Source organism: Carassius carassius, chromosome 31, assembly GCF_963082965.1.
Source record: "Carassius carassius chromosome 31, fCarCar2.1, whole genome shotgun sequence".
Classification (NCBI taxonomy): domain Eukaryota; kingdom Metazoa; phylum Chordata; class Actinopteri; order Cypriniformes; family Cyprinidae; genus Carassius; species Carassius carassius.
The window spans coordinates 20,090,137-20,227,067 of record NC_081785.1 but is presented as its reverse complement, the minus strand read 5'-3'; the positions used below and the strand labels follow the sequence as shown (position 1 = coordinate 20,227,067).

At 39.8% G+C, this 136,931-nt stretch overlaps 1 protein-coding gene across 5 annotated transcripts; it reads left to right on the top strand.

Moving 5' to 3' along the window:
- Positions 1–16,434: 16,434 nt before the first annotated feature.
- On the top strand, positions 16,435–126,307 carry LOC132111722 (kinesin-like protein KIF26A). 5 transcript variants are annotated; one of them, XM_059519285.1, is made up of 16 exons: positions 16,435–16,868; positions 18,789–19,025; positions 48,353–48,811; positions 53,162–53,328; positions 98,700–98,883; positions 101,411–101,620; positions 103,361–103,454; positions 105,635–105,897; positions 109,874–110,057; positions 113,242–113,401; positions 113,971–114,133; positions 118,347–121,674; positions 122,123–122,313; positions 124,955–124,975; positions 125,250–125,400; positions 125,504–126,307. In XM_059519285.1, exons 1-16 carry the CDS (start codon positions 16,689–16,691, stop codon positions 125,680–125,682), a joined length of 6,171 nt encoding a protein of 2,056 aa, XP_059375268.1. In that variant the 5' UTR covers positions 16,435–16,688; the 3' UTR covers positions 125,683–126,307. The 5 variants fall into 5 exon arrangements, with proteins under 5 accessions (XP_059375268.1, XP_059375269.1, XP_059375270.1 ...); XM_059519287.1 differs by lacking the exon at positions 16,435–16,868 and adding an exon at positions 18,260–18,506; XM_059519286.1 differs by lacking the exon at positions 124,955–124,975.
- Positions 126,308–136,931: the final 10,624 nt, after the last annotated feature.

Genomic DNA, 136,931 nt, shown 5'->3' with positions numbered 1-136,931 from the left:
TTCCATATTACATAATTTCAAAATGACTTGCATATTTTAAAGTTAGACTGTGTAAAAAAAAAAACAATTACCAAAATACTTTTCAGCACAAATTATGAAGAAAAAAGTATAAGTGATGACTTAAATGTCTAAATGACTCCCTGGAATTCTACTGATGATTCAAATGATCTGGCCATTGTGAAATTCTGCTGATTGATGAATCGTTTGGACTTCACATGGCCCTACAAAGGAGAAACTGTTTGCAAAATGTATGGATGAAAACAGACAGCACATTTCAAATGTTAAATTGTACAACCATAGAAAAATTTGATATTTCAAATTCAAGAAAAACATTCAAGAAGAAAAAGAAAAGTTGGTCGGCAAAGCTTAGTTTAACATAATGTGATAAAATAGTGGTTACACTGCTAGGACAGCTGTGTGAACTTGAGGGAAACTGACTTAATACATCTTCTAAAAGTCAACTTGACAGTTAGTTAAAAGCATTTGCAAAAAATAACTAATAACTATAGTTCTATGAAAATGCCTGGGTCTTTATTTTCTGCCAGCAGTACCGCTGCTCACTATACGCAGAATATGCAATATGCGTAGGGCACCAACTCCCAGGGGGGCAACCTTCCCATTTGCTCAAAAAATGCCCGGTTAAAACACATCAGAAACCTGGCGAAGAAAAAAAAAAAACTGTATAAATTGGCTTAATGTTGGAGTTTCGATGTTCGCATATTTAGGGACCGTCTCTAAAGTTACATGCCATATTGGTATACACTTTTCTAACGTCAATAGCATTTGAGGAGAATTACTTACAGTCATAAAACAACAGTAATGTGTTCAGTTAGGTGTCAACTACAATGCACAACTTATACAATATTAATATACTTAGCCCTTGTGCGTTGTTGGGGACGTCTTCGTCCACTAGGGGGTAAAGTTGAGTCTTATTTTGGCTACTACTTTCTCTGTGTTTGAGCTAATGGAATGATTTTTGGTGACAAATCTTATTTTGACCCATATTTTGGGAAAATGCTTTGATTTTTTTCAAAAACTCAACGGTGCACTGAGGGCAAATTCACTACCATTTCATTATGTTTGTGGATAAAAAATAAATCTTTGCATAAATCTATTAATCAACCTCAGTCCTGATCAAAACTACCAAATGTTTAAAAAAAAATCCAAGATATTTGGATACTTTAATTACCAAGTTCATAAATGATGTCACTGATTTGGAAAAAACACACAGAAAATTACATATTTTCAATGAAAAAAAATGTGGACTGGATATTTTTTTACCTTTTATCACAGTCTTGTCAAAGATTAGTAACAAGATTGGCTTTGATGCATTGTTAGTTTTTGTGCAGCATTAGATTAAATTTTTTTCTCCCTCATTTGTTGTTGGTGGCTGTTTTTGCCCCATTGACTTCCATTATAAAGACATTTTTTGATTGCAAAGCCATGACACCATATAATCATGTATTCTTGATTGTTTGTGGTCTTCCCTTTTGGGAAGAGGTAAAATTTGTTATTTTTACAGTTGATCACTAGGTGGGACCATTAACCCTTGTGCACTGTTCGATTTCTGTGTACACCCTTTATGGAGCGGGTCAAATTGACCCTAATTGGATTCATACAATTACTCAAAAATCACATTATGAAAAACAACAAAGATTCAGGTACAAACTGTAAACTTTTATTATCAACATTTGTCAAATATTCCCACAAAAATATATCTGAAGATATGATTTAATGAAAATGTTTTTTTAACAAAATTTGAAAATAAACTGTATGCTGACTTGTTTTGCATATAATTTTTTTTTTTACTTTTTTTTTCTTAGAACATCATAACTGAACAATTAAATGTAGCTGTATAATGAAAATATTTACTTTTCTTAAGTTGGCTGTTTTGTTAACTAATTTCATAAAGTCTACTTCTGACATGATGAGCACAGCAAGTGGGTGCCTTTGGCATATGAATTTCTAGCACTTCACACACATGGTGCTGGTTTTGCTGTCGCACTTGGATGGGCACACCTCACATCTCTTCCGTTTTTTCCTATCATCTGTGTTCACTCCTTCATTTTCTGTGGGTCTGACTCCAGATGCACGTTTCTGCCCTCCATGTTCAGAATCTTTCTGGGTAGCTCAGGTTTGTCATTTATAATTTGCCATTAATTTTGAACACCATGATTTAGCTTTTTGAAGTGTGTTTGGTTAGGGTTAGAGCACTTTTAGATACACTTACACTTTAGAACTGGAGTTGATGCCCTGACATATATGAAATAAATGTTTTTATTTTGTGTCTGTACAGTTTCTTTTGAATAGCTGCCTATGAGGGTCAAATTGACCTGCAAACATCACAAACGTAATAGTAATTTTGCTTGTATGTGAAAAAACACCAGCATATTGAAACTTTGCATTACATTGAGAAAAAGTGACATAATATCAAAAAAAGAAAAAAGGTATATTATTTCAGGTAGCTTGAAAAAATAAATGATACATAATTTTTACCATCTGTGGCTGACAAAATATTTTTCTGTATTGAAATAAGTGTGGAAATCCTAATTTTTAGCTTCATAAAGTAGTAAAAAAATTAAATAACAAAATATAACCAATTTTGGGTAAGTACAGTTGCCTTAGAGCGTTAAAATATGCGGGTCAAATTGACCCGCGAACATCACGAAAGAAATAGTAATTTTGTTTTGTATATGTCAAAAAACACCAGCATGTTGAAACTTTGCATGCATGTTCATGATGATAAACGAGAAAAAGTCACAAAATATCAAGAAAAAAAACATAGGTTAACCAGTATTTCCAACAACTAGAAAATCTTAATTGGTCAAATTGACCCGCAACATAACACAAGGGTTAACACTTTAGATAGGCCTGTGCAAAAAAGGATTAGTTTCTGGCTTGTATATGGAGTTATATGGAGTATAAAAGCAAATGATATTGTTTGTGTGTGTGTGTGTGTGTGTGTGTGTGTGAAAGAGAGAGAGAGAGAGAGAAAGAGAAAGAGAGAGTGAAAAAAGAAGAGTGTTTATGCACCTACTGCCTTTTCATGGTGAAAAGTATGGATGGCCTATGTGTGAAATGCTTGTCTTTTCTTGATGGTAAAGCCAGTTTAAAAGCTTAAAATCCTGTAAAAAAAATCTACTATGAATCAAATTTATGAACATAATGTATTATGAACCAAAATGCAATACCAACTTCAAATAAGCTGCAGCTCGCTGGAGGGGTCAAGCTGCATAATCATTTCTAAAACTTCAGTACAAGTCAAGCCCTTTCTCGTGCTGCTTGCTGCTCTTCTCCACATACTTTGCTTTTGTTTAGTCTATACTTATCACCACCATTAAAAGGCAGCAGGTGCATAAATACACTTTTATTTACTCCATGTAGTTCTGAGAGCTGAGGTGTACATTTTGATTTTCTCAAATACATCAAAGTAAGTGCGCAAAGGTCTCTCTCACACACACTCTCTCTCTCTCTCTTTCTCACACACACTATAATATGCTGTTATACTCCATATAGCTTCATATACAAGTCAGAAACTAAGCTTTTTTTGCACAGGCCTATCTAAAGGGTTAATGGTCCCATCCAGCGATCAACTGTAAAAATAACAAATGTTACCTCTTCCCAAAAGGGAAAACCACAAACAATCAAGAACGCATGATGTGGTGTCATGGCTTTGCAATCAAAAAATGTCATTACAATGGAAGTCAATGGGGCAAAAACAGCCACCAACAACAAATGAGGGAGAAATAATGTAAATCTAATGCTGCACAAAAACAAAAAATGCATCAAAGCCAATGTTGCTACTAATCTTTGACATGCCCAAGACTGTTATAAAAAGTAAAAAAAAAATCCAGCCATTATTAATTTTATATTGAAAATAAGTCATTTTGTGTGTTTTTTCCCCCAAATCAGTGGCATCATTTATGAACATGGCAATTAAAGAGTTAAAATCTAAAGTTTTGTTGTTGTTGTTGTTTTTTAAACTGACCAGTAGCTTCAGAGTGTTGTCAGCTGTGTGCTGTCCGTGGTCCTGAACCCCCTAATTGTCTTGGGGACAATGGTTCTGTTTTTCCACATGATAAAACTTTTAAAAATGTAACGCTTTGTCTTAAGGTTTGACATCAGCGCGACTAGGTGCCATGCAAATCAATAGTCACAATTATAATGTCTCAACAAATTCATCAGTTCATTTACCAAGCAAAGACTGATCTGTGACCCTGCTTTTTAGAGAGTCCGGCTACACCAAACTCCGAGCTGTGCATCAAACACCCACATCAAACTATTCAAGAACAAATAGATTGTGCATGTGATCGTAATCAAGAGGGGCACAGAGTGGACTGAGGAAACAGGCTATCTCATGAATTGTAAATTAAAGTAGAAAACTTGAAGATTAATCCATAGGGCAGACAGAGCAAAAAAACAAAATATCAAATAGCATTCCTGTAACAAGGCTGCCTTAAGCAGGGGTTGAACCCGGGTTTCTGGTGCTCTAAGAGTGTGAATTTACTCACTGAGCTACTCCCAGACCGTTAAACTCAAGAGCGGAAGAGCGAAAGAGCAAAAAGGCCAAGCGGCTTGAATCTTCAAAAAGTAACAATAATCTTTACTAGAGAAAACAAAGTACAAAATAAACGTAGCAAACTTAGCTACCATTAAACAAAAAAAAAACAAAGGGCCAAAAATACAAGCACATTCAAACTTAACTTAGCAACTGGATACACAGGAAGCATAAGCTCAAGACTGAACACAATAGCAGGGAACAAACAGACTTATAAAGGGTCAAACACAGGTGTGAGGAATCAACGCTGATGAGCAGAGCACTGAACATGGTACGGGGCGATGGCGCCCTCTGGAGGAGCGGAGAGACCATAGGGCTAGATTTCTTAATGCAAGAGCCATCTGCAGTTCTGGAGGGAACATGACAGTACTCATTGAGAGTGACCCCTGCAGGCCAGGATGAAAACAGCAATGCAGATACGAGCCCATTACAGGATCCCCTCTCCTAGGAACGGCTCCTGACGTTCCCTAGATTGACTCCTTGGGCTTGGTGAAAGTCTGAGATGAGAGCCTTATCCAAGATATTCCGAGCTGGAACCCAGGTCCGCTCCTCTTGGCCATAACCCTCCCAGTCTACCAAGTCCTTCCATGTACCCGGCGGTAATCCAGCAGCCTGCAGATGGTGTACACTGACTGACCATCAATCATGCGAGGAGCTGGGGCAGATTTACTGGCTGGAGACAAAGTGGAACAAACAACGGGTTTTAATCGAGAAACATGGAAAGTAGGATGGATTTTCATGGACCTGGACAGGAGAAGACGAAAGGAAACCGGATTAATCTTTCTTTGGATCTTGAAGGGACCAATGTATCTTGGAGCCAGCTTACGGGATTCCACTCGCAAGGGAAGATCTCAGGTAGAGAGCCACACTCTTTGTCCTGGACGAAATGAGGGTCCTGCTCTCCTCCTTCGGTAAGCTTGCCTCCGTTGGAGTCGGGCCGCCCTCACTAGGGCTGCACGGGCCCTCTTCCAGGAAAGTCGACAACGACGGACAAGCTGTGTGGCAGCTGGGGTGTCAACCTCTGGCTCCTGTCCAGGAAACAAAGTGGGGGGGGGATCCATAGAGACACTCAAAGGGGGAAATGCCTAAATAAAAATGGTACAGATTTTTATGAGCGAATTCAGCCCAAATTAAACGAGAGCTCCAAGTGGATTGGTTGTCAGCAACCAGGCGCCTCAGGGTCTTCTCAATGTCCTGATTTACCCTCTCAGTTTGTCCATTGGACTGGGGGTGGAAGCCAGAGGACATGCTGATGGAGGACCCAATGAGCCGGCCAAACACCATCCAAAACCGGGATGTAAACTGTGGCCCCCGATCAGAAACCATATCCCGGGGAAAGCCGTGGATTCTGAACACATGTTTCATCAGAAGTTCTGCAGTTTGGTTAGCTGTGGGGAGTTTGGGCATGGGTAAGAGGTGACAATTCTTAGAAAATCTATCTACCACCACCAGAATTACTGTGTTTCCCTGAGATGGGGGCAAGCCTGTGAAGAAATCCAGGGAGATGTGAGACCATGGACGTCTCGGGATAGGCAGTGGGTGCAGTAAACCATGAGGGTGTGTTCTTGACTCCTTGCACTGGGCACACACTGGACAGGCAGAGACAAAGACCCTAACATCTCTCTGTAACTTCCTCTGAACCAGCTTGCAGGTTCTAGTGGTTCCCGGGTGTCCGGAGGGGAGGGATGCATGTGCCCACTGCAGGACCTCAGAGCGCATACAATTTGGGACAAAGAGACGCCCTACAGGGCCATTACCTGGACTAGGCTGTTGCTGTTGGGCTCTCCTGATGGCGATCTCAATATCCCACTGGATAGGGGCTATCACCCTGGATGTGGGGAGGATGGGTTCTGGGCACAAATCCCTCTCGGGTGGTTCAATCTGCCTTGAGAGTGCATCTGGCTTGAGATTCTTGGAACCTGGGCGATAAGAGAGAACGAAATTGAACCGGTTAAAAAAAAGGGCCCAACGGGCTTGTCGTGAGTTTAACCTCTTGGCATCTCGAATGTAGGTGAGATTTTGATGGTCCGTCCAGATGAGGAATGGGTGTTTGGCACCCTCAAGCCAGTGCCTCCACTCCTCCAATGCCATCTTAATGGCCAACAGCTCCCTGTTCCCAATGTCATAATTTCTCTGTGTTGGAGTAAGACGGCGGGAGAAAAAGGCATATGAGTGAATTTTATAATCAATCTTACACTTCTTTGACAAGACCGCTCCTACCCCCACATCTGAGGCACCCACCTCCAGGACAAAGGGTAGCTCTGGGTCTGGGAGAGTTAGAATGGGGGCAGATGTGAATCGTTGTTTCAGTGCATTGAAGGCATGGCCAGCATCGCTGGTCCACATTAATGGCCTGTTAGACTTCTTTGTGAGTGAGGAGAGAGATTCTGCAACAGAACTAAAATTTCTTATGAATCTCCTGTAGAAATTAGAGAACCCCAGAAAGCGCTGTACCTGCTTGACTGAAGTGGGTCGGGGCCAGTCCAAGACTGCTCAGATCTTGCCTGGATCCATCTGGAGGCTGCCCTTGGACACATTAAAACCGAGAAATGAGACAGCTGGGACATGGAACTCGCTCTTCTCCAGCTTAACAAAGAGCTTGTGCGTCACCAGCTGGGTCAGGACCTGTCTGACATGCTGAATATGTTCTTGGAGGTTGCGGGAGAATATCAAAATATCATCCAAGTAAACAAACACAGATATATTCAGCATCTCTGTAAGAACATCATTAATGAAGGCCTGAAAGACAGCAGGAGCATTAACCAGCCCGAATGGCATTACCTGGTACTCGTAGTGGCCTGTCAGGGTATTAAATGCAGTCTTCCATTTGTCCCCCTCCCGGATCATTACAAGATGGTATGCATTTCGGAGGTCCAGTTTGGTAAAGATGGTGGCTCCCTGCAGGATCTTAAAGGCTGTGGTCATAAGTGGGAGGGGGTAACGATTCTTTATTGTGATGTTATTTAAGCCTCGATAATCAATATAAGGTCTGAGACTACCATCCTTCTTTTCAACAAAGAAGAAACCAGCTCCTGCCGGTGATGTGGAAGGACAGATGAATCCATTATCTAGAGCTTCCTTCAGATACTTGTCCATATCTAATCTCTCAAGGCCAGAGAGGGAAAAGAGCCTTCCACAGGGTGGGCAAGTTCCTGGCATCAGCTCAATAGCACAGTCGTATGATCTGTGGGGGGGGGGGCAGTGTGGCAGCTTGGACTTTACTAAAGACTTTGAGGAGGTCCATGTATTCCGGGGGAACTCGGAATGGCTCGGGAGGGTAAAGAGGGGGCTTGATAGTGACTGGTTCGATCCTGGGAATAGCCATGACTTCCACGGACGAGGCTTTGAGCCTAAAGATGGAATTGCTCTTGGGATTGCCGGACATTGATTCTTGGACAGACTTCAGCTCAGGAGGACAGCAGAAAGCAGTATTTGACAGTTGGCAGTGTGTTCCCCACTCTGTGACAACTCCTCTGAAGCAGTCGATATTGGGGTTATGAGCAGTCAACCATGGGAAGCCGAGGATTATAGGGAGTTTAGGAGTATGAATTAATAAAAACTGAATCAATTCCCGGTGGTTCCCTACTTTTAACTGAAGAGGTGGAGTGCACTGACAGACCTGACCCGATCCCAGTGGGCTGCCATCAACTGCAGTAATGTTAAGGGGTTCTTGGAGAGTCACAGGATGAATTGCAAGACTTTGGGCCATCTTAACCCTCTTGAGTCTAAGGGTATTTTTGGGGCCTGGAGAAGTTTTGTCATGCCCTGACATTTGTGCTTTTTTCAGTTTCTTATAAATATCTAAATGGGTAAAGTCTAGTCTCAATATAATCAGCACAAACTGGGCAATAATAATATTTGAAATGCATGCATGTACATGTTTGTATTTTTGAGAAAAAAAAATGTTATGCGTTGTTAGTGAAAAACTAAAAATGTTAAAACACTTGAATAAGGCCAAAAAAACCCATAAAGAACAATGATTCCCGGGATTTTTGAGAACTGGAGCTTGTAGCCTAGAATTTTTCTTTCTAAATGATGTGAAAATCATCTTGTTTACTCACTCACAGAAAACAATGTATTGATTTAAATTTTCTAAGACCCTTTTTGTTGGTTAAAGTCATATGCGAGTAGGCGTCAACTACCATGAATATCATTGTGGTTTACACCAGAGAAGACAAAGGCCTGCATAATGAGCTGCATAATGAGCCATTCAGTCATCTGTGCCACTGAGAGGGAAGAGTTACCAGAAAGAATGTGAGAACAAAATAAATCTATATAATTTTATGTTGTAGTTTATTTAGAATATATTTAATTATCCCACAACATAATTTTATATCCACTTGGGGGAGCAGTTAAACAGTTTATCAGGAACAATCAAAGCTGACTTTCAAAAGTCAGCTTTGATTGTGGGGAAGTTGTGGCCTAATGGTTAGAGAGTTGGACTCCCAATCGAAAGGTTATGAGTTCGAGTCCCGGGCCGGCAGGAATTGTGGGTGGGTGGGGGGAGTGAATGTACAGTTCTCTCTCCACCCTCAATACCATGACTTAGGTGCCCTTGAGCAAGGCATCGAACCCCCAACTGCTCCCCGGGCGCCGCAGCATAAATGGCTGCCCACTGCTCCGGGTGTGTGCTCACAGTGTGTGTGTGTGTGTGTGTTCACTGCTCTGTGTGTGTGCATTTCGGATGGGTTAAATGCAGAGCACAAATTCTGAGTATGGGTCACCATACTTGGCTGAATGTCACTTCACTTTCACTTTCAAACAAATTGTTTTGCATCATTACTCCAGTCACACAATCCTTCAGAAGTCCTTTTAACAATCTTATTTTCTACAAAAAAACATTTATTGTTGTTATTATTATTATTATTATTATTATTATTAATGTTGAAAAGAGCTGAGAATATGTTTTAGGTTTTTTAGGGGGAATACATTGAAAGAACTGCATTGTTTTTACACTTGTTAGCCTACAGTTATTTATTTGTTACATTTATATTATTTACATCAAGCTTTTTGATGGTATAGTACTGTATATTGTTATTGAAACTTCATAATGTTTTACTTGATTATATATTTAGTCAGGAATTATAGTTTGGAAAAAGTCTTTGGAAAAAGTATAACTAGTAAAATGTTTACACTATATGTGAAAACTAGTACAAGTATATAAATAAATAAAAAGAGGCTTACTCATGTTTATGATCTCTGCTGAATAAAGTGCTTCATTCTTTTTTTTCTGAGGAAATCCATTTCTCAAATCCTCAACCACATGACATCTTTTTGGGGTGAATTATGTCTTATTCCTCTCATCGCGAAACAGTAAAATAAAAACTTGAAGAACAGTCTGGCTGCTTTTTCTTCTGTTATGGGCGTATTCAAGCCGCGCGCTTCAGTTTGAATCTGAATTGCGCGTTCAGCGCGGGGGCGTGGTCAAATTAGATATAATGAAGGGAGACATGAAAAACAGACATCGCATTGTTTTCATATGGATTACTTTATCACATAATATCTGTTTTCGGCGGCACTTGTTTATTTTAAAAGTAGACATGTCAAGCTTTCAATAGATATCTCTCTCATGTCTCTTCGTTGAGTATTCACGGAGTTATAGTTCATTTTAATGACGTGTTTGTAAATGAAGATCAGCGCAGACAAAGGCTGCAGACAGCACACCTTGTTTGTTATCTTTATTTTATAAGTGCACAAAGGTTTGTTGTTATTATGTCTGTATCCAAAAAAAGTAAACCCTTTACAGATTCGATTGATGTATTGCTCTTATCTGTACGATTAAAACTGAAAGTGTAATTTAAGTTCTTTTCGGGGTTATCAGGAGAAAATGACTCAAAACGCGTATCCGCGTTAATCGACTCCAGAGGGTTTAAGTCCATAAAACTCCCGGCGGCCCCAGAGTCTACAAAGGCACATATTTGATGGTGTTGCTGGCCCATGGTGATTGTGGACTGGATCTTCAAACCTAAGGTTGCTGAGCAGGGGATGGTTCCTATTCTTGCCCAGGACCCCCTACTCCAGAATGAGTCTTGGCTTTTCCTGAAAGCTCAGGACAGTTGGCACGAAAGTGACCTGGCTTGCCACAATAGAGGCAACATCTATCTCTCATCCTCCTATTACGTTCGGACTGGGATATCCGAGTTCCCCCCAACTGCATGGGTTCATCCATGTCCACAAGAGGAGGAGATAATTTAACGGGACTGGTGGCCTCAAATAAGCTGGTCTCCCGCTGCCGCTCCATCTGGCGTTCTCTGAGACGATGGTCAACCCGGATAGCTACATCAATGAGGGACTCAAGGTCAGGGGCAGGGTCTCGGAATGCCAACTCGTCTTTGAGCTCTGATGAAAAAGCATGGTGGAATTCACTCCAAAAACTCGCCCCAGTCGAATGCTTCAATGCAACTATATTTTGCTGTCCTTTGTTACTGATAAATTATTCATGAGTGTTTAATCCAATCACTAATTCTGTTTACCCGTGTCCGCTTAGGTGCTCATCGCTTTCTTTCTTCTTGATCTCAGAGGCGCGTCCTAAATAGCGGCAATATTCGCTAAATGCTCCGTCTTGCGCCACACTGGCGGATTTTGAGTCAGTGTGGAAGATATTTCAAGAATCTTAATGAGCGATTTGCGTACATGTCAGGAGCAGCAGATGTTGAGCAGCCCTCCCGTGAGACCCGATCTACGGAGTTTCATTATCGTGTTGGGAAGAACCAAATCCCAGAGAGGAGAGTGAGAGAAAGGCTTGTGCACCTGGTAAATCACCTTTACAATGGGTTGCAATCATGAGGACTAATGCATGTGCACAGGGGCGCTGCACAAAATCCCGGGCCCTATGCATAGGCAGTCGACTGCCTATGCAGTCCCCCTTGAAAATATATATTCCAGACTTTTCAAGGGCCCTCTCTTCTTTTGGGGCCCTGGTAATCAGTACTGGTTTTACCCCCAGTCCGACGCCCCTGCATGTGCGACCCCTTCCCCATCCAAACTAATCTGAAACACTGCTAGAACAGGCTGACTATCAATGCAATTTACGACTTTGTATATTGGGCCAAGTTGATGAACCAATATCACTTTAAATTCACAATAAGTCAATGCATTATAATTTTTTTCCTTTTTGTTTTCTCGTTATAACGACTTAATTTTCTCTTTATCTCGACATAACGAAAGTCGTTTTCTCGTTATAACGACTTAATTTTCTCGTTATATCGACATAACGAAAGTTGTTTTCTCATTATAACGACTTAATTTTTTCTTTTCAAACAGAAGCTTGTAACACACATGATGACTACTAAAAATGACAAATTATATTTAATTTTATTTTAAATAAAGGGAAAATTAAAAGTGAGTTTAATCCAAACAGCTCTAAAAGATCTTAGAATAGGTCTGCATCATGAAGTGTTTGCGGTGTTGCCATTTAAACATGTTAATTACAAAAACCAAACGTTTGGTGTAATGTCTCTGGAAAAATCAACAGTGATTGTTCAGCCTTTATTTATGTACAGTATTGTAGACGTTATTACCTAGGCGAAGCAAAATTTGCTGAAATATAGGCTACAGTAAGAGCGCCTGCAACAGTAAAACTTTCATGTCGCTATAATGAGAAAACAAACTTTCGTTATGTCGAGATAACGAGAAAATTAAGTCGTTATAATGAGAAAACAAAGAGGAAAAAAAACAATGCATGGCCGCTTAGAACTTCCGTAAATACCAGTCCATAATCCATAATAATGCTTTCTCCAGTGAAGTCCAACATCTATTCAAAATCACATCACATTAAAATCCACCAACATATCTGTTTAGAGCTGTTTTGGACTGCTTTCACTCACTGTAAAAAATGAATCATGGGTCTTGTAATTTTCATTAAAAAATTAAGGTGATAATTAAAAATAATGTGTGGATTTCATTAAAGAAATTGTGATTCAATGTTGTATAGAAAATAATGAGGACTTTTTACTAATAAAACCAAGAGATGCATTTTCCTCATTTATTTTTTTATTTTTATTTTAAGGAGACTTAAGCAGTTTTGGTGCTTGAATTGGGGAACTGATGAAACTAAAATAATTAAGGAAAGAAGGCTGCCTATTTATTTTAAGAGAATTAGCTCAATATTGATTGTGATTGTTAGTTCCCAGCATGCTTTGCATATGGCTGGAAATGGAGAGTACATTTTTAATTAAATGCTACTTTATGTTTTCGAGTGAAGGGAAACATCTATTAATGTTTAATGTTAAGTTACGTTTGACTTTTGTAAGAGTTTCTGTAACATTGAAGTTTCCATTGCACAGTGCAATCGTTACCATTGTGCAGAAGAGTAGAGCTTGTGGTTATGGATACTACTCCTCTAAGGCATTAAGCCTTGTTTAATGAGCAGTACTTTTTCTAGTGCTAGTGCAGTACTTTTCAGCATTTCTCAAGTAGTTTCCTACTTGAGCTGATTGGCTGTATACAGTCTTGTAAATGTATAAAATAACAAAATACAAACAGACCTCATTTAAAATCACAGACTTTTGAGAATAGACTTAAAATAAATTAGCACATTTCCCTAATTATATTAAATCCATTGTGTCATAGATTAATTAATTTAGGAGATTTCATATGATTTATTCAGTTAGATGGCATTATAAAAGCAAGCCTGAAAAACTACTCAAAAATATAATGTGTAATATTGTTACCTTAAAAGTAAATAGCTCATTAGATTTTTTACAGTGCTTGTAAATGGTGCTTGTGCTGAATATGTCACCTCTGATTCAGATGAGATGACTTTTTCACTGGAGAAAGCATGAATGTTTCATACAAACACCCAGCTTTTCACTCCAAAAGACATTGGTTGATGAACTGGAGTCTGGCTTGATCACTTGGATTATCAGCCTTTAAGACTCTTATCCCTTGAACTGCCCCACCAAGAGAAAGGCTTTTTTTTTTTTTTTTTTTTACTTAACATACTTAAGATATTATCTCAGTATATTCATGAAGAAATAACAATAGCTGTGTCATATTCATAGATATGAATGACGGGAAGTTAAATTTTCTTAGCAAACAGTCCATTCTGACTGCAGAAATGGATGATCTGAAAACATTAGCATATGTTTTCTACGTGTCTGCCAAATGTGACATCAACCTTTTTGGTTGAACACGTTTTTAAACAAATATTAAAAACATACTAAAGTTTTTTATGGCACCAAGTAACAAGTTTATAAAATAAAGTTTCTTACAGTGAGACAAAAAATAAAATAAATACATAACAATGTTCACCCTGCAAATTTCATCAAGAAAAGTTCACATGGCAGGAGTTATTTCTTTGTTTTTGACATCCATGTTAGAAGAAGTGTTGTGACAAGTGCTGTTGATTGACACTGTGACATGTGGTGGATTTTTTTTTGGCATAACATACCTCAACCAGATGATAGATATGGCTCAATCAGCTTGAGTTAAATTAGGTTCTCTCAGTAGAATATAGTGTCTCAAAATGTGCTCAACCATTTTGTTGAGCAGGCCATTAAAAGGATTTATTCTGACGGCACCCATTCACTGCAGATGATCCATTGATGAGCAAGTGATGTTCTGCTACATTTCTACAAATCTGTTCAGATGGAGATGGCCTGAGTGTGAGTAAATTTTTTCAGCAAATTTACATTTTGGGGTGAGCTATTCCTTTAAACAGTAAGCACTGTCGTTGAACTATAGCTCTGAAAAGTGGCTCATAAAAAAAAAACAAAAAAAAAAACAAAACAATCAGGCTATCTTATTTAAGCACCCTTAACTGCACTGAATGATGAACGCCCATCACAGCACAATTCAATTCAAGTTTATTTGTATAACGATTTTTACAATACAAATCGTTACAAAGCAACTTTACAGAAAATTAAGTTCATACAATATTTAGTAGTAGCTTATTAGTGGTGACTGTCAGTTTGTGCACGTATGACAGGATTTTTCAGAAAAATTAATACAAGACGTAGTCAGCCAGATGATGAACATTATTAACAGAAATTATTATATGATGCAGTCAAACTTGTAGCAATATTTGTTAGTTCTGTTTGTTGATTCAGGATTAGCATCATCTGAGGTCCTCTGAGGGTCAGCATCATCTCTTCTTAGGTGTTCTGGATTCAGACTGGAGCTTGTGTAGATCCCTATTACATCCCGTGGCAAAACATAGAAACAAATAGAGCCATTATTAGCATATCTGCTGTTCCAGCAAAGTAAAATTAATTAGTTTAACCCAAACTAAAGAATAAGAATGTGCATTTGATCAGATGCAACTACACTCACAATTTAAGAGATACATTATTCGAATGCTTGGCGAAAGAGATGCGTTTTTAATCTAGATTTAAACAGAGAGAGTGTGTCTGAACCCCGAACATTATCAGGAAGGCTTTTCTAGAGTTTGGGAGCCAAATGTGAAAAAGCTCTGCCTCCTTTAGTGGACTTTGCTATCCTAGGAACTACCAAAAGTATTTTGCACCAGCATTTTGTGACCTTAGGGAGCGTGATGGATTGTAATGTGGTATAAGGCTAGTTAGGTACGCAGGAGCTTAACCATTTAGGGCCTTATAGGTAAGTTATGATAATTTGTAACTGATACGGAACTTAATAGGTAGCCAGTGCAGAGACTGTAAAATTGGAGTAATATGATCAAATTTTCTTGACCTGGTAAGGACTCTAGCCGCTGCATTTTGGACTACCTGTAGCTTGTTTATTGAAGAAGCAGGACAACCACCTAGAAGTGCATTACAATAGTCCAGTCTAGAGGTCATGAATGCATGAACTAGCTTTTCTGCATCAGAAACAGACAACATGTTTCGTAGCTTGGCAATGTTTTAAGATGGAAGAATGCAGTTTTTGTAACATGGGAAATATGATTTTCAAAAGACAAGATGCTGTCTAATATAACACCCAGATTTTTGACTGTAGAGGAAGTAACAGTACATCCGTCTAGTTGCAGATTGTAATCTACAAGATTCTGTGTACTGTTTTTTCAATAATTAATATCTCTGTCTTATCCAAATTTAATAGGAGAAAATTATTGGTCATCCAATCTTTTACGTTTTTAACACACTCTGTTAGCTTAGATCATTTAGAAGTTGAATCTGGTTGAGATATATAGAGTATCATCAGCATAACAGTGGAAGCTAATTCCATATTTTCTAATAATATTACCAAGGGGAACATGTATATTGAAACTAGAAGAGGACCTAGGATGGATCCTTGTGGGACTCCATATTTTACTGGTGATAAATGAGATGCCTCCCCATTCAAATAAACAAAATGGTAGCGATCGGACAGGTATAGGATCTAAACCATCTTAGAGCCTGCCCATGAATACCTGTATAGTTTTGTAATCTATCTATGAGTATGTTGTGATCTATGGTGTCGAACGCAGCACTAAGATCAAGTAAAACTAGAAATGAGATGCAGCCTTGATCCGATGCAAGAAGCAAGTCATTTGTAATTTTAAATGCAGTTTCTGTGCTATGGTGGGGCCTAAACCTGACTGAAATTCTTCATACAGATCATTTTTATACAGGAAGGAGCTCAATTGAGCAGACACAACTTTTTCTAAAATTTTAGACATAAATGGAAGATGTAAAATAGGCCACACCCGATGAATTGCAGCGAGCAGCGCACACCGGATGAGCATCAAGCGCAAGAGGGACTACACTAGCCATTAGGATTTGTGTGTGTGTGTGTGTGTGTGTGTGTGTGTGAGAGAGAGAGAGAGGGAGAGAGAGAGAGAGAGAGAGAGAGAGAAAGAGAGAAAGAGAGAAAGAGAGAAAGAGAGAGCTGTTCAAAGTAGTCTCCTCAACAGGCTCGTGTGAGTTCACTCCTAGTCCTGCAGTGTAGACTAGACAAGGCGTGGACAGCTTATCCCCCAAGGATGTATGCTAGGAGCGCATGGATCACTTATGGATTGTATGGGGTTCTTGTGTGCTTTCACGAGTGCCAGAATTTGGATGTATGATTTTATACGCGGCAAGTAATTTGGAACAGAAACCGGACGATTTAAATGAGTCAACAGTTGGATGTACCTGAGAGGGAACCTCTGCATAAAACCACGACACTGCTTTGGAATTAGAGAGAACCATCTATACAATGGCTCGGAACTCCAAAGTGCTGCGATGACTTCTGCATGTTTACTGTAAACTGGGCGAGGAAATACATCCACAGCGGCACAATGGATTTACAAAACTCTAACGGGTCATCTGGGTCGGACAAGCAGAAGCCCAGTCTGATTGACTTGGGGACGTTTTTCGTGGATGCTGACATCATTTTTGGATTTACTAGCCATCTAATAAAGCGAAAAGCCAAGGTAAGCATTTGAGAACATACTAAAGACTCCACAAGTTGAACCATTTAGAGCTCATTAGACTCCATTTGGGTTGTTTCGCTTCAAAAAAAAAAAAAAGTACCGTTTAAAGGCTATGATATTTTTGGGGACCGCATATACGAATCCTAACATTTCATTGGTTATAATGTGTAGCGGTTTGTTCATTTCAGCACCACGAACAGCTCTCATCCATCAGTTGCGCTTTTAGCAACTTCCCTAAAAACATCCAAAAAACATTACATTAAAATACAGTTAAGTATATCAGATAAAACCTTTCATTTTGTACAACATTTTTCATCTGATAGTGAACTTTGTGCTCGATTAAAAGTTTTTCAGTGATCATAAGATTAGATTTCAGTAATTAAACTCAGTAATAAAAATGCACTACAACTTGACGTTTTCCGATTAAAGCATGAAAATAAGAAAATAAGAAAATAACACATCAATCTGATGTGTTAACAAACCACTATTAAGAGGTTCACAAAAACAGACAATAATGTTTAAATAAAGGTTCTGAAACAGTATTTTAGAGATTACGTTATGAGTCTAGACAGATATTAGACGGCAACACACACACAAAAATCCATATTTCTGTCAACAGATTTAGCAGTTTTCTTCGCCCAGGTTAAACTGTCCGTTACTGATGGTTTTTAGTCGGTCACAGATTTTTTTTTTCTTATTTATTTATTTATTTTTTTAGGCTGGATATTGACAGTATATGTCCCAGCTAGCAACACAAACTATTTAGAGATGAGTAATTAATTTTTTTAACATTCCCACAATTTATTGCAAACCGAGAGGTGAGTAGATGCAGTTAAGTTAAAAACCAGAGGGTGGCGCTAGAGTATTAAAGCAAAAGACTCCAACAGACCCGTAATCTGAATCTCACAGTCGACACAAGTGAACTGTAACATAAAAGATGACGTAATTTATGTCGGCAGGATTTTATATTTATTTATTTAATTTATTTATTTATTTTCAGACATACAGATTTGTAAGTTGAGTGTACGGGATGTTACTTACAATAATACAAATTAATAATAATAATAATAATAATAATAAAACAACAACAACAACAACAAAAAAAAAAACATTACGAACAGTTGTATATCAGACATGCAGTCATGTAGATTTTAAACAATTTGAAAGTTTTATTAGTTCACATGAGTTTGTTTTTTAAGGCACACCCCTTAATACAAAACACAGAATTAAGCATTGAATTCGTTAATTAATTGAAATCAACTTTATTTTCACTTTTTGTTTGTGCAAAAGCGGTCAAATCTCTCTGAAACAGCATAACAGTGTCTGAACAGCTACTGAATGCTCAGCTCCACCCCTTCAACCAAGTGACTGAGAAGCGCACATTGACAGCAGTCAAACACTCCCGCGTACGCACGTCGTCATGGAACTAAAGCAAAGCAAAACTTCACGGGAATTGACTTATGCTTTTACCTTTGGGCTCCGATTGACTATCCATGAACTGTGTTCCTAATCAATGCGTGTATACAAATAGAAACGCAATAAACTGCGCTAGATGTTCGCGTTTTGATTATTTATACCGAGATGATGGATTTAACACAGGGGAAGGCGCAAGGAGAGTTCAAGATCAGCCGGTCAACTGTAAGTCCTTTAATAAACATCTGACGCTGAGAAGTTACAGTCTATTGGAACTCCCAAGCTGGCTGTTTGTGCAGGGTTGTTAAGTAATTTGCAACACGTTTAGAAAGTTTAATCACACTTTTAAAAAAGTAAAGTTACACAGAATTGCTATTAATATAATAAACAATTAGTAATATACAGTTAACTGTAATCTGCATGTTCTACATTCATAATTAGCCATTTTTGACAGATGTTAAATATATGGGGTCTCTCTGCATCTTGATTTTGTTGTCTTTCATAAAGGTGGAAGGCTGTTCGAGTGGAGAGTCTTTAATCTCTCTTGAGCTGAGCCAGAGGAAGAGATTGTCAGCGGAGGAGGAAAGGTGTGCCAGCAGACCCCCACCTGAAGGCGCAGGAGCTGTGAGCGTCTCTGATTCCGACTGGGATGAGACTAAGCCAGATCTGTGCAAGCAATGTCAAATGACTATAGCTGAACTGAGGAGACAAGCCCTCTCTCTGTCTGACCCTGCCTCCTTTAAGGTCAGTGAGTGAGAAACATCATTTCAGTGCCTTGCAAAACAAACAATCACATTCAAGACAGGGGAGATCAGTTGACTTGCTATTTGTAGCATTTGTGTTACTTATATATAATGTTATCTTTCAAGGAACTGTTTTGCATGAACCTTTTGTTAGTTTCAAGAAGCACTTGACTTTCACTTGAGCCTCAAAGCTCTAGAAGTTCTCCTTGTTTCATTCTGTCACTCTGTTCTTTTTAAAGCATTGTGAATGCTTCACATAAATCAGATGTATTGCATTGGATGCCTCTTAAAGGCCAAATTGTGTTAAAATCTCATTATTTGATGAAAAGTTGACTCAAACAAGCTCTGACTTTGTAGTTTTATGACTCTCTTATCAGAAAACCGATATCCTATCCGATATTCCTAATCTTTTTTACTATATCAGCACAAAGAGAAAATATTTAAATTACCTCTTTTTCAAACAATTGGCTTTGTTGCACTTTAGAACGATCAGTAATGCATTGAAATCATATTAAGTCTGAAATGCATATAGGCTTGGATTAAAGTGTGAGCATGGCTTCAGCACAAAATGATGTTTGAAATGCTCATTGCTGGATGTTTGATGTGTGGTCAAAAAATTTATGAAACCTCATCAAGCCTTGAGTGGGATGGTTGGAGTGAGATATGAGCTCAGCTGTGTGGCACAATGTTCTCCTATGCTTGCCAGTGCAGAAAGTGGCTGGTTATGATGTACAAATAGCAATCTTGATGAAAAAATTAGCACCAAATTTATTGAAACAAAGTCTTATCTGAAACAGAAATTAATATGGAATTCTTATCAACAGTGAGGTTACATTTCTAGTGTAGATTTTTACTTTTATAATATAAGTGTTGATGTTCTTACTCATAAATAGTGTCACTTATTGAATTGAATTGCTTGAATTAACGATTCAATGGCTCACTCATACAATCAGCCATTTTTGGATTTCTTAATTAGATTAGATTTTTTTTCCTTCCGTTTCTACAGTTATCAACAGTTTTTCTTACTTTCACACACTGTATTTACTCAGTACGCGAGAGTTCGTGGACAAGGGAGAAGGCTATTGGAAGTGGCCCATTGTTTTGGGAAACAATGCTTACCTTGGTCGACATTGGGGGGAGAAAACAGTTCAGCTGACTCTCTGTGTAGTCTGTTGAGGAAGTGCAGACCCAGTTGACCTTCATCGTGCATTCAAAGTGTTCCGGTATACTCCTCACCAAATTCCCACCACAGTTAAATATAGGCTGTCGACTTTTTATTGTTGTCTGACTTGCTGTTTGGGTTAGCCTCAGGTTTTCCCCCTCCCTTCACTTTCTTTTGTGGATGTGTTTCAAGAGAGATCTCATGCTTAGGTAGGATTACAAGCCCTCCGGTTTGCTTTGAACCCCCACCCCAAGTTCTCTTCTCTCCAGGTTACCTCAGGGAATAAAGAGAGGGTTTATGTGTTGGTGTGCATTGATGATAGTAGATGCGTATGACCTCGTCCCACCCTAAGATGTGTTATTTAGTTAGTACTTCCAGAGCTTGCTAATATACTCACTCATTCTCATCAGCGGTGGTTATCTGAACTCATCGCAAGTTTGGCTGCCTCGCTCACTCTGTCTGTTTGGCCTGTGTGGTCTGTTCCAGGTGTCAGGGATAAAGCCATGGGGTCAAGTCAGGGAGGTTACGCCTCTATCGGCCCCTTTGCTGATGGCTTAACCACATCAACTCTGGGGACCCACCGATGGGTCCAATATTGCATATGCCTAATTCTCAAAAAATCAAAATAACAGCTGAAGTGGTTAATGACTCTGGAAGCATTGGCCATGGGAATCCTGGTTTCCCTGCAGTTGGGAAAATAAAAGATGATTTTCCAGCTAGAGATGTGTGGTGGATACCAGACCTGAACTTAGAGTGTCAAGCGATATGGTTCTAGATGAGAAGCTACAGAGGGTTACTGTTTATCGGCTTCTATTAAAGTATGGGTGGCCTGTAGGATTAAATTGGCCGAGTTTTCATTATTCTTGATTTTCAAATGAGATTCCCACCTTCTTTCAGTTTGCTGGTAAATCTGGGAACTGCAGCACTCAATAAGTTTCAGTTACCAGGCTGCCCTAATGGCCCAGCTGCACTTCACTGGTTCATACTAGAGCTCATTTATCCTCACCAGCTTGTGTTAGTAAGGAGCACTGGCCCCTTAGTCAATTATTTCTGTGTAATTGCCCATGATGGTGGTAGGGTTATGGTATGGGCAGGTGTATGTTATGGACAATGAACACAGGTGCATTTTATTGATGCTATTTTTAATGCACAGAGATAATGTGGCCTTTTATAGTGGCCAGCCTAAGGAACACCTGTGCAATAATCATGCTGTCTAATCAGCATCTTGATATGCCATACCTGTGAGGTGGATGGATTATCTTGGCAAAGGAGAAGTGCTTACTAACAAAGATTTAGACAGATTTGTGAACAATATTTGAGAGAAATAGGCCTTTTGTGTACATAGAAAAAGTCTTAGATCTTTGAGTTCAGCTCATGAAAAATAGGGGCAAAAACAAAAGTTTTGCGTTTATAATTTTGATCACTGTAGATAAAACATATTACATAATTCCAAAACAATGCAAATTGAATTGTTGGCACAAGCTTCTCCGATTTTGGGAAATCAAATTAATATTTTATCCTTAGAAGTGCTCAGTCCAGCAACCTGTACCTTCCAAAGGGTGTTCTGTGAAAGGTTTAGGTTAATATGCAAACTTTGGGTCGATATGTGAAATGTATACATAACAAATTAATCTAAATTTGATATGTATGTAACATCAAGAGTTATTATTAATTATAATGTGATTTTAATTATGGTGGAACTGAAAATCGACCATGTATGTATTGTTAAGTGCACAAAAAAGAAACCTTATTCCTCATTGAAATGTTCTAAAATCTTAAAATTTGTTTAAAACTAGGTTTCTTACAGGAAATGTGCGGTCAGTATCACAGCCCAGCGTGTGATAGGACGTTTCTTTGCAGTTTTCTGCCAAGCACATGCTCGCAGGTGGCAATTAGTCTTTCTTCATGCCCACAGCTTTAATGGCTTCACTCTTTTTCACCAGGTTTGCTTTCAGCCTGCACCATCCTTTGTTTTATTATTTATTACCAGTGATTCCCTCGGCAGATATCAGTGAGGAATGGTCTCTTCTCTTCAAACAATAAAGAAGCTCTCCCCTCAGTAGTTCATTCACTTCAATGTCAGGGCACTTAACACCTGAACAATGCCTGAGGATGGAATGCCTGGAAGCTTAACACGGGACAATGGACAAAGACTTCATTGCCTACAGTGACTGGCATTTAACTAGTCGCAAAGCTCCAACACATATTAACCATTTACAAATTTCCAGCATTAACCCTAAATCATACGATAACCATTAACCAGTAAGAATTAATCTGTGATGTCTAACGCCAACCTCTTTCACTCCACCGGCTGTCTGCTTCAATTGCAAGATCACTCAACAGAATTTTGTGATGAAGGACTACACAGTCTATGGTATCACATTTAATAAGACGAATATGCGCTTGGGGGCGGCCGTCATTTCCTCTCCATTGTCCAAAGAGAGGCACTGAAATGGCTGTCATCAATTATAATAGCCACTAGTACAGTTTCTAAGGCTCTATAAGCTCTCTGTTGTGACGTAAGAAATTTAAAGTCCATTCACTGGGCAGGTTGAAAACACCTGCATTCCCCTATCCATCAAATGCTGGGTGAAACTTTAGATGATGGTTGTAATGAGAATACGTAGCTCTCCTTTGCTGTCAGTCATTTCCCTGAACTCTCTTGTGACCAGACCTCCTGAAAACCCATGGATCATCTAAAGCAGGATCATCTTAAGCAAAGCTAGATGGATTTGCAGTTTGCCATTTTCATTTTAAGCACTTAACCCCTGCAGCTGTGTATCTGTATGCGCGTATGAGCAACACTGGGCCTGCAGCCGCCATTGTGAAAGGTCAATGAGGTAGGCTGCTATGGGATGAGAATCATAACCAAGGATGAGAATGGGTGAACCTCGTCTGATTGGACTAAAGTACATTGTCTTGGTAAATAAAGATGGCGATTATTCAGAGCGGTGGCCGATTGCTTCATTCCATTGGTAGTTGCATAAGCCACTTAGGTGTTATTTTATATGCCAGGGCTCAAAAGAAGTATTATGAACAAGGTTTATACATGCTTGAAAGGATGCAACATTTTAAAACTATTAAAGTTTAAAAATAAACATTCCAAAAGGGGGTTTTCATAGCAATGGCCTAGAAGAACCATTTTGGGTTCCTCGAAGAATCTTTCAGTGAACAGTTCTTAAAAAAAAAATAAAAACATTTTCTCTTAGTGTGGAGAACATTTGAATAATCTTAAGAAGCTTTTTTCCACTATAAAGAACCTTTTGAGCAGTGGAAAGGTTCTGTGGATGTTAAAGGTTTTTCCATGGTACCATAGATGCCAAATAAATTATGGAACTTCTCTTTAGAGTCAAATGCATTATGCTGTTATGAGCAGTTTTTAAAAGGACCCTTTTTTTCTTAGATTGAAGAACATTTTTTTAGTATTTTTCAGTTTTTCCACTATAAAGAACCTTTTGTGGATTGGAAGATTTCCATGTTTGTTAATGTTTCTTTGTAGAACCATAAATGCCAAGAATTTTTTTTTTAAATGTACTCTCTCTTTATTGAGTAAAGTGCATCAATAAGTCTCATGCTGTCATGTGCAATAATCTGAAGAACCTTTTGTGCATTGGAAAGGTTTTATGGATGTTAAGTGTTCTTCATGGAATCATCAATTGGAAAGAATGTTTATTTTAAAGAATGTATCGTCTCTTTACAGAGAGATATGCCTCTATAAGCCTCACACTGTTATGAGCTCATCTGAACTTTCAGGTTACTTTAAATGTGACTGCATGCCCAAAGGCACTGTTCAGATATTTATTCTGAGGACAATTATTTCCTCACACCCCTACCAGAGAAAAGCTCATAGTTCTCATGAGAAGCAAGGCTGGTTGAAGTGGAGTTGAAGGCCTACTGGAAGTCCTGGTTCAACTTGCTTGCTCCATTTGTTCACTCTCAACCCTGCAGGGGAGGTTTGCCTAGCACATGCCACAGCAGTCACCATAAATCACTCAAGATTTATTGCCTTTAATAGTTTCTCATTCACTTTTGCTCCTGTGTCTTTTTCTTGTACTTTCGTATGCTTAGAGTTTACAAGAAATTCAAAGCCGTTGATCAAAACATAACAACAAGAGAATTGTGACGAAACATGGGGGCGGGTGGCATCTGTCGAACATTTTTACGTCAACTCACACCTGATTCCTTGAATTGTCTGCATTTCAATAAACGTTAAATATTTAAATTCATTTAAATTGTAAACATTTATAATGTTGTAATAAACAGAAGTTGCATTGGATGTAACTAAGCTTTTTAATTATGTATACATGTATATATCACATAGTAATTCTTACAAATATTATGAATTCATAATTCATAAATGGTGTCATTTGCTATTTCCTGCATGCTTCTGCGATGACTCTGGTCACACCGGTTAACATGGCAGACTTTCCCCCCAATGTATAACAAGCAGTGAAACAGTTTTATTGAAATAAAGTATGACATTTAGTAAGAATTTAAGAATATTTTTTAATAGCCTAAAAATATAGAGGATAATGATATAATTCAAAACATTTACCCCCACCCAGAAAGACCTTGATAGCATGATTTTGTTAACCAGTAGCCTTTAAATTCCAAACGTCAAGTGTGAATAATATTTAACAGTATGTGCCCGGAAGCGGCTGCCCTGGGTTCACTCACCTCACAGAGGTTCAGATCTCCAAATTGGGAGATGGACATTTTATGCATGCTGCTCTTGTTTTCCTCTTTACCTTTTAACCCGACCATTGCCATATGAGAACCAGAATATAAACCAAAGGAGATGATAGGTTGAGAGAGCCAAGTACTGCATTGTGTTATTGATGTTTCCTCCGGTGATCCCTGTTATCTGATTCTCAATCAGTAAGCGTTTAAACTCATTGTTTGCGTCCAGGCTGTTTCACTGTTACGCTGTGTGCTCAGCTGATATGACTATGATAAGGTCTTCCTAAATTGTTTTATTCTCAGTCTCAGGCTTTTGATGTTGAAACAAAGCACTTGTTTTGCATTTGTCTTTCTAAAGGGCTTGTATTGATGGTTGCTGATATACATAGATGTCGTGAAATATTTAAAAGAATTTGCATATTGAGACTTTAACCTATTTACTGTTTTATGTAGATATAACTAGTTCAGTAGTAAATAAACTTCAAGTTCCTCTTGTGTCCCCTAGAGCAGGGGTCTCCAACCTTTTTGTGAGTGAGGGCTCCCTGAAGGGATAAAATAGTCTTGAGGGCTACTTGTTTGATATAGGCATACACACACGCGCACACACACACACACACACACACACACACACACACACACACACACACACACACACACACACACACACACACACAAAGTTTCAAGTTTTGAAAAATACAACAACAAACAGTAATATTGTTAAATATTATGACTATTGAATACATAATTACCGTATATACCCGAATATAAGACAAGTTTTTTTGTCCTAAAAATAGGCTTTTTTGTCCTAAAAAATGGGGGGTCGTCTTATATTCGCGATATAGACAAAATCACGGGGGGAAAGGGAGAAAGAACAATGGCATAAATATGAAATAGTGACTGAATGATATACTTTACATACAACCCGAATTCCGGAAAAGTTGGGACGTTTTTTAAATTTTAATAAAATGAAAACTAAAGGAATTTCAAATCACATGAGCCAATATTTTATTCACAATAGAACATAGATAACGTAGCAAATGTTTAAACTGAGAAATTTTACACTTTTATCCACTTAATTAGCTCATTTAAAATTTAATGCCTGCTACAGGTCTCAAAAAAGTTGGCACGGGGGCAACAAATGGCTAAAAAAGCAAGCAGTTTTGAAAAGATTCAGCTGGGAGAACATCTAGTGATTAATTAAGTTAATTGATATCAGGTCTGTAACATGATTAGCTATAAAAGCTTTGTCTTAGAGAAGCAGAGTCTCTCAGAAGTAAAGATGGGCAGAGGCTCTCCAATCTGTGAAAGACTGCATAAAAAAATTGTGGAAAACTTTAAAAACAATGTTCCTCAACGTCAAATTGCAAAGGCTTTGCAAATCTCATCATCTACAGTGCATAACATCATCAAAAGATTCAGAGAAACTGGAGAAATCTCTGTGCGTAAGGGACAAGGCCGGAGACCTTTATTGGATGCCCGTGGTCTTCGGGCTCTCAGACGACACTGCATCACTCATCGGCATGATTGTGTCAATGACATTACTAAATGGGCCCAGGAATACTTTCAGAAACCACTGTCGGTAAACACAATCCGCCGTGCCATCAGCAGATGCCAACTAAAGCTCTATCATGCAAAAAGGAAGCCATATGTGAACATGGTCCAGAAGCGCCGTCGTGTCCTGTGGGCCAAGGCTCATTTAAAATGGACTATTTCAAAGTGGAATAGTGTTTTATGGTCAGACGAGTCCAAATTTGACATTCTTGTTGGAAATCACGGACGCCGTGTCCTCCGGGCTAAAGAGGAGGGAGACCTTCCAGCATGTTATCAGCGTTCAGTTCAAAAGCCAGCATCTCTGATGGTATGGGGGTGCATAAGTGCATACGGTATGGGCAGCTTGCATGTTTTGGAAGGCTCTGTGAATGCTGAAAGGTAGATAAAGGTTTTAGAGCAACATATGCTTCCCTCAAAACAACGTCTATTTCAGGGAAGGCCTTGTTTATTTCAGCAGGACAATGCAAAACCACATACTGCAGCTATAACAACAGCATGGCTTCGTCGTAGAAGAGTCCGGGTGCTAACCTGGCCTGCCTGCAGTCCAGATCTTTCACCTATAGAGAACATTTGGCGCATCATTAAACGAAAAATACGTCAAAGACGACCACGAACTCTTCAGCAGCTGGAAATCTATATAAGGCAAGAATGGGACCAAATTCCAACAGCAAAACTCCAGCAACTCATAGCCTCAATGCCCAGACGTCTTCAAACTGTTTTGAAAAGAAAAGGAGATGCTACACCATGGCAAACATGCCCCGTCCCAACTATTTTGAGACCTGTAGCAGAAATCAAAATAGAAATGAGCTCATTTTGTGCATAAAATTGTAAACTTTCTCAGTTTAAACATGTGCTATGTTATCTATGTTCTATTGTGAATAAAATATTGGCTCATTTGATTTGAAAGTCTTTTAGTTTTCATTTTATTAAAATTTAAAAAACGTCCCAACTTTTCCGGAATTCGGGTTGTACTTGCATGTAAAATTAGAAAAGCAACATAATATCTGTGTTTAACTAAATTTAAACGCTGCTCCTCTGCCGCGCGATACGCAGAGAGAACAAGAGAGGTGCGCGCACGAGACGCAGAGCGAGAGAGAGAGACAGAGAGATGCGCGCGCGCAGAGCGAGAGAGAGAGAGAGGTGCGCGCACGAGACGCAGAAAGAGAGAGATAGAGAGACGTGCAGATTCTAAATATTTTAAATTGTTGAATTATTTTATTATGCTTTAATGGTATATGAAATGTCACCAATAGTTATTTTCTCATTTTATGCCATTATCATAAAAAAGAAAAAAAAAAGAAAGATTACAATTCAGGCTATTTATAGAACGTGCTCGGCGGGCGACTCAGAGACTCCACGCGGGCTACCAGGTGCCCGCGGGCACCATGTTGGAGACCACTGCCCTAGAGGCACATGTGATTCTCTTTTAAATGTCCATTTGGTTTATAGAAGAACCTTCTTTCTTTCTTTCTTTCTTTCTTTCTTTCTTTCTTTCTTTCTTTCTTTCTTCCTTTCTTTCTTCCTTTCTTTCTTTCTTTCTTTTTTCTTTTTTTTTTTAGCTGATATTACTTGTTTTACCTTTTGACCATCAAATCAGTTTCTCAAATGCATCTATTGACTTTTATGTTCTATAGGAGGTTAAATAAATGGTTTTGAATTTGAAACAGTAGACAGTAATATAGCTACAGTGGCCCAAAACACAAACTTAAACACACACTTAAAATAAATACAATTATACTTATTGAAAACGATTTACAGAACTAACATTTCTCAGCCATTTTTACAAAGACGTCTAGCAAAATGGTCTTTCTTTTCCCCCAAAATATTTTAAGTATTTTTTATGTGTTTTTTTTTTTTTTTTTTTTATAATTAGCTTTTATTTTAACAGTGTTTGAATTGTGTCAATGGTCTTTGAAGTCTCTCCAGTCCCCTCTCAATTCTTGCAGGATATGCAGTGAAAATTATTTCTGGGAGTTCACACTGGCCAGTTTACAGCCATCCCTTTTTTATTTTTATTTGATCTCAGACTGCCAACAGTAAGAGGAAACTTCTCAGTGTTGTAGGGTGTGACACAGGATACAGGCTGAAGAGGGCTCGAGCAAAAGGCTGTGTAACTGTGTGTGCATGTGTGACTGCATAAATGCTTGAGTGCATTGGCATTTGTGTGGTGTCAGAGCATTTTGGAATCCACACGGCTGAATCTGTGTGGAAAAAGAACATCCAGGAATATTCCAGACAAAGTAATTCCCCTCTCTGTCCAGTCCTGCCTGGTATTACATGAAATGTCAGGCCGACTCCAAGCTAGCAGATAAGAAATAATTATGTGGCATATTGCACTGGCTCTGAATATCTACATATGAACACATCTGGCTATCACCTGATCAGGACAATATTTCTTTGCCTTTGTACTCACAGGCTTAGTAACCTTCAGCACAGGAAATAGAACTTTGCTATTTAATCCAGTTATTTAGAATGCTCTAGAAAGCAGATTTTACATTGGGCATAAAGTGCTTTCATGCTCTCTGGAATAAATAATTCACCGGACAAATAAAACAAAAGGACATGTCTGTTTTTTATATGTTCAGATGATACTGTGTGTAGAATAGAATTATAAAATGAATAGAATAGAATAGAATAGAAAATAGAATACAAAATAATATATAGTTATCATCACATAACCACTGAAATTATTTTTATGTACTTTCACACAATGTCACCATAGAACAGCACGGTGAACAAGCAGAACCACCTTCAGTGTTGCCAAGTCTGGGATGATTATGACTGACCCAGCCAGGTCGGTGGAATTAGTGTAAATAAAGCAAATTGTGCTACTGATGTGGATTTATGTGGTCATATTGTTGACACAAATATTTTAATAAGTAATACATTACTCGGATTCAAAAAGAAAAAAATATATATTTCTTGTTTACTCAGACGGTGCCTTGTCAACAATATTAAACAATTTAAATATAATATACTGTATAAACTATTATTTAGTTCAATATTTAATGTAGCTACGATAAATCAAAATCAAGCAGTTCATGTCCACGTCAGTGGGGTGGGGACTAAAATGCACATCAGCAACTTTGAATACGGTTGATTCAAGTTCGAATCCAGCTTTAACTACTTCATTCATCTTATTTTCCCCCATCACATAGCTGATCCAAAATGTGTTTATTTTCAATAAAATGGATAAAACATTAGCAGGAAAGGTGGAAATAAATCACCAAAAATTGCTATTTGTTACTTTTTTGGGTTGTGGTAGGTGTAGAGAGGACTAGTCCCATAAGGCAGCATCCATTTGATGACTTAAATAAATATTTTCATTTTAACTATTGCATACTTTTTGTATAATGTAGCCTATAGAGTATCTGCCTATTTACACGTAAATCCAAATATACAGCTATTTTTAAATAGCGTAAATAAAATCTATCACTATTTGCAAACAACAGACTGCTAAATAACTCTATTTTCTCTCAGTGTATAATGAAGTGAATTACACATGAAATATATGTTTATTTGAGTGATTGTCATTTTCCATAGAAGTGAATGTGCAAAGATAACATGGGTGTTTTTTGTGAATCATATCACCATACCAACGTCTTTTTCATTCAAATTTACACTCGCTATTGACGAATCTGCCGGAATAAGGTGTAAAATATCTCACATGCACATGCACATCCCCAGATAAAACAATACCCAGTTGATCCATAACACCGGCCTTGGCTTCAGTGTCACTGTCTGCTTGGTCAGTGGGTCAACTGACAGCCCCACCTGTAATTGTCTTGTTGGCAAAGTTTGAGAGGACCCCCTGCGGTGTTTGGCTTGGCATGTGTAAGCATGATATGAGTGTGTGTGTGATGCCTCTTTTGTATGCCCTTATTTATTCTTCATTCTGCAGAACTCATAGTTAGATGTGGGCCCCATAAATCTGTGCTTTAAAATGCCAGTCAAAGTTCACACCTAAGTTCATTTCATGCTTCACTATCTTCCTCTGCGTCTGTGGTGCGGCATGTTAGCATGAGGCTGTGTGTGAGATTTTGCATAAAAATATGCTTCTTTATCATGATGGAATGATTGTCATTTTTTTTTTTTTTTGTGTTTGAGAGTGTGTGCATGTTCCGAATTGATTTGGGCTTTTCTATGAAAAGGTTTCTTTCAAAGATGGAAGATTTAACCACTCGTTGCGCAATACTCGTTGCGTATATATATATATATATATATATATATATATATATATATATATATATATATATACATTACAGACCAAAAGTTTGGACACACCTTCTCATTCAAAGTTTTCTTTATTTTCATGACTATGTAGATTCACACTGAAGGCATCAAAACTATGAATTAACACATGTGGAATTATATATGGAATTATATACATAACAAAAACGTATGAAACAACTGAAAATATGTCATATTCTAGGTTCTTCAAAGTAGCCACCTTTTGCTTTGATTACTGCTTTGCACACTCTTGGCATTCTCTTGATGAGCTTCAAGAGGTAGTCACCTGAAATGGTCTTCCAACAGTCTTGAAGGAGTTCCCCGAGAGATGCTTAGCACTTGTTGGCCCTTTTGCCTTCTGTCTATATATATATATATAATGTACGTGCTTATGGAGTGAGTTGTTATTGAATTATTTATTTTCAACTATTTTTTAATAAGCCAATGAACCACCATCCGGTTGTAATTTTTCACTGATCACTGTTTGTTTGGGAAGGTGTCCAGTGATGTATTTTCTGTCAAGTATTCAAAGGTTCTGGTCCTTTAGTCCATTTCAGCTAGATCTCAGTTTCTACCACAACAAAACAAAAACAAAAAAAGTTGATGATTACCTAATTTAGCATTTATTAGCATTATATGATAAATTGAGGCATCCTGCAAGGATCTTCTAATCTCTTTTTCATGGGCTTGTAAATTCATGGCATCTGGCTTCTTCTCACATTTTGCACAAACAGACTTTTCTGACAAAGAACAGATAAGAATCACTTCTGTTTTCTGGATGTGGTATCTGTTATCTAAAGTGAGTTTCTTTTATGTGATGGACATGTAAAACTGATCATTTGTAAGATAATTTGTAACATGGTTGAAGATCACACTTTATTGTAATGGCTTATTATGGAATAATGTTCTTTGAAGTTTGATTAGAGCAGATGACGGAAGGAGAAATGAACCACTCACATATCTTTGAGTGCTGTCAGAGTGCCAGAACTTTGACTTTATTTTGTTTTTCCCCTAGGAGGCAAGGGTTGTTCACAGTTCATACACTGACAAAGAGTTTCCTTAATCAGTTCCTGCTATTTATATTTTGTTATATTCTGAAAAAAACCTGTTAAGTATGTTACTCTAGATTTAAAGATGTAGTCAAGAGTCTTTAACTTGGACTTTAATTTGGTTTAAGTATCATTTACCATAAAACATGCCAGTCAACACATAATTAAAAATTGCTAAACTGGAGTCGAGACACTGTTTATAAAGTACTCATATTACTAGCAAACAGTAGCTATCTTGCAATATTCCATCACAAAACACTAAGAATCACAATCAGGGTAGTACTAAACTTGAATAGACACAAAATACAACTTTAAAAAACTAGCAGAACGCCCTCATTTATATAAGTGTATTATATTGCGCTATAAAAAGACCTAAAATGTTGAATAATTTTTTTAAATACTTCATTTACATAAACTGTCTGAATAAGGGCTGCACGATATTGGAAAAAACTCACATGGCAATATTTATTTTTTTCTGTGATATGAAAAAATAAATAAATAAATATATCACCAGATTACTTGAATAGCTCTATTTGATAATAATGATAATAATAATAATAATAATAAAATAAAAATGACCAACAAATTACAAGCATAGATAAATATAAAAATGATAACAATGAAATAAATAGTGCTTTATATTTTTCAGGTAAGTCTGACAGTATTCACTATTCTGAAACAGAAATTGAATAATCCAATGTAAAACAACACTGCATATTCTTCACTGTATAAATTAAATTGAATAAACCATTGTTGAAGCTACAAAGGCGATTTTTCTTTTGTTGTTGTTTGATTAACATTCATGACATTTAAAGCAACAGGAACATTAAAATGCTGTGAACCAATATACTGTTACACATTGGTTTTCTTTCTCAATTGTTGACCTTTTCACCTAAGCCATAAGCAACTGGATACTTGCAGAGACATGCATTTTGACAATTTTGCATGTAAAATCGCTTGAATGTTTAAACCGACAGGACCTAAAATGCATGCAAATGATGAACCTTCATTTTAGGGGATGAACGACTTCTGATTTTCAAAGTCGAGTTTAATGTGATGAAAGTCGAGTCGAAGTCGACTAGTCGCTGATGATGTCATTAATGAACAAATAAATCTGGAGCTGTGACAGCACATTAGATTAGAATGGTAATTAACTTACCAACCTGTACAATAAGCTGTTTAAAATGCACATTCTCACTTTCAATTTCAAGCATCCAGTAATATAATTTCACATGTCTGGTGGATCTCTTTTAAAGCATGCAATAATTTGTCATTTTGTCAAGTGTTTGGAAACGGAGCGCAAATATGGAAGTCCTTCAATGATTTCTTATCCTGTTGTGCCCTATATATCATGCAGCCATAGTCTGAATGATTCAATTCACTGTCTAATTGAACTGTTTCAGGAGAGCATGTTTGATTAATCAGCTAACTTAAAAAAAAAGATGTAACATTTTGATACGCTAAACCACTGCTTGTTAGAAAAAAACTAGCTTGTTATATGAAAACTTGGAAGAAATGTAATTTTTTATGATGTCAGTGCCATATTATACCGCTGGCTGGCCTGTAATTGCCTCTCTCTCTAGTGTTCTGTATAACCCAATCTGTTACCACGCTTACCTTGCTAATGATGTTTCAATAAAAGCAGCTCTGTATTAGCCCATCTGTTACCATAGCACTGTTTATGTTGTCAAAATGGTACCGTCCTTCTCCTAGCCTGAAGGCTTTTATGATGTCAGATTGTAGAGCTTGTGTTTTATCCTTACAGTGTCAGTTATTTTACCTCACACCTCCCTTTATGAGCCCCACTGCTGTCTTTCCCACAGACATCAACTCCTCGACAGATCTCTGTGTAAAGTGTAAAATTTTGTCACTTTTGGACACCTAAACAGCGCAGTCGGGAGTTTTTCACAGGACAGTGAAGTCGCAGCCTTAAAGCAGTAAAAAGCGAGATGTATGCTGATTGGCCAGCTATCCAATGCGTTGTGATTGGCTGAATGCTTCAAGCATGTGACGGAAATGTTAAACCCCTTAACATCGTGATGCCTTGTGTCCCGGCGCTACAAGACAAAACCAGTAAAACCCATTACAAATGAGGCATTTGTTGCTTCCAGTAGGGACATAATTACTGATAATAATGACTTATACTGTCTTAACGCGCTGTTGCGTATCACGCTGCATAAACATAAAACCATGTCTGAATTTGTGATCGGGGTAAACGACAAACAACAAGCGCTACTCTACACTGCTCAAAACTAACGTTTTAATCATCAGTGACAAATTATTTAAATATGAAAACATACTTACAGACTGTGAGTCAGAAGCGCCAGACCGTCCTTGCAAAGTTGGAACTGCCCCACTGTAGAAACAGACACCTGCTCTGCAAAATGCTCTGCACACATCTGAAAATTTGGCTTGAACTGTTCAGGAATTGTGTTGAACCACTGATTTCTAGTTGTTTCCTCTTTTGGAAGGCCAAACAAAATAGTTTTGCTTTCACAATGAAACACACAGCATCTCCACAACATGGCCGCGACAGCAGCAACAATACTACAGTGAAAAAAGTTTTTGCGGGGTGTGGGAGAGAGTGTATGTATGAACTGCCGTGCTGCATGATTCTTAATTAACTCTTGAACAATGGACCAGTGAAGATCAGAGAGGCAAGTGAGGGGTTTGTTGTGTCTCTTCGTGAGCAGCTTCCTGAACACATGAAAGGAGCACACAGTGCCCCAAAAAACATGCGTGGAGAGAGGAGGAACTCCTGTCAACACCAAACGATGGCCTTCAAAGTGAATGCCACCCCCTGCTCCACCTCCCACCCGAACATGCAGACAGCAGAATACATTCATTAGGATACTTTAAGTACACACTCACACTGCAAAAGCATACATGTATGCATTGTTCCATTTTCTTTCTTTTGTTTTGTTTACGTCCTGTGTCTGTCTGTCTGGTTTTATTATTATTTTATTAGGGTGGGGTTGTCAGGAAAGCAACATTTCAGTAGTTTACACTATTACCAGCAAAATTTCATGAATTTCTATATAAATGTTAGTTTATGTTGTTATGTAATAGAATTTATATGATAATTAACACTATTCCATTTAAGATAAATGATAAAAACTTAAATGTTAAAATAAATATAAAAAATTTATAAAACTATTGCATATAGCAATACCATTTAAAAAAAAATAGATAAAAAATAGACATAAACAAAATAAATTACAAGCAATAATAAAAATAAAAAAAAAACACAAAAAAACACATTTTTTTCCCCCTGTATTTAGCGTTGTATAGAAGCTTGTTTTTTGTTTTGTTAAGCTTGTTGAAAAATATGTGCTGGGAGGAAACATATTGCGATGTTTTTGCATTCACTCACCAAATTTCTATGTGGACTTGCATAACTAGTGGTGGAATTAATTTGAAATGGGAGGAAAAATGAATGGATGGAAAAAAGTGGTGCCCAAAATTCACAGGATGCTCTTTTTGACCCGCAGACAATACAACACTTTTGAAAGCACTGGCTTCTTTTGTTTTTCCATCAGATTCCATCCATCACTGTAATCCATCTTTCTGTGGGCAGGAAAGTCGTCTCCTCTGTTCACACCTAGCGTCCCCCAGTGGGAGCTGAGTCGAGATGTTACAATGCACATAAGAACCATTTTTTAGTTGACACTTAAGTTCAAATATAAGTGTCTGGCTGCCCCGTGGAGACGAACACCTACTGAATAACCTGCTGAATAATGTCTTTTCATAAACAGAGAATCACATGACCAGGTGAATACGTGCTTTATTTTGATAATTGTTATTATTGGGTACAGAGTCCCACACAAGGGAAAAAAATAAGATATAGTAGCTACAAATTAAGAACTTGTTCCCAAGACTTTTTGTTAATTAATGAAAAATTACACTGCTTTTATTTCAGCTAGTTGCCAGGATAATTTTTTTTTTCATTTTCACAATAGGAAAGTAAAATGAAAGCAGAAAAAAATTAAATAAAAACTGATTCAATATGTTGATTAAAAAACAATAAAAGTATCTCAATGAGACTGAAATAACAAGTTTTTTTTTGCTGTTTTGACTGACACAGGATATTTACGTTCATGCCAAATTCCTCTGTTTCATCTCTGCCGTCGTCTAAATGCTAATTTAAATTAATCTTTAAAACACTAAATGTAAATATTACATTTTAATCTCAAGCAAATCTCAGTTTTTCAAATTGTACAATTTTATGTTGTGATGCTTCAGTTCACTTGTATTTTAAACAACTGATTGTAGTTTACTACTTTTATTTTATTAACACACACACACACACACACACCTCCTTCTCAGATTGCAGCCCAGATACATTGACAGGCAGCCAGATTGCCCCGGTACCATTATGCGTTGCCTCAAATAGCTAATTAGGAAATTCAGTGATTATTAACCTTGGCACTAGACAGCAATCCACTCATTTCTTTCGTTATAGCCTGGAGTTGGTTTACTCTAAATGCTACTTTTAGTTTGACTGTAGAGAGAAAGCAATTGCACGCAGTCAACTGCACACAAAAGCCCTCTGTTTTAGATTCTTGGAAAGTATCATGCTTTGACGTACTGTATTACAGTACTACCTATCTTCTTAGCTGTTTGACCTTCTGTTTACTCTGTCTTTTAAAATATTTCAATGCTGCATTATTTTAGTTCTTCTTCTTCTTTTTCTTCTTTTATCATATAATTATTTTATCCAAACCAGTTTTACTACTCAGTGCCCTCAGAGCAACTTGGAATTAAGTGTCTTGCTCAAGACTGCTGTGGTTTAACCGTCCCTTCTGAAGTTTAAACCAGCAACCTTTGATTTACCAGGCTGGATCTCCAGGGTGTAGTAACACATAATGTACCTTCAGTTTTTACAATAATGACTAACATTCTGTACATAATACTGAATATGTCTAGGCTAATGAACAAATAAATAATGGATATGAAATCTGGATTTATTTTGTACGTGAGAAGAAGTTTGATCATTATGATCAGGATGTATTGTAAATCAATTCTGTAGCAGTAACTCATGTGGCATGTGGTGATTTTGTGAGTGGTGAAGGTGAGGGGTCCTGAATGCTTAACTATGTTGTAGCTCCACTGCACTCCAACCCTGACCTTCAGGAGAAGCACAATTAGCTGACCTTTGACATCGCATCCTAGCCAATGAACCTTTAGGCTTCGGGAACATGCTTACACATCCTTTGTCCTGCATTTGTGTGTGTACATCTTAATAAGGTTGTTCAGACAAATAAAGACGATACTCTGTCATGGCTCTTATAGTGTCTGACTTGGTTTTTGTTTTCTGCATCCACAATGCAGTGCAATGCATAAAATGCATAAAAATAAAATAAAATAAAATAAAATAAAATAAAATAAATTTTTCAAACTGAAATCAACATTATATTAAGATAATGAAAAGAAAAGCAAAATAAAAGTTTTTAATTAAGCGCGCAATTAGCACTAAATAGTGTTTATAACAAGAAAATTTGAGAAATATTTAGCCTTCATTGTTGTTTTGTTACATTGTTTTTAGTATGTTTGTTTCATTTCAGTGTTTTAAATGATAAGTTCCTCATAACACTATTGTCTTTAATACTCATAATGCTAAAAAAAAGTCTTTTAATTTTGACTTATTCAAAATATTACTACTTTAATTTTAGGACTAAATTCTACTGACTCAGTTCACATACAATGCTTATTATGAGATTATTCTTAGAATATTACAACTTTATTATCAAAATAAATATATATAAAAAAATGCACTGGAAAAGGAGCTGGAAAGTGACTACATAATACCTATTACTATTTCATTTAGACAAATCAAGACAATGTTGCACTTTATGTACTGAATCTACATAATTCTAAATTCCGAATAGCTGGACCACACTGGATGAGGTTTAGAATCATACAAGAATTGCTCAATGAAACTCCCTCATCTGGATAGAGAGAGTCCATCATCCCGCTCAACCCTGCTTTAACTCATTAAATGTCTGAATGTGTCAGGGCTTTAAAAATAATGTAATGAACGCTCAATATAATGGGCTCTTATTCATATGCAAATCAGTGTGGATTCAGCCCTGGCCTTTCTTGCTCCCTCGTTGCACACTGATGCTTGAGACATCACTGTGGAGATATTCTCTGCACGCTTTCATGTTTTAATTGCCTTGATGGACAGAGGACCAACAGGCAGTATGAATCCATCAATGTTTTCTGTAAGTGCAGGAGAGATGCATTTATGTTGGTGTAGTGCTTCTAGGCAATGCCAAATTGAACATATGTTGAATGGAGTTCAAGGAGAGAGCTTAAATCATGATGGATAGGTTAGTTTTTAGCTTTTTGTCTTGTTTCCCTCAAAAGAGACATTTTAGGTATGATGAACAACAGTTATACTATTGGTTCAGTACAAACAACCTAAAGAACCAAGCTAATCTCTGTTTTTCCATCCGTCCCATCTTCACAATGGCTGCCTCTCTTTCAATTCATTCCATTATAAGTCAGGGCCTCCCTCACCTCACCATCCCACCATCAATGGGTAGCAGATAGATTTTGCCTTTTCAGTGTTCGCATCAAGGCCATTTGTAGTCCTCCCCATTGTTACCATCATACAAGATGTATAAAATGCCTATTGTTACTATTTTTGATAAGCAAGGATTTCAAAAAAGGAAGAAAACAAAGGGCAGTAAGCATTTTTAGAGTCATTAATGGGGTTCATTTGTGTTCTTTCTTATGTCTGCTCCAGACGGAGAAGGGTCTGGTAATCCTCTCTCTATCTCTCTGTCTATCTTTATTCGCTGTGTCTAGACGTCTCTATTCATCCAAAGAAAACATTCAAAACTGCCAATATCCGAGAGTCTGGAATGGCTGTCTTGATGTGTGTCCAAATATCTGCACAAAAAGGCTTATTAAATTCTGATGTCTACTGGATTATTTAATTTACTTTTTGGACACATATTTAACAGATATAATTGTGTTTCTTTAGCAAAACAGCCACACAGTCTTTTTAATTGTTAAATGTACCTAGATGACTTATTTACAGTGAGTATAGAAAATAGTCACCCCTTTTAAATTTTGCACATTTTGTTGCTTTGCAGCCTGAAATGAAGATGGACAAAGCTTTTGTTTTAGACAGCTGTATATACTCAGTGCAACTTATAACATCTAAGTGAAAGATATAACACCAACATGTCAGAAAAATAAATAAATAAATAATAATAATAATAATAATAATAAAAAACAATCACTGAGTTGGAAAAAGGATCACCATTTTTTGCAGAACTGCTCAAGTTCAGTTAAATGTGCTGGTGACTGTTTGTGAACTGCAGTCTTGAAGTCAGTCCACAGATTTTCGATGGGGTTTAAGTCTGGGCTCTGATTAGGCCATGCAAGGACATTCACCCTTTTCAATCACTGTGTGCTCAGATTTGCTGTGTGCTTTGAGTCATTGTCAGGTTGGAAGGTAAACCTTCTTCCAATTGACAACTTTCTGGCAGAGGGCAGCAGATTGTCCTCAAGAATTTGATGGTATTGTATCCCATACATTTTTCCTTCTATCCTGACAAGTGCTCTAGTCCCTGCTGCAGAGAAACACCCCATAACAGGATATTAGCACCTCCATGCTTTACTGTAGGAATGCAGTTATTTGGATGATGAGCTATGTTGGACTTCCACAAGACATATCGTTTTGTGTTGAGGCCAAATAATTCAATTTTAGTCTCATCTGCCTAAGAAACGTCAAAGTGTGATTTGGCAAAGCTCAGCGATGATTGCATATGACATTTCTTGAAGAGTGGCTTTCTTCTTGCAACCCTCCCATAATCCAGATTTGTGGATAATGTGTGATATTGTTGTCAAATGCACACAATGACCACTCTTGTCATAAATTCCTGCAGCTGCTTCAAAGTTGCTGTAGGCCTATTGGTCACCTTTCTGACCAGTTTCCTCCTGACTCTTTCATCCAGTTTGTACAAAATACCTCCCACTTCTTAATAATAGACTTTATTGTGTTTCTAGGCAGTGATAAAGCCTTCAAAATGTTTTGGTATCCACTTTAACCCAGATATCTCATAGTTGTTTGTTTGCTTCAGTTGCACTACCAATGACTGAAATGCTTCAGGAAAGCTCTTTTCACGTTGAGCACAGCTGATCACAGTTGAAAGTCAGTTGTCCTGTGAATTATGTAGTAGCCATCTAATCACATTCCACTCCAAAGTTTACACACTCCGAGAGGTCTAAGACATCAGCCTCTTGTGTGAATTACTCTGCCTAATTATGCTGATGTGCTGCTCTAGATTTATCTTTGGAGATTGAGTTCCTGGGACGAGTGCTTTAGAGTGAGCAATCTCATCAGTTCCCGTGCTGCTGGTTGCAGACGAGTGGAGCTCATACAAATTACTGACGCTTGTGTTTGTGTGTTTAACTCTTCCTGATTGCATTTATCATTAGGAAATTAAATTCTTTTCTTGCCCAGACGGACTGGTGTGTGTTAGAGCTGAGAGAGCAGGTCTCTGTTGAAAGCAGATGGCTCTGAGAGGCTTTGCAGGAAGTCGTGAGGAGGCTTAAAGCTGTAGAAAAGTTCATGAAAGTTGGATAGAAGCTCGGTTCATAGTGCATTGTTTGTGGATTGAGATGTATAACCTATATATAAAATTTTAGTACTTGTGTGCAAAGGAAGTTTCAAAAGCAATTTGTACACAAATGAATCCAAATTAGCTAAACTAATGGAGCGTGTGATTGGAGTTAGTAATAAGTAGTGATGTGTGAAACTATCAGTTTTCATACTCGACTAGGTTGTTTGAAAGACTAATTGACTGGTGTTAAGAAAGCCCTGTATATTTAAGCCTATTGTAAAATGCACTGGTAGTCTTTATGCCAGGACATTATCCATTAATTTTACAGACATTTTTGTTAACACAACGCAATGCAGTGCAAAATTCAAAATACAGAAAACATTTTTTTCTAATTATTAAAGTACGTTGGGCCTTATTTTTATGGAATTACATTTGCTTCAATAAAAATGAACAAAACTTTATTAAACTGAACGTAACTTTTTCAGAAACTATCAAAAATATGCCATTACAAAAAAAGAAAAACACAATGAAAATTAAAAAAATTAAAACAGTTGCACAAATTTAACAGGCTCTTCAAATATGCTTCGTTCTTTGTAAATGTTTTTCAAAGATTCGTTTTCGCTAATCGTGGATTCTGAATGCAATGCCTGTCCATCAAAAGCTCACTATCTAATCAGAGTAGATCACTGTTAAGCCCGCCCCCACGAGAAGTTTGTGTCAAAACACCAAACGAAAAACTGTGAAGCAAAAGCGAAATCTGTGGCAATGCATTCAGAATCCACGATTAGCGAAACCGAATCTTTGAAAAACATTAACAAAGAATGAAGCATATTTGAAAAGCCTGTTAAATTTGTGTGACTGAGGTCATTTTTTTCATTTTCATTGTGTTTTTCTTCTTTTGTAATGGAATATGTTTGATAGTTTCTGAAAAAGTTACGTTCAGTTTTATAAAGTTACATTTATTATTTTAGAACCAAATGTAATTCCATATATTCTTATGTAGTTTTGATGGAAAACAACATTTTTAACTCATAAAATGTTAGTAAATGTTACGAACAGTTACTAAGAAACAGCAAGTAACAGTTTGAATTAAACTTTAAAAAGTAAAACATTGAAATAGTGTTTTGTTGTAAGAATGTACACCAATAATCTTTGTTTTAACTTAGAAAATCATTACAGTGTATACTTTGGGTTATGCTCAGAATTTTGCATAATTAATTCATAATCATCAGCAAGGTAAACATCAGTTTTTTTTTTTTTTTTTTTTTTTTATAAAACTACATTTAGTCGCCCATGTTATCAAATGATGGATACTTTGAAAGGCTATACATTTGTTTGTATGCATATGCAAAGTTTTAAGAGATTTTGGACATTATTTTTGATTATGATTGATGAATCTGAATTTTTGATCAGGATAGTTGGCTAACATGTGCGGCCTGAAGTCAGTCATTTAGAAGCATTGCTATCAAATAAAAGTACAGCGACAGTACAGTGATTGAACTGCTGTCAGGTTGAACACACATTGTCTCTTCACTCAGTGGCTTCTCTTTCCCAGAGTGCTCAGTGGTGCCATCCACCTTGATTACCTTATTAATAGTCAAGAACACCCACAATTCCTTCTTTGTTCTTAATCTTTTTACAGGCTTCTAAACAGAGTGAAGAGTTAATTTATGATTGTTTTTTTTCCCCATAAACTAAGCTAAATAGATAAATAAATCATCACGAGCAGTCTGGAGAGTTTCCAGACAGTCTCAGTAAATCAACTATTTTAATTAGTTGCGCAAAGTAAGCCGGTAAGCATGTATAAATATGCATGCGTGCAAGTCTTCAGTGCAACCTAGGGCGGAGTTGTTAGTTTAACTAAGTTTGACTGCTGTATAAGCCCCGGTTCCCATAAAAGTTCAGCTGAATCACATGCAACCACTCTCAAGTTACCAAGTTCTGAATTCTGCTCCAAAACCAATGGCGAGATAAAAAAAAAAAAAAAAGGTTACAGACACAGACTTTCATAGACTGCACAAAAGCTCACACGGTTTTGGAGCAGAGCTGAAGTCAAGCACACAGACAAGTGTTTATAGCTTTTCTTGCAGCAATGAACCACAATTTAAGCTTATAGAAGCTTTGGAAATAGTAGTCTGTGGTTGCTGCAGTCACAATTCTGATTGCCTGCCCATGCAAGGTCTGACGAGTCACTGACAGCTGGAGTGATCCATGAGGAGAGAGAATGGGAGGGTGACAGACAGAAGGGAAACATTATTGTGGGTTATCCAAACAAAAACTGTTTTTTGTTCGAAAACTGGTTTCTTTTTCAAGCCCCGGTGAGCAGGAAAAGCCATTTAAGTGTCCTACCGATGAGAGCGATCTATGATGGATAGGTGATTGGGACATACCTGCATTCTTTTTGCATGGACCCTGGAGTTTTGAGAGGGTCATGTCCATATACAACAGCAAAAATATTGATAGAAGTCTGTCTAATAATCAGATAGAATGGTTAAACAAAGGAATTAATGTATACAGAAAGTATTATAATGATTTATTTTATTTTAGGCATTTTAGTAATAGAAAGGCAAACATTATAATACTTTCTCATTTGCCGTCAGCATTAAGCAAATAAGCAATTCCATAATTTAAACAAATCTTTTAATGACTAATGAACATTTAATTTCACAAACCTTGCAAACTCGAAGTCGAATGGTGAGCTATGTTGGACTTCGGATTTGAAGAGTCAAATAATACTGCACTTTATGCATCTGCCCACTGTCATATTCATGTCATTTTTACTGTGTGCTGTATGTAAAATGAGGGTTACTCTGGCTTTATTTAAAAAATATGATTGCCTAATGCACAAAAACTTCCCATAATACTGAGTGCCCTGTTGGTTACAGTGTTGACTTTTTTATATTATTATTTTATTAAATATTTATTTATTTGTGAAGAACACTGTCATCTAAAGTGTAAGTATTTTTCTTTTAAACATTTATTTTAATACATTGGCAAATTATTTCAAATTTCTTAAATTTTAATAATAATAATTTTAAAAAAATCATGTCGGCTATCAGCCCCCTGCTTTCCAAGATATCGGCATCGGCATCGGCTGTCAAAAAACACATATCGGTCGACCACTACTTTATACTAATAAACAGAAATCAGCCATTACCGTTTGTTTTTTTCTTCTTAATAGCAGTCAAGGAAAGCCAAACCCCATTACACACAGATATGGATGCAGGTGTGCATGCACACAGACACACCTGCCGCCGTCTTATATGCTCCTGCTCCTGTAATTACACCCACAGAGGCTCAGAGGTTCTCACAGCTCCTGCTTTATAGCCTGCATTATGGTCCTGCTTAGGAATTCCTTCTGGGCTGCAGTGCTGTTGGGTAGATTGACCATGGCATATGTGTGTGTGTGTTTGTAGAGGTCCACGGGGATTAGCATTGGATGTGGTCTTTAGCTTTTTAGAGTATAGTAAATGTAATCTGTATTAATGGCCTGCTGTGAGAAGACCCAGCGCTCACCTTTTCACTACAGGGTGTGTAGCAACAGCTGTTCCTGGGACTTTCACGCCACCCGCTCTCCACCGCAGAGAAGCTCCTCCCTCAATACTTGCAGCAAAAGTGCCAAATCATCTTTAGCAGTTGTATATATTTGTATAATTGTATATGTTACCAGTAATCTCTCTCTCTCTCTCTCTCTCTCTCTCTCTTTCTCTTTCTCTAATAACTTCATTATTAACTGCAGTAGTCTAGTATCAATGGCTCAAGCCTTCATTGCTAGTTCTAAAATTATGTTTTTGAATTAACCCACATGGTAATTTTAATGCTTTGATCATGGCCGCATCACCACCTCGGGTGTGCATTACATTTTATAATAATCCAATGGCCCGTTGTCAATTATTTCTTACATTTCCCATTTTCTGTCAACACAAGTGTTTGGAGAAAAAGCAGCTTTGTCATAATTAAAGCAGAATTAATTGAAGAAATATTTTAGCCCATGGGGGCCTTTGATTATTGTTTTGGACAATAGGGAAGATCTTCGAGTTAAATACTCACTGCTTTAAGGTGAACGTTTAGTTCTCAGAACCTTGGAAATTCTACTGGAAATTCATAGAAAGATTGTTTTCTCAACTTTGAAGTATTGAATGGACTGTAGGTGACTTTTCCTCACAGCCTTGTTTTTTTTTAATCTCATTTATTTTGTCTTGTATTATTCTCTCTTTTCACTTTCTCTTTGTCAGTTGTATCTTGTGCATTTATTTTTCTTTCTCTCTTTTTTCTATCTCTGTAAGTCCTCCCCCTCCCTCATATTCTCTGTCCTTGCCCCACACTCATATCTCATCATCATTAGTTTAAGAGACAGTCAGACTAGCGGGCTGAGGGCTCACATGTAGTCATTTATCCTTCTGTTCCCTTTCTGTTCTTTAGTGCATCACTAATCAGCAGATAGGCTCCTGCATTCATCCCCAGAGCTTCATAAAAACCCAGAGCTGCCTGCCAATAAAGTTACACAATGGCCAACTACAAGCCCCAAGGCCAGGGGTCTAACCCTCATCTTACCCCGTATCCTGTCTCTCTCGCTCACTCTCTCGCTCACTCTCTCACATTTTCTTCTCATTTTTTTTTTTTTTAAATAATTCTCTTTCTGGCATTGGTGGATGGATAGTCCCATCCTAATGGTGGTTCATTTTACTAAACCACAACAAGTACATGTATGTTTACAATTCAATGTGAAATCAGAATTCACCCTGTTTACAATTTTAACCCGTTTATTATCTTGTTGTTCATGATTCTGTGCATGCTGTTTCAAAAATTATTATTTTTTTTATTTTTATTTTTTTACTTTTTCAGCAAAATGTGTTAACTTGCTCCATCTCTGAAAATACTTTTTCAAACTTTAATTTTAGCATGCTACATTTTCAGTGTCCAAACAGTTACAGACGGATAAAATCAAGTCACAAACTTCACCTTTCTTCCACTGAATTCTCTTTATTAGAAAACATCCGATAAGATGTTGTTTTAAAATCAGATAAAATTAGACCAACCAAAAAGTTTAACCCTCACCAAGGATGCATTTATTTATTAAAAATTATAGTAAAAACAGTTATATTTGTAGGTGTGTGTGTGTAAGCAATGTTTTTATTGTCATATTTAACTGTAATAAAATATAGTAATTGTAATTTATTTATTTCATTACTTTAGTCTTCAGTCACATGATCCTTCAGAAATCATTCTTTTTATTATCAATGTTAAAAACAGTCTGAGAACGGTCCCTTAAAAAATAAAAAAATAAACTCATTAAACTGTCATGAAAACATCTGCAGAATGTTGCCCTAACCATCTGACAGGGAACATTTTAAACATAAAGTAAATATGAGCACATATTCTAAAAATTTCCATTTGAAAACATACCTCATCCCAGCACAACTTATGATGTTCCTTTACAGTTTATTTGAGTGTGTTACTGTTTTTTTTTTCTTCCCAGTTTGCACTAGACAACTATTTATCTGAATGATCATCTTTAAATATTCACGCCCTTTTGAATAGTCCCACACAGAATATTAACAATAATTTGACTCCAGAGCACCCGAGTTGAGCCAGGTCACAAATCACAAACATATCTGCCAGTATTCTTAATGACTGTCTATCATAGGAGACCCCATATTTTATTAAACAAAAATGGGATGATTTTTGCTGCCATATCGAAGTCTGGCTTAATTGAGTCACTTAAATAGACCTAAGAGTGTTTTGTGTATTAATTATTGTGTTAAATCCACTTAAATATCCTTATTTTCCGTCTCATAGGGGATGATTTATGTGCTGTGACTGTGCCTTTGGGCTCTCACTCATCCAGTTTACTGCTGTGACTCTGAGAAAAACAGGGACCATAAACATTAATGCTGCCCTGTGCTCCAGTCAGAGTATAACCTCCCTAATACTGATCTAGAATGAGAGATATGTCTCTCAAAAGACCAGAAGTCTGTGGATATCAGAGAGCAATTACAGCATTGGTTTGCATCAAAAAATAGCATTCTGCTGTCATTTACTCACTCTCATGTCTATCCAAACCTGTATGGCAGGTGAATAAGAACTGAAATGAGCAAATGACTAAATAATCACACAATTTCATTTTTATGTGAAGAATTCCTTTAAAATCCATACAAGCTCTTTTTAATTTAATTCCTATTAATTCCATTTGTTTTCCGGCTGGTGGCTGGGTAATCCTTTTTTGTTCAGTAGTATTATCATGATAAGTGAGCCTTTATTATTGCAAGTTACCTGGTCCAAGCACTTCATTGTGTGTGAGTGTAAGACATAAGCCCCTCAAGTAGACTGGCATCATGTCCTTGGCACTGAATGGGAGATGATTATTTTCATGCTGGGTCTCTTGTCATATCAATCCCTGCTGGGAGTCTGCACACTGCAATGTGCTTCATGCCCGGGCTCAGCTGTTGTTTTCTTTACACCCTATCGCCCCGCCACCCATCCCCTCCCCACAGCTCAATCCTTCCACCCACAAAACTCCTACTTTTCAGCTCTGCTTAGTTTGAAATATTATAATTAAGACGATGCATCTGGGAAAACTAGGCAAATCTTGTCTAAATGTCTGTAGGCTATGGGTTTACTTTTTTTAATCAGTAAAACACATCCAAATACACATTTTCTGCATATTTGTAAATGGCCTGCTATGAAAATGCTGGTTATTGTGATACGAACAATGATTTTTTTTTTTAATTATTATTATTATTATCTAGATCACTTTGAGGAGATGACCATTTCAAATCTTTATTTTATTCCACAAGCACAGATAAATCTGAAAATGAGAAAAGTATATTTATATTTTTTATATAATTGTATTCTTTATATTCTTTAACAAAATCTAGAATTTGTTTTATGTATAAAGATATATAGCTGTAAAATATACACACCAGCATTATATTTATTCTATATAAATAATGTTGTTAATAACAGCAATAATAATAATGCATTTATACTCTTTATATTAAAACTATTTTTAAATAATCAGCACTATTTAAAAATAATCAGATATTTATATTTCTTTTATTTTCAAATGACATAGTTTATGGCTTTGAAATATATATAGAAGTGACATAAAACATGATTGTTTTTGTAAATAACAATAATAATAATAATAATAATAATATAGATTATTAATATTATTGTTTAAAACATTATTGAACATTTTAAGAAAATCTCATTTGAGAGATTTAGCTTTGAATTCTTATTTTAACGGGGTCATCGGGTGCTACATGCACTTTTACAGGTTGTTTGAACTGAAATGTGTATTGGTAGTGTGTTTACACAACCACCCTTTAATGATAAAAATCCACCCATTGTGCACCCAATCTCAGATGCCCGTTTTTGTGACATCACTCAGACAGGCCCCTCCCATGATAGATTGATTGACAGTAGCGTTTCAGCACAGACTGGACTGGTGTCTTACCTTATCAGTCCACCAGTTTCACCGCCAGAGCAGATGTAGACAAGAATGTCTCCTAAGCGATTGAGGTGTTCTGTTGTTGGATGTAATAATGAACACAGCAATCATAATTTACTCCCGACATCTGAGCCGCTGAAGACGCAGTGAATTACACTTGTTTTTGAAGGGAATGCGCCCCCAATCTACCTAAATGTATTTGTTCACAAAAATCATGTTTGATTCAGCTTCACCAACAGAAGAAGTGAGTGCTTTTTAATGAATCTTTACAAATCGCCTTTCCTATTAATGTGCTAGTTAACAAGTTTCATGAGGAATGGGGCAAAATGAAACCCAGAGAGCAGCTCAGAAGAGAGGGGTGGGATCAGTAGAGCTCATTAACATTTCATGGAAAATGCTACAAAACTGCTTGCTCTGAAAAGAGCTTTTTTGACAGGGTAAAAGCTTTTTTTACACTACCATTGAGAAATTTCCTACCAAGTTATGTTAGAGACTTTTTATTAAGACCCTAAAGAATCATATCAACGGGCATCCGATGACCCCTGTAAACTTTAGAAACCAAACCAACATCAAAAAAACAAAACCAAACAAGCATATTTTTTTGTTGTCTCTTGCTTTCTGTAGGATCCTGGATTTGCTTCCTTTTTCATTGATCAACTGCAAGTGCCTGATTGGTCGCTGAAAGGTGCTCATGAAGGAATGAGGTGTCAGGTGTGTGGCACACCTGCACAGCATCTAAAACAGCAGGCACTTCAGACTCTCCAGGAACTGTACCCTGCTTCTGACATGCTGTCTCTGCCTCCCAATACCTTCCCTGGGCACCCCACTGGGCTGACGACTCACAGCGTGGTCACTCTTTCCTCCAGGCCTACCAAATCGAGGATACCTCACCCAGCGCACAGGCTAGGCTGGTCTCAGAGCCCATCTTCCAGCGCTGGGGCACTGAAACCCAGTGTGCAGGTGAACACGGGAGGAAGACCTCTGACTGGAACCATCAACTCAGTCACCATTCAATCCCAGCAGTACTTGGAGGGCATGTGGAGCATCTCACGTGTCAATAACTTCCTGCCTCAGCCAAACCCGGTATGCAACCTTCCATTTCTCTTCAGCTACCAGATCTTTTGTTTATGTATTCACTGAATATAGTTGTAATCAATTGATCTGATGTAAAAGTTCAAACATACTATTAGAAACTACTAAAGAAAACAAATTCTCACTGTATTTAGAATTTAGAAGTGACCATTTTTATTCTCTGCAAAGTCTTCATTGTCCACAGCAGGAGCTTTTACTCCTGCTTTTACTAGTTTTTTGGATATAATTTTTCCAAGTCAAGAGAGCTGCTTTTGCTGCCATCCAATGGTTGAGAGGTATGGAAAAGTTCACTTTGAAGGGCTTTTGAAGCATTGTTATTTACCAGCATAGGCATCAGCTGATGATTGGTCCGGTTATTTGAGCTTACGGCTGTCTGAATGAATCGCAGCTGAAAACACTTGAATAATTGAATCACATGCACTCAGTTATACATAGAGAGCATGTTTGAAACATAATGCACTGAGACAGTGTGTTAACAATTTATGTTGTCTCATTTACACATTTGTACATCTGTAGTACTGTTACATATTCTCAGTGCACCTGTTGATTTAGTGGTTTGAGTGAATGATTGTGTATCACTTGGTGTTTCAGTTACACACTGCAACAAGGTTTACAGTGAGGTAGTATATACAGCCTACCATTCAAAGTTTTGTGGTCAATAAGAAATTTTTTACCTAATTTATTTTTTTTAAAGAAATTAATAACTTTGCTTGTACAGCTTCAGTGTGTTAAACAAGACTAAAACAAAACTCACCACCACAGGTAGTCAGCTGAAGTATACCTGTCTGTCTTTTATAGGTGAGTAATTGTTGTATCAGAGTGGTGTCTAATTGTAACACATATATTTTGTATCAATTGTTGCTTTTAGAATCTTTTGCAGTTGCCTCTGAGCCTTTTTGTTCCTGCTAACTGTTAACGCTATTGAAGACAAGAGTTAATAATAGCCTGTGCATTTGCTATTTGAGTTAATGTCAACAAGTACTTTTATTCCAGTGAGCGAGCAGACACTGAAGCTTTTAGCAATCAGTATTTGTTTGTGCATAAAGCAAAAAGCCTTGGACGAACAACTGATGGCCCAGTACGTCTTAAAAAACTCGCACATGTAGGCTGTGCATGACAGTAATAGCTCTGAGCTCTATGCTTTTCCCTTGTTCAAAGACATGCCTTGTATAAATTTGGAAAGGCTCCTTCCTTTCATTAGATTGGAGGAATGACAAATAACACATGCAGTGCACTGGGACTTCAGCAGAGCCTTGAGCAAAGAGCTTTAACTCATCTAATTTCTGTGGAGAGAAACGAAAAGCAGCAGAGGAAAAGAGGAGGAGACAAAGCCATTGAGATGGACTGAGTCTGACAGGAAGCCTTTGGAGGGGCCTTATGCTCTGTGAAGTAGATAGTGACTGTGCTACTTGGTAAAGGCACATCACTACTTTTGAAGCAGGTGAGAGTTCCTGGAAAGCAAGAAGGGAAATATCAAATGGCAAGAAGCACATTGATGCAAAGTTCAGGAGATTCACTTTCAACACAAGATTGACAGCTGTCAAGTTTTGATTCCATTACAAGTCTCTTGGATTGCCCATGGATATGAATTATTACAATATTCAAGCCTCATGGTATTTCCATTTGGTACTATCGATTTGCTGCATTCATAACTTAGACACATGCAAAAAAACAAGTCTGTATTTTTTTATTCGATTGATGCGTTTTACACACCCACTTACAATTGCTGCCAATTCTGTCACTGAGTCTCTATTCAAAAAGGTCACATTTTTAAACCTCATAGCCACATTTTTTAACTTGCAGGCTGTTCCAAAACTCTTAAGATAAGACTGTATCGCATTTATAAAATCAGTAAAGACAAGAATGCATTGTAACAAACACAGTATATATATATATATATATATATATATATATATATATATATATATATATATATATATATATATATATATATATAATACATTATTTGGTGAAACACTTTTTACTATAATATTATTAGTAGCACCTTTAAAAAGAGGAAGAAAAACCATATTGAGAGCATGTTACTGTCAGGTTTATTGCTCTTTACTTGAGGTGACAGATAAAATTATTAGAACATAGCGGGATTTCCATGTGGGTTTCATATAGGCTGGAATGACCTACTGGCCTACTGGGAGCCCAAAACCAGGAATCTTTAAGCAGCATGAACAGACTGTGATCTGCTTTCTCTGAGCCAGAATAAGAATTAAGATAGAGAAAGAAATTATGCTGCTCCTTTTCAGAAAAGAAAAGGAAAGACACATACATTCGGAAGGAGACGTGAATAGTAGGATTTTCTGGACTCTGATGCAGAGATGAGGCTGTAGACGGTGCAGGGTGCAGCATAAAGAGAATTCCTGATTTTATTGAGTGCTGGGAGCCCTCTGCAGCTGTACTTTAATGACCTGACCTGGGGATGCAGCGTGTGCACCTCGTGCTCTGTGTCTGACACTCATGAAAACAGCTTGACTGGAGGGCTTAAGTCCTCAAAAACCTATAGTGGGTTTTTTGACAGCTGCTCCAGTGTGCGTGTGTGTGTGTACGTGTGAATGTGTGTCTAATGTCTGTGTTTGTGCATCCCAATTTCAGTCTTTTTTTTTTATTTTTTTTTTACTGCGTAGCCCCTTTAAACATCCTGTCGATGTGAAATGTGACACCCATTCCTTCTTTATGTGGGGATTACCATTCTGTCCAGATAGACACCATTCGCTGTCAGTGTGACGCTGTTTTGATTTATCACGGCTCATCTGAAAACGGAATGCCATACAATGCGATATGACTGTCATGCCACGGATCCAGCATGGCATTTTTTTGCATTGATGGATACATCTCATCTAAGCTGAAAAAAAAAATCTCACATAAATAGTGGTAGGGGCATCTATTGTTTATGTATAGCCATTCCCCCAAAAAAAGTCATGTCTGCATGCATAATTTGTAATTTCGAACAACAGAACTGACATACATAATAGTTATTGATTTCAACCATACACAGAAAGCAATTATAGACATAAACACAATCCTGGAGCATCTGAATAAACAGACAAAAACAACTCAAACTTTAGCTTTGTTCAGAATTCTCCAACCCTCAAATCAGTTGAAGCTTATGTAACAGTTATTACATAAGTGTCGCAGTTCAAATATGTGCAAACTTGAAATACAATGGATGCCACTTGTCGTACGCTGTCTCGTGAGTAATCCTTTCATGTGTTCGTGATATATGGAGCTCATATGTCATCCAAGGTATATAAATAGTTCTCCTGTCAGAGTTCTGTTGACACATCATGCACTGGATGGCCTATGCTTCATGAAAAGATTGTTAATGATGTTATTTTAGTTGCCAGACATGAATCCAGAGCAAACACAAATCCAGGCATTATGCACAACCACCGCAACACAAATGGCATGCCACACTAAAGCCGTGGTTGTCTATTGCTCAATGTGTTGTCAGTGACTACCTTTTAAGATATTCTCTGGGAAATTGCCCAACCTTACCTGAAGCCTTTTAGCACACTGCCTTCATTCAAAACAAGCACTTGACAGATCATATTGATTGTGGGTTTAAGCTACTTAGTTACTCACAGGCCTCAGAGACAAAGAGCGACTCTGGTGAAATAATGAAAACGTCTGTGAATGTATGGGCTCCAGTGAAAGAATATTTAACAACTACAAACCAATGTTCCAGATGTTTTTTTTTGATTAAAAACTCTGTTCCTTATCAGCGAAAAAGCAATTCCTCACAAACTTCATGCAAGAATTGTGTGATAGCATTTCAAATATCACAAGAGTCAATTCATAGTATCATGCACTGTTCATCTTGAGCACCCACTTGCTATTCCTTCACTGAGCTTTTGTGGTAACACCACTGGAGACACCGACAGAAGACTAGTTTCTTGATCTGTTTACTTTCTCGAGAGTATCGTAAGACTGGTCTGTATTGTAGGTATTGACAACCTCTGCATCGTGCTATGGTTCTGGATAAGGAATTCACATTTCTTGTTAATCAGTTTAATCTCTACCCATTGAAACACTATTCATACCTTCGGTATAGGAATGCATGTTCCTCCGTGATGGCTAATTATGTACTTTATGATAAATGCATGAGAGTAATTGTTACCTCCTCCTTTTTATATGTGACATTTGAAACATAATTCATAAGGGAGCTGCCTCTTGCTCTGTGTAAGGAATTGTTCTCTATTTCTTTAAGAAGATTTGATTCTTTGTGACCTAGACGTATGATTCATGGATTTATGTAAGAGGGTAGTTTAATGTCACATTATTAAGTTAGTAAGTGTGAATTACCTGTCATGCTTCTTCCCACCACAGACACAAGGCCTTGTAGGTCAAGCAGAGCAGAGCGAATGGCATTCAGACACCACCGTCTCCAGAGTGTCCCTGACTCCCTCCAGACAGAGAAGTCCGGTTCAGTTTGACCAGGATGTGCCTCCTTCCTCTGATCACCCCACTTCAGCAGCAGCATCCTTTTTCATCAGGTAGGAAGACAGGTTTAAAATAGATCACTTAATGCTCTTAAACATCATTATGCATCAAAGCATGGTTACTACCTAGATACCTCTGGGTCTTTACCTTGAGAACTGAATGTCAAGGTTACAGATTTTGGACTTGGTGTAATTTGGTATATTAATATAGGATGGCATGGCAAAGTGGAAGGGTTGTTTTCTTGAATATAATCTTGTGTTGCTCCAGATTGTCACTGTAATAAGTGTTCTAAGAGTTGCATGTCTACTACTCTGTCACCGATGGAGTTTCGGTTCCTTGCCGCTGTCGCCTCTGGCTTGCTTAGTTGGGGTCACTTCATCTACAGCGATATCGTTGACTTTATTTCACATAAATGCACAAACACTATTTAAACTGAACTAGGGCTGTAGCTATCGAATATTTTAGTAATCGAGTATTCTACCAAAAATTCCATCGATTAATCGAGTAATCGGATAAAATGTGTTTTTGCTTAATTAAAGTGCAATATTAATAATGCAAGAGAAAATAAGTAAAAATGAACAACTAAGTTTCCTTTGTTAGAAAAAAAATATTTGTATTTTTTAAATGCATAGAATGCAATGCATACATCAAAAATAAACATTTAATTATTACCCATTGTTACTCTGTCTGTACTTGTACTGTGAACAATGACAATAAATTTGAAAGATGAATTAAGTGCATTTAAGTGCCATTCGTTTGGGGCTTTAAATAAAGCATTTTCTGAGATGCACATTAAACATTAAACACATAAAACATTAATTTAATTTATATTTTAATTATTGAAAATTAAGCAAACTTAACTTTTTGGTAAACAAAGGGGATTTACTATTAAAAATAAAACATGGAAGACATTTTGTGTGATTAAACCTTAAAAAAAAAAAATGAAAAATAATGTTTGATTTTTTTTTTTTGTATTAGGCTATGTACATTCTGGAGATGTTGTGTTCACATCCTTATTTAGTGAGACAGCAGACGCTGAAATCACCACGAGCGTCACGCGCGCTTCAGTGTGTGTGATAAAGAAAGACGCGCTTCTGCTCCATTCCTTAACAGAGACACGCAGAACATGCAAGATTCATATTTAAATAGACTGTTCCGGCTTAATATTTACAGATATTAGTCCATATCGTGATTTGATGTAAGTGCAATGACCTATTTTTTATTAATTAATTAAAAATTTGGCAAATTCCATGCCATTCTGCGTTAAACTGTAAAATCCTTTTTTATAACTGGATTCCACGATTTCCTCCGCATTTTCTGCATCGCGGATTGACACACTGTTTTCCTAATGAATGTTGTTCAGTTGCTTTGACGCAATGTATTTTGTTTAAAACGCTATATAAATAAAGGTGACTTGACTTGACTTGACTAGATCACTACTTCTATATAAATTATTGCATGATTTTAGGAACATACATGCTTGTGCATTGGACAGGAATGTTTTTGGAATGGTCCTAGAAAACACATTTGACAAATTTCTCAAGCCAAGTGACAACATGAGACATTAAAGCATGATCAGGGGCCTCTCCCTTTGTGGAGAATGACGGCAGCTAAGTTTTTAGATCTGCTTGGGGTGTTGCCACCTGCCCAAGCACTTCCAGGTCATTCTGAGACAACAGACAGAAGTGACCCAATGTAGGACAAGGTTAATTTTTGTGGTCTGATTTATAATTGCGCGTCTGTTTTCTTTGGAGGTGATCTGAAAAATAAAGCGGATAATCAGGGAGGCTGCTATGTCATAGATAGAGAATGACAAGGAAGAGAGAGAGAAAATAGATTTGTTTTCATCTCTTAATTTAAACTTCTGGGTGGATAAACAGAAGAAGTAGGACGTTATGCTGAGCGCCACCTCTTTTTTCATCCCAAATACTAGTGCCTGCCAGGAATTTTATTTTTATGATTTGAAATTAGACCTGTTTTCATTCTGGACACCCTTGCATTCTTGGAATACTGGTTCAAAGTATAGGACATGTGTGACTGTTTGTTACTTACATCCACTAACATGTGTTGCTGACATTAAATTAGCAATCAAATGCTGAGAAATGTAAGATTTTCAGAGATAAGCATACTGTAGGTAAAATTCCACTTATACATGCGTGAGTGATAGGGATTCTCAGTATGGCGCCTGCTGTTTGATATTCCTTAAAGAGACTTTGACTAGATGCAGTCTAGATATGCATTGTTAGTTTTGCACAAGTCATACATGTTGGATTAACGATAAACTGCTTGTTTAAGCAGTGAAACAGGTATAAACTATACATTGCTGTTTAATTAAAATCAAGGCCATTAAACTCAAAGAACATATCTTGTTCCACCTAGCAAATCATTTAAGACCTCCAGACACCTTGCCCCTCACAGATGTTTGACTTGCTCAGAGTGTGCAGAATAAGAAATGCCAGTGCAACACCTTGCTTTCAGGCATGTTAAAAAATAAAATAATGAATGAAATCCTCTAAAGGAGTCATTATCAAACTTCTAAATTTGAATAAAAGCTGGTAGAGAACATCCAGACCTGCAGTTATTCCGCTTCCGCTTATTCCGTGCATTGGGCTTTTAACCAGCTTGTAGAACAAGCAGGAGGTAGGATCCTCTCTTGTAAGTGAAATGTTAATTAGATTAGCTCCAGAGCATATGATTAGTGTATTGACATTCTAGCTAGCTCCTGTAATGAATACAGACACAGGGCCCAAAGAGCTTCCCAGAGCTATAGAATGTGCTGTCACACTCAACAGCCTGGTGTGCTTTGCTATTCCACCTCGGTGCTCCGCAAGATGAAATGGTTCAAAACAACCCTGAACTGAGCATCATGTACAGGGTCATGTGAGTGAATCATCTGAGCCTTTGCTAGGTGGGAGTTGGGGTAGAACTGATTAAAAGTATAGTTCTGTTTTTAGAAGGCCACATGCACTATTGACTCCGAAGGGATGAGAGAAAGAGAAAGAAAATGAGATTGAGATATTTGTCAAGAGATCAGAGCGAATGTCCATGTGGGTAAAAAACAACAACAAATTAATACACAATAAAAATGAACGTGCAACGAATGGTAAAAAAATAGGGGTGTATGTGGGTTTGGGTTTCAAAAGTTTGGAAAAGTGCCAAATACTAGACTTTCACAGGAGGTTTGGGCTAGTGGACTAATTTGTGGGTTTTGTGGGATATATATATATGGTACATACAGCATGGTAAAATAAGCTGTTCAGCAAATCCGAGGATTTAGTTGCAATTTTTAGTGCTGAAAATTTTTTAATTCCTCCTGGAATGTAAATGATAAATGTTTATGGAGATAAAAACGTTTTAATTTCATTAATTTAATGAGTTTTATAAGCTATCGCTTACTTATTCATACTTAGTGAGTGGTGCGTTACAATTGTTAAAAATTGTTAAAAGCGATGTTGTCTACATGTGATGCTTGTCCAAATATGGTGTAGACATTGTGTGAAGTCTAAAGTTGCTTTAAAAATTCATTTATTTTAGCAGCCACAATTCATTAGCTGACTGCCCATTCCAAGACTTCAAGGTGTGTAAATGGAGGGAGTGTGCTTGTATGCACATGCATGCAGGTCAGCATTGAGAGGTACAGCTGTTTGGCAATATGCTGACTTGCAGTGGCATAGAGCACAACACATGGTGAAATTTTATTTTATGACCTAGCACTCACTTTCAGTTGCTTGTCCAGGTGAGCTTGAACAGTAATGACTATGATTGGAGTAAACATTCCACCGTAATTACATGTACAACAATCCAGACTGTCCCCAGACGAGTTGAACAGCCAAAGTGTTTTGTTGCATTGGTCTTAGGGAGTAACCATAGAAACAAAGGGAATTAATTCATGCCATGTATATTCTGTGCCTTGAATAAACGTAATTGCCAACTGAAGATAAAAGTGGGGATGTGAGGCGTTAGTTCACATTAACTGCAAATAATAAATTCATTCTTTTGGCACGTCTGAACTTCCTTGGTGCTAATTTACATTGAGTGCAATTGTTCCAACTAGAATAGATTGTATGTTTTAACATTTCAAAAGTATTTATTATTTATTTACAGGATTCCTGAAGTATAACAATATTCTTTACATCTTATTACTGTAATGATGAAGTAGAGGCAGTCGGATCCATCTGCAGGGCTTTATTGAAGCAGGTATCAAACTAAGGATGCACAGAGCATAAAACACTAAGGAAGCACGAAGCAACATGCAGCGTGGCAAAACAACACTTCACAGAGAAACACAGAATCAGGCAGTCCAGATAAAGGGGGGATAATGATTAACAGGTGGATATGATGATGCTTATGGGAAAACCAGGCAGGGCTGGGAACTAATGATAGCAGAAGGGAAAGATGGGAATTGCAGTCCTAGAACTCAGGTGACAAGGAGTGCATGAGACCGGAGAGAGGTGAAGGTGCGCGCTCAGTGACAGGCGTGCGCTCCGTGACAGAGCCCCCACCCTGCGAGCGGCTCCGGAAGCGAGGACCTGAACGACGGTGGGGTCTTCCACGGTGTCTTGGAGCAGGACGATCTGGGTGAGTCTGATGGTAGGTGGTAAGAGGAGCAGGGTCCAGGACGTCCTGAGACCTGACCCAGGAACGTTCCTCAGGGCCATAGCCCTCCCAGTCAATCAAGTATTGCAGTACCCCGCCGCGACGTCTGGAGTCCAGGGTGTCTCGTACCCGGTACGCCTCCTCGCCTCCGACCTCAATTGGAGGAGCCTGCATGGAACCGATCCCCTCCTGAGCCTCCTCTCTCCTGAGAGCGGCAGCGGGTCTGAAAAGACACATATGAAAGGTGGGTGAGATTCTATAATGTGCTGGGAGAGCCAAACGAAATGAGGCCGGAGTGATCTGTCGAAGAATCTTGAAGGGCCCAATGAAGCGAGGTGACAACTTCTTGCTTGGGAGCCTTAAACGTAGATCACGGGTGGAGAGCCACACCCACTGTCCAGGCCTATACCGCGGACCCTCACGTCTCCTACGATCCGCATGAAGTTGAAAGTGGCGGATGGCACGTCGCAGATGGACATGAGCGGTATTCCAAGTGGCCTCGCTGCGTTGCAACCACATATCCACCGCAGGGAGGTCTGACGGCTCTCCTGACCACGGGAAGAGAGGGGGTTGGAAACCTAAGACGCATTGGAAGGGCGTTAGACCAGTGGCAGGCTTTACCAGGGAATTTTGGGCGTACTCCGCCCAGACCAAGAATCGGCTCCAGTCCTGTTGGTTCTCGTAACAGTATGTCCGCAGAAACCGAATGAGGTCCTGGTTTGCCCCTTTCAGCCTGACCGTTAGACTGCGGGTGGTATCCAGAGGTGAGGCTTATGTTGATATTGAGTTTGGAGCAAAGTCCCCTCCATACACGGGAAGTGAACTGAGGACCACGGTCGGAGACAATGTCCTCGGGGATGCCAAACAGAAGAAATACGTGATTGAGAAGCTCCTCCACAGTCTGCATGGCAGTGGGTAGACCCTTAAGGGGAAAGAAACGACAGGACTTGGAGAAGCGATCCACGACCGACAGCACTGTGGTGAATCCCTGAGACGGAGGTAAATCCGTTACGAAATCCACAGCGATGTGGGACCACGGGCGCTGAGGAACTGGAAGTGGCTGTAAGAGACCGGCAGGTTTAAGGTGGGAAGATTTGACTGTGTTACAGGTGGAAAATTGATGGATGAATTTGATAACATCAGCCCGGAGTCTGGACCACCAGAAGCGGTTGGAGACTAACTGTACAGTAGCAGTGATACCTGGATGTCCTGCGCTGGGTGTGCAGTGAACCCATTGAAGGCACCCGCTCACGGAGCTCGAGAGGCACGAAAAAGCGGTCCACAGGACACTCGGCCGGTACAGGAAGAGCTTGCTGAGCCTCAGTGACCTCCGAGATAATATCCCACTGCACAGGTGCCACGATCAGAGTGGGAGGTAGGATGGGTTCTGGCTTGGTGATTTTGTTGAAATCCTCGAACTGACGAGACAGAGCATCAGCCTTCCCGTTCTTGGACCCAGGTCTGTACGTGATCCTGAAATTGAAACGGGAGAAAAACAGTGACCAGCGAGCCTGGCGGGCATTCAAACGCTTGGCAGACCTGATGTATTCAAGGTTTCGGTGGTCTGTGAGGACGGTGAAAGGTTGACGTGCCCCCTCCAGCCAGTGCCTCCATTGCTCCAGGGCAGCCTTCATGTCTAGAAGCTCCCGGTCACCCACATCATAATTGCGCTCCGCCGAGCTTAACTTGCGGGAGTAAAAGGCAAAGGGAAACATTCTTGCAGGGTTACCGTGACGTTGGGACAGGATCGCACCCACTCCAGTGTTCGAGGCGTCAACCTCCACGGCGAACTCCCTCTCCGGGTCTGGATGATGGAGGATGGGTGCGGCAGTGAATCTCACTTTCAGCTGATTAAACGCTGCAGTGCACTCAGAAGACCATTGGAAGCGCTTCCCGCCCTGGAGAAGAGATGTGAGAGGAGCCACAATGAGACTGAAGTTACGAATGAACCTACGATAAAAGTTGGCGAACCCCAGAAATCGCTGTAATTCCTTCACAGAAGAAGGTTGAGGCCAGTCCACCACGGCCTTGACCTTGCTGTCATCCATGAGAACCCCCTCAGCGCTGATGACATATCCCAGGAAGGTGATGCGCGTCTGATGAAACTCGCACTTCTGAGTTTTGGCATAGAGCTGATTCTTAATCAAACGTTTGAAAACTGCACGCACGTCCCGTACATGAGCTTCGAGAGTCTCTGAAAAAATCAAGATATCATCAATATAAACAATAACCCTCTGATTCAGCATGTCCCGGAAGACCTCATTAATGAAAGACTGGAACACAGAAGGACTATTGGACAGCCCGAAGGGCATTACCCGATACTCATAGTGGCCAGTGGTCGTAGAAAAGGCCGTCTTCCAATCGTCACCCCTCCGTATGCGAATGAGGTTGTAAGCGTTCCTCAAAACCAATTTGGTGAAGTACCGGGCTGAGCGAAGCATCTCCAGTGCTGCAGGGACTAAAGGCAGAGGGTATCGATATTTCACAGTTACCTCATTGAGACCACGGAAATCGATGCAGGGCCGAAGACTCCCGTCCTTCTTCTTGACGAAGAAAAACCCCGCAGACGCCGGGGATGTGGAAGTGGTGATAAATCCCTTAGCAAGCTGTTCCTCGATATACGCTCTCATGGCCTCAGTCTCCAGGTAGAAGTTCAATAGCGCAGTCACTGGACCGGTGTGGGGGTAAAAGTGAAGCCTCTCTCTTGCTGAATGCCTGGGCCAGATCATGATATACGGCAGGAACTCCTTGCAGATTCACTCTCTCGGGGGAACTGTGGCTAGATTCAGGACCATGGAGAGCAGGCAGGCAGTGGGCGTGAGAGAAAGGGGACCATTCAGTGATTCTCCTGTCGACCCAGGAAATTAGAGGGTTGTGTCTCTCCAGCCATGGCAATCCCAGAATCACAGGATGAAGGGGTGAGTTAATTGAGTACAACTGAATTCTCTCCGTGTGGCGAGACCCGAAGTTGAGCGTCAGAGGCTGCGTGATGTATTGTACCTCCCCTGTCCCCAGGGGGCGTCCATCCAGAGCGGCCACAGCCACATGAGACTCACAAGGAATGAGAGAGATATTTTTAGACAAGGCAAACTCCAAATCGACAAAATTACCAGCTGCGCCAGAGTCAATTAAAGCTCTTGTTTCACAACTATTCCCATTAAAATACAATGAAACTTCGAGGGTGAGAGAACGTGGAGAATTAATCAAAGGACTCACCGCAGAGGCCTTACAGGACATGAAGCTCTCTGATGACCGGCTTGGCCACAGTACAGGCATAATTTATTCCGCATCCTTCTCTCACGTTCCTCCGTGGTGAGATGTTTGAAGCCGACCTGCATAGGCTCGTAATCCGTGCCGGAAGAGGGATGAGTGAAAAAGCTGGATGTGAGAGGCGTGCGTCGGGAGCGGATGAGATTGTCGAGGCGAATGGCAAGCTCCATAAGTTCTCAGAGGGACATCCCATCATCGCGACACGCCAATTTCCCTTGCAGATGCGTTTGCAGCCCCCTACGATACAGCAGTTTAAGCGGTGCCTCTGTCCACCCCGTCTGCGCTGCCAGGGTGCGGAAGGAAAGCGTGTAATCCGCCGCGGTGGAATTCCCTTGACTTAATGTGAGGAGCTGTTCCCCTGGTTCCTTGCCGCCAGCGGGATGTTCAAATACCTCTCTGAATTGAGACATAAACACATTAAAGGAGGGAAAGGTATGATGACCCCCAGACCAGAGAGCAGTCGCCCACTCCAACGCCCTTTCGGTGAGTAGTGAGCAGATGAATGAAACGCGGGACGCGTCATTGGGATACAGCTGGGGTTGCTGGCTGACGAATAATTCACACTGCAACAGAAATCCTCTATAGGCAGCTGGTGAGCCATTAAACTTCTCTGGTAGAGATAATTTGGGATTGCATGCAGCCGTACTCACGCTTGATGTGACGTGCACAGGTGCAGCAGGAGCTTGCGCTGAATTAGCGACCACGCTCTGCAGAGTGAGAGTATGAACAGACCTCACAAGTTCTTCGGTGAGATTCGTTAACTTGGTCAGCTGCTGTTAGTGTGTGATTAACACAGATGCCTGGGAATAAACCTCGGAAGCAAGACTCAGGAAGTCTGCTGGATCCTGTGGTGGTGAAGTGTTCTGTAATGATGAAGTAGAGGCAGTCGGATCCATCTGCAGGACTTTATTGAAGCAGGTATCAAACTAAGGATGCACAGAGCATAAAACACTAAGGAAGCACGAAGCAACATGCAGCGTGGCAAAACAACACTTCACAGAGAAACACAGAATCAGGCAGTCCAGATAAAGGGGGGATAATGATTAACAGGTGGATATGATGACGCTGATGGGAAAACCAGGCAGGGCTGGGAACTAATGATAGCAGAAGGGAAAGATGGGAATTGCAGTCCTAGAACTCAGGTGACAAGGAGCGCATGAGACCGGAGAGAGGTGAAGGCGCGCGCTCCGTGACAGGCGTGCGCTCTGTGACAATTACCAAGTTGTTTACAAACAAAGAACAAAATAGTTTTATGTTAAATGTTTATAATCTACTAATACCTACTGATAAAGGGGCATTCTTTATTTAGAATTAGCATTAACATTTTAGTTTTCCTGTACTTTAAAGTGATCAGCACTGTTGGGAACGTTACTTTAAAAAAGTAATTAGTTATAGTTACTCACTACTTGTTCCAAAAAGTAACTGAGTTAGTAACTGAATTACTCTATAATAAAAGTAACTCGTTACCAGGGAAAGTAACTATTTGCGTTACTGGAAAAAAAAAAAAAAAAAAAAAGTTGCTATATGTCAAAGAATTTTTTTTTTTAAGCAGTTTTCACAAGTCAGTTGAAATAAGTAGAACAGACAGGTGTTCGTACATAACTTTTGAGATTTATTGCACGTCAACAGACAGCAAGTGTTTTATCCTGCACTCTTTGTAAGAAAAGTGTTTTTGGCCACTAGCTTTGTAGATGCGTGTGTCACACATTACATGCACGTTCTTGCCTTTGACTACAATGAATTTGAAGTAGTGCTTATATCTCCACCATGAAAATGCCAACGTTTCATCGGATTGGTCCTGACTCGCCATTTCTGCTGCGAATCTCTGTGTGTAGCTGTTGCGTTTGTGTGACTGTGTGTGTTTGGCGCCGCTGGCGCGTGTGTAAAAACACTGGCTCTGATTGGCTACCATGAAACACATGACTCTGCCTTAGCCAATCATAATCGCTTATCTCGTTATTAACCCACCTGCTCACTCGCTGTGTGAGTCAGGGGTGCGTTCGGATTGCATATTAAATCAATGCATAGTAACGCACCGCATTTAATGTTCAGTAACGTTAACGGCGTTGTAACGACGGGAAAAGTAATTAGTTAGATTACCCCGTTACTGAAAAAATAACGTCGTTAGCTAACGCCGTTCTTTTAAACGCCGTTATTCCAAACACTGGTGATCAGTCACCCAAAAATGAAAAGTTGCAGTCAATTTACTCATCCTCTGGCTATTCAAGATGTAGGTGACTTTTTTCTTCAGAAGAACAGTCTTTGTGATTCATAAAATGCAAGTCCATGGCTAAGAATTATATATAGGCACCACAGATTTAATACTGATGGCTCTTGACAATAAATTGAGGTCTTATGAAGTGAAACTATCAGTCTAAGCAAGAAACTGAACATTAACTTTATTACCTGTAATCTATATAGCCAGCGGCAAAAAGTCCTAAACATGTTCATGGGAGCCTGTAGTGCAAGCTTCCTGTCTCGTAATGATGTATGCCTGGGAGCAAACGCTTAAGTGAGCTGACGTTTTATATATATATATATATATATATATATATATATATATATATATATATATATATATATATATATATGTAAGATTACACTCCCATATGCAATCTCAGGAGAGCCAGAGCTCATGCTCCAAAATCTAGTGAGAATGCTCAGGGCCATTTGCCTGAGGCTGTTTTTATGTCTCTGTCCCTGGAATTCAAATCTATTCATCTTCTTTGACCATACAGATACTGATTCTTCTGTTGTCTCTGCTGCTAAAGCACAAAAATAAGTGTTCTTTTGTCTAATTTTCACTCTTTGCATCACCAAACAACATGCTACTAAACTACCTACAGAGCCAATGAGCATTGTGATTCCCTCCTAAGTCAAGTGAAACATAGCAGGCCACATGATTTCAAAAAGGTGAAATACATTGACGGTGTAACCTGCACAATATGAAATAAAAAATTAAGCAATTAAATGGCAAAAATGGCATCAAACTACTGAATGCCACCCATTTAGCCTGTATTTCGATTTGTTTTGCATGCGTATACTTAACAAAGACTACAAAGCTTTCAGGTAACCTTTCCATGCATAAGTTAGTAGATATTTAACAATTCTTCCTCTTGTAATGAGAGCTCAGTTGATGCATTTGTGTGCTTACCCCTTCATGACTAGCATTGCGCCTAATTCTTGAGTTCTCATAGTGTGCTTCAATTTAAAGTCAATTAGGTACATAAATGCATCAGTTTCATCTCATTGTTTGGAAGATTTCCTTCCTTCTACTGCTGTAGTGGGCCAATAATGATAAAGCATCCCAAGATTTGTAAACAGTGGGATGCCATTCACCTTTCCACCCACATGCTGTGTCAGTGCTAATGTGGACAGTGGTCTTCTGAAGGGTGGGACAAGGGGGTGGGGCTCTAATGGAGCCGATGGAATGGTGACATGGGGGATGGTTGACTAAGGAGTGGAGAGGTAAGCGAATGAGAAGAGAGGGGTTGTTGAGAGTTCTTGAACTTAGTCACAACATCACTGAGCTAAGCTGATAACGTCGGCTCCATAGGCCACCCATCACAGTGAGGATTCCAGTGAGAAAGATATCCCGAAACAGAGCCGTGGCAGAGAGATGGAGAGATAAAGTACACAGAGGAAAAGAGCAGTGGAAAAAGAAACAGGCAAATGATCCATGTGGATGGCTGCTTTTTGAATGACAGCACTAATCCCTGACAGGGACAAATTGGGAAAACAGATTAATTCTGAGTGGTCGGGGCCCTTGAGTGGAGCCGGGCCCTGCTGCACAGCTGTGTGACGGGAGCCAGGACACTGGATTGCTCCAGTCAAGACTGATAGTGCTGAACACACCAATGTGCAGTTACTTTGAAGACACTGTTTCAGTGAGCTGGTTGGCAGTGAGGTGAATCCACACACATGGTGGGCAGACTCGGACTAATGCACCACACCGACACTCGCAGCTGGTGGGAGAGAAAATCATGGACTGTGGAGGAAAATGAGTGGAGCGGCACAATGAAACTGAAGTAAGTCACCAAGATAGAGAAACTTGTGGTTTGAGATTAAAAGTTAGGACTTTGCAGGACGTTTGACAAGGTTTTTTTTTTTTTTATGACTGAGTTGGAGCAGTTTGCAAAGCATGACTCAGGTATATGGTAGATTTTATTTTTATTTTTAACATTCTGTTTAATTTATTTGAAAAGTGTTAAAAATCACTATTTAAAAAAAGTAATTCACTACGAAACATATGTCAACACCTTTGAGTGATGAATCAAATGAATAGTTTTTAAACAGGTTTATTGAAACCGTCTGAAGGAATCAATACATTTGCAGTTTCTCAAATAAATCAGGCTTTCTAGAGATTACTCGGGTGAATCAATGAACAGTTTTCGAACTGGTTCATTGAAACAGTCTAAAAGTCTCTCAAATTAATTTGGTTTTGTGGATGCTTCTCTATGAGTAGTGTATTCTATGTATCAATCACTTGGTCCTAATTTAACTCATTGATCATTGACTTTACCTGTAGTAGGATCTGTTTTGTTGACAGTGCTGTGCTGAGATGTGCCTTGTTGTTTTACTGTGTATTTACTCTGGCCGAACCTCCAGCTGGTGGTCCCCAGTCCTAATCATGCAGTCAAGCTTGAGTTTGCCTGTAAGTGTGTGTGTGTGTGTGTGTGTGTGTGTGTGTGTGTGTGTGTGTGTGTGTGTGTGTGTGCGCGTGTGTGTGTGTGTGTGTGTGTGTGTGTGTGTGTGTGTGTGTGTGTCTGTAATGGTCACGGAGCAGCTGAGGCAGGTCCTTGAGAAGTGGAGGCTGGGAAAGAGGGGGCCACTCAGGGCAGAATGTCCATGTGTGAAGAGTCTGCGGTGGGAAGTGATGTTCTGCTGTGTGATTTTGGGTGGTGAGGGTGGATGATGGAGGTATTGATAGATCTATCGCTCTAGGCCAGCAGCCCCAGGGATCTGCTCAAGCCAAACCCACTTCGTGTCCTCAGGGGGTTTGGACTTAAGTATTGATGTGTCCAAGTGGACTGATTCGGGAACACTCTCGGGTTTTCTGTATATAGCTTGTTTATACCATTATCTAAATTTTTTGTATATAATTCACGTTTTCTCTTCTTAATCTGTTGTATTTAGTGTTCTGGTAAGTGAATCTCACAAGAGTATTTCACCCCAAAATCAAACGAGAAAAACAAGAAAATTATATTTAAAAGCATTAATAAAATATATTAATAAATCAGCACATATTGTAGAATGATTTCTGAATGATTATGTGACCCTGAAGACCGGAGTAATGATGCTGAATTCATCTTTGCATCACATGAATAAACTACATTTTAAAATAAAATAATTATTTCAAATTATAATAATATTTTTACTGTATTTTTGATCAAATGAATACAGTCTTGGTGAGCATAAGAGTTCTCTTACGAGAGCTCTCTCGTACTGCGTCTTAGCTAAGACGCTACGGGAAAAGTCTCTTTTCACGAAATACTGAAGCAAAAAATTATCCTTAATTTTGTATTTTTGTAAAGCGCATTTGCAGCAGTACACAGCCATAGGCGAGACGGCTCGCTCGCTCACTGGCTTGTTCTGCGGCAACTGCACAGCCTATCGAGCGCAGGCTGATGCAACATCAGACCAATAAGGGCGCTTCGCGCCCTTCTTGCCACTTCCCGCCGAAACGGGTGTGGCCCAACCTATAAAAGGAGCTCGAAAAGGCTGACTCACCTGATTTTTCATCTCTTCAGCGAAGCTCACGCATCGCTGGATCACGAGGAAGCAAGCGCCGTCTGGAAGAGCACATGAGCAGGACGAGCCATCCTGAAGCCGCTGGCACCGCCGCCTTCCACTGCCGTTCCTGCTGCGCTATCCGGCGCCCATATCCTTTATAATCCTTGTTCTGTCATAATCTGTGTGTGTGTTCGCCCTGCGACGCACGTTCACAAAAGAGCTGCGTCTTTTTAAAGATGCCTTCGTGCGGCTCGTGCAGAACCCCGCTCAGCGAAGGAGATCGTCATGTCATCTGCGTCTCCTGTCTGGGTGAAGACCATGCAGCGCTCGCGCTCGCTGATGGAGGATGTCCTCATTGCGAGCTGATGCCTATGGTGACTCTGAGGACTCGCCTGGCATACTTCTCGAAGCCTGCATCATCCGCTGCGCCGCAGCGCCGTAAGAAGCGCCGCTCGCAGCGCCTACCAGAACCGCCTCCAGCTCGGCCGAGCTCGCCGGTTCCCTCCGCTTCGCCGGTCTCCCCTGCATCGCTTCCCGATGCTCAGTGTCCGCTGCTTGCCGACGCGTCATCGGAGGAAGTGGATCTCAGGCCCGCGTCGGAGGAAGAAGACACGTGCTCTCTGCTGGCTTCGGGCAGTGAGGGTTGGACGAGCTCCGTGGATCTCGCGCCAGCTGCTCAGAGGCCCAGCAGACGGGGGGATATCGATAAGGAGCTGATGCGTGTACTCTCGTTGGCCGCGGCGAGCCTCGGCCTCGAGTGGTCTGCACCAGCGCCCCCTTCACGTTCCCGGCTGGATGGTAGCTATCTTCCGGATGAGCGCTCTTCCTCAAGCTCAAAACACGCCCCTTTTCTTCCTGAGCTTCACGAAGAAGTGGCGAAGGCTTGGGACGCTCCATTCTCGGCGAGAATCCGCTCATCTGTTTCGCCAGCATTCTCCACACTGGACGGTGCTAAGAACAGAGGCTACCTGTCACTTCCGCCGGTGGAACAGGCTATAGCAGCGCACCTTTGCCCGCCCTCTGCTGGACGGCGGACTAAGGCGGCGTTGCCATCCAAAGCCTGCCGCATGACGTCATCGCTGCTCACACGGATATTCTCTGCTGCTGGGCAGGCTGCGTCTGCGTTACACACCATGGCGACGCTACAGATTTTCCAGGGCGATCTTCTCCGCAAGCTGGATGAGATGGGACCTGAAGCGATCTGTCTCGCGGATCTGAGGAGTGCTTCGGATCTCTCCCTCCGCGCTGCTAAGTCCGCTGCACAGGCCATGGGACGGGTTATGGCTTCCGCTACGGTGGCTGAGAGGCATTTGTGGCTGACGCTTTCTGACATCAAGGAGTCTGAGCGCGCTGCGTTTCTTGACGCTCCGCTAACTCCTACCGGCCTCTTTGGATCTTCCGTCAACGAGTTTGTGGAGAGATTCGCCGAGGACCAGAAAGCTTCACAGGCGTTCAAGCGCTCCAGTTCTGCAGCTAGCCGCTCTAGACCGGCCCCACAGAGCTCTCAGTCACGCCCACCGCCTCCTGCTGCGCCATCACGACAGCGTCAGCAACGCAGCTCGGGACCCCGTTCTCGCTCTTCGAGCCGTCGCCCCGCGCCGCGGGAGCCGCGGCAGAGGATTGCGGTGAAGCCAGAAGCCCCGAAAGCATCCTAGCACTGCTGGGAAAGCGCCGGTGTTCGAGTTCCGCTGCGGCCGAGCTCTCACCCAAGCGCGCCGCTGTTGCAGTTCCAAGAGTTGCGACTGCCTCAGTGTTTTCTGCAATGAGCAAGCCTGCACGAGTGCCCGCTTGCCTGCACACAAAAGCCGTTATCACGGCTACCCAGATGTTTCACAAAAACAGCGTTTTTTCTGGTGTCCCGGCCACGGCCGATGGTGCTATAAATGTTGTGACGATGCCCACTCCTCAGTGCCCATCTCCACATGTAAGCACAGCCCTACACACAGGGCCTGCGCTCATAATGTCGACTCAAGTCGGTCGCGCACACTACATAGTAAACGTGCCCACCCCTCAGTGCCCACAATTACTATGTCACACGCGTCATGCGGTTTCTGTAAAAACGAAACCCGTGCACGCTCGTCCGGCCACGGCCGATGGTGCTTTAAATGCAGTGACGATGCCCACTACCCAGTGCCCATCCCCACATGTAAGCACAGCCCTGCACACAGGGCGGGCGCACATAAGATCGACACAGATCGGTCGAGCGCGCCGCATAGTAAACGTGCCCACTTCCCAGTGCCCACATACACTATGTCACTTACGGCGCGGGGCTTCTGTAAAAACGAGGCCCGTGCACGTACATTCTGCACAGGCAGACGGCGAGTTGGAAGTGGTAAAAGTGCACACATGCAACCCACGGTTACTCGCAGATATATTGAGTCCCACGGGACCCGCTCAGCCTCCCTCCAGTCGGTTAAGCGCCGGAACGGGGTCGAGGATGAGCGATCTGCCCGCTGTGATCAGCGCGCTCCCCGCCTCAGATGCGCAGCACACTCGAGCGCCGCCGTTGCCCAGTCAACGGAGCGCGTGTCACATCCAGCCCTTAGCCATTCATGCGAATGCATGGTCAGCGCTTCCAGGGGTTTCGGATTGGGTGCTAGGCATTATAAAGAGAGGCTACTCGCTACAGTTTTCTCGACGCCCACCGCGCTTCTCAGTGCGCGTCGAAACTACGGTCAAAACAGAAGTAGCACACATACTTCGGGCCGAAATATCGAAACTGTTGAGCAAAGGGGCTGTAGAGCCTGTGTCTCAAGCTCAAAGCGAGGGGGGGCTGTACAGCAGATACTTTCTGGTGCCCAAGAGAGACGGGGGTCTCAGGCCCATACTGGATCTAAGGCAGCTGAACAAGGCATTGATGAAACGCAGTTTCAAAATGCTCACGACCAGGAAGCTCCTCGCGCAGATTCGCGGAGGGGACTGGTTTATGTCAATAGATCTGAAGGACGCGTATTTTCAAATACAGATAGCGTCAAACCACAGGCGGTTTTTGAGATTCGCCTTCGAGGGCCAGGCATACCAGTTTGCAGTCCTGCCATTCGGCTTGTCCGTAGCTCCTCGTACGTTTACGAGGTGCATGGATGCAGCGCTCGCTCCTCTCAGACTCAGAGGCATACGAGTGCTGAATTATTTGGACGACTGGCTAGTTCTGGCCCAATCACGAGCGGAGCTCGTGAACCACAGGGCTGTTTTACTCGATCACCTCGAGAAGCTCGGCCTCAGTGTCAATTGGGCGAAGAGTTCGCTGAACCCCAGTCAGACGATCCTGTTTCTGGGTATAGTTCTGGACTCGTGTTCCATGACGGCGCGACTGTCACCACAGCGCACGATGGGCATTCAGCGCGCAGCGAGTTCTTTCCGCTGCGGCGCGACTGTGTCGCTCAAACACTGTCAAAGGATGCTGGGTCTCATGGCCTCAGCATCTCCGGTTCTGCGGCTGGGCCTGCTCCGCATGCGCCCCCTGCAGTTCTGGCTGAAGGCTCGGGTGCCGCGCAGAGCGTGGGCGTCTGGCCGGCTGCATTTCAAGGTCGATCAGAGCTGCGTTGCGGCTCTAGCACCTTGGACAGCGAACGGCTGGTACCGATCAGGTGTAAGCCTGGGGACTTCCCCGAGTGTGAAAATGGTGTCGACGGACGCCTCCACTTCGGGATGGGGAGCGCTGCTCGAAGGCAGACCGTCCTTTGGCCTATGGTCAGAACGGGAAAAGCTCCATCATATCAACTGCCTGGAAATGCTGGCAGTGGAGAATGCGCTGACGCGCTTTTGTCCCCATATCAAGGATCACCACGTCGTAGTCCGTTCGGACAACATGTCCGTGGTGTCCTACATAAATCGCCAGGGCGGTCTCGGGTCCCGAAACCTGTACAGGCTGACGGAACGCCTCCTGATTTGGGCTCAGCGCAACGTGCGCTCGCTGAGAGCGGTGCATGTGCCTGGACTGCAGAATCTGGGTCCAGACAGGCTGTCCAGAGGCAATGTCCCTACGGGCGAATGGTCTCTACACCCGCAAACAGTTCGGCTGTTGTGGGAGAGATTTGGCAAGGCGGAGGTGGACCTCTTTGCGTCCCACGAAAACGCTCACTGCCCCGCATTCTATTCCAAGAACGAAAGCGCGCTGTCACGGAAATGGCCGTGCTGCCCGCTTTATGCGTTCCCTCCCGTCTCCCTCCTTCCGCAGGTGATAGAACGGGTGAGAGAAACGAGATGTTCAATACTGCTTGTGGCACCTCTTTGGAAGAACCAACCATGGTTCCCAGATTTGATGCAATTAGCGGATGTCGCCCCATGGCCGGTACCGTTGAGGAGAGATCTCCTCTCGCAGGCCAGGGGCTCGATTTGGCACCCTCAACCGGAGTTGTGGTCCCTCCATGTATGGGCACTCAACGGTTACCCGCTGATCTCGCAGTGGGAGTGCTAAATACCATCACTCAGGCTAGAGCTCCGTCGACACGACGTCTGTATGCCTCGAAGTGGTCGGTGTTCTCCAGCTGGTGCACAGCTCGAGGTTATTCACCCCTTAGTTGTGAGGTGACGGAGGTCCTCTCCTTCCTACAGGAGCTGTTGGATAAGGGCAGAGCCCCATCCACGCTCAAAGTTTATGTGGCGGCCATCGCGGCGTTTTCTGAAACGGCGTCCGGTCAGTCAATAGGAAGGAACGATTTAGTCATCCGGTTCCTCAGAGGAGCTAGGAGGCTGAATCCTCCCAGGCCTCCGTCAGTCCCTATGTGGGACCTCGCGGCGGTTTTGGAGGCCTTGAAGGGTCCCCCTTTTGAGCCTATCCAATCGGTTAGCCTTCAGCATCTGTCGTTCAAGACAGTATTCTTGTTGGCTCTCGCTTCTGTGAAGCGTGTGGGTGATTTGCACGCGCTCTCGGTGAGCCAGTCGTGCTTGGAGTTTGGGCCCAATGACTCAAGGGTCATACTCAAACCTAGGCACGGTTATGTGCCGAAATCCCTCAACACACCGTTTCGGGCTCAGGTTATTGCCCTGTCCGCCCTGCCGGTGTCAGGGGAGGATGGAGACTCGAGTCTTCTTTGCCCTGTCAGGGTTTTAAGAGCTTATGTGTCTCGCTCTGCTGCCTTTAGGCAGACGGAGCAGCTATTTGTCTCATTCGGTGGACGTTCCAAAGGAATGGCTGTTTCGAGACAGACTCTATCCAGATGGATAGTTGACGCCATAGCGTTAGCTTACGCTTCCAGGGGCCTTCAGTGCCCGTTGGGCGTCAGAACACACTCCACAAGAGGCGTCGCCTCATCGTGGGCGTGGTCTACTGGGATCTCCTTGCAGGATATATGTATGGCGGCGGGTTGGGCCTCGCCGTCTACATTTATCAGGTTCTATAACCTGGAGGTTCCCGCCTTGCAAGCAAGGCTGCTGTCTGTATAGAAGAATCAGGGCCCTGAGGGGAATTCTGAATTCATGAGCGCTAGACGCTGCCGACTGTTATATGGGCAGTATTGCGTAAGACCCGCATTGCCACATTGGTCAGGCCTTGCCTCGGCTGTGTGATGTCATATTGCCGCATCTACGGATGCTGCTAGATATGGGACGGAGGGTTTTTTCCCCCTTTTTCTGTCCCGGACTCTCTGTGAGTCCCTCAGGTGACTGTGCACTGTATATCCTGGGCGTTGCTTCAGGTTTATCGGTGTGTGATCCCTGCGCGCACGGCGTTTTACATCGGGTTCCCGTAGCGTCTTAGCTAAGACGCAGTACGAGAGAGCTCTCGTAAGAGAACGTACTCGGTTACTAAACGTAACCTCGGTTCTCTCTAGAAGAGCGAACGAGTACTGCGTTCTCTGCCGTGCGTACGATTCACTCTGGTTCGCTTCGGCGATGAAATAAATCAGGTGAGTCAGCCTTTTCGAGCTCCTTTTATAGGTTGGGCCACACCCGTTTCGGCGGGAAGTGGCAAGAAGGGCGCGAAGCGCCCTTATTGGTCTGATGTTGCATCAGCCTGCGCTCGATAGGCTGTGCAGTTGCCGCAGAACAAGCCAGTGAGCGAGCGAGCCGTCTCGCCTATGGCTGTGTACTGCTGCAAATGCGCTTTACAAAAATACAAAATTAAGGATAATTTTTTGCTTCAGTATTTCGTGAAAAGAGACTTTTCCCGTAGCGTCTTAGCTAAGACGCAGTACTCGTTCGCTCTTCTAGAGAGAACCGAGGTTACGTTTAGTAACCGAGTACGACTTATTTAAAAAATAACATTGCAAATCTGGAACAAAATATAATTGAAATATGATATTACAATACAAAATTGTGGTTGCTTGTTACACTGTACACACAGAGTTGACGTCAAGCCGATGGACCTGTTTCTTCTGTCTTGTCTTCACCCCCACACCTTAACAATATGCCACAACTCAAAATCACTCCTCTGTGCAATGTCTCCCACTAACTCTCCATTATTCCCCACATCATCCTGCTTTTTACACCACCCAGTTTGTATGAATAACCCCTATTTTGTGAGTCTCTCAACCCATACAGTTCTCACTGGGGTGATTATCACCTTCGAGAAAACACGAAGAACACTAAAGCTTCTTTGTTTTGTCTGAAAGGAGACATACTCAGCTTTGAAGCACTTGTGAAACAAATGTACTTTCAGTGTTTTAGCATCACAATGGATTCTCTCTAATATGTCACAGACTTGAAGCTTCTTGCATTTGTTCTACACAAACAGCAATTCATATATAGAAAATAGACTACCAGATAACTTAACCTATGAAGAATGTTTCCTCATCAAAACATCACCAGCATCTTGAACAGCTTTTTGCACAGCTGTGTTTCTCAGAAGGAAATGTTGTCACATGATACAACAGCATTCAAACCTCTGTTGACTGGCCAATGGCAAGACATCTGGACCTCATTTACACCTGGTATAGACATCTGTCTCAGAAGACTGGATCGTGGTCAGTGGTCAGCCAAGAAAGAGATGTAAATTATGTACTTATATTAAGCAAGGATCCATTTAGTTGATCAAAAATGACAGTAAATACATTATAAAAACTTTTTCCAAACTTTTGATCCAATTTGGACACAGTCATGCATAATTTAGCATTTGTTCTGCAGTTGTGACATGCAGTGCTTTAACGTTTCACATTGCGGTTTGCATCCTTGGACATTTTCAAAAGTACTTAAAAGGAACCGATATACTTCCTTTCACTTTATTGAAACAGCCAGGATGAATTAATATCAAATGTAAAAGAGCTCAAATTAAATTTGAAGTACAGAACAGGACAGAACACAAGATACAGAACAAACATGGCCTTTTCAGTGACAATTATGCAAAGCAGGCATAGTATAGCACACACCTAAACCTTTTTCCTTGTTAAAACAAGGACATATACAGCAAACAGTTGGTGTTTTTCATTCTTACAGCTGGGGGTCTGTGACAGCTCAGGGAAAAGCTTGAAAACTGCTGCGTCAGGAAGACTAGTCAGCCCACTTGCATACAGTCACCACAGGAAGAGCAGAAGGCATCAGTAAGTCCCCTAGACCACAAGGATCTGCTGATTCATGTGTATGGACTCAATAGACATGGGGCTGTAGAAGAGCTGATGTTTGCTGCAACACTATAGAGGAAATAAATGCTGTCAAATTCCAAGTGCCATTTGGTCTAGGGGTTCTCTGTGTCAGTCGAGAAAAAGTGATGTTTGCAGGCCTTTGGGAAGTATTTTTTTTAACTAAGATTATAGTTAATCTCTTATATAGTGCAGGAAATACATATGTGGTGGTTGGAAATGTATGCTCATAATAGAGGCTGTGGCTGCTCTCAGGCTTCCCACGGTTTGGTAGCGTAAAAAGGATTGATTCTTAATTGCTTTAGCTCTGTACTTCAGACTCTGTACAGGCAAGTCACCATCACCAACTTTTTTGTAGTCTCGAAGCTTTTATTTCTTGAGAATGCTGATTAAAACAAACCCTAAATAGCAATTGAAACACATTTTACTAGAGAAAACGGTAAATAAGGAAGAAGAGGGAATCAGCGGCTCTTCTAAAGAGGTCTCCGGTTTGCCCGTATTTGTGAAATACAGATCGGATCAACCAAGGTTATTAATTGTGTTACCAGACTGAGTGGAATATGCATTTAAAGGTTTATTACCTATTGTCTTTTCAGACCGCAGATGTGGTTGAAGTTGAAAATTCCCATGAGGTCATCCAGCTCGAATATCCTCTGTTGTGGCTGGAGAGAACAAAAGCAGCGGCTCTCAATCCCATCACGATCCACCCGGGTTCTCTTTAAGCCTGAGCAGAAGAAAAAAATCGGAAAACAGCTTTGTGTCTAATTAGTGTTCAACCTTCCCCTGATTTCCCAGCCCAAAACCACCCTAGTGTACAGTTCATACTTATTCTTGTTGCATGTTTTACCGTAACTCAAGAAATATCCTAGACTACTTAATGTGATCCCTGTTGCTTGTCATTACCAACACACTCTACTGATTATACACATACTACTGATTTAATTAAAAAAAAAATATTGTCAAAGGAGGAGTTTCTGTAGCCTTAATCTCTCAACCGTCACTTAAGGATATCTATAATACTTGCAGAATATGTTAGCATTCATGTGATATGAATCTCTTGAGCAGTTGCCCAGGTGGTGAAGGAAATTGAAATATGTCATCTCTACTCATGGTTTGCTCAGTTTTGCTTCCAGGTTGTTTGCTAATGCTTTTTGCTGTCCCATAGTAGCGCTTTAGTAACAATTTGGTCCATCTGTGGATTTGAGTTAAATCTTGTGTTTTAATCAAACTGTTCAGTGTTAGCTCATGTTAGCTTACAGTCGATTCAACGGACGGACTAAATGTTCAGAAAGCTGGTCTCTAAAAGTCGTTCATTTTCGTTATTGCAAAAAAAAAGTTGTTCATTAAATATTAATGTTTATTTTAAGTTATGTAAAACTGTTTTCATGGAACATTAGGGAAGTTTTCCTGCCAGACTGTCAGCTAATGCTTTTTGCTGCCCTCGATAGTGTTTCATGGAAAATTCAGTACATCTGTTGAATAGAGTTGAATCTTATATTTTATAAGCTAACTATTTATTGTTAGCTTATAGCATGATATCTTAGTCTAGACTCAATAGCATCTGACGACTGGGGCTAACCATGCTAACTAGCCATACGTTGACTCCTTGATGTACATAAAGCTCATAAAATGTTTAGGTAAGTAGTCTGTAAAACTAATCTCAGTAGTTTGACGTTTCTCAATATTGGTTAATTGAATATTAATGTTTATTTTATAGGATTTAAAATTGATTTCACAGCACATTAAGGCAGTGAAGGTTTATGGTAAAGTGGGGGGTGGGGTAGAAACGAGAGACGATGATGATGGAGGTATTGATAGATCTATCGCTCTAGGCCAGCAGCCCCAGGGATCTGCTCAAGCCAAACCCACTTCGTGTCCTCAGGGGGTTTGGACTTAAGTATTGATGTGTCCAAGTGGACTGATTCGGGAACACTCTCGGGTTTTCTGTATATAGCTTGTTTATACCATTATCTAAATTTTTTGTATATAATTCACGTTTTCTCTTCTTAATCTGTTGTATTTAGTGTTCTGGTAAGTGAATCTCACAAGAGTATTTCACCCCAAAATCAAACGAGAAAAACAAGAAAATTATATTTAAAAGCATTAATAAAATATATTAATAAATCAGCACATATTGTAGAATGATTTCTGAATGATTATGTGACCCTGAAGACCGGAGTAATGATGCTGAATTCATCTTTGCATCACATGAATAAACTACATTTTAAAATAAAATAATTATTTCAAATTATAATAATATTTTTACTGTATTTTTGATCAAATGAATACAGTCTTGGTGAGCATAAGAGTTCTCTTACGAGAGCTCTCTCGTACTGCGTCTTAGCTAAGACGCTACGGGAAAAGTCTCTTTTCACGAAATACTGAAGCAAAAAATTATCCTTAATTTTGTATTTTTGTAAAGCGCATTTGCAGCAGTACACAGCCATAGGCGAGACGGCTCGCTCGCTCACTGGCTTGTTCTGCGGCAACTGCACAGCCTATCGAGCGCAGGCTGATGCAACATCAGACCAATAAGGGCGCTTCGCGCCCTTCTTGCCACTTCCCGCCGAAACGGGTGTGGCCCAACCTATAAAAGGAGCTCGAAAAGGCTGACTCACCTGATTTTTCATCTCTTCAGCGAAGCTCACGCATCGCTGGATCACGAGGAAGCAAGCGCCGTCTGGAAGAGCACATGAGCAGGACGAGCCATCCTGAAGCCGCTGGCACCGCCGCCTTCCACTGCCGTTCCTGCTGCGCTATCCGGCGCCCATATCCTTTATAATCCTTGTTCTGTCATAATCTGTGTGTGTGTTCGCCCTGCGACGCACGTTCACAAAAGAGCTGCGTCTTTTTAAAGATGCCTTCGTGCGGCTCGTGCAGAACCCCGCTCAGCGAAGGAGATCGTCATGTCATCTGCGTCTCCTGTCTGGGTGAAGACCATGCAGCGCTCGCGCTCGCTGATGGAGGATGTCCTCATTGCGAGCTGATGCCTATGGTGACTCTGAGGACTCGCCTGGCATACTTCTCGAAGCCTGCATCATCCGCTGCGCCGCAGCGCCGTAAGAAGCGCCGCTCGCAGCGCCTACCAGAACCGCCTCCAGCTCGGCCGAGCTCGCCGGTTCCCTCCGCTTCGCCGGTCTCCCCTGCATCGCTTCCCGATGCTCAGTGTCCGCTGCTTGCCGACGCGTCATCGGAGGAAGTGGATCTCAGGCCCGCGTCGGAGGAAGAAGACACGTGCTCTCTGCTGGCTTCGGGCAGTGAGGGTTGGACGAGCTCCGTGGATCTCGCGCCAGCTGCTCAGAGGCCCAGCAGACGGGGGGATATCGATAAGGAGCTGATGCGTGTACTCTCGTTGGCCGCGGCGAGCCTCGGCCTCGAGTGGTCTGCACCAGCGCCCCCTTCACGTTCCCGGCTGGATGGTAGCTATCTTCCGGATGAGCGCTCTTCCTCAAGCTCAAAACACGCCCCTTTTCTTCCTGAGCTTCACGAAGAAGTGGCGAAGGCTTGGGACGCTCCATTCTCGGCGAGAATCCGCTCATCTGTTTCGCCAGCATTCTCCACACTGGACGGTGCTAAGAACAGAGGCTACCTGTCACTTCCGCCGGTGGAACAGGCTATAGCAGCGCACCTTTGCCCGCCCTCTGCTGGACGGCGGACTAAGGCGGCGTTGCCATCCAAAGCCTGCCGCATGACGTCATCGCTGCTCACACGGATATTCTCTGCTGCTGGGCAGGCTGCGTCTGCGTTACACACCATGGCGACGCTACAGATTTTCCAGGGCGATCTTCTCCGCAAGCTGGATGAGATGGGACCTGAAGCGATCTGTCTCGCGGATCTGAGGAGTGCTTCGGATCTCTCCCTCCGCGCTGCTAAGTCCGCTGCACAGGCCATGGGACGGGTTATGGCTTCCGCTACGGTGGCTGAGAGGCATTTGTGGCTGACGCTTTCTGACATCAAGGAGTCTGAGCGCGCTGCGTTTCTTGACGCTCCGCTAACTCCTACCGGCCTCTTTGGATCTTCCGTCAACGAGTTTGTGGAGAGATTCGCCGAGGACCAGAAAGCTTCACAGGCGTTCAAGCGCTCCAGTTCTGCAGCTAGCCGCTCTAGACCGGCCCCACAGAGCTCTCAGTCACGCCCACCGCCTCCTGCTGCGCCATCACGACAGCGTCAGCAACGCAGCTCGGGACCCCGTTCTCGCTCTTCGAGCCGTCGCCCCGCGCCGCGGGAGCCGCGGCAGAGGATTGCGGTGAAGCCAGAAGCCCCGAAAGCATCCTAGCACTGCTGGGAAAGCGCCGGTGTTCGAGTTCCGCTGCGGCCGAGCTCTCACCCAAGCGCGCCGCTGTTGCAGTTCCAAGAGTTGCGACTGCCTCAGTGTTTTCTGCAATGAGCAAGCCTGCACGAGTGCCCGCTTGCCTGCACACAAAAGCCGTTATCACGGCTACCCAGATGTTTCACAAAAACAGCGTTTTTTCTGGTGTCCCGGCCACGGCCGATGGTGCTATAAATGTTGTGACGATGCCCACTCCTCAGTGCCCATCTCCACATGTAAGCACAGCCCTACACACAGGGCCTGCGCTCATAATGTCGACTCAAGTCGGTCGCGCACACTACATAGTAAACGTGCCCACCCCTCAGTGCCCACAATTACTATGTCACACGCGTCATGCGGTTTCTGTAAAAACGAAACCCGTGCACGCTCGTCCGGCCACGGCCGATGGTGCTTTAAATGCAGTGACGATGCCCACTACCCAGTGCCCATCCCCACATGTAAGCACAGCCCTGCACACAGGGCGGGCGCACATAAGATCGACACAGATCGGTCGAGCGCGCCGCATAGTAAACGTGCCCACTTCCCAGTGCCCACATACACTATGTCACTTACGGCGCGGGGCTTCTGTAAAAACGAGGCCCGTGCACGTACATTCTGCACAGGCAGACGGCGAGTTGGAAGTGGTAAAAGTGCACACATGCAACCCACGGTTACTCGCAGATATATTGAGTCCCACGGGACCCGCTCAGCCTCCCTCCAGTCGGTTAAGCGCCGGAACGGGGTCGAGGATGAGCGATCTGCCCGCTGTGATCAGCGCGCTCCCCGCCTCAGATGCGCAGCACACTCGAGCGCCGCCGTTGCCCAGTCAACGGAGCGCGTGTCACATCCAGCCCTTAGCCATTCATGCGAATGCATGGTCAGCGCTTCCAGGGGTTTCGGATTGGGTGCTAGGCATTATAAAGAGAGGCTACTCGCTACAGTTTTCTCGACGCCCACCGCGCTTCTCAGTGCGCGTCGAAACTACGGTCAAAACAGAAGTAGCACACATACTTCGGGCCGAAATATCGAAACTGTTGAGCAAAGGGGCTGTAGAGCCTGTGTCTCAAGCTCAAAGCGAGGGGGGGCTGTACAGCAGATACTTTCTGGTGCCCAAGAGAGACGGGGGTCTCAGGCCCATACTGGATCTAAGGCAGCTGAACAAGGCATTGATGAAACGCAGTTTCAAAATGCTCACGACCAGGAAGCTCCTCGCGCAGATTCGCGGAGGGGACTGGTTTATGTCAATAGATCTGAAGGACGCGTATTTTCAAATACAGATAGCGTCAAACCACAGGCGGTTTTTGAGATTCGCCTTCGAGGGCCAGGCATACCAGTTTGCAGTCCTGCCATTCGGCTTGTCCGTAGCTCCTCGTACGTTTACGAGGTGCATGGATGCAGCGCTCGCTCCTCTCAGACTCAGAGGCATACGAGTGCTGAATTATTTGGACGACTGGCTAGTTCTGGCCCAATCACGAGCGGAGCTCGTGAACCACAGGGCTGTTTTACTCGATCACCTCGAGAAGCTCGGCCTCAGTGTCAATTGGGCGAAGAGTTCGCTGAACCCCAGTCAGACGATCCTGTTTCTGGGTATAGTTCTGGACTCGTGTTCCATGACGGCGCGACTGTCACCACAGCGCACGATGGGCATTCAGCGCGCAGCGAGTTCTTTCCGCTGCGGCGCGACTGTGTCGCTCAAACACTGTCAAAGGATGCTGGGTCTCATGGCCTCAGCATCTCCGGTTCTGCGGCTGGGCCTGCTCCGCATGCGCCCCCTGCAGTTCTGGCTGAAGGCTCGGGTGCCGCGCAGAGCGTGGGCGTCTGGCCGGCTGCATTTCAAGGTCGATCAGAGCTGCGTTGCGGCTCTAGCACCTTGGACAGCGAACGGCTGGTACCGATCAGGTGTAAGCCTGGGGACTTCCCCGAGTGTGAAAATGGTGTCGACGGACGCCTCCACTTCGGGATGGGGAGCGCTGCTCGAAGGCAGACCGTCCTTTGGCCTATGGTCAGAACGGGAAAAGCTCCATCATATCAACTGCCTGGAAATGCTGGCAGTGGAGAATGCGCTGACGCGCTTTTGTCCCCATATCAAGGATCACCACGTCGTAGTCCGTTCGGACAACATGTCCGTGGTGTCCTACATAAATCGCCAGGGCGGTCTCGGGTCCCGAAACCTGTACAGGCTGACGGAACGCCTCCTGATTTGGGCTCAGCGCAACGTGCGCTCGCTGAGAGCGGTGCATGTGCCTGGACTGCAGAATCTGGGTCCAGACAGGCTGTCCAGAGGCAATGTCCCTACGGGCGAATGGTCTCTACACCCGCAAACAGTTCGGCTGTTGTGGGAGAGATTTGGCAAGGCGGAGGTGGACCTCTTTGCGTCCCACGAAAACGCTCACTGCCCCGCATTCTATTCCAAGAACGAAAGCGCGCTGTCACGGAAATGGCCGTGCTGCCCGCTTTATGCGTTCCCTCCCGTCTCCCTCCTTCCGCAGGTGATAGAACGGGTGAGAGAAACGAGATGTTCAATACTGCTTGTGGCACCTCTTTGGAAGAACCAACCATGGTTCCCAGATTTGATGCAATTAGCGGATGTCGCCCCATGGCCGGTACCGTTGAGGAGAGATCTCCTCTCGCAGGCCAGGGGCTCGATTTGGCACCCTCAACCGGAGTTGTGGTCCCTCCATGTATGGGCACTCAACGGTTACCCGCTGATCTCGCAGTGGGAGTGCTAAATACCATCACTCAGGCTAGAGCTCCGTCGACACGACGTCTGTATGCCTCGAAGTGGTCGGTGTTCTCCAGCTGGTGCACAGCTCGAGGTTATTCACCCCTTAGTTGTGAGGTGACGGAGGTCCTCTCCTTCCTACAGGAGCTGTTGGATAAGGGCAGAGCCCCATCCACGCTCAAAGTTTATGTGGCGGCCATCGCGGCGTTTTCTGAAACGGCGTCCGGTCAGTCAATAGGAAGGAACGATTTAGTCATCCGGTTCCTCAGAGGAGCTAGGAGGCTGAATCCTCCCAGGCCTCCGTCAGTCCCTATGTGGGACCTCGCGGCGGTTTTGGAGGCCTTGAAGGGTCCCCCTTTTGAGCCTATCCAATCGGTTAGCCTTCAGCATCTGTCGTTCAAGACAGTATTCTTGTTGGCTCTCGCTTCTGTGAAGCGTGTGGGTGATTTGCACGCGCTCTCGGTGAGCCAGTCGTGCTTGGAGTTTGGGCCCAATGACTCAAGGGTCATACTCAAACCTAGGCACGGTTATGTGCCGAAATCCCTCAACACACCGTTTCGGGCTCAGGTTATTGCCCTGTCCGCCCTGCCGGTGTCAGGGGAGGATGGAGACTCGAGTCTTCTTTGCCCTGTCAGGGTTTTAAGAGCTTATGTGTCTCGCTCTGCTGCCTTTAGGCAGACGGAGCAGCTATTTGTCTCATTCGGTGGACGTTCCAAAGGAATGGCTGTTTCGAGACAGACTCTATCCAGATGGATAGTTGACGCCATAGCGTTAGCTTACGCTTCCAGGGGCCTTCAGTGCCCGTTGGGCGTCAGAACACACTCCACAAGAGGCGTCGCCTCATCGTGGGCGTGGTCTACTGGGATCTCCTTGCAGGATATATGTATGGCGGCGGGTTGGGCCTCGCCGTCTACATTTATCAGGTTCTATAACCTGGAGGTTCCCGCCTTGCAAGCAAGGCTGCTGTCTGTATAGAAGAATCAGGGCCCTGAGGGGAATTCTGAATTCATGAGCGCTAGACGCTGCCGACTGTTATATGGGCAGTATTGCGTAAGACCCGCATTGCCACATTGGTCAGGCCTTGCCTCGGCTGTGTGATGTCATATTGCCGCATCTACGGATGCTGCTAGATATGGGACGGAGGGTTTTTTCCCCCTTTTTCTGTCCCGGACTCTCTGTGAGTCCCTCAGGTGACTGTGCACTGTATATCCTGGGCGTTGCTTCAGGTTTATCGGTGTGTGATCCCTGCGCGCACGGCGTTTTACATCGGGTTCCCGTAGCGTCTTAGCTAAGACGCAGTACGAGAGAGCTCTCGTAAGAGAACGTACTCGGTTACTAAACGTAACCTCGGTTCTCTCTAGAAGAGCGAACGAGTACTGCGTTCTCTGCCGTGCGTACGATTCACTCTGGTTCGCTTCGGCGATGAAATAAATCAGGTGAGTCAGCCTTTTCGAGCTCCTTTTATAGGTTGGGCCACACCCGTTTCGGCGGGAAGTGGCAAGAAGGGCGCGAAGCGCCCTTATTGGTCTGATGTTGCATCAGCCTGCGCTCGATAGGCTGTGCAGTTGCCGCAGAACAAGCCAGTGAGCGAGCGAGCCGTCTCGCCTATGGCTGTGTACTGCTGCAAATGCGCTTTACAAAAATACAAAATTAAGGATAATTTTTTGCTTCAGTATTTCGTGAAAAGAGACTTTTCCCGTAGCGTCTTAGCTAAGACGCAGTACTCGTTCGCTCTTCTAGAGAGAACCGAGGTTACGTTTAGTAACCGAGTACGACTTATTTAAAAAATAACATTGCAAATCTGGAACAAAATATAATTGAAATATGATATTACAATACAAAATTGTGGTTGCTTGTTACACTGTACACACAGAGTTGACGTCAAGCCGATGGACCTGTTTCTTCTGTCTTGTCTTCACCCCCACACCTTAACAATATGCCACAACTCAAAATCACTCCTCTGTGCAATGTCTCCCACTAACTCTCCATTATTCCCCACATCATCCTGCTTTTTACACCACCCAGTTTGTATGAATAACCCCTATTTTGTGAGTCTCTCAACCCATACAGTTCTCACTGGGGTGATTATCACCTTCGAGAAAACACGAAGAACACTAAAGCTTCTTTGTTTTGTCTGAAAGGAGACATACTCAGCTTTGAAGCACTTGTGAAACAAATGTACTTTCAGTGTTTTAGCATCACAATGGATTCTCTCTAATATGTCACAGACTTGAAGCTTCTTGCATTTGTTCTACACAAACAGCAATTCATATATAGAAAATAGACTACCAGATAACTTAACCTATGAAGAATGTTTCCTCATCAAAACATCACCAGCATCTTGAACAGCTTTTTGCACAGCTGTGTTTCTCAGAAGGAAATGTTGTCACATGATACAACAGCATTCAAACCTCTGTTGGCTGGCCAATGGCAAGACATCTGGACCTCATTTACACCTGGTATAGACATCTGTCTCAGAAGACTGGATCGTGGTCAGTGGTCAGCCAAGAAAGAGATGTAAATTATGTACTTATATTAAGCAAGGATCCATTTAGTTGATCAAAAATGACAGTAAATACATTATAAAAACTTTTTCCAAACTTTTGATCCAATTTGGACAGTCATGCATAATTTAGCATTTGTTCTGCAGTTGTGACATGCAGTGCTTTAACGTTTCACATTGCGGTTTGCATCCTTGGACATTTTCAAAAGTACTTAAAAGGAACCGATATACTTCCTTTCACTTTATTGAAACAGCCAGGATGAATTAATATCAAATGTAAAAGAGCTCAAATTAAATTTGAAGTACAGAACAGGACAGAACACAAGATACAGAACAAACATGGCCTTTTCAGTGACAATTATGCAAAGCAGGCATAGTATAGCACACACCTAAACCTTTTTCCTTGTTAAAACAAGGACATATACAGCAAACAGTTGGTGTTTTTCATTCTTACAGCTGGGGGTCTGTGACAGCTCAGGGAAAAGCTTGAAAACTGCTGCGTCAGGAAGACTAGTCAGCCCACTTGCATACAGTCACCACAGGAAGAGCAGAAGGCATCAGTAAGTCCCCTAGACCACAAGGATCTGCTGATTCATGTGTATGGACTCAATAGACATGGGGCTGTAGAAGAGCTGATGTTTGCTGCAACACTATAGAGGAAATAAATGCTGTCAAATTCCAAGTGCCATTTGGTCTAGGGGTTCTCTGTGTCAGTCGAGAAAAAGTGATGTTTGCAGGCCTTTGGGAAGTATTTTTTTTAACTAAGATTATAGTTAATCTCTTATATAGTGCAGGAAATACATATGTGGTGGTTGGAAATGTATGCTCATAATAGAGGCTGTGGCTGCTCTCAGGCTTCCCACGGTTTGGTAGCGTAAAAAGGATTGATTCTTAATTGCTTTAGCTCTGTACTTCAGACTCTGTACAGGCAAGTCACCATCACCAACTTTTTTGTAGTCTCGAAGCTTTTATTTCTTGAGAATGCTGATTAAAACAAACCCTAAATAGCAATTGAAACACATTTTACTAGAGAAAACGGTAAATAAGGAAGAAGAGGGAATCAGCGGCTCTTCTAAAGAGGTCTCCGGTTTGCCCGTATTTGTGAAATACAGATCGGATCAACCAAGGTTATTAATTGTGTTACCAGACTGAGTGGAATATGCATTTAAAGGTTTATTACCTATTGTCTTTTCAGACCGCAGATGTGGTTGAAGTTGAAAATTCCCATGAGGTCATCCAGCTCGAATATCCTCTGTTGTGGCTGGAGAGAACAAAAGCAGCGGCTCTCAATCCCATCACGATCCACCCGGGTTCTCTTTAAGCCTGAGCAGAAGAAAAAAATCGGAAAACAGCTTTGTGTCTAATTAGTGTTCAACCTTCCCCTGATTTCCCAGCCCAAAACCACCCTAGTGTACAGTTCATACTTATTCTTGTTGCATGTTTTACCGTAACTCAAGAAATATCCTAGACTACTTAATGTGATCCCTGTTGCTTGTCATTACCAACACACTCTACTGATTATACACATACTACTGATTTAATTAAAAAAAAAATATTGTCAAAGGAGGAGTTTCTGTAGCCTTAATCTCTCAACCGTCACTTAAGGATATCTATAATACTTGCAGAATATGTTAGCATTCATGTGATATGAATCTCTTGAGCAGTTGCCCAGGTGGTGAAGGAAATTGAAATATGTCATCTCTACTCATGGTTTGCTCAGTTTTGCTTCCAGGTTGTTTGCTAATGCTTTTTGCTGTCCCATAGTAGCGCTTTAGTAACAATTTGGTCCATCTGTGGATTTGAGTTAAATCTTGTGTTTTAATCAAACTGTTCAGTGTTAGCTCATGTTAGCTTACAGTCGATTCAACGGACGGACTAAATGTTCAGAAAGCTGGTCTCTAAAAGTCGTTCATTTTCGTTATTGCAAAAAAAAAGTTGTTCATTAAATATTAATGTTTATTTTAAGTTATGTAAAACTGTTTTCATGGAACATTAGGGAAGTTTTCCTGCCAGACTGTCAGCTAATGCTTTTTGCTGCCCTCGATAGTGTTTCATGGAAAATTCAGTACATCTGTTGAATAGAGTTGAATCTTATATTTTATAAGCTAACTATTTATTGTTAGCTTATAGCATGATATCTTAGTCTAGACTCAATAGCATCTGACGACTGGGGCTAACCATGCTAACTAGCCATACGTTGACTCCTTGATGTACATAAAGCTCATAAAATGTTTAGGTAAGTAGTCTGTAAAACTAATCTCAGTAGTTTGACGTTTCTCAATATTGGTTAATTGAATATTAATGTTTATTTTATAGGATTTAAAATTGATTTCACAGCACATTAAGGCAGTGAAGGTTTATGGTAAAGTGGGGGGTGGGGTAGAAACGAGAGACAGAGCTAGAGTTTATCTGCTGTTTTTATTTGTTGAAAGCTACTCTGCATTCAGATTCTCTGAAATGGAGTGGATTGCAGCGTATAATCAGTTCATGACCCAGCATGTGAGAGAGCCTGTTGCAGAGAGTTGAGAATCCCATTAGCGCTATCTCACTCTCTCATTGTCTATTTCAGTATTAAGTTGCTATACCCAAACCCTGAATTCTTGCAGTATCACCAGAGGGCGCTTGTAAAAGCTTATGCATACGGCTGTTATTGATGGACATACTTTGGTTTATTGCTATAACCTATGGGTTTCTTAATTGCATGATTCTTGGTATTTGTCCATAGCAAGACTATATAAGCTTTGAGAATGCGTCACATTGTATGGATTGATAGCATTCCTGCCGTGTAAGGGCACATCTATGCACATTGCAGTGGTAATGATTATATTGCTGTGTGAAGGTCACCACTGAATGTAATAATCTCCTCATTCACTGGTGGCTATATGTAGTCAGCTGAATGATGTTATTAGTCTGATGAACCCAGTAACTGTGATCTGTCACATCCTGCATGGTTAAGGGAAGCATCCATCTTTCTGTCTATGAAAATGTGATCATTAGTCAATAAAGACCATTGACATATTTAATGCATTTTGGGTGCGAGGTAAATGGCATAGATGGATGTTCCCTTGATTTTGAATAGGGTTATTATTAACATAACATAATTATTTCTGTCTCTCTATGTATATTACCATTAATGTGTTTTTGAGTTTGACAAGTATAATGGTTTCTTTCTCTTCTGTGTCATTTCTAAAAGTTGATCAAAACCTTTTTTTGAGCTGCACTGCACACAGAAGTCCCATTTAACACCTCAACTTATGGCTTAATTATTTATAAATCAAACCCAAATGGGACTTTTAACAACATTTAAATAATGTGCATTCTTTATATGGTGAAATTTAATTATCATCAAAGCACAACAAGTGAAATATACACGCTGCAAAACACCATAATTCATAGAAATGTTAATGCAAACACCAGTGGTCCAAACAACATGTCCATAAAACATTTATTTATTTTAATATATTAGAATGGGCAATTTTCATGTTTATAAAATTTAATAAATATAAATACTTTATTTGGCCGTCAACCCTAATTTCCTCTTGCTTCCATATTATCAAAATAACCATATGACAACCAAAAGGCAACCTTCATCCCCCCGACCCTCTTCCAGGCACATCTGTTTTTCCTCAGTCCTCCACCCTTTCCCTGGTTACTTTCTTTTTCTCCTTCCCCTTGTCATCTCCCACCCTGTTTTTCAGGCCACCTCTGATTAATCACGCACAAATATTCCCAGGAGCCACTGGGTTTGCTTGTTGTGATAGCCTCAGAGTGAAAGAGTGCAAATATATAGGAGTTATGTGTCCTCCCTGCCAGACAGTGATTAATGAATGAGTGCTGAGGTGAGATTTATGTGCATTTATATGCAATTAGTTTTAGGTCTTTAAAGTCTGAAACTTCATAATTGTGTAAGCATAGTTCAAGGTCCTGGTCAAGAGCGTGTCAGGCATCTGATTGGACCTTGCGGCGTCAGCTAGTTTAACTGACTCCTTCCTAACTTGGGTTGCACTTTTTGTAGCATGTGGAGACATAATTATCCTGTTCCACATAATTGTCCTGTAATTAAATTCCTTTTCCTAAACACCCTTTTAGTGAAACCCGATGCTGTGGGTTGCCTACCTGTAGAACAAATACCAGTGATGCAGAGGGAAGAAATAGAGAGATGTATCATGGATGAGATGAAAGTAGATGATAATCTTTGTAAACAGGGAGAGGGAGTGTGCAAGAGAGATGTGAGTTTTGATTATCTGTTAGTTTTCTGCTGAAATGGAATTGATTTTCCCTAAATGTTAGCTTGCTGTGCTTTAAACAAACTCTGGGAGAGGAACCACTCTACACTTCACATGAATAAAAGGTGAACATCTTCAAAAAAACTAAATAAAATATGACAACCCCATTACTATCTTCATTTTGTGGCTTTATAGAGCTTTACCCCAGGGGCTCGGGTTTGAACGCTGCAACTCATTAAAGAACAAAACACCCTGGCCATGTTTATGGCTTTTGTTCTGCCTCCCAACCGTGGCTAAGCCACAACAAGCCAAGCCTGGATTAGCTGCACATCCTGTCTCTTCATAGATGCTTTTGAGGGGTAATTTAGGAACAGCAAAAAAGACAACAATGCTTCTCTCGTTTACCCACTTGCCCCCTCTTGAAAATGCTATAGCAGCCTTTTTCATGCACTGTAAACAAATCATGCTCTCTTTTCTTTGCTGTTGGTATTATTGGAGGTGGTAAGCTTAACATTGTGGACATGTTTGGTGGTACTTTAATATTCATTTTATTGTTTTATGAGCCACAAAACTAGCACAGGAAGCAGGAAACTGAAGCTTTAGTACCTAGCTGCTAGCCAAGCTCAATGCACAATAGGCTGCAAACCCACAACAAACACTTAATAAACATAGAATTTTTGCTAAAAAGACATGCTAGTCTTGTAGAGTACAAGTAAAAAAATGTGGACATAGTTGACTGACTGTCTCATAATCATAGAAACTTTTGACCAAAAGGCTAATGGTTAAATCAAGTCTCTTAAACTCTAGTCCTGGAAGGGCAGTGTCCTGCTGAATTCAACTGTAAAGCCGGGGTGACCAATCTTGCTTGTGAAGAGCCAACGTCATGCAGAGTGAAATTCCAACCAGTTCCAATATACTTTCCTGGAAGTTTTCTAGAAAGTATGAAGACCTTGACCTTGCTTAAGATGTTGGAGCTAAACTCTGCATGACAGGTCTCCAGGAACAGATTTGGACACCCCTGCTCTAAAGGCTCAGGCTGTACTTGACTGTAGAAAATATACTTTCAAACATACTTATAAATTAACGTTAAATATAAATACACTTAAAGCTGCTAGTTCATATAAAGTCAGATGCAAATATCAATAAGCGCGTTCTATGACAAAATTGCCGCATCTGCGCATGGAAGTTATCAGTCTAAATGTTCTGCAAAATCAGTCAACAGTGAAAATCAATAGTAGATTTCATTTGAAGTCCAACAGTTTCACAATAATATTGGACATAAACGAACATGTTAAATATAAAGTATTCAAAACAGATATGTTAATTTATTTGGAGTAAAGTGCATCAGTCATACAGCGCTACGGACCACGTCCATTACGAGACCGATGCACCACCACAGAAACCAGAATGAGATGCATTCTAACATAACTGTGGCATTAAACTCAGTTAGTGGGGGCTCATTTAAAATATTGTACATATATTGGCCGTTTAGATTAAATGTTAAAGTGCAATGGAATTCCTTATATCTGCAGATGATGTACGTCTGTTTGTGGATGGAGACTTTACCGTCTACATGCGCTAATCCTCATTTGTGCGCACTCGAGTGGCTTTCAAACTACTTGCAACAGATTTTAATGCTTTTAAAATAAATTTGAACAAGTCAGCTAGCTAGTTGGTGTAGAAATTTTTCCTTTCAAATTCTTGCATTGTAAAAGTTTGTGCAGTTACTTTGCTTAAAGTAGATAAATGGAATAACATGCAAATATAAACAGTCTAAAGAATCATAGCATTTCCCAGTGCAGTTATTCTTAGGGATTTTCTTGGTCTTTTTTCTTTTTAATTAGAACATTTTAGATTCAGACTGCTTAATTTATTTGGGTCTGGCTGGGGATTTCCACCCTGGGCTCATCGAGGGAACAAGTAAATCTCTAGCTGAGCCCGGCCTGACTCGAGCGATCATTTTTCAATGTGCTACTCTCAGGCTCAAAATGATTTACCTCTATTCAGACAGCCGCAGACTGGCTCCCAGCCAAAATACAAAGACCAGACTGATCACTCAAGCACTCTCCTTATCTACCTTTGAGAAGACATACTGTCTCTCACTTTTTGAATGTGTTCTGTCTCTCTTCACTCTCTGGAGGTCTTTACCCTCTTTCTTTTTTAATTTCCATCTCATTTTCAGATTTTGGGCTCTCTGGTTTGTCACCTCTGTGTCTCATACTCAACCTCGCCCTCCCTTCCTCCTTTTGTCTCTACATATATTTCCATCCCTCGCTCTCCGCACATTTAATGCAATTTTATGCTTTTTATTCTCCTTCTACCTTGTCCTTTGTCCCTACTTTTCTTGAATTGGCCAGTTTTGATAGCATATATTAAGGAACTCTACAGCATATCTGATATCATATATACAATTGTAATATGCAATATGCAGTAGCCCATCACTTTACACAGCTCAATGTCTTATGGTTATTATGAGCTATACTAAATTATGCTTAGGCTATATTTTCCAGTAGTAGCTCAATGAACAGCCAAAGCTGCCCTGTGGTTATTTCTGTATTGACATAATACTCCAATTTTACAGATATCACACAGTGCGCTCTCATGTACACTCTGTTTTAATGAGAGATAATGTTACTGGGTGACTGATGCCTCAGGTCATAAGTGCTCGAAGGAAGTGTTTAGTAATGGAGGTTGAGAGCAGCCCCCCTTTCCTGCTGCTTTACAACAAAAGAATATCTGTACTGTCCATCTAATTATTCCGGTGAATGAGATTTAGTTTATTCTTTTATTACTTTTTCACTTCTCCTCCTGTAGATGGAGATTTTTTGCTTTGCATTTGTGATCAAACCCTTTTTACCACTAAAGTATATTGTGAGAATGTGTGTGGCAGAAAATTTAAAGAATAATATTCAAGTGGTTGATCATTTCAGTCAAAGTGCAGCTGTGGACCAACATCACTTTCAAAACTTTCTCACATACTCTTTCTGGATTTTATTCTGTCACAACACTTCCGTGGGAAAGAAACTTAAGACTCCTGGTTACTGTACAGCCAACTCCATATGTCTTTGGTTATTTAAAGAAATCCTGTCTCACATGTCTTATGTTGCATCTATGGTTCTTATTATGGATATAGGAGAAATTTTCAAAGCCAAGTATTAGGTAAATGTTAAAGATACTATGAGAGGAATAGAAGGTAGGCTACTGTAGGCTACTTTTAACAGGACAGTACACTTCAAAACTTTCATTGCATGGAAAAGAGCAGCTTGAACATTCTGCCAAACTGCCTTTTCTGCCTTATATATATATATATATATATATAATTTTAGGAGTCTGACTACTTGAAAACTCAACATACACACAACATACATACAAAATATCTTAATGTACTGCAACATGTTGCAATAGCTTGATGAATCTTGTTGGACACTGAAAGCTCTCTCTGTGATGCATGGGCTTCTACTCTCAGCCTTTTGTCCTGACTACTAAATCTCGTTTCAGGCCATCGATTGTGGATAAAAGAGTATGACATCATCTTTTGATGTTATAATGCCTCAATCACTGAAAGATTTTAATCCTTGACTGTCACAATAATTACTTTAGTAAGTGACTAAGAATTAACTTACCTTCATTGGTATGAGAGACTGACAATGACCTGTTCTACTGAATATTGTTTTTGTTTCCCCAATACTAATAATAAATGTCCTGGATATGTTTTGGCACTGATTTCAGAATGTAGATAATCCAAAGAGGACAAATTAAAGAAGCTGAGGTTGTTTCTCATTTAATGTTCTGATTATTGGGGTGCATGGCAAACCATACACATACAATTTGATGATTTCTTCATATTGATAATATACTGTGTATATATATATATTACATCTACATTAATCCCAGAACATTTTATGCCATACTTTTAGATTTGTGTGTAGTTTGATAATTCATAGCATCCATAAAAGGATATAAAAAATAAATAAACACATACACAGACACCCGCACACATTTGTTTGTTGTAAACAACCTGTTGATTTTGTGGTGATCGATAATAGTTGGAGATACAGGTATGGAAACATTAGGGATGTAGTCTGATATAACTCACTGTGATCCATAGTGTCTGTAGCTTTACTAACCTTTGTCAAGAGAAAGAATACATACCTTGTTACCATAATAGAAATGTCAAGGATGGTAAATAGGGCCAACATGGCAATTAGGCTATCTGGACGAAGAGAAAGAAATCCTTAGAACAGGCTAATGGCTCTATAGGCTAAGTCAGCTTGAGGAATTCCTCTTTCTAATTTGACAAAAGCTGAAAGGCAGAGAAGGCTGCCTGCAAAGATTATTGACAACAAGCCAAATGGTTTGGCTCTCAAAACAGTAGATAAGCAAGCCAGGCATAATACGTGCATTGGTTCACACATCCACACACTCTCAAAGTCTTCCTCAGCCCCCAACTGAATTCACACACACACACACACACACACACACACACACACACACACACACACACAAATCCATTCTGATTTCAACAAAAGTTCAGAGCACCTTTTTTATCACTTGACCACCATGAGTCAAGACATTCTCACCCCTATTCTCTCTTTCTCTGACTCACTCCACAGCTCCTCAGCTCAAATTAACAGTTTAGGGCAGGGATCAGCAACCTTTTCGGCATGACGTGCCATTTTTTATTTTTATGGTTAACCACTGTGCCAACACAGCCCCCCCCCCCCCACACACACCCCGATATAATTCTGTATTTAAACGGTACATACACAATTTTTTATTATACGATAAAAAAACGTTTTTTTAACGTTTAATCAACGTTAATGCACTGCTTTAATTGATGAATGTGCACACACAGACACACACACACACACAGATCGTGCTGTGCAAAAAGTAGCATTCAGAGTGTTGTCACGCTACTTTTATTAATCGATACTGAATCGCTACATTATATTTCTCAACAACAAAGGGGCAAAATCGCTTCATTGTCTGCAGAGAGAGACAATTTACCCCCCCCCCCCACTTTCTTTCTCTCAAAATGGCCATATTTCAGAAAATTTTTCATCACTGGATATAGCTTTAGGTCATTTAACATTTCTATGGTAAAACGTATTATTAAAAGTTGACTAATGTTAATTGATTTGCAGCTTCATCTTACCTCACTCTCTTTAACGTTAAACTGACGCTTCGCGCTCTGCTTCTGTGAACAGTAAACCCCGCCTACTTTGATCTGATTGGCCATCTCAGTCATTTTGACATTGACGAGTGCTGTTAGACCGAGGCTTTGATCTGAAGCACCTAGTATGTGCAGTGTTTGCACGTGCATCCATGCAAGTTAATTCTCACACTTTAATAGTATTTGTAGCTCCTAACAGGCTGTGTGACTATGAGAAGTTATTACATCAAACTGTACGTCATTATACAGTTTTCCTTATTGCTTGCGTGCCAGCGATTATCCCTCTGCGTGCCACTGTTGGCACGCGTGCCGTAGGTTGCCAACCCCTGGTTTAGGGAATAGAGCTCTCTCACATAAAGAGCATAGACTTGTTCCAGCTGCTGCTTTTCCCCCATCTTGCCCTTACCCACAGGCCAAGGGCATCTCTAAGCACTGTATGTGTCTGGAATATGATGTTAAAGTGCTGGTCACCCATAGATGTTTGATTTCCTCTACACCTGAACACATACTACGCTACGCCACACCTAGCATATGCTGTGTGCTTTTTTTCACATTTGCGATAATTAATAGCTTTATCGCACCCAACATCGCAATTATGTTTGTCACAATGCAAACACATAATGAGATTTTCAGCACACATGATGGAGACACAGGTGAAGGATGTGAACAAACACACTTCCTCACGCCATGTATTTTCATTTGGTTAGTGGTCCTCGCTAAGGCTAATTTGAACAAACCCCTAATGCTCAGTATTAACCTTCAGAGTGTAGCTCAAACCGATCAAATTTATGATAAGTTCCTAGCGGACGATAAAATAAGTGAGAAAATCCATACACTTACACTGAATGAGGAACTTGAGCCCTGGAAAACACCTGGAAAACACATAACAATTTCATAACAACCTGACAGAACAACTTAGCAACCATAGCATTGCAATAAAAACCACTCAGAGCACCTTAGCATCTGCATAGTGTCACTAGATTCACATAATTAACTTTTTTATATATATAGATAAAAGAAAGAAAATAAATATGCACATGTAAATTTGTAAGTTTACTCAAGAGATACAAATACATTATACGGTCACCGTATAACCCCCCCCCCCCCCACCATGAAAATATACAATACCATTAAATAGGTAAATCCAAAAGGTAAATAATACTAATTAATGTATTGATTCATTGATTCATTCATTCATATATATATATATATATGGGGATATATATCCCCAAAGCAAGGACTATTTATTTGTTTGTTTATCAGCACTCACACACATATAAAACACCTAAAGCACATACACACACACACACACATAGACAAACAGACAGGCATGCAGTACATACTAAGTAAATCTGTTTGAAGTCTGGGGTAGAATAAAAAAGAGACCTCTCACACATGAAGAATTCATGCAATAAGGGGCACGTGTGTGTGTGTGAGGATGAGAGAGAGCGAGAGCGAGAGAGCAAGCGAGTGAGTGTTCGCAAAGCTCTGATTCCTTTTCTGGCCGTGGGGAGCGAAAAGGGGCTGGACTGTGTAAAGAAAGAGAGAGGGAGGAATCGTGTGCATGTGTTTGAGAGCAGGGCAGCTGCCAGCACTCCTCCGGCAGCAAGAGGCGAATCCTGACTGCTGGATTCCAGCCCATCTCCTCCGCAAAAGAGGGATAAGAAGAGGGATAGATGACAAATAGGACCAGGATGCCTGACACAAGAAATGGACTAACTGACACTGCTCCAGGCAGAGAGAGCATTAAAAGCAGAGAGAAGTACTAATGTGGTTCGGTGCTCGCTGAATGGTGCAAAGGGGAATAAAATGACATGAATGTGAAGAAGAAAAAGTTCTGGAGATAATGTAATGTGCAGATGTTTGTGCATTGAGAATGGGCAGTGATCACCAGAGAACCACTTGCAATGACTTTTTAACTAGTTTGTTTTTTAATCGCTCTTTTTTAAAGTCAAAACGTGGGTATGGATACACAGACAGTTCCGGTTTTTTGCATCTCACCTGCATCATTCTGGCTATGAGTTGTGAATACATTAGATGATGGATTGGAAAGAAGTGTGAGTACTTTTAAAGGTTTTTCTCTCTCTGTGTGTATGTGTGCAGTGGGTTTTGACTCATAGATGTCAGTTGCAACACATCCGTCTTAACGCCAGGAATTATTTCTCCGTCCTCTGAGTTCACCTGCCATACTCTTCAAAGGCTGCTGTCTGATTGTTTATACATAACTAGGATATGGATTGCTCCTTGACTGTGGAACATGTCATAGCATGTTTGTTTAGCGTAGCGTGTGCCTGCTGCAGTGAGTTTGAGCAGGTGGACAAGTAAAAAGTGCAAGCACATGGACGTGTGCTTTATAGCTGCTCTCCATTCATGAACTGAGCCAGTTTTTTGTTTTTTTTTAGGAGATGGAGAGAATGAAATCTAAAACCTTTCCAACTTATTATTACTTCCCCATAGATTGAATATACAATAACATAATATTCATTCTGTTCATTCACTAAAAAAAAAGAAGAAAAATAATGTTTTTCCATTAAAGTATCTGAACATCCCTAAAGTATTTTTTTCATTAATTAATTAATTCATTCATTATTTCATTTAAACATTTCTGGTCAACCTGATTATAAATGTCTTTTACCTGATTACAATTTTTTTTTACTTAAATACATATATTTTCTTTCATGTTTTCATATTTCATTCGATTTTTTAGTTTTATTTTTATTTTGTCATAATTAATGTTTATTTATTTTATTCATGCATTTATACCATTTTTTTTTTTTTTACATTCTCAAAGATAATTTTACAAGAGAAACACGTTACATCATCACACAAAAACTATTGCTTTCTGTTTTTTTGTTGTTGTCTTTTTTCTTATTCATTTCTCTGTCTTTTACTCATAATGCTTTCTGAATGCAGTGCTCACACATTTCTTCAATCCTCTTCGTCTGTTTGTACACATGCAGGCACACACACTTGCATCCTCTTGTGGGGCCTGGATTCCCCTGGGAGGGGCCGCTCCTGTATTCCTCCTGGATGTTATAATTATTTCATCAGCTAGCAGTGTGTTCTCTGAGTGTGCTCTTGGGGTAATGCGGATAGCTGTAAGGGGCTAGAGAAAATAGGGGTGGGGCGGAGAAAATGGAGGGAGAGTAAAAAGGACGAGAGGGGTTGTCACTTCTAGAGATTTGGACTGATGCAGAGAGGGGTAAAAATAAGTATGTAGAAGTGCCAGACATACAGGGGAACACACACATGAATATCCCAAGGGCTGGTGCTTACACTAATGATCAGGGATTATGTGTCTCAGAGAAAAAAAGAAAAAAAAATACAAGAAAGACATTTATTGTCACAAGCACATTCTATAATGCCCAGCTTTGGCTCTCTTTTGTTCTCTTCTACTTTCCCATCTCCTGACTTAAATTATTTTCAGTTGATTTGATCTTACCACAGGTTGCACAAACATAATTAGCACACAAATGTTCCATAATTTTTGTAATTGTAAATCCATCACGTTTGCATTGTAGGAGTAACTGAGAGCATAGTTTTATGGAAAACCTTAAAAAAAAAAAAAAAAAAAAAAAAACATGTGACACTTATTTTTTCGTATATTTTAAATGAATTAAATTAATATTTTGTAAAAACTGATATATGGTCTAATTGTCATGTGTTGTGACCATTGTGTAGAAACATGCTAAAAAGAAAAAAGAAAATAAAATAATTTTACCTTAGTTCAGGCTAGCTCTGGTTGTAAAACGATGAGTATTGTGACTTTTCAAAAACACACTTATCTTCATTAATTAATAGTTGATTTTTTTACTAAACAAAATAATAATTAAAAGAGTAACTAACATAAAAAAACATGAAAAAACAACATTTCTGAAAATAATGATTAAGATGTGTACACTCACATGCACATTAATATATTTATTATGTATACTGAATATGTAAGAAACTTACCTTTTACTCCATACTCGTAAAATTTTTGTAGAGTCAGTAAATTTAAATTATATCTAAAAAATAGTGTAACCTTTTTTTAGAACCTTATCTAACCAATATACTAAGAGTGCATGTTCACCTGATGTGTTATTCTTGTCTTATTTTAAAAATTGCTCTCTATAATGTGTGTAAGGGATGAAGTGTGATTTTCGGTGTACTTCACTTTTGATTATTGATGCATTTAGTGTGATCACAGTCAGATTTCGTTAAAGACTGCTGTGGTGTGGACAGCTGTTACACTTCAGCCCAAGAGGCCTTAATACACCTCTTAATGTGAGTTAAGCCCCAAAACGTCACTTGATAGCGTGTGGTTTTACACTTTTTTTTCTCTCTCTAACTTTCAATCTTTTAGTTTCCCTCACTTGCACTCATTCGTTCCTCTCACACTGGTTTTTCTCATAGGTTTATTCAATCACAAGAATAGTTGAAAAGTTCAGCCTATTGATATAGCTTGTTGGGAAGGTAAAGGTTTTGTTGCTTGTTACTCTTATTGCTGTACTATTTCTGGGGTCCAGGAGTGACATCTCACATAGATTTTTAGATTAATTTCCAGATTGTTACTGGGTCACTGTAAAGCCAAACTTAGCAATTGGCTAATGTTAGGGCAAACCACAGGGCTGTCTCCATTAGACTCCATCTTTCATTTTTAGAGGACATTTTTCAAGGTTTTCTGAGCACAGTGTGCCTATTTAGTTGTGAAATAAAGAGGGGAAGGCTGCCTGTGGAGAAAGACGGAGTTGGTCTGTGTTTACTTTGGCAATGCGATAGGGGGCTTTTGACCTTTCAGGTCTAATTTTATAGCATTGAGTTTTAAATGTCAAGCTCTACCATAAAATCAATCAGGAAAAGACCAAAGATCTTTTCCGGACGTACACACTTCTGTCTGAGTGACATAAGAATATTCTTAAAACATGTAGGGTTCCTTGGAAAATCACTTCGCTATGGTGACAAAGGGATTTGGCTTGATTTCAATGGAACCCCCATTGACAGAGCAATTGGATTTGGAAGATTTTGGTCAACTGCTTACATGTGTGTGTGCGTGTTATAGCTGAAGTTCCAAATGTTGTTTTTCATGACGGTTTTCCAACCTTTGCCCAGCATATTAAAACTGAACAGACAGTTGTTGCTACTGTGTCTTTAAGACTAATATATGTTAATGTCCTCTGTTGTGATTGGATAACCTGAATAGGCATTGTTTTTACAAAGGTGGTCATATGTTGTGGTTCTGGTTCTGATTCTGGTTCTGGCATGAATTGAATGACAATCTGTTTCTCAAACCAAAAAATAATGCACAAACCTAAAAAAAAAAAGTTCTCACGTTCATTTGACTCAATATTATTAGTTCTGTGTTATTTATTTATTTTATTTTTTGTCTATTATCTCAGGGCTGCTCAGAAGCTGAATCTATCATCCAAAAGAAAGAAGCAACAGCCGCCTCTGGTATACCCCCAGGAGCCCTACATCTACCCTACTAACTTTAGTGCTGTCCTCCAGTTTTCACCTCCACCTGCTCCACCATGTCTGCTCAGGGCGGGGACAAAGGCCAAGGAGAACCCTGGCATGGGCAAGGTCAGACACCCAGCACGCCACATCAGAATAGTATGACAAACACTTTCTTCTTTTAACTGCAACACTTAGGTTGTTGATTGGGAATTCTCACCATTAGTCTTTTAGAAAATGTTTGAAATACCCAGATTATGATTGTGGCCAAGTGTAGCTAGTTGTTCAGAATTTACACACCACCCCTCCTCATTGTCCAGAGGGTTTGTCTTTAGCACCATATTACAGTATATATAGTGATGGAGAGGATCCAGATTGTTCCAGATTAGATGACACCTGCTCCGAGAGATGATTGTAGAACATCATGCCAAAAGCTGTAGCCCACTGAAATGATAAGTACCCACTGAGAATGGAATCATTACATCCCAGCCTCACTACTGAGCTTCCTCTTTCTACTACTGCAAACACGCAACTGATGCTGCCTGAATGGACTCCAGTTGTTGGAAGCTTTTGAGAGATCTATAAAAAGCTACATGCATTAGAATAATGGCCTAGTCGTCTGTAACCATTTTATTTGCACAATGACCAAATTGTCCAGAAGGATGTAAAACATGCTCTGTAATTCCAGTGGCTGGCGCACTCCAAAAACAACATCAAAGTGGATCTTATGACTCTTGCACTACATTCCAAGTCTTCAGAAGCCATGCAATAGAACTGTGTGAAGAACAAATCCCATTCACATGCCATTAATGATGTCATTAATGATGTCAATTTGGTGCCATTGGTTCTCACATGTCTCATGACCAGTTGTGACATGTAAGTTTGAATGGGTGCAAATGTGATTGAGTGAATGATGTATGGGATGATAATTTTTTTGTTAAAAATGACTAAAGCCCCCAAAATTTTGCAAAACATTGTGCATTAATACACCTCAAAGTGCTGTTAAATGACTACAGCCAACTGTGATAGGAAGTCGCTCTCCATACCTGCAGGCAACAGTAGTCTATATTCATCATTCATTAGGAAAACCCAGAAGAGCTATGAACGCATATGTACAAACCATAAATAAAGCAACACTTTGCTTACCATTTTTACACCAATCTCGCTCATCAAAGACAGAATCCAAAATGAAATCTCATGAAAATCATGGGATGAAGATGAAAAATAGACGCCTATTGATTTTGTTTACTAGCTTTTTGGTTCACTAAGCAAATCAGCCAATCAGAGTGATCTCCCTCACTAACCGGCTCCAACAATGATTTAACATGCTTAATCAGTTACAAAGCTGCTGACGGCGCTCCAACTAATGCAAAACACACCACAAAAAACTACAGTTTGTACTTAGACTAAATATTTTTGTCTGTTTCACACAAAGCTTTTGTATATGACTCAAAACTTAAAATTATTACAGAGCACAAGTTGTCGGTAGATTCTGACACATCAAGATAATTACTGTTTGGAGTGCTTCAGAAACTTGTGGGATATCATTTCTAAACCAGAGTTTAGGAGGTGTGAAGCCAGCAGCCGTGCTAGGGGGATCAAACTCTCCTTGCATATCAAATTGCCAACAAATGTAAAACTCAACGGTTCAAACCAAGCCCACATTTCTGTGGTGTGTGGGTGGCTGGTCCCATTCAGGGGCCAGTCATATATGGAAGCCTATTTCCACTGTCATGGCCGGCGTAATTCATTCACCACATGCACATGTCCACGTACATCAGTGTAATCGGCCCCTGTGGAGCGGTAAGGGGGAGTTCACGTCAGGCCGCCGCTGTGGCGCAGGCATGCCGCTTGGCCCCGGGTGCCATGGAAGAGGATCAGCAGTGCAGACATTGTTTCATAGCTCTGGAGCCCGAATGTTGTAATTATATCTCTGCTACAAATCAGCCGTGGAATACTGTGGCTTTGTGCAGCTCTGAATGCTGTATTAAGGCTATGAGGTTCTCTTACAGTAGTTTGTTTTGTTTTAGAGTATTTGCTGCAAATGGTTTTAGAAGTGCACCGTGACACAACCGTGACAGTGTGTTGTATTACCAAAAGCAGTATATAAGTTAATGGCTGTTATTATTATTATTATTGCCTATTAATTTATTTTAACAAATACAGTAAAATTGCAAGTCATACGGACAATGACTCAAATACACCTCTTCTATGATTAAAAAAAAATATTAATGATTATCCATGATTGATTTCTGTATTAAAATTCATTGCAGGTTAAAAAAACTGGCCCTAGTAATAATTTATCAATTATTAAAACATTGTTCACTCACATGGTTACACAGAGTGTAAGGAAAATATGTAATTACGTTTTAATTCATGATTATCAAACATTTTACATTTACATTTGTAAATTTGGCAGATGCTTTTATCAAAATAATTTTAAGATTTTTGACTTTTTTTTCAGAACTGTATAAAACCAACATAAATACACAGATTACATACTAAGAATTTGGCATGTGTTTAAAATAGGTTTTTCTTTGGTAATCATGGATTTTTCATTGACATTGACTTATCAATCGCTTTATGTGACCTACAGTATCAATGGAATTCTCTGCTTCGGCTTATATTTTAATAGCATCATTTCTTTTTGTTCCAGGTCAAAGTTATGATACGTATCTGTCCATCTCTGGGGGTTGTGGATTCATCTGAGTCCTTGTCCTTCCTGAAGGTGGACACTTGTAAGAAACAGCTGACCCTCTACGATCCCTCTCTCAACACACAGCCCACCTCAGTACATAGACGAGCAGTGCTTCCCGTCCCAAAGATGTTTGCCTTCGATGCTGTTTTTTCCCAAGATGCCTCTCAAGTAAGTTGTGAAGATGTTATCATTTTGTTGCCTTTTGCTTTTGAGTTTTGAAATGAAAATGTTTTGTTAGTGTCAAAAAGATATTTGAGAAGCACACGCACACATTCTTTGCAGGGGAAGGAGCTTAATGTAAAAAGCCCTCTTTTGGGATACCACCTTTCTTCAAAGTATGAGCCCAACAGCTGTTTCTTTAAGTATAGAAAATAGTTAGAATTCCAGACTCGCATATCTAGCAGCTTATTCACAGTTCATTATCTGTCCTCCAAAGCTACATTGGCATCCATCTTGAGATAAGTGGCTAACAAATGGACACAAATAGGGATGATGAACTTTAGGAGACACACAAACTTGAAGATGATTAAGTGTGAACAATTTAGAGTATTTAAATTTAAAGTTGTCATCTTAAAGTACTAAAGCCAGATAGTGTACATTCTGCTTCAAAACAGTCATAAGCAAAGACAGACAGGGACATTGTGGTGTCTTTTACATTTTTAAAAGCCCAAAGTATACTTCAGTTTTGACACAAATGCTTAGCGTATGCATACATCCGAATTCATAGCCTATTAAATGTACTCCATTTGACAGTGTCTGTGAACACAGGTCATTAGAAAGTTATAACCATGTCCAGTGTCAATGCTGCTTATTTCCAGAAGTTATGAGTTCTCGTAATTCCCTCACACTCAACACAGACATCTATAATTGTCTTCAGTAATTTGTTGTTATCCAAAAATCTGGCTGTACGGCTTAATGATGTGCTTGCTATACTAAAAACAAAAAGAAAATAATTAAGTGGTGGAAGTGTTAAGAGAAATTTTCAATACATTTCACTCTGTACCAAAAACATTAATGGAAATTCTTCAGTCCAAATAAACATTCTATTTTACCTAATATTTTTTGTTAGCTATATGTTTATGCTTATTGAAGTGTCATGTTGTTACCTTAGTAATGTGTTAACAACAAACTCTATTACAATCTATTAGAGCTGCTGCCTATGAGTAATGTTCCAAAATATTCACTTTTGAGGTTCCATTTCAGTTTGGATGCTACTTTAAAATGCAGCTCCATATGTTGACATTAGACAGCAAAGCCATTTACTTTGCTAAGGATCCGAGCTGTAATAGAATTTTTAGTTGAAGAAAACACATGCACAAGACAAGGTCTATGGAGCTTATCAATTAGGAGTTCCTTTACTCATGGCCAGCAGAAGGCTTTGAGGTCTCGGTTCTCAGTCCCAGTGAAGTCATGTAACTGTAAATCCTCCAAATCTACTACGTTTTTGATTTAGTGAGACTGCTGGGACATATTCACTGAGGGTTTTTTTGTGTGTGTGTGTAAGCTTGAGTGTGTATGTTATGATGTATGGGAGGAAATTGCAGCAAATTGTCTCCAGGGACTGGGGCTAGTGGAACAGATTGTAGTGTTACGGCCGTACAGTGCAGCCGGTGTAAAGCACCCCATGTCTGATGAATCTGTGATGAGGATCTGCCTTGTTGGAGCTTTTTGTAGTTTTTTTTTTTTTTTTTTTTGCTATAGTGAATAAATCAATTATCTCCGGATCAAAGAAAAGATTAGCTACTTTCTACTGTGCCAAAAAAAGGTTTGGTTACGTTTCACAGCACAACTGTATGTATAAGAATTTTAGACCCCATTGACTTTATTCATAGCTGACTTGCTATATGATGCATGTGTTAACTTATAATAATGCCAGATACGTTTTGAGTGTTTAATTGTTTTGCACAGGCTGAAGTTTGCTCAGGGACAGTGGCTGAAGTTATTCAATCAGTTGTCAACGGAGCAGATGGGTGTATTTTCTGCTTCGGTCATGTCAATGTTGGTAAGTTATCCTTAATTCTCTTCAGTTAACTGAATATGACACCCACTGATCTTGTTCCACAGTTTGCAAGACATTTTGATGTCTAATATCAAAACCAAAGTTCAAAAAAAGTGCTTTTGCTTTTCAGAATGGGCATGAGTGGGGCATTTAATTGTGTGCGTGTGTGTGTGTGAGAGAGAGAGAGATAGAGAGACTAGAGGCTAGTGACTGTAATTAAAAGCTGACTAATTGACCCTCACATTAGACACATTAGACTCGCATCAGAGTTCTGCACTATTGTCAATTACGCTTGTTAGATGTTGCGATGGTTTCCTGCATTATTCACTACATGCAGTCTATGTGTTTAAGCATTATGTATGTCTCTTTTAAAGCCAGACTATCCATATGTAACAGTATTCATCTCTAGTTGTCTGTTTATTATTTATTTATTTTTGTTTAAATGATGCTCTAAACCATGGCATTTCTTTGTATAAAAATATACATTTAAATAGAAATAATGTAGGGATTTACTTGTACATGATATATAATTTTATTGTGAACATAAACACATTCTACAAATGAATTATTTACTTTTTAACATATCCAATTATTTATTATTTTACCCTTCCACACGACCTTGATTATGTTAACAAATCTACTTTTATGGAAGAGAAGGTCTTTACTTTGTGATAAAAAAAAAAAATATATTCTTTTATAATATATAATACAATTACACTCCTAATATGATGTGATGCAGTACGATCTCATTGATATACAATTTGTCTTTTCGAAGTGAATGCAAAAATACTGTGCATCATATTTGATGGCTGTATTTTGGACTGATTGGATTTGAGGGTGTGGCCAACCAACATAATGAAGCAGAAATAGAAACCAAGCTGTTTCAAAATGCAGTGTCTCATATCATATTCACCATTGGTGTTAGATTTGTAAAGGACGTGAGTCAGGACTGTTTTCCATAAACGTTGCATATTTGTTATTTGAACAGTGTTGGTTAGAACTGTCATTAATGACGTCAAGTGGTGGTGGAGTTATAACTTCAGCTAATTATTCAGTTTGAGATCAAACTGATTTCAGATTATTGAAGTAAATAATAAATATGATACATGGGGACTGATTTGTTATTTCTTTCCTCCATTATTCTGTGGGTTTCCTTTCATCACTCTGGGTTTCCCCTGTGATACTAGAGCAAGAACCCACATGCACACTTTTCAAAAATGGTGCTTTAACTATCTTAAAATACTTAAAGAGGAGGAATGAAATTATACTACATGTTAGCTTGCTAATTATGTTCAAGTGTGTGATCTATTGTCCACATATTATCAAGAAACTATGTTTCTAACCACAGGTCGAGTGCTGTAGTTGAAACTTTTCAACAACTTTGAAACTATTGATTCTGAAAAGACATCGATGTAGTCTTGTATAGACAGCAGAAGGTCTGGACCCCATTGCAGTTTTCATTGGCAAGGGCCACCTAATTGACTGTCTGACAGACATGTAAAGCAATCAATCATCAATATTCTATGCTGTGAACTTCAAATACTTTAGAAAATCCTGCGTTTATTTGATCCTGATAAGCAATCATTGTTACAGTCGTAAACATGATGGCTTTTTTCATCAATGAGGGATTTGGCGTTTGGCGCTTTGTTTCCAGATGGACCGTTAAAGATTGCGCAAACATTCCCCAGAAATCCTGGGGAGTTCAACCAATCAGATGACAACTTTGAAACTGCCGAAGTGTTTCCCATTTTGCATGCCTCACGCATCAAACCCTAAGCCTCTGGTCCTTGGACATGACATCTGAAGCTGAGACTAGTAACGATGGAAATTGCGACCATAGTTGGCTAACTTTTGGGAAACACACCCTGGTTCTATCGCGTTTTATATCAACTCTTTCCAGACAAGTTACTGAAATCAGAGACACATGGTAATAATCAAATGCTTGACCTACTTTCTTAGCGTTCGTCTCCTGGCTCGTTCTCTTGTTGCCAGCTACGTTCTACCACACCCCTTGCCACAGCATCTGAAAGGGTACAGTAAAAACAGAAAAAAGAAGAAAAAAAAGAACCATATCTCATCAAATCAGCTGTAGAAATACCAGTACTTGAAATGCTTTCTCCTTGAGTGCTTATCATCATCATCACCTTGCCAGAATCAACAGCTTTCTCTCTTTCTTTCATCAGGCAAGACATACACCATGATTGGCTCAGACAGCTCCATGCAGAGCCTTGGCATTGCACCCTGTGCCATCTCCTGGCTGTTTAAGCTCATTGATGAGCGCAAGGAGAAGACTGGCACACACTTCTCGGTACGGGTGTCTGCCGTGGAAATCTACGGCAAGGACGAGAGCCTGCATGACCTGCTTTCTGATGTGCCTACAGGAAATCTGCAGGACGGCCAGTCGCCTGGTGTCTACCTGCGCGAGGACCCCATCTGTGGCACACAGGTCAGTAAGACCACAACTAGACGTCAACTTTAGCTTGTTTTTTCTGATGAAGCTTGTTTGTCATGTAGTAACAAAGTGTGCCACATATGTCCTGAAAATGAAAGCTAAAACATTTTGTTCACTCCCCTGGATTATAGGTCATAAACCCTGCCCCCTCCATGTAAACAAATGGGACATGAGCCAAACAAATAAATCAAATTAAACTTCAAATAAATGTTTTTCCCAAATATATATTTTCCGTCCTTTTAGGTATTTGTTATCACACTGATGTATGTTAAATTTTGTAATACATTTGATTTTGTTTTGTGATTTGATGTTATAAAAAATGGGCTATGAAATCATGAAGATACACCATCCATCTTATGCAACAGTTTATGGTAGTAACATACACTTTAAAAAGGGAAAATGAACAGTTGCTGCTAGAGGCTGACTGATTTGACTTGAATTTATATTATTGTAATTATTTAAATATTTTTTATATTGCAAATCTCTGTTTGTAGAATCTTTCAGTCTACATAGATAATTATGATACATACTTGATGAAAAATTCGTCAAAATGTGTGTGTGTGTACAAAAATATTAAAATAGTATATTAAAATATATTATTTATAATATCAAATTTTACAATATAAATATATTTTAATATCATAGAATTGTATTATTTTACAATATAAAAACATAAAACCCAATATATATTCAACATGCTAGTTTGGGGTAATATTAAGCAAGTATGCAATTGAATTAATATTTAATATATTTCTATTTTAAGATAGTAGAGAGTTGGAGAGAGGCAGGGAAATGGGTTCAAAACTCAATGGGCCCTATTTTAACGATCTGAAATGCAAGTGTCAAAGCGCAAAGCGCAAGTAACTTTGTGGGCGGGTCTCGGCGCTGTTGCTATTTTCCCGGCGGGATAAACGGCTCTTGCGCCAGGCGCCAATCTAAAATGGGTTGGTCTGAAGAAGCTTCATTATTCATAGGTGTGGTTTGGGCGTTACGTGAAATAAACCAATCAGAGCATCATCTCACATTCCCTTTAAGAGCAGGCGCGCTTGTTCTAAAGCGGATTCCTATTATAACGGCGGATTTGCCAGACGCCAGGAGCGGTTCACAGCCAAGGAGAGCAACGCTCGCGTCAGGGACATTGGGGATGGAGAAACCCACCCAAAATAACTTCGGTTAAAGTTTTTTATAAAACTTCGTATTATAATTTGGGAAAATGTGTAAGCTAGATGTATGCTTTTATAATAAATTGTCTATCTATCTATCTATCTATCTATCTATCTATCTATCTATCTATCTATCTATCTATCTATCTATCGTAATAATGTATGATTTGCAAAAATGATAACTGCTGCTTCTGTGTAGATGAGAGAATCGTGCGCATTGTGCGCACGCTACATTGATTATGGCCAAGCATGCGCCCTTAAAATAGCATATGAATAACATGCGCAATGCGCCACTGACTTTAAACTATTTTTTCCTGGTTAGTGGCGCAATTGTTTTCTAAACCTGCAAAATAGCATGAAGGAACGTTTGCGCCGGAACACGCCTCCTTTTTTGCGCTGAACCGCCCAGGGAGCGCAAGTTCATTCCCTAGTTTAGCGACTTGCTTCTGTGGAGGGAAAAGCGTGCTTTGCCCGGGTGCAAAATAGGAATGACACATGCGTCGGTGTACAAAGTCAATTGCGCTGGGTGCAAGATAGGGCCCAATATCTAGAAAGTGAAAGTGACGTGACATACAGCCAAGTATGGTGACCCATTCTCAGAATTCATGCTCTGCATTTAACCCATCCAAAGTGCACACAAACAGCAGTGAACACACACACACTGTGAACACACACCCGGAGCAGTGGGCAGCCATTTATGCTGCGGCGCCCGGGGAGCAGTTGGGGGTTCGGTGCCTTGCTCAAGGAGAGACTCAGACCCACAACCTTAGGCTACGTCTACATTAATCCAGATATATTTGAAAATGGCTTTTTAATTTTAAAACACTCTCCGTCCACACTAGTGTTTTCAAGCGTTTTCCAAAAGTGCCTCATCCACAGAGAAACGTCAGAAAACGTTAAATTCGGTGTCTGCGCATGCGTAAATCCTCAAAAAAGTTCACTGCATATGATACACACGGAACAGACATGAGACGGTTTCATGCAGTTTTTCTGACAGGAAATTTTATTTACGAAAATAACTCACCATTCACAGACGTGTCCAGGTCGCACACACTCATGATTGTATGTCTGATCTATAATGCAACTGCCCTCATGTTTTGCCGCAAATAGCGATCTCGAGTAAATCTTTGCAGGACTTTGATATGAAAGGTGTACAAAGTAACACCTCTATAGCAATAATGTAAAAGTGTATAGCACATAACGTGCACAATAACAGTATAGTAAACACGGATATCTATTAGTATAATATGCGTCACATGACTAAATTTGTGTCATCGTTTTCAAAAGCCTCCATTTTGACAGTCCACACTAATGCCGTCTCAGTGTGGACGGAAGGCCAAAACGGAAAGAAAAATATATGTTATCCAAACGAAAACGTATTAGTGTGGACATGGCCTTAGGGTTAGGAGTCAAACTCTCTAACCACTAAGCCACGACTTCATGAAATGCTTAGGTCATGCCTCTGTTGATCATTGTATCATATTTGTTATCAGTTAAGTAGTGTTTACACAGAATACTTTTATCTGAGCTTAATCACTAAATCTCAAATTAAAGGCCAGATGTTGTGGTGGTTCTTTTTACTCAGTGCACCATCAGGATCCATCTGGGTGAGCTCCTATGATGTTTCACCCTCCCCCTTACGTTCTATTGGAAGGGGGTAAATACCAGGAGGGGATAGGTAGAGTTTGGGGGTAGGTAGAGGGTAGTTGAAAGCACTGCCAGGTGTTGGCATCAGATGTTGTTTTTTTGGGGATCCATATGAAGCAGCACATCAAAGACTGCCTAGAGGTCTGTGAACTTCAAATCTGAGGATTGGGTTTATACGCACATTACCACTTCCCAGCATTCTCTCCTTACTTTAGTTTTAGAGTGTCTCGCTAGCCACAGAGGTTTGGCAAACAATAGGAAAGTGGCCACTATTGTTCTTTTGATGGCTGCTTTTTGAAGAAAACAAACTGATTAAGTCAGTAAGCATATCAGGAATTATCAATGAAAAACATTCAGGGAACTGATCCATTACATTCAGCCTAATTGCTTGTTTCCTTGAAGAAGACAATAAATGTGGCCAGTGGATGGTTCATTCCCTTTGTTTCATCAGGCTTTCTGCAGTAGCATAGATTCTGCCCTCTTGCCCACTTTATCCACCACTCACTCTCATCAGTAATCCTGCCCCCTCTATTTGTTTCTCTTATTGCCCCAAAGATTTGATTTAATTGTCTAGAACTGTGTAAAGAGGCTCAGTTATCTTGATATTCTTCATTAACACCAACTGGGGATAAGCCTACATGGTTTATGTTTTAATATTAAATAATATTTTTGACTTAACATCAGGTTCATTTTTACTGAGTATGACTGTAATATTTATTTTTAAATTATATGATAGTTAATAGTTTTTATTTCTAAAAATAAAATAAATAAATAAATGACAGTATTTTACAGAAAAATTCTCAAGATTACCAAAATGACCAAAACTAAATTTTCACACACACAGGGCCATCCAAAGCGGGGCCCGACTTTTGTCCTTTCGCGATCTGGGATATGTGTGTGTGTGTGTGTGTATGTGTTCTATATATGACCATATAATTAACTGGAATATCTATTTTTTTCTTGAATTTCCATTAAAAAAGGACTAAATAAAAAACACAAAATAGAGTTAATCATACCAAGATTTTGGATCACCAAAAATTTGGTATGAATAACTCTCTCCATTCATGTTTTGTTTCACTTGTCAATATAAGCCAGAATAAATCCCACTCTTACACACAAACAACCCACCCACCCACCTAAATATCCTCTCCCTGTTGTAGCTCCAGAACCAGAGTGAATTAAGGGCTCCCACAGCAGAGAAGGCCGCCCTTTTTCTTGATGCCGCCATTACAGCACGTAGCACAAACCGGCCAGATTCAGATGACGAAGACCGCCGCAACTCCCACATGCTGTTCACCTTACACATCTATCAGTACCGCATGGATAAGAGTGGCAAGGGTGGAAGTAAGTCTTGTGTTTGCACTGTGTGAAATTAAACTGCTGTATTGTTGAAGCCTCTGTGTGTGCTGAATCGATTAAACTAAGTCTAGTCTAATTCCTTCTCCTCCTCCTAATTTTCTCAGTAAAAGGGAAAATTCATCTTACGCTTATTGATCTAATAGCTGTGATATTACAGGCTAAATCAGAGAGTTACCAGAATCCCTTAAATTTGCCTCTTGCTCCAGCATGGTAGGATGGAAATCAGTCATGTCTGCTTTGACCACTTCATTAAACTTTAATGGGAATTTTAACAGATAGTAGTAATTAATGAGCAGCTAACAGCTCTAATCATAGTATAGAGGTACATGTCACTGTGCCATCATGGTGCAAATTTGGATAGGTCAATACATTAAATTAGGGCTTTGCGATATGGACAAAAAACGATTGCGACTTCTTTGATAAATTTTGCTATTTCGATTTTAATAATGATTTTGACACACACAGACATGTTTTACAGTCATAAATGCATTCAGTATGAATTTGAAACATATTTCCAAGAGAAAACCAATTTGAGCTTTATCAAAATGTAACATGTCTCTAGAACAGACCTAAGTCAAAATAATCACCAAGTAAAGGTGTGACAAAATGTCTAGAAATATGACAATAAATAAATAAATAAATAAATAAATAAATAAATAAATCCTGTGTCCAGGGATTTTTTTCTTTTTCCCATTGTAGCAGTGCCTCAGGTGGTGAAATATATTTGTTGTGCCAGGTTCACACGTACTCTGTCTGCAGTGCATATACAGTATGTGTATGCGGTGCAGAAGCAGCAGCGAGAGCGCATTATTGTAATGCAAAAGCACATTAAAATAATGTGCGAGCTCGAATCTCTTCGCTCGCACGCAGATGTCCTTTGTCACAAAACCAGACGTGCAAGCTCAGATACAGATGCTCTTAACCCGGAGAGAGTGTGTGCACTTAAAATCTTTCTCCTCTCACTGAAACTGTGTGTCCTGTGCACTTACAATTTTCTCTATGCTCATGTGCTAGATAGTAAATATTTTCACACCTTTCTATTTCTAACCTTTTCTGTACACATCTTTCGCATATTTTTCAGCGTGCAGTATCAACGCTCTGATCCATTAACATAGGCTCGGAAAAAAATACGCATCACAGACAGAGTGTGTGAACCTAGAGTTACGTAAGCATATGCCCAGTCTGTTCTGTTCTCGTACTCCATTAAGGCATGCTGCATTCTGATTGGTTCGGATAGCATACTGCGGCAGGTCGGGCTGCAGAAAATCCTGCTATAAAGAGATTTAGAAATCACGCACTCTCAAATTGTGATTTTATGACGATTTCAATTAATCGCACAGCCCTACAGTACTTTAAATGGCTTCATCAAGTCTGCTGATTTCAACAGGCTTTTGGAAAAAAATAAAAATAAAATAAAAACAATCCCAGACAAATTCTGGCTAGGAATAGAGGGAATAGGTTCCTCCTGATTTTTACAAATGTGATGATATAGTGTTTCAAAGTATAACATTTCTCAATATCATCATGTGTAATAGCATAGTGTTGGTCAATTGTCAATTCACCCTTCATCTTTCTGTATTATTTTATGTGAAATAAAACAACTGTAGACTTTAGGTCATATCAACAGTCTGTTATATTCAGAAGGAAAAGATGAGTAGACAGCACATCACCAAGACTCACTTGTCTAAATATTCACAGTATGAATATAGGTGTATATTTGGGCCATCTTGTTCTGTCTTTGAATCATAATGGACTGGGTAACTTACTCATGAATAAATGAGCCACAAGCCTTCTCTATACCTGAACTGGGTATGTCAGACAAAGGAGAAATCCAAAATGTGCGGTTTTGGGGGGCCTCCAGGAACGAGGTTGGGAACCACTGATATAGCCATATTATATAAACTTGGTGCACTGTGCTGCTTCTGCCTCAAAGTGCCACGGAGGAAATGAGTAATGAGTGGGTTTCTTCTCAATGACTGTCAACCCAATGGGGCGTGGTAAGCAGCTATGGTCTTCACATACACCTTCAGAGTGAAGGGAGATAACCCTGCAGAGAAACACTCTATCAGAAACTCCAGAACTGTACCAACTAGGCAGCTGACTGGGTCTTGCAGTCACTGTCCACACCAAGAAGTGAAAACTTTCCACTTCAGGGCATACTGTTTCCTCTTGGCAGGAGTTCTGGACCGGATTATGGTCTCAACCACCTCCGCTGAGAGACCGGATACTAAGAGCTGTGCCTTCTAAGGTGCCATGCCCACAACTTCCGAGAGCAGTGATGACCCCCCAGAGTAAACAGAACAGAACCAACATTAATTTATTGCAGATATCATTAAAGTTCAATAATTTAATGTACACATTTAGAATGAGTCTTATTCAAAGGGGAATCACAAGGCTGAATCCTGACTGACAGAGGAGGAGTTGGGGATGGAGGAGGGAATTAGCCTTTGAGCAATGCGAAAAATGCTGATAATACTGAGGGACCTTATATATGAGTGCTTAGATAGGTGTTGTATTCCCATAGGTAGATGGGGATCAGCTGATGCGAGCTTGACTAACGTGACCTGCCAGAACTAACGCTTAAGGCTGATTTATACTTCTGCATCACCCGCACTCCCTTACACCAAGGCTTGATGTGCACCTCTCCAAAAATCTAACAGCGCGTCAATTCTAAAATGATAAAGTCTTACCATTTATTATACTAGACTGACGCCTAGCCTACGACGTAGCTCTGACACAGAAGTATAAATCAGCATTTACGCTTGATTTTCAGTGATAGGGGTAATGAGTGGGGTTGAAAGTTAATTTTTATCTTATTATTATTATCTTATTTCTGAGATATTACCATCTTAAGTGCTTTATTATTACAATATGTGCTTTATTATTTAGAATCATTTATTTTGTTTGGTCAAGTATGCTTTGTTTACAACCATAAGACTATGTAATTAAACTTTATATATCAAAATATTCATAAACGCTATTGTGTTTCCATGATTTTGTTATTATTAACATGCACAAAATATGAAAGGTCATAAATGTGAATTGCTAAATCAAAGCTGAGCTGATGCCAATTTAACTGAAATTTGTGAAAGGACAGTCTGTTTGCACTGGTTGTGGTGTAGGACCCCAGGGATCACATCTCATTGTCTCTTCTTTTCCCCTCTATCAGTGTCTGGTGGTAGGAGCAGATTACATCTGATTGACTTAGGAAGCTGTGAGAAGGTGCTTTGTAAGAGTAGGGACGCAGGAGGAGGTCTGTGTCTGTCTCTGGCTGCATTAGGAAATGTGATACTGGCTTTGGCCAATGGAGCTAAACATGTTCCATACAGGTAAGAAAATGTTAATCTTTGCCACAAGACAATACGAAATCAAAATGAGTAATGTTGCTATAAATGTGTAGATACTGTTCTAACATATTTGGTATAAAAATTTCTAATCAAACAGCATAACTAGTATAAATAGAATTACATGATAATTCTGAATATCATCCTGAGGTCTTATGAGTTTCCACTGAAGATGTTATCCTGAAGCATTTGAGCGCATAATCAAAGATATCATGTCAAAGATGTTTATTGTTTGACTAATGCACTGCAGTTTATTTGTTTTTTGCTGAGCTCATAGATCATGCAACTCTTTTTTTAAAAAAAGTGGGTCTTGTCAGGTCACACATGCCTTATTTCTCACCTTTCTAAAACCTTTGCATATTTTATAGAAATGCAATATAGACATATTTGTAGCTTTTTATGATTAATATCATGGCAGGACTGTATAGTGAACCTTTCGATGTTTCTGCAATTTTAGAGAACAGTTACTTGTACAATACTTGTGTAAACAGCTGTCTTTCTGCTGACAATCTATCAACCTGTGTTTATGCTGACAATAAAAAAATGTTTTCCAGGGATAGCAAGCTCACAATGTTACTGCAAGATTCTTTGGGCAACATCAACTGTAGGACAACCATGATTGCACACATCTCTGACTCCCCTGCCAATTATGCAGAATCTCTTACCACCATTCAGCTGGCCTCCCGAATCCATCGTATGAGGAAAAAGAAATCAAAGGTGACTTTAACTGACTATAATTTAGGAATTCTTATAATAATTGTATGTTGTACTTCAATACTGATTTTAATATTTTGATAAATGTTTGATAGTTATAGACGAAACAAAAGCAACTGTCTAGTAATAAAAACATAGAAATATGTTTAGTGCATATTAAAATCAACAGTTATAGTAAGATTGTAATTGAGTATCATAACTTTTATTGACATAGGAAAAATTGGTAGCACGTTCTATGAAGCCCATATTTATAATACATTATATGGATATTCTTAAGGCATTGTAATGAATGCATAATGCATTATTTAAAAAAAATCCTTAATAATATGTTAAATCATCTTATGAATATTCATAAGACAATGTTAATGTATCATAATATTTACTTATATGTGGTCATAGCTTTTAAGAGTATGATTATTTATAACACAGTAGTCCAATGGATTATATTTCTCATGGTTATAATGTATTATAAGTCTCACATCTTGCCATCTTTCTTATGCTACTTTACTTAAAGCAATCAAAGACCACTTATAAGTATAGTAATAATAATAATATATTATTTTTCTCAAACAGCCAAAAGATCAGATATAAAATCAGATGAATGTGTAATATGACATATAGTCAATAGACTAGGGGGACCATCAAAATAAAATGCAACCTAACAAATAAACATTGCATTTTTTTTTTCAGTTGAAATTATTAACTAGCTCACATTAAAAATAATATTAGCCTCACATTGAACACTCAAATAACACTTGTAATGTCTTAAGATACTGTGCAGATCTTTAATAAAAAATGTAAAAGTAGATTTTATATGGTGTTTATTGTGTGTTATACTGTAAATAATCATAATCTTAAAACTTTTAACCACAATTGTTTAAGAATTATAATGCATTAGAATTGTTGTTATGATATGATCTTTTGTTGTTATGATAAGGTCTTTTATAATGCAATATAAGAATACCCTCATAATGTATTAGAAATATGGGCTTCATAGAAGGAGTTACCAAAAAATTAACTTGATGTATTGCCCTTGGGTAGTGCTGCATCAGATAAATGGTTTTAAAAACCATTTATATTCATATTGTTGTCTTGGTATTGTATAAAGGCCTTGATATATATAGGCCTTGTTATTTCGAACAAAATCAGGCCGAAACAAAGTTCGTTTTGAGTTTGTTTTGGCAGTTCGAAACAGCTGACCAAAGCAAACTTTCTCGGGGTGTTTGTATTGGCTCCTAAACACCTCTGTGCTTCCATTGGTCCGTGGCCATTACGCATTCGGTGGGTATGTTCTGAAACTCCACATTCTTTGACGTGCAATTTTTTTTCCCGGTCTGCCCATAGATAAAACATCTCCTGATAACACTGAAGTGTGGAAAAGCTGAGCTGCCAAAAATATATCTGCATCTGTACGATTCCTCACGGATAGACGTTAAAGATTCAAATAAAGCATTTAATTCCTAGAAAGAAATTGCAACAAAGCTTGGTGTTGACGACCCGGAGTTATGCAAAAAGTGATGTAGAGAAACATCCGAGACAAGAGTAAAGATATAATTTAGCAAATACCAAATACATTTGTTTCAAATAAATGTTACACCATACTGCTGCTGTTGTTGTTGTTCTTTCAATAAGCAAATTTAAAGGGTATAGGCCTACAATAAATAAAATATGCCAAACGAATATACAATAATAAACCTTTGTTTTTATTAAAAGTAAATCATGACACCACATTAAATATAAAAAGGTGTAACAATTTATCCAGTTTAATAAAATAAATGAACACTAATAAAATAAAGTAACAAACTGACTCAAATATATATGGAAGCACATGGGTAGCAATATTCAATTTGGAATGTAATATGCAAAATGACAATGCAATATGTAAAATGACAATGCATTTCTGTATTTACATTTTCATTTTCCAATACATTTGTGCAACGTTTGGTGCAAAATGAAAATGAAAATTAAATTACATAATTTTCATTTGCCATTTCATACACCAGTTTTAATTTTTAATTTGAAAACTAATTTTAACGCTTTATAAGTTGCAAAATTAAAATGGAAATGTATTACAGAAATTATTAGATATGTATAACATGTTCAAGCAAAAACTGTGGCAAAATGATCATTTAAATGCTATTTTTCTTAAATGCATTAACACTCACAGTCAAGACACTTACGATTGCATTTTCATTCAGTGTCCCGCAATGAATGTCGCAAAATTCAATGTGCACATTGAAAATGCATTCTGAGCCGATCACGTGTCCGCCCCCTCCTGACACGTTAATCACTGCGTGAACAAGGCGGGGCTTGCAGAAGGTCTGAGACTCAAATCTCAAGAAGAGGATTCAAGTGAGAGAACATGGACAAGACAGTTGGTCCGTGTATGTTTTGATCTTTTCGGTTTATGGCTTCAATATTTCATTCGCACTTGTGGGCGGGGCTGAAACGCTGCTTTCATCTGATTGGTCGAATCGCTCCACCTTCAACTCTGTCTTTTCATTTTTTCAGGCAGAATAAGAGTCAGTGCGAGTGTGACACTGTAAAAATGTCTGAAATCACCGCTCACTGTTAATTAGCATAATATTTGAATCAGATGTAGCTGGGCACATAATTCGTGCTGCTGAGACCTGCAAATTATTTCTAGGTTGTAGTATTGTATGAATATTGTCCCACTGATAAATACAGTGCAAATAGTTCTGTCTCTTTGGATAAAAGTGAAGTGGAAATAAAAATCAATAATAGACTGAACAGTTCCATGTCTGTAACATTTACCACTCTCATCTTTTAAGTCATAAGGCACTAGGTATGTGTGTGTGACATTAATAAATAATTGTAAAAATTTATATTGTTACATTTCTGAAATAAAAATAGTAAAATTAGCTCTATGCTGCTCAGTGCTCCTGTAGCCTACCCCAGAGTGCCCTCTCGCGGCTGTAGACGGTAATGTTTTCTCTTGGTTCTGAATAAATGCTACTTATATATGTTTTTTTCCTCGTCATGACGTATTTTTGGACTGATGCAACTTATACCGAAAAATACGGGTAACATTATTATTATTATTTATTATGAAAGTAACTGACACAGACTAGAACTTTAATGTTTCACCAAATTCAGCTCAGATCTTTAGACTCGTCTGACTCGTGTTGCTGTATAACTGGCCAGACTCACCTTCCCAAGAAATCCTATTTAATTTTATTTCATAAATTTAACTATATTTATTTCCACTTCACTGTTATCCAAGGAGACAGAACTATTTGCACTGTATTTATCAGTGGGACAATATTTATACAATACTATAACCTAGAAATAATTTAACGGGGTCTCTTGCAAGTCGCAGCAGCACGAATTATGTGGCCAGCATCATCTGATTCAAATATTATGCTAATTAAAAGTGAGCGTTGGTTTCAGACATTACAGTGCTTCACTCGCACTGTAATGCGAGTGAAGTGAATGCGAGTGAATAATGTCTTATTCTGCCTGAAAGAATGAAAAGACCGGGCTGGAACTGGAGCGATTCGACCAATCAGATGAAAGGAGCGCTTCAGCGCCGCCCACAACTGCGAATGTAATATTGAAGCCATAAACCGAAATATATATATATATATATATATATATATATATATATATATATATATATATATATATATATATAATTTTTATTTTTATTTATTTTTTTCACATCATGCTGAAGTTTACAGATTATGAGCCATTCACACTTCCCATAAAGGACTGATTATGGAAATGGTATGGTTGTTTTGTATTGCAAACATGATACTTGACTCTGAACTGCTGCTAATCATTTTTCTTTTGTCTATAATATTTTGAGCATTGGGGTCCGTCACACAACTAGATTACACAAGTGTAGATTACTACACTTCTTCATTTCATCATTGTGTTTAGAGGATACATGTGAGAATCCTGACACATGTTTACATTAATCTACACCATGCCTCCAGCAGCGCAGGGGTGTTGGAACAAACGGAATCAGTATACCATCGCTTAGCCTTTTCGAACTTCTATTTGCCCCCAAACGAAGAATGAAAACAAACTTAATGTGAAGTATATCGGGGCCTTAACACTTGCCCTCAGAATTCAGTCAATACATGACCTAATTAAACATAAAATGTGTTCATACTTTAGTATATATTAAAACTATACCACACCAGAGTAACAAAGTATTTGTAAATGATATTTTGGGATTGTTTTTGTCAAGTATGCCTCTAGTTCCTCTGGAGGGGAGAGTTCCTGTGATGAGGGAAGGAACCGCCGACCACCACATTTGCGGCCATTCCATCCTCGCACTGTGGCCCTTGACCCAGATCTACCATCATTCCTCAGTGATCCTGACTATTCTTCAAGTAGTGAGCAATCATGTGACACTGTAATTTATGTTGGCCCTGGTGGTGCTGCCATCTCTGATCGAGAGCTCAGCGACAACGAAGGACCCCCAACCTTTGTTCCCATTATCCCCTCTCTTAACCGTAAGCAACGAGGAAAAGAAGGGCCAGTTGACCATGATCACTTCAAATGTAACACCTTTGCTGAGCTTCAGGAGCGATTAGAATGTATTGATGGTAGTGAGGAACCTAAAGACTTTGTTGGAGAATCTGGAGGAAATTCTGCAAGCCCTAAAATGGACCGTGATGCAACCAAGTTGAAAGAAGGCTCTGGTTGCATTTCAGTTTCTCCCAAAACTTCTATCAAAGCATTCTTATCAACACAGGACAGCATATCCAAAAAGTCAATTTCTGTAGCCAGTAAACTGCCTTGCAGTCCAAAACACAAATCCAAATTAGAACATTCCAAGTTGCAAAGTGCCACATCAGACGACGATCTCAGAGACAAAATTGAAAGTTTATGTAGGACAAGTGCAGATGGTGAAAAGGTGCAAATGTCAGACAATGGAAAACTCTTATGCACTCCAGGGAAACAAAGTAAAACAATACTATCCCAAAACTTGGAACCTGTAGTTAGGGAAAAGTGTTTTTACAGTAAAAAGTTACCCAAGCCTGCTCCCCCACCACCACAACAAGAAGACTATGTCAGGGTCAGTAGTGAAAATGAAGAAAAGTCTGCCACGAGGATACCGCCAGTTGGGATGAGTCATCAAAAAGGAGATGATTCAAATGAGAACTCACCGCTAAAAGTCCATCACCTTAATCTCAGAACTTCTGGGGAAATGAGATCAAGTCTAAGGGAAAGGTGCATGGAGAAGGACATATTGAGGAGAACTGTAACCTTTAAACAACCAGTGGAGCTAAATGGTGAGGACGAGCTTGTGTTCACGCTTGTGGAAGAGTTATCAATTGGCAACATTGTGGACAATGGAAGACCCTCCAGTATTGTGAGTTTCGCTAGTGATTGCTCACTACAGGCCCTTGCCTCAGGATCACGACCAGTAAGCATAATTAGTAGTATAAATGATGAATTTGATGCCTATACATGCAGTGTTGGTACCTCAGAGGCAAACATTAAAATGGTGGCACCATTACATGAGAAAGCATGTACTTCACTTGGTAGCCAGGGTTCTTCTATCACTTCATGGCTTAGTGAAGTAAGTGTCTGTACTCTGGAGAATGAAGATGACAAAACAGTAGATGTCTTTCTCCCTCAAGGTACTCATACTGTCCCAGATGGCAGTTTCTACCTTGATTCTCTTAGGATGTTCAATAGCAGCCCTCAAAAGGAACTTAAGAACTCATTGAATGATAGTGGCTGTAGCTTTTCAGATTTAGACAACGACAGTGTTATACCAGGCAAACTCTCTCTTAACAAGTACCCATCCTCTCCAGAGGCCCCAAAACTGTCTGCCAAAAGTTTGCCAAAACTGGCAAAGGCAAATACCATTCATTTATACGATCCTCATTCTTTTCAAGATTCTCAAATTGTCCAGTGTAGTCTTTCCAGGAAATTAAAACCTACCTCACCCACAGCCCAGAGTAGCAGTATCAGTGCAAGCAGCTCCAGTAGCAGCTGGAGACGTGAGACACCAAGACAAGACTGCAAACCAGATCCATGGAACCGAATAGACAGCTCATTGGAGTTGTCTATAACCTCTAATTCAGGTTCTACATCCAGACTGGATAAAAATGGAATGAGTGGAATTCCTGCAAGAAAAACAGTCACAAGCAGCAACAGTGTACCTCAAATGCCCAAAACACTAGGGTCAAACCAATCCCAAAGGGTGGTGGACGGTTGTGAAACATCCAGCAACAAAAAGAAAATGGAGTCCCTGAGCAAGATGCCACAGCTCAGACGAGGTGCAACGACACTTGGGACAGTTCCAGTCATACATACGTCCATTGATGTTAAGCTTGCTCAAGATATTGGTTCCTTGACAGGAAGTTTAAAGATTTCCTCTTTAGGAAAAAGTGGAAAATCAAGAAAGCATGAGGAGAGTATGTCAAAACCTGGCAATGTATCTCCACCTCCTCCTCCAGTACGCAAATCTAGTTTGGATCAAAAGAATCAAATTCTGTTTCCCTCAAGTGCCTTAAAGTATGCTTATGAGGCTGACAAGTCTTTTGCACCAAGGGCTACAGGTTTAGAGGATGATATTGACCTTAGCTCTAGAGGTGATTCAAATAGTTTAAGAATATCTAACTTAAAGTCAGAGCATAGTTTAATAAAAGCAACCTCCAGTATAAAAGCCAGAGGAACTAGAGGTGATACAGGACAGCTTTATGGGAGCCAGATATCTCTAGAAAGATGTGACAGTTTGTCATCTTTGGGGTCGAAACCTGCTCTTAGTCGAGAAAACAGTGGTGCTAGTATCAACAGCAAATCAAGCAAGTCTGTCAATAGGTTTGGATTCGCTGTTGCCACCTCTTCTCAAATTGCTACCTCTCAACCTTCTTGTATAAACCCAATAGCCACTGTAAAATGTGGGATTGTCAAAAGCAGCCTTAACACAAGACAAATACCTGTTAATGCAAACAAAGCTTGTACATTATCTGCTAGCAACTCCAAAGCCCTGAGCGCATCCACTAAGTCTCTTGTGGCACCAGCAACAAGGAATGCCAACCTTCCACCTTCAGGAAAGACTGCATTACCTCGAGCAACAGTAGGGGGCAATGGTAAACCCACCAGAGGAACAATAATGGGTACCAAGCAAGCAATACGGGCAGCAAACAGTCGCGTTAGTGAGTTGGCCTTGGCCAATCCTTCTGGGAAACATACAAAGATCTCAGGTGATTCAGACAGTGGCAATGACAGTGGAGTGAACCTTAATGATGACAAGCATACCCCAATCCCCATTCTTCCATCACCATATAGTAAGATCACAGCCCCCAGAAGACCTCAGCGCTACAGTAGTGGGCATGGAAGTGATAACAGTAGTGTCCTAAGTGGGGAGTTGCCTCCTGCTATGGGACGAACTGCACTCTTCTACCACAGTGGAGGAAGCAGTGGATATGAGAGCATGATCCGTGACAGTGAAGCTACTGGTAGTGCTTCTTCAGCCCATGAATCCATGAGTGAGAGTGGGATGTCTTCCTCTGGTCGCACAAGGAGCTCCAAAGCACCCAAGAAGAGGTCAAATGGTGAGTTGCATCTCTTGTTGTCTGTGAAGACCAGAAGTTTTTCATAGTCATATTGCCATCAAAGTTTTGCACATTTGGCCCTTAAGGATGAGTCATGTTGACACGGAAGGCCAGATGGAACACAGCTTCTCTCTCTCTCTCTCTCTCTCTCTACCTCTCGCTCTCTCTCTCTTAAGCACATAAAATGCTTATACTATGCATCTGCACATCGCAAGCAATTTAGTCAAGGAGTTTTGATATGAATCTCCATCCAGTCTACGTCCACATACACATACAAAAAAATAGCACAGCTTTAAATTTTTCTATTCTTCAATATATTATTGCTTGCTCGCTATTTCTTTAACCATTCATCTTTTATTGTTTTGTTTATCTTACTTGGTTAAGCCATTTTTCAATGTCCTGTTTACTTTTCTATCTCACATATTTTCTTTGTCTCTCTGTGGACCAGGCCTCCAGAGGCGGCGTCTAATCCCAGCTCCCTTACCAGACACCTCCTCTTTGGGGAAGTCTGGGACCACGGGCCAGTGGGTGGACCTTCCCCCTATGTCGGGGCCACTGAAAGAGCCTTTTGAGATCAAAGTGTATGAAATCGATGATGTGGAAAGGCTTCAACGACGAAGACAAGAAAAGATAGAAGAGGTTAAAATGGGTTGTCTGGGTGTTGTTTGGAAAATAAGCTCCAGTTCAGTGCATAAATATTAACCTTAGGTCAAGTTTACACAACAACGATGTAGTCAAAAACGGAAAAGTTTTTCCTTTGCATTTTTAAAAAGTTTCACTTATACATGACAACGTTTTCAAAATGTTTTGTGTTTACACATATCCGCGAAAACGGGCAAAGAAGTGACAATTATTTGTTGCATATGATACGTCTCTGTTGTTGGTTTTAATATTGGTGAAGTAAATCACACTTTGCTGAAGAAGTGTTAGCAAACTCTTGAGCAGCAACATCAGTACCATGTACTCTGCCATTGTTGTGTGTGTTTGTTTGCATATGCCTTTAAAATCGATACATACTGCACATGTCTACATACCTAACATACTACGCACGTGAATGTCACCGTTTTTCAAAGATTCCCATATTGGATGTTTACACGGAAACAATGACGGGGGCATTTTCAAAAACTTGCACTTTGAAGCCCGTTTAAAAAAATATGCTTTGTCAGTCCCCAAAACGCCATTGTCATGTAAACGGAGAGGCAGAGCGCATTAAAAGTTTCTGTCTGAAAGCGTTGTCATGTAAATGACCCCTTAGTCCTTTCTCATGGGAATGTAAAAATTTGTAGATGCTTATGAATCTGACATAGAAAAGTTGCAATACATGATGAATAATACATAGTTGAATAACTGTTTATAGCTATGTTTGCACAGTGCACAACTGAGATGTCAGAGAACAATTTTGTCCATAACTAGCTTCCCAAAGATTTGCTTTGATCTAAGATGTGTTAGATTTTCGTATGTAAAGAGCAATATTATTAGTTCAGAAATATGCTCCATGTATCATATTCAAACTCTAGACACTGAATGAAGGTTTTGGTCATTTGCTTCTTATTAAATAGTATTAAGATGATGTACAGCTTAGGGCCTTAACCTGCTAGTAAAAGGGGAGGGGAAAATGGTTGTTTCTTTGAAAAAAACGGTTAACATTTGAAACACTGGAGTGATGAAAACCAGTTAACTATCTGGAATTAATTGGTTTTGGCAGAAGCAAGCAAGCAAGAAAGGGTGTTACACTGCAGGAGTAAATTGATGCAGTTAAAATAATGTTATCTTTTCAATCATTAAATCAGCAGGTTAACTTACTCGCATAAATATAAGGAGATAACCTTCAGTTAGTCTGTCATCGTTTTTGAGACCAATTGGTATTGCAATGGACAAGATTTACCTTGAAGCATGTGCCTTCTATAGCATTAGTGCAAAGTGTGTTTCTCCAGGCATGGGGTATTATAATATTCTTGGATAATAGAAGTGCATGTATGTTGTGTATCCCCACATCTTAGTATGGCTTCTGGGGGAAATCGTGGCCTGGTGGTTAAAGAGTTTGACTCCTAACCCTAGGGTTGTGGGTTTGAATCCCGGGCCGGCAATAACACGAATTAGGTGCCCTTGAGCAAGGCATCGGACCAGGCCCGGCACCACAAGGGGGCAAAAGGGGGCAATGCCCCCTCAGCTCTGACTTGTGCCCCCTCTGTTTAATTTTTGTATTCATTGTTAAAAATTAAATGTTCAACCTTTTGAGTTAAATAATAATTGAACCTTATCCCCATGGGATTTAGAATGTTCAGTGTTGTGACTCGTGACATTACTGCCAGATTCAAACGTCTTTCGCGTTGGTTGGCGCTGAGCCAGAGACAGACGAGCTCAGCGCTGTCATATCACAACTATGCAGTGTTTTCAACCTCATAATGTTTATTTTAGATTTCATACATTTAAATAAGGCTACACATAAGCACTGGTAAAACAATAGCCTACATTTGGAGTCTGTGGAAGCAGCAATAACAATCTATTCAAATATAATTTGCTGACGTGTTTTTCATATCAGACAAACCCAGTGGAAGTATGCTAACTATAAAGTTTACTCTATTGTTATAAAGGTTTTTAAACCACCAAACACACTCACTTAAACATATTTGAGAATCGGAATATCAGATAGTTGATGACATGGTAAGTAAGTTTGTGAATATTTCGAATAATAAAGGAAAAACGAAATGAAGGATAGCCTACATCTGTTATACAGTGTTATTATTATGGCACGTGACAAATATGACGCGTTGCCATGGAAACATTAAGGGGGAACGTTCTAAAATAACTGTCGCCTTGAAAAATCTAACTCTCTGGAGTCAGTTAGAATATTTTAAACTTGAGTGTGAAAGGGTTAATTATTCATAATAAATGACGCTGGCTTATCTTTTGTCGACTGTGTGATTTCCTGAAAATACAGTTGTTACTAAGGAGATTCAGTGTCAAATCAAGGAGACTGCAGCTCTTCTAAAAAGGTATAGGACATGATCTATCATCATTAAGCCCCCTTAACAATTTCACATGCCCCCTCAGTCATTTCATCCTGTAGCCGGGCCTGCATCGGACCCCCAACTGCTCCCCAGGCCCCGCAGCATAAATAGCTGCCCACTGGTCTGGGTGTGTGTTCACAGTGTGTACGTGTGTTCACTGCTCTGTGTGTGCACTTTCGGATGGGTTAAATGCATAGCACGAATTCTGAGTATGGGTCACCATACGTCACTTTTAGCTTCTGACATTCTTTTCCTCTTTGCTCCAACAGTCAGTTCAGGATGTTGAGAAGGTATGTTGATTAACTGGCATGGATGTAGCTTGACTGTATAAATGAATCAGACTGTAACACACTAATTATTCCATTACAATGCCTGAAAAATATCATTGATTTATTATAGTTCTGTAACCCATGCTTCCTTTGTGCAGAAAATGTCACAGTCAGGGAAATATTGAAGAAATTTTATTGAACCAGCACTGTAACACAGTATTTTCTTTTAGTCAATCCAGATAAGCCCCAAATTATTTTAACCATTTTAACCATTATGTCCATCTTCTGTCCACAGCGCCTGCTGTATTTTAACACTAATTTGAAGGTCCTTGAGAAACGGCAGCAGCAAATCACAGATCTCAGAGCAAAGCATAAGACTCTAAAAGAAGAGCTGGAGGACACAAAGTCTAGATTAATGATGGATCCCAGCAAGTGGATTGGAGAGTGTAAGTGTTATTATTATTGCTTCTTGTAGACAAAGATTAAATTTAATGCTAAATACTTTCAGTCCATTTCTTTGTAATGACTCTGTTCTGGTTTGTTTTGCAGTTGAGGTGGATCAGGATTTGGATCAGGAGTCGCAAGAGTACTTGGAAACATTGGAGCAGGCTACGGCTGAACTGGAATACTACGTCAACCTATGCAAGTCCCGCGTCATGATGGTGACCTGCTTTGACATCCGAGTAGCATCTGACGTGCAGGAAGGACCGCGAGAGGTGGAGGTTTAAGAACAGAATTTGGTGATCGATGGACACTGACAAAAAGATCGAGGAAGACAGGAACCTGGATGTCTGAAAAGGAAAGACAATGAAATGTAGCCGCCGGTCCGGTGATTTTGAGGAGAAACAAATGGATCAATGGATGATCTTTATAATAGGATGGAACGCTGAATTCCGCATGAAGTACGAACTTATGATCTTGTGGAGAAGAGAAAACTGTTCTGGTTATATGCAGTGCCTCACAATAAACATGGAATAGACTTACTCAAATGGAAATCCAACAAGCTTTCATGCGTTTGACGCATTTCCTTACACAAGGAAAGAGAAGAATCATTCTCACTTACCGAAGAGTTATTATACCACACCACAAAGTGCCTTTTTTCATATGACTGTTTTTTACATTTGTTGTCAATCATTATTTTTTCTACTGGTGCTAATGCTTTGAACAGCATACCCAAGCCAAACCATATTTTTTGTTACTTTATTGCATTGTATAATGTATTTATATAATCAGTGTGTGAAATATCATTCTGGGGGCAAAAGGAGAGAAATAAAGCTGTCTTTCCATGCTTTACCTTTGCCTCCTGAACTATCACCTTTGTCAGCATATTGGTATTAAACCTTTTTGAGCATTTGTAGGTTTCTGTCTGTGTTTTTTCCCCCCTACTTTTCAAATCAAGTATCTGTCTTTTTAAGGACCACAGCATCACTCAGCAAAGTACAAAAACTTGACGTTTCTAAACCGGACTAAAATGGATGAATATCCAACATTATAATATTTATTTTCCAGAGAATCATATAGTTTATTTTAATTGGTACTATGTTTTCTCAACCACGTTGAATGTACATTAAACGTTTGAATGAACAACAGAAAAATGCCCAAGAATGTAAAATCTCAAGCATTGTTATTGGTTTTTATCACATCAATACATGCAAATCAGTGTCATTGTTATGGTCACAATGGATGCATGTTGCTAGAGAGGTGTGATCTATTAAAATGCAGATTGCCCTCTTGTTTTTGTTAACTTTACCTAGATATTTTGGCAAAGGGCATTCACCAGTGTAACATGACATGTCTGGCTCATCCTTTCTCTGTGGGCACAAAGTGTATGCTGTAGCATTAAAAGAGCTGTGGGTGTGATTGAAGAGAGGTGAGGTGACATTTGTGGGGTACAGGAAGGACTCTTTCCATACCCATTCAGACAACAGCATCTTAAAAGTAACCATAAAAATATCTGATGATATTTTAAGCACTGTGGCCTGCTCAGTGGCATATTTGGTGCTGTTAATACACACTTTTTATAGACTAAGGGAACATTGATTCTGTCATTAAAATCTTGACAGTCAATGTACCCAAACATTACGGCCCAGTCCACCATTGATTGCAGGTTTTATTAACTACACTGTGGATGAATATCCAAGCCTTATTCCTATGCATCCATGCAATCATTGTCGTAAAAGCAATTCAGTGTTTTAATATGTAAATGCCAGATTTTCCTGTTATTTGTCTGTCAAAGGCTGTGAATGAACTTTAGATCTCATTCAACATTAACGTTAAGAAACTCAAAACCTTTTCTTGAATTTATTTACCTTTATAAACACTCTCAGGCCCTTTTTCAAGATGCTGCATGAGATTAGTATTTTTTTTCTAGACTTTATTCTTCATCTTTGAATTTTGTAATGATTATGCTGACATTCGCTATACTTTAAGAACATGGATTTAACTGACACCAAACAGATTTTTTTTTTTTTTTTTTTTTTTTTTATGAAAGTTGACAATGTATGTTTTATCATGTTTCATATCAATTCATATTTTCTAAATGTATTGTTTTTGTAAAGAATTTTCTGTCCCTCTGTATAAATGTATTATATGGCAGCTTGTGATAACACTGTTTTTCTTGTGAATAAAAATGTCTTTCTTATTTGTTTTAGTCTGTCTATTTATTTTCTACATATTATATTTAGTATTTAATATTTCATGTATATGTTTTTCATTATTCAGATGTTTGTTTCATAAGAAAAAAAGGTTTATTTTATTTTTTTCTGAAATATTTTTTTTTCAAATTCTAGGGTGTTGTGGATTAGCAATAGCATTAAAGGATAAGTTCACTTACAAATAGAAATGTCCTGATAATTTACTCATCCCCATGTCATCCAAGATGTTTACATCTTTCTTTCTTTCTTAAGTCAAAAAGACTTAAGAAAGGACTTCAACGGCTACCAAACAGTTGAAGGTCAAAATTTAAATTTAAGTGCATCTTCAAAGGGCTCCACATGATACCAGATGAGAAATAATGCTCTTATCTAGTAAAACGATCGATAAAAAAAAAAAAAAAAGTATATCCTTTATAAACACAAATGCTCAACCTTGCACTGCTCTGTGATGCGTGTCCATGACTTGACGTAATAAGTAATCACATTGAAAAGGTCACACGTGGCATAGGCGGAAGTACCGACTCAGTGTTGCAAAGACTAGGTCAAACGATGTAAAAAAAAAAAAAAAAATGGAATTAACATTTTTTTTAACCGGTGTTTGACTTGGTCTTTGAACGTTCGACTTGTAAACAATGAGTCAGTACTTCTGTCTATGTCACGCGTGACCTTTTCAGCGTGATTATGTATTACGTGAAGTCATGGATGCACATCGCAGAGCAGTGCAAGGTTGAGCATTTGTGTTTATAAAGGACATCGTTTTTTTTTTTTTTTTTTGCTAGATAAGACCCTTATTTGTCGTCTGGTATCGTATAGAGCCCTTAGAAGCTGCACTGACACTGTAAATTTGACCTTCAACAGTTTGGTAGCTATTGAAGTCCACTATAAGGAGAATAATCCTGGAATGTTTTCATCAAAAACCTTCATTTCTAAACATCTTGAATGACATGGGGACGAGTAAATTATCAGAAAATTTTACATTTTAAAGTGAACTAATCCTTTAATAATTAGAACATCTGCAAACATCAGTTATATTAATATGAAAAATTATGTATGATAATATTCATTTAATTTAAAATATTGTTAAAAAGATTTGATTGCAGTCTTATCTATTTAGCTATCAGGTTTGTATTCTCGCCAGTAATTGGACAAAATATTGTGTCTCTTTGCAAAACAGCAGGACTGCCACACTTTCTAAAACAGCTAGTGCAGATTTTGGTGTCTGAATATGTTTGATCATCATGTCAGCAGAGCATCCCTCACTGTTTTGTTTTTAAATAAAGAACACATGTTATTTTCCATGTTTACATCATGAAATGCTTTCTAAATATGGTAAATGTCAAGGACAAACATATGGCTAAAAACGTGATCATAAACTAGTTTAGTTTATAATATGTCTGCCAGAACTTGTTTAGTTCCATTTTTAACTACTGTCCCTTATTAAATCGTAAATATTTTGTCTGTGTAGTATTAATACACACAAATTTAACATTTCATCCAATGCCAAGCTTCCAATAAAACACAGCCGAATTCTAGTTTATAAATAAATAATTCTAGTTTAGTTTATCCATCTTGGTAAACAGAGCAAAAGATGTATAAAGAATGAAAGATATGTCAGCAATCCACAGGTGTTGCAGAGAAAAATAGAAGGTGATGAGCTGTGTCGGCAAACCAGCACATCACAGATTCACACGAAACCCCATGTACATGCATTCAACGCGGTCCTGTCATCTCGTCATCTTGTTGTGTTGCCACCTGCTCTGATTTTCACACACAAATAGTCTGTTCGATTGGGTGTACACACAAACCCCCACACACACTAGAGCACACGTGCACAAATGCACACAAATGCACAGCTCACGTTTTGCAATTTATCAACCTAACAAGATAACACTTTGGCTTTCTTCTACATAGAGGTTGTATGGTTCAAGTATTTTTCAGTGCACACTACACATTGAAAACATAATTTAAATAAAAATGCAGGTCTTTAACCAAGCTGCACAGCATGCTAACACTAGCTGGTTACATTGTACATATGTTGACATCTCCCTGGCCCTATAATTCTCTCAGCCTTTCTGTCTTCATTCCAGTGAAAGCAGTAATAATGATTTGGCTATTGTGTTGCAACAGCTGGTCACTGTATTGCTAATTAAATCTCTAGCCTTTAGCCTAGAGGACCCTGGGTGCTTTTTGACAGCAGGAAAGAGTGCCAAATCACTCCAATGACAATGATTAAAATGTACAGACAATCTATTTTGGGACACTGTTTTGTATTTCTGTGCCATTCATTACTTACTTGCCTTACTTGCCACATTTCAACTGAATCTCATTCATTTGGAACTACATGTCAACTAACTTTATTAGCATATTAGTAGATTATTAGGTTACAATTGGGTTATGGTTAGTAGAATAATTTGGCATGTTTGTGAAAAAGTTATTTATAGTGAGTAGAATGTCTGGGGACAATGAAAATAAACTGTTAACTTTCAGTTAACAGACAGTCTACGGATACGCTAATGACTGCCCTATATCTGGCTGGCGTTTCTGTAGAGTGTTGTTGGATGTTGTTCATGTCCAGTCTTGCTCTCTGTCAGTCCTCCTAGTTCCTAAGCCTTACTTCACCTGGTTGCTTTTTTCTCTGACTCCTGGATGGTTTCGACTGGTCAGATTTATTTCTCTGCCTGAGCTGGAGACTCTGCACTTTCTACAGTTCTTCTTCTGTTGCCCCATGTTGGGGTTGTCTAATAAATACTATCTATATTCACTCATATTAGATCTTGTGTTTCTGTTTCATGACAAAAGGTAGCTGCAAAGTCAGTAGAAGGCATAAAGTGAAACTGTCAAAAATGATGTATCAAAATAAAGTGTTGCCTTATAATATTGTCTTATGTTAAATGTACAGCTCTGCAACATACACTCTTAAAAATAAAGGTGCTTCAAAAGCGATGCTATAGAAGAACCATTTTTGGTTCCACAAAGAACCATTCAGTCAAAGTTTCTTTAAAGAACCATCTCTTTCTTACCTTTTTATAATCTGAAAAATCTTCTTTAGCCACAAAGAACCTTTTGTGAAACAGAAAGGTTCTTGAGAGGTTAAAGGTTCTTAATGGAACCATTTAGACAAAAAGGTTCTTCTATGGCATCGTGAAGCACCTTTATTTTTAAGAGTGTATAGCATTTGTGTGCTGTTAGGAATGTAGGGATACAAAGTCTTAAAAGTAACAGGCACTAAGGAAAAGACATAGATATACTGTAGATATATGCTGAAAAACTGTGTCTACAAACCTCCACAGGGCGCACACATACATACTGTCATAGATGTACACAAAGCTACCTTAGTGTGTATGGAAACAAAATATATATTTTTATAGCATTTTGGCAGGGTATGATAGCACCCTAGAGATAGCAGAAATCATATCATACAGAGTGGCTGTAGATGAAGTGAGGTTGGTTTTTATATATAGCTGAGTGTCATCGGCATAGCAATGAAATGATATTCAATGCCTGTTGATTATGTGGCCAAGGGGAAGAGTATAGATGGTGAACAGAATCGGGCCGAGAACCGACCCTTGAGGGACACAACAAGTGACTGTATGCTCTGAGACTTTACACCTCCCAAGGAAACATACTCTGTTCTTCCAGACAGGTAGGACTGGAACCAGCTCAAAGCAGTGTCAGAGAGTCGGATAGAATGATGGAGGTGCTGAAGCAGGATATTGTCATAGACGTACACAAAGCTACCTTAGTGTGTATGGAAACAAAATATATTTTTTATAGCATTTTTGGCACATTCATGTCATATTTCCTGATGAGTTTATGTCTATTCATGCTCATCCATTATTAACTTGTGCAGCCAGCTACTCTGGAGTGTGTGTGTGTCTGTGTCTAAGCTCTCACTAAGGAATCTCAGTTTTTAGAAAGAGCCCCAGCTCTTGCACTCTACCCGTCAGAAGTGGACCTGCTACCACAGAGACATTCTAAAGCTGCTTTAGGGAGATGTGCAATGTGATGAGGAGTAGTGCAGTGAAAAGTCAGGAGAAACCCCAGCAGTCCAGAAGCAATCCAAAATATATTCATGAGTTTGAATTCTGGAATAAATCAGGAATATACAAGGAAAATAACAACTAAATATTTCTCAAAAACAACAATTTCTTAACAAACCTTCCAGAATATATATCTAGCTCAGTCATGAAACTCCATTTGCTTTCAACATTTACAGTAAATAGTCTAATATAGAGTTTGCTGTAAGTTGGTCCTAAAGTGCAAATATCGAAATCAGCTGAGGGTGGCAGATCCTTTTCTTATTTAGCACCCAAACTCTGGAATCACTGGAATGAATCTACCTATTGTTGTTAGGGAGGCAGACACACTCTATCAGTTTAAATCTAGATTAAAGACCCATCTCTTTAATCTGGTTTACACATAACACACCATCACATTTCTGTGTTAGGCTGCATTAGTTAGGTCAACCAGAACCAGGAAAACTTCACATAACACCCAATGTGCTCACTACATTGTAAGAAGAATAGTGTCTATGCTAATATTAGTCTTTTACATTCTTATTAGGAGGTCAAGAGCTCCAGTCTGTATCCAGATCAGATGGTCACTGTAGCCACCCAGATCCAGTCCATATTCAGTCCAGATGGTGGGTCAGAAAAATTTAATGAATAATTATGTTATATTCTAGAATATTTTATAATAATAATAATAATAATAATAATAAATGTTTTACCCTAAAAAAAATGTTAGACAATAATTTACTTACTTTCCAAATTACATTGACTCTTGTCTCTTATCACCAAATGCAATTTATTGTTATAACAGAGTGATTCTTGTCTTTAGTATGAACAATTTTTGTCTTTTATGGTAAATTATATCAGAATGCATAAAAAAAAAAGACAGACTGTTAATGTAAGTTACGAAGTGTCATCACCAAACAGGAAACATTATTGGTGCTCCCAGCAATACTGAGCGCAAAGACCAAGAGAAAAGGATTGTTAGATTTACTTCCTCTTGTCATTTCTAATGAGTAAAGCCTTCTGCACCTTAATGACACAGGGTCTCTGAGTTGTTCACTTCCATAAAAATTCACAGCTGATTTGTGAGGGAACTGAACAAATCCTTATATAGCTTAGGAAGATCAAGGAAAACATTATCATGCCCCCTATAATTTATTTTGGTTTACACCTGACATGATAGGTTCATGGTTTAATTTAGCCAGAGCATTACTTACATTTCCATACTAAAAGTTCTCTTCCACACCTTGACTTTTTATGCTGCTTCATGTTTATTGGTTAGAGTAGATCGAAAAGGATTCAAACTTATTATCAAAGTTACATTTTATTTTAAGGTGTCCTTGATACAGTGTATTAGTATTGAGTAATAGCAATTACAATATGTACTTACTATCTGTCATTACTTTAGGAAGTAAGATAAGTAAGTCAGTAACAAGGACACTGTAAAATAGTGTTACAACAAAACACATCTTTTGTACCATTACCAGTTTCCAAAGTAAAATAAAATAAAATAAAATCCAAAGTCATGAATGTTCAGATTTTTATTATTATCGTCATCATTATTATTATTATTATTATTATTATTATTATTATTATTATATGCAGACCTAAACTTTTTTTTCAGCCGTTGATAATGTGGGATTGTTTGTACCACCCATTGTCTCTGCAAGTTGAAAAATTAAAAGAGAATTTATGAGTGCCCTCCAGTCAAGGGGTACAGCAGCCTGCCCGAGCTTTGTTAGAGGAGCAGCAAGAGTAGGGATTTACTGCTTTGCAATCAGGCAGAGTTCACATTCTAAAGCAGGGGCCTGCTCTTTTAAGAAGAGCAATAAACTCAGCCAAATGCTGCCACTTACTCTAAGTAATTAGAACAAGCTGGTTCAGAAAGAGACCTTTAACAACCCAAGTGTGTGGGTTAGATTTAGTGCTTGCACATGCCTCACCCTGCTTAGGGTTGCTTCAGGGGTGCTGTAACTATTGACACACCCTAACTAACACACATATCACTATCCAGCGGGTCAGTTCTACTCACTGCTTTAAGCTGAGACTTCCCATGGGACTATGAATTGGTGCTGTCTTATGCTGGAAAACTGGAGGCTATGAAGGCTTTCCAGTGCAAAAAGAACTCACATTGGCGAACATTAATTTGGAAAGTATGTTTATCAAATCAAAGTAGTAGTTGAAGTGTTAATGGAAAAGTTCTCATAAAAATAAAAGTGCTATCATCATCCAATGAGTTTCTTTTTCTTTCTTTCTTTCTTTCTTTCTTTCTTTCTTTCTTTCTTTCTTTCTTTCTTTCTTTCAGCAAATCTCATGATCTACTAATTCCCATATGTGACCCTGGACCACAAAACCAGTCTTTAGTGTAAATTTTTCAAAAATGAGATTTATACATCACCTGAAAGCTAAATAAATAAGTTTTCCATTGATGTATGGTTTAATGTATAAGACAATATTTGGCCGAGATACGACTATTTGAAAATCTGGAATCTGAGGGTGCAAAAAAAAAAAAAAAAATCACCCTTCAAGTTGTCCAAATCAGTGGTTCCCAACCTTTTTCAACTCGCGGCCCACACAACCAAACACACATTTTTATTATTATTATTATTATTATTATTATTATTATTTACTTTATACCCCCAACAAATTTTCATGCAGAAATAAAAAACATGATCATCAAAAAAGAGGTGTATTTGATGAGTTGTAAGTTGATGGGTTTGGTTAAATGGTAGAAACTTTAAAATGGCAAGCAATCCCTTTAAAGTTAGGTCATTATTAATACAATATTAGCATAAATGTGGCTGTCAAGTGTGACATGTGCTTCATATGGATGAATGAGGATGTCAGCTCAGTTGGCAAGCTAATGTTAACCCAGCCGCTACTCAGAATCTCTGCATAATAGAGATGTTTGGCAGACACAGGTCTGATCCAGACTGACAGCAACCTGGCAGCAGCCAGGCCAAGGCTGCTATATCCTCTTTATTATCCTTTCTCTGCTCTCACCCCCAACCGAGCTACTGCATAGTCAGACAGTATCACTGCTAAAGGAGTATTCAGAGAGAGGTGACCCTCAGATCGACCACTGAGAGAGAGGATTGTGCTAATTAGGCTAACACAAAGCCTTATAGCCAAACACACCTGAAGCCAACATCCTCATGTCTTTATTGTGTTCCTCTTTTGTTAAGCATAAACATAAATTGGTTCTTGGTCAATAGTTTAGTACCTATTTCTGCTTATTTTAATAAAATAATCTTATAATCAGAGATTGTAAGGATATATAAAAAGTATAATTTTGACCAACCAGAATACCTCAGCGACCATACAGTAACATGAAAATAAAATAAAATAAAAGAACACTAAAAGAACACTTAAGAAAACACTGCCATATGGGTTTAGAATGGCATAAAGGTTTGTAAATGATGACAGAATTTTCATTTTTAGGTGAACTGATGCATTTTAAACAATTTGTTCATATTCTGAATTTTAGATCATCAGGCATGACAAACATAGGATTTTGGTTGATGGACTTCAATATTTGTGCCACTTATGTCGTCCTAGACACTCACAAATCCCATATATGTTGTGAAATATGTAACCTTCACACTGCAGTTGTTGCACAACAGCTAGAGCTTTCTTCTGCAGCATTTTCCTCCTTCAGATCGCACACATGACTGCACTATAATCAATGTTTGGAATGCAGTTGATCACAGCGCTTGAGATTAGAATCAGACAACTGCATATGGTTTGTTATGCAGAATGCAATGTTTGTAGGTTTGGTCATTTGGCAAACGTCAATTTCAAAGCTTGAGTGTCTTGTGGTGAAAGGAAACAAATTAGTATTAAATTGTTTGCATACAAGGAAAGAAGTTGACTGGAACAGCCAGCTGTGATGGCAGAAATCAGTTTGTATATGTCTTGCATTTTAATGACTTCTAGCATGGCTATCAGTGCTGTTTTTCATAGTTTATGAAACATGCTTAATAAAATTCAGTTTTCGAAATTTCAGTTCAGTTCAGAGCCAGAGTCTAGGACTAAGAATGTTTCTGATTGTTTGCCATTGAAATTGTTAAAATATAACCATGTATACATGTATAAGTATGCATAACTATTTGTACCAAATATAAAAATGAACAATGCTGATTTATATATATATATAAAATAAATAAAGAAAAATTATATATATATAAAGAAAAATACTGTCACATTTAAACAGTTTAATGAGTCCTAGCTGAATAAAAAAATGTGTATGTGTATATCACTAATCCCAGGCCAAATAATCAACAATCTAATACAGGGATTTAATGGCAGCTAGTGTGAATATCCTTACAAGAAGCCTAGGCTCCACTGGGCCTGAGTAACTAACAGATGGACTTCTCTAATGAAAAAGACCCTTTTAATTAGCCTGTCCATGGACGTATATTCACCTCGTATGGCCACCTCCCAAATAAAATGTCACTGAGTGGACTGTCCTTGCAATGTAATTAAGGAGGCTAATTGGTTAATGTAATTAACCACTGATTTCAACATTAAAATGGGATAAACTAAAGTGCATAAACTTTAAATCCTTCTGTTAGGATTCCACTTTGAATCATTGTCTTCATAGACCAATTTTCAAGATGCAAATCTAACAAGCAATTCAACTTTTCTCAATAGAAGAGTCATTATGAGTAAATTATAACATATTCATTGCTTTGATGTTTGCCTAGAAGTCAAGAGAAAATGCTTTAAATGTAGGCTCCATCTCAGCAACAGGTTAACTGAATTTTCTTCCTCACAGCCTGCTCTCCATTATAGAAACATGATAAGATGAATTGAATTCATGAGCTTTGCTTGTTATTGGATGAAATGCACAAATTGAGTCTTTTTTCGCGTGCTTTTTGTCCATTCCTGATTATGTTCATTTGCAGGTGGACATTTGATTTGGCTGTGGCTTGATTGCTTCCTCTATCAGAGAATGCACAGATGGTCATAGTGTAATCTTCTTTGGCAAACAAATTGGCTGCCTGCACATGAAAAGGGAAAAGAGAAAAGGAAAAGAATGTGCTTTGAACATCTATAGATGCAGCAGAGTCAACTTTATGACAGAAATTTTCACTTCTGAGAAGAGTTTGAACATTAAAGTAAGCTACTACAAATGTAGTAAGGTAAAACTGGCCACACTCTCATTTCTCCCTCAAAACATCAACATGTTGAAAGTGTTTTTCACATGTTTTTCAAAATTCTTCTAGACTTCCACCATGAAATAAACATCAGGGTCTATCTGTCTGTCTGTTATTTATTTATCTGCCTATAAGCATCATCTTAATTTAA

What these genes read in the sequence shown, in the direction of transcription:
- LOC132111722 (XM_059519285.1), top strand. Translation starts at nt 16,689, where the DNA reads ATGTTTACTGTAAACTGGGCGAGGAAATACATCCACAGCGGCACAATG. An exon ending in TAATAAAGCGAAAAGCCAAG is followed by an intron (nt 16,869 to 18,788) that starts GTAAGCATTTGA and finishes TCTTTCATAAAG; the next exon opens with GTGGAAGGCTGTTCGAGTGG. An exon ending in TAAGAGTGGCAAGGGTGGAA is followed by an intron (nt 110,058 to 113,241) that starts GTAAGTCTTGTG and finishes CCCCTCTATCAG; the next exon opens with TGTCTGGTGGTAGGAGCAGA.